The 144,179-nt window shown below is 42.1% G+C and overlaps 3 protein-coding genes across 7 annotated transcripts in view; all 3 read left to right on the top strand.

Annotated features, from left to right (window-relative positions):
* The window catches only part of LOC149310460 (visual system homeobox 1-like), a 19,250-nt gene extending 9,348 nt beyond the window's left edge, over positions 1-9,902 (top strand). The window contains exons 3-5 of the mRNA XM_089528984.1: positions 106-229; positions 4,596-4,776; positions 9,145-9,902. Of these exons, the coding sequence (XP_089385110.1) occupies positions 106-229; positions 4,596-4,776; positions 9,145-9,416 (577 nt within the window). The 3' untranslated portion in view covers positions 9,417-9,902. The remainder of the gene's footprint in view (positions 1-105; positions 230-4,595; positions 4,777-9,144) is intronic.
* A 25,902-nt stretch (positions 9,903-35,804) lies between these two features.
* On the top strand, positions 35,805-100,808 carry LOC149310459 (acetyl-coenzyme A synthetase 2-like, mitochondrial). Of its 5 annotated transcripts, XR_016281662.1 has the most exons (16): positions 35,805-36,107; positions 43,421-43,517; positions 61,001-61,200; positions 62,000-62,175; positions 67,489-67,641; positions 70,624-70,771; positions 72,622-72,759; positions 76,926-77,018; positions 82,838-82,950; positions 84,660-84,786; positions 86,516-86,643; positions 88,341-88,404; positions 90,280-90,398; positions 94,145-94,416; positions 97,523-97,670; positions 99,868-100,808. XR_016281662.1 is itself a non-coding variant. In XM_089528982.1 (15 exons), exons 1-15 carry the CDS (start codon positions 35,810-35,812, stop codon positions 99,873-99,875), a joined length of 1,932 nt encoding a protein of 643 aa, XP_089385108.1. In that variant the 5' UTR covers positions 35,805-35,809; the 3' UTR covers positions 99,876-100,808. The 5 variants fall into 5 exon arrangements, 3 of the variants coding, with proteins under 3 accessions (XP_089385108.1, XP_089385107.1, XP_089385109.1); XR_016281663.1 differs by lacking the exon at positions 97,523-97,670; XM_089528982.1 differs by lacking the exon at positions 97,523-97,670 and having other exon boundaries at positions 94,145-94,214.
* A 2,904-nt stretch (positions 100,809-103,712) lies between these two features.
* Positions 103,713-127,091, top strand: LOC149310458 (adipocyte plasma membrane-associated protein-like). The gene is made up of 9 exons (XM_089528980.1): positions 103,713-103,947; positions 109,667-109,783; positions 114,545-114,660; positions 116,795-116,887; positions 119,877-119,993; positions 123,044-123,218; positions 123,858-123,992; positions 124,335-124,527; positions 126,292-127,091. Exons 1-9 carry the CDS (start codon positions 103,856-103,858, stop codon positions 126,499-126,501), a joined length of 1,248 nt encoding a protein of 415 aa, XP_089385106.1. The 5' UTR covers positions 103,713-103,855; the 3' UTR covers positions 126,502-127,091.
* The last annotated feature ends 17,088 nt before the right edge of the window (positions 127,092-144,179 follow it).

Below are 144,179 nucleotides of genomic sequence, written 5' to 3'. Positions count from 1 at the left end.
TTTCCCTCCTTCCTGGATATATAACCGAGGCTAGTGGAGCATTCTTTGAACATGTGCATTGTCCTATCCTAACTATGATAGTTGTTGCTGTTTTTGTCCCTGTAGGACTGTGTTTACTGCCCATCAACTGGAAGAACTGGAAAAGGCTTTCAATGAAGCTCATTACCCCGATGTGTATGCCAGAGAAATGTTAGCTATGAAAACGGAGCTCCCTGAGGATAGGATACAGGTGTGTGTCCTGATGCCTGATAAATGATTATAAACAAAGATTGTGTGCATACCCTGTCAAGGCATTTATATAAAGTAATGGGGTGGAAATGGGATTGCGGACTTTGCTGACCAGTTCCTTTAGGGATATCATCCATGTCTTGAAGCCCTCTTATGTCACACAAATGACCAAACCATTTCCAGGGTTTGAAAACTGAGGCACTTAGCAGGGCAAAATGCCTAATGTAGTGATGGCTGTGATTGCATGTCACATGAGGCACTGGCCCACCACCCCTTCCACTGAAAAATAATGGGCACTGAATGTGACATCCATGGGGTTAAGGAGAGCATGGATAAATATCTCTCAGGAATTATTTTATCTTGGCAAATCCTGCCACAGTACAGGGCACGAGCCTAGGATGGATAATCTTTCAGCCATCTGATTCTAATTCAGCACTGTGAAAATGTGTACAGCTAGAAAGAACTGCTTTAGCCTGTTGAAATATGTAGAGAAAAACATTAGCTTGATGCTAGTTGCAATCTACAACCTGGCTAGTCCCAGACATTTCCCTGAGCTTGGGGACGGGGGGACAGGAGACTAACGTTAATGGGTTGTAGCTTGCTGACAGGGTTTGCACCATATGGGCTGCATATGGCCCTGATCATTTTTTGTACCATACTATAGTGTACGATAAAAAGCCAAATGTCTGTGTAAGAAATACCAGCTTACCAGAAAGCTCTGGGAACATGGCCGCCTAACCAAAAACAAAGGCGATAAGAGAGAAAAAATTACTATTATTATTACTGACCAGAGAACAAAAGATAAACCAAAAAGGTGTACTGCACTGGACAATAGTGTTCATAGAATCATAGAGTTGGAAGAGACCACAAGGGCCATCCAGTCCAACTCCCTGCCATGCATGAAAACTCAATCAAAGCATCCCCGATAGATGGCCATCCAGCCTTTGCTTAAAGACTTCCAAAGAAGGAGATTCCACTACTCTCCAAGGGAGTGTGTTCCACAGTTTAACAGCTTTTACTGTCAGAAAGTTCCTCCCAATGTTAAGGTGGAATCTCTTTTCCTGTAGTTTAAATCCATTGCTCCATGTCCTAGTCTCTGGTAGGGCAGAAACCAAGCTTGCTCCCTCCTCAACATGACACTCCTTCAAATATTTAAATAGGGCTATCATATCACCCCTTCACCTTCTCTTCTCCAGACTAAACATACCCAGCTCCCTAAGTCTCTCCTCAGAGGGCATGGTTTGCAGGCCCTCTTTTCTGCCTAAGTTTTGATGCAGTCATCTGTTGACACACAGACAGCTTAGTGATGGTCTGGTCATGGCATTACCAGATGTGAGAAATACTGAAGTCCAACAACATTTGAAGGGTCACATGTAGCCTGCCCTGCTTCAGACAAATATGTAATACTCTACATACGGAGCACACAAATTTCCACTTCTCTACTCTGCACCCCATCTCTATCTCTGCCTCATATTCTGTCCCTTACAATGCCTTCTACATTTTTTTAATTAAAAAAAACTATCCCAGAATCATAGAATCATAGAATCGTAGAGTTGGAAGAGACCACTAGGGCCATCCAGTCCAACCCCCTGCCATGCAGGAAATCCAAATCAAAGCATCCCTGACAGATGGCCATCCAGCCTCTGTTTAAAGACCTCCAAGGAAGGAGACTCTATCACCCTCCGAGGGAGTGCATTCCACTGTCGAACAGCCCTTACTGTCAGGAAGTTCCTCCTAATGTTCAGGTGGAATCTCTTTTCCTGTAGTTTGCATCCATTGTTCCAGGTCCTGTTCTCTGGAGCAGCAGAAAACAAGCTTGCTCCCTCCTCAATATGACATCCTTTCAAATATTTAAACAGGGCTATCTTATCACCTCTTAACCTTCTTTTCTCCAGGCTAAACATCCCCAGCTCCCTAAGTCGTTCCTCATAGGGCATGGTTTCCAGACCCTTCACCATTTTTGTCGCCCTCCTTTGGACACGCTCCAGTTTCTCAATGTCCTTTCTGAATTGTGGCGCCCAGAACTGGACACAATATTCTAGGTGGGGCCTGACCAAAGCAGAATACAGTGGCACTATTACTTCTCTTGATCTAGACACTATACTTCTATTGATGCAGCCTAAAATAGCATTGGCCTTTTTAGCTGCCGCATCACACTGTTCACTCATGTTCAACTTGGACTCCTAGATCCCTTTCACACGTAGTTTCATTCAGCCAGGTGTCACCCATCCTATATCTGTGCATTTTATTTTTCCGCCCTAAGTGCAATACCTTACATTTCTCTGTGTTGAATTTCATTTTGTTAGCTTTGGCCCAGCTTTCTAGTCTATTCAGGTCGTTTTGAATCTTGATCCTGTCCTCTGGGGTATTAGCTATTCCCCCTAATTTGGTGTCATCTGCAAATTTGATAAGTATGCTCCCAATTCTGTCATCCAGGTCATTGATAAAGATGTTGAATAGCACTGGGCCCAGGACAGAGCCCTGTGGGACCCCACTGGTCACTTCCCTCCAGGATGAAAAGGAGCCATTGTTGAGCACCCTTTGGGTTCAGCCGGTCAACCAATTACAGATCCATTTAACAGTTCCTTTGTCTAGCCCACATTTTACAAGCTTGTTTGCAAGAATGTCATGGGAAACCTTGTCAAAGGCCTTACTGAAATCCAGATATACTATATCCACAGCATTCCCTTCATCTACCAAGCTGGTAATTTTATCAAAGAAAGAGATTAGATTTGTCTGGCATGACTTGTTTCTCTGAAACCCATGTTGACTTTTTGTGATTATGGCATTGCCTTCTAGATGTTCACAGACTCTCTGTTTAATGATCTGCTCCAGAATCTTTCCTAGAACTGATGTCAGACTAACTGGACGATAATTGTTGGGATCCTCTTTTTTCCCCTTTTTGAAGATGGGGACAACGTTTGCCCTTCGCCAGTCTGCTGGGATCTCTCCTGTTCTCCAGGAGTTTTCAAATATGATTGCCAATGGCTCCGATATTACTTTTGCCAGTTCTTTTAATACCCATGGATGGAGTTCATCTGGTCCCGGAGACTTAAATTCATTTAGATTAACAAGGTGTTCCTCTACTATCTCTTTACTTATTCTGTGCTGAAATTCCCCTATTCTGTCCTCTGCTCCATTATCCTCAGGTTGAGCACCCTTTGCCTTTTCTGAGAAGACTGAGGCAAAGAAGGTGTTGAGTAATTCTGCCTTTTCTCTGTCTCCTGTTAGCATTTTGCCATCTTCTCCACGCAGTGGCCCTACCGTTTCCTTCTTCTTCCTCTTGCTGCGGACATATCCAAAAAAGCCCTTTTTATTGTTCTTAACCTCTCTAGCAAGCCTGAGTTCATTCTGCGCTTTAGCTTTTCTGACTTTACCCCTACACATGCCTGCTATTTCTTTGAATTCCTTTTTCGTGATTTCCTCCTTTTTCCATTTCTTATACATGTTCCGTTTCAAACTTAGCTCGGTTGAAAGTTCCTTAGTCACCCATCCTAGTTTCTTGAGACACCTCCCATTTTTCTTTCTCACTGGAACTGTTTGAAATTGTGCCTTCAGTATCTCCCTTTTGAGAAAGTCCCATCCGTCCTGAACTCCTTTATCTTTTAGTATTTCTGACCATGGAATCGCCCTCAATACTTCTCTAAGTTTACTGAAATCCGCTCTCCTAAAGTCTAGGATGCATGTCTGACTCTGCCTGGCTTCTCCTTTCCACTGTATTACAAACTCTAGGAGAACATGGTCACTTCCACCTAATGATCCCACCACTTGCACCCCAATGTTAACTATTTTCAACCAATGCAGAAATATTTTGTCAAAGATTATTGCTTCACTATGGTCCTCTACATTAGGAGTGTTGGCAACCTTTCTAAATATGTCTTCCAATTTCTACATGCTTGAGAGAGGGAGGAGGGAGTCACAAAAAAGGAACCTGTTTGCCAGTTCCCTTTAAAAAAAAAAACTACTTGTCAGATCACTGATTGCAGTGTCTCTTACCATTTTATTCTCTACCGATTCTTAAGCACTTCTGAATTCAATGCCAGAAAGGAGCCCTGGTGGTGCAGGGGTTATACACATGTACTGCAAACAACAAGGTTCAATCCCAGGGGCTCCAAGGCTTAGATCTTTTGTTACTTGCTATTTTAAAGCTATTCTGAATTAGAAACAAATTAGTGATTTAATACACATCACAAGGAGATCTACCAGTAGATCTCAGTCTATATTTCGTCCCTCTCTGGATGAGAACACACTTATGTTTTCTTGGCCTAATGACTTTGATTTTTTCCCTTCTTCCTCTCAATCTGCTTACAAATGTAGCTGCACATTCTGTGTTGTTAAAAATACACTTATGCTTGTACACCCAAAAGGTTTGGTTTCAAAACCGAAGAGCCAAGTGGAGGAAGCGTGAGAAGTGTTGGGGCCGCAGCAGCGTGATGGCTGAGTATGGCCTCTATGGAGCCATGGTGAGACACTCCATCCCACTACCAGAATCAATCATCAACTCAGCCAAAAGTGGGCTTGTGGGCTCCTGTGCCCCTTGGCTGCTTGGTAAGCAAACGTCTCACCCTGTGCATAACTCAGTTGGGTTTAAGTAGAAATTGTTTCCTTTATAATGCTGTTCTGGTATTGTGTCAGGAGTGAAAACCTTCCAAATGTTGAGCTGCAACTCCCAGCATTCCTCACAATTTACTTTGCTGGCTAGGGCTGCTGGAACTTACACCCCAACAGCATCTGGAGGGCCACTTGATTCTCTCCTGTGCATTATATGACCAGGAGGTAAGTGCACTGTTGCTCTGCATATATGGAAAGTGCTGTCCTGAAGACCTTCTCCTATAATCATGGGGACAGGATGGAGATTTGGACCACTGAAAAACTGAATGGTGGGTTGCCATTTATAACAGATGCTCTCCTCTTCTGGTGGCTGCTCTATTCTTATGGAGAATAATGGCAAAGGGGTTTGGACTAGTCATGCCCCACCTCCTCTATTTTTTATTTTTTAACTGTGATACAGAAGAGATGAATATGGTTATGAAGTACTTCCAAATAGTTGCCTAAAAGTGCTGTAGTTCTGCCTGCTACTGCAGTGATGGTAAAACCTGTTATCCAAACCTGATAGATGGTAGTTTGATATTCCTATAACAAGGGACCTATAATGGTGTGTGTAAGTGTGTATGTATGAGAGAGGGAGAGAAGTAGCAGTGATGCATTCAAGTCTTTTGCTTCAACACTAAAGTTTCAAGTCTTTGCAAGAATACTTTCAAGTCTCAAGTTTGGGAGCCAACTTTAACAGGAAAAAAGGGTGGTGATGTGGGATGGGTGGGTGGATTTACAAAATCAAGAAAATGTGCACCATGGAGAGGAGCAGCAAACATGTTAGGTCTTATGATGGAAGGATCCTTCTAAAGTTTTTCAAAAGCTTTAGAAGGCTCCACTGATGTGCCATGAGATTATCATCTCCACCTTAAGCCCATTGCCTAACGCGTTTGCTGTTTCTGGATAAAGTTAGACCAGTAAGTCAGTTGCTAACAATATACGTACAAGTCTTGAATCGAGTCAGTGCATAAATTACTGCAGAGTCAAGTCCAAGTTGAATCCTTGAACCAACCTGAGTCAATCGACTCAAGTCTACTTCACTGAGTTGTAGAGTATATACCAGAGCTTGGAATGTTATCTTTTGGACCGTTTTTTGAACAGCAGTGGCAATGCTAGCTGGGGAATTCTGGAAGATGCAGCCCCAAATGTAGCTTTTTTTCACCTCTGATGTATGAACAGAAGAGCACAGAAGTTGTCTTAACCACTGGTCCATCTAATTTAGCATTGTTGACACTGACTGGCAGTGCCTGCTCAGGGTTGTAGAACAGAAGGAAAGCAAGAGGTGCAAGTTGATGCAACCTCTGCAGGGCTAAAGAGCACACAACTGATACAGCTGAATTCTAGACTCTATTTAAATACTTAAGAGTTTAAAATTTAGTACTTTATATTCCAAAATTACCTATGTAGATTTAAGTTGCTGAATTGCATCGTATATTTTCAGTTTATTTATGTAAGGTATACATGTTTTAATTGTTTTTAAAAAATAAAATCTAGACGTTTCTGTACACAATGGAGTTCAGGGACTTATTTATATCAGTGACATACTCTTTAGCACTTTGGGGTTTGTTTTTCTCTTGAGGGTTTAAGGCAGGCGTTCTACCAGTCCTTTGGAGCTGCCAGGGATTGAACCAGGACTCTTCTGCCTGAAAACCACTTACTGTACTCTTCCATTGAGTTGCAGTCCCTCTCTCCTTGTACACTCTTCTTTGATACAAGTCTGTTGAGAGCAATTGAGAGTCTATTGAGACTTTTATACAAGTCTATTGAGAGCAATAGGAAGCATGAGCAATAGCTGTATGATAATTCTTACAGAATGGCCTAAATCCAGTTGCTAATCCCAGCTAAAGTGGACACACTGAATCAATTGTTAAGTGTCAGTCAACACTTACATAAATCTTAAAATTAAAGCTGTAACTGGTTAAACCTATGTAAGCCCCCATGCATGATGGACTGGGAAAAGACAGTGTAACAACAGTGGAATAAAATAGTCTCACATAATAATAATAAGAATAATAACTATAATAAGCGGTAAGGTAATCCCCTTTAATAGTTTTCTGTCACAGAATTCCTAAGGACCTCACCATACTAGAAATCCCAGGATACAATAGGACAGAACCATGAAAGTTAAGATGTTTTCAAGCACATGTCTTCATGAGAGAAAGAAAGTTGGTTTTGCATTGCTAAAAGTAGTTCACTGTGAAATCCATAACCCTATTCCATAAAGCAGCACTCATCCTTTTCTGAAGAGCAAATTAAACTCAGTTTAGGAATTTTGTCAGAATGGATAAAAACCAGCTTTAATCTAACACTGCTTCTCTCATTGTGCTCCCTGCAGGATAGGGTCCATTGTGTAGAATAAACTTCTGTCTTTCGATATTCATGGTGGTAATCCTAGTTTATATGAAAATCCACTGCTTTACATTCCATGGATGGGGTTGCATGGGATTTCAGTATGCCCAGCTAATTGCAAGGCCACCCTAAAATGTCTTATTGGTTGGGTGGATAAGATGCCATCCTTTCTCCATTCCATGTACACAAACCAACTGACTTTGCAGCTGAATCACTGGAAATGAGATACAGTCTTCCATCACAACTGCGGCAGCAGGATAGTTCAGGAGCTCTAGACATAGTTGTAGTGGATACATAGGTCTGTCCTCCCAGCAGCAGAGGAAATTAGGGGGGAAAATCTGGAAGGATTTCACCATTGCTCTGTAACATCTGCCGGTAAAAGGGTAGGATAGCCCTGGCTATTTGGAACCAATCAAACTGTTGCAGGGTATGGAATCATGTACAGTGGCACTGCACTGCAGATTCAGGAACATATACTATTTGCATGTTAATGGATCACCCCAACACAGATATCAAATTAACTGATTATTTTAATAAGCTGCAATTAACACACTAAATGGCAAAACCCACCAAACAGTAATCATAAACAGGTATTAATAATACAATAATACCACCACAGTGTTCAAAAAGCCTTTGGCATGCTTGAAACAGCATCACCTCCAGAAGGGTCCTGTACAAATTAGGCTGGTTACATGAATTAGAAGACAGCACTCCTGTTCCTTTTGAGAGTTGTGTGGAGATGACATATTAGGAGGTGAAGCTTGCATGATGTTTTCAAGCAATTTTAATCTGGCCACTCGACCACTCCACCTTAAACAGACAGTGCATAGAAGGGGAGGATGAGAAACCAAAAAAGCACTGCATGGATTTAGACTCTTAAGTTTCATTTGTATGTTTGCTGAGAAAATATCCAAACTAATAAGAATTATTTGCTTATTTACACCAATTTTGCTTTTGTCCCACCTACTCAGACCTTATCCCTAACGCTCTTATTTTGTCTTCTGCTAGTTCACAGTTGCCAACATCCTTTTCAAACTGGAATTTGGTCTGGGACCAAAAAAAGTTCCCATTCTTAACTTCTAGTGCAGTGGTTCCCAACCTGTGGGTCAGGACCCCTTTGGGGATCGAATGACCCTTTCATAGGGGTCGCCTAAATCCATCAGAAAACACATATTTGCATATAGCAACGAAAATAATTTTATGGCTGGGGGTCACCATTAGGAAGGTTGAGAACCACTGTTCTAGTGGCTAGCATGACATACAAAAGTGTAAATCTACCTTATGTATTTGTTGTTGTGGAGATTCTCTTCACCCTCCACAATGACCAAAGCACCCCCAATCATGTTTTTGTTGAACTAGCTCCTTGAATGGCAATTTTGTGGCTGGAGAAGAGTGCAGAAATCAGAGAACCACCTGGCTATGCCCCATAACCAGACACAGATCTACAACATCTTCCACTACTTCAGTAGTAGGTGGAGTTAGGTTATTTTAGACTAAGAAAGGGGAACATATAGCCATAGAGATGTTGTTGGATTGCAATCCTCATCACCCTAGCCAACATAGCTAATTGTGGGGGATGATGGGAGAGTTGTGGCCCTCCAGATGTTGGACTTCCAAGTCTCAGTATTGCTAGCTTGCATAGCCAGTGGTGAGAAATGATAGCAAATGCAGTCCAAAAACCTCCCCAGTTCAGGGGGGCAGTTAAAGTTTAAAGGAGCTATCCAGGGTGCTGAACACTATCCCTAACATACGGTAATGGCCTCAGAATCTTTGATAACTCTTTTAACATTCTGACTAAAACCCAGACTGGATGGTCACCTCATTGACTTGGAAGCTAAAACAGCCAACATTGGCCATATTTCCCATTGCTGGTCAGTTAATAGGAATGTGTTTTGGTCAAATTAAGAGTACCAGCCTTGCCAGCCAATTTTAGATTTAATCAGCATTGTGGTCTATTATCTTATTTTTGTAAAGGAATGCATAAGAAGTCAATCGATGTTCCAAGGAAATCTGAAAATGAGGAGAAGGGGAATGGTGGCTGGAAATCTGAGCACCCTGAAGAGGAATTAAAAATGAAGCCAGAAGAACAGGAAAGAAGTTTCACTGACAAATTCAGCTCCATGGACAATTCTGAAGACATTGCGATGGACCTCTCTAGCACTGCAAAGCAAGAGAAAAAGAGCAGCACTTTGAGACAAAGTATGAGTGGAGCATCACACCTAAAAATAAAAGACAGTGAACACTAAGTGTGGGGCTGCAATGGGGTGGTAGCGTAGGGCAGATGTGATAACCTAGACAAAAAATAAGATAAGCAAACCTCACCAGTCTTTGGAAATGTGAATATTTATTAATATTTTATTAATAATTATTAGTATTTTTCCCAGCTAGGTTAGCTAATACAACATTTTACATGCAGATGGGACCTGCCCAAGATATATTGTTTATTTTTTCATCTTTAAAGTTATTTATTTGTAATTGAGATAACTAATAATTAGATGTAGTTGAGTTCTCCTCCCTTTTAACATGCCACACTAAAGTCACCTTTTATTAGCAATTCCAGAAAAATGCTAATAATGTTACGTTCTATAACGGGGGGAAAAACCTGGGTGCTAAACCAAGAGATGATCATAATAAAGCTGAGCTTTTGGTTCTTCGGAGATGTTAATCCTTATGAACAAGAAGGATTTCTGGGCTCTACAATCCTTGGTCAACAATATCATTATTAGGATCACCCCCCCTTCCCCCCCCCACACAAAAATTTATGCATACTCTGGGAAAGTTGTTTTGATGTTAAATTTTGTAAACCGCTATGATCTCTAAGGAATAGCAGTCTAGAAATAAACTTTCATTTCATTCATTCATAGATCTTCGCAATTTTTAAGAGATGCCCGCAGTTTTGTGCATATTGGCTTGGTTCTAATTGCCTGAACACATGGACTTATTTTTTTAATATTTATATATATGTTGTTTCTAATGTTAGCTGCAGTTGCAGAACAGGAAGAGCTTTCCTCTGTACTGTCGGAAGCAGTCTAAACTTCATTGTGGGGTCTGGGTGAGTGGTCACAGAACAGGCACCAAGAGCTATAATAATGCTAACCTCGCCTTTTGCATAAAAGAGTTTTGAAAATGCACATTATGAAGTCAAAATACACATGAAGACTGATTCTTTCCCACTCTTCCTAGCAAACAAAACTGCAAAGAATACTTCTTGTACACCACTTTATTAAAATATGTTGGTTCATGAACCGAATCCAACACTTGGCTCTCCTGATACTGTTGGGCTAAAACTCATCTATTCCTGTTGGATATGCTGGCCAGGAGTCAAGGGATTTGCAGTCTACTGTCTGGAGAACCATAGTGCCCATCCCCACTTTAGGAACTGGATTATTACTAGCTGGGCATCCACCCTATATGTTTAACTTCCCACACCTGGTGACCTCAAGATTTCCCATCAACTCCAAATATCAGAGTTGATGGTAATAGTAGTTGGAAGTTTCAACTCATTTGGAGGGCACCATCTTTGGAAAGGTTGCCTGAGTATACCAGATATGTTTACAGTATTTTATTTTGTTAGAATTTGCTTGCATTTGTTGTTAAATTATGACAAGCTGCCTCGGGTCCCATGGCAGGAGAAAGGTAGGGTATAAATTGAGTAAACAGATGAATAAATTTCAATGGGAATTGCACCAGCGGGGTATGCTCAATTCAAACAGGGCAAATTCCAATAGTTAGTCTCAACTAGAATGGACAATCAGTAGGAACTTGGTAAGTCAATATTTGTGAGTTCTGTTAGTTCAATTGGTTTGCTGTTGTTGGGACAAATCTCTAGATCTAGGCCAGGAATAGGAACTGTGTGGCCCTTCAGATGTTATTGAATAGCAGTCTATGGCATTCCTTACCATTGGTATGTTGGCCTCCGCATTCCCACCCCTGATTAGGGCCTTGGTCCCAATACCCAGATCCCACATGGAGTTATATGTGAGCCCAAGTGCCCCAGAGAATGCTTTATTGAGCTTTAGAAAACTACCAGGAAAACCTCAGCCTATGTTAGAACGTAGAGCAGAACAAATGATCACGTGGGCCCTCCCTAACCCTTCAGAGAGTGTGGGAGACCTTGGTTGCGCAGAATGATGGGTTCATATCAGAGGCCCTTTATTTACTTTGAAGATGCTGCATCAGGGTATCTTGTGTTTACAATCTCTAATAAGATTCAGGTGCTGCAGGGATGCAGAAGATTGCGGTATGCGTTTTTCTCCTTAGCCTACATAAACTATTCTAGTGCCACTGCTTTCCTTAAAGATGTGGCACATTTATAAACAGAGTTCCTGCCTTCACTGCTGGTTTCAGTAGGAGAAAATAAATACAGGTTGATTCTCCCTTATCTGGAATTCCAATCCAAAATATTCCAAAATCCAAATCTTTTTCATGGGTGGCTGAAATGGTGACTCCTTTGTTTTCTGATGTTCAGTGTACACAAACTTTGTTTTATGCACAAAATTATTTAAAATATTATGTAAAATTACCTTCAGGCTAGGTTTATAAGATGTAAATGAAACATACATGAATTTTGTGTTTAGGCTTGGGTCTCATCTCCAAAGATATCTTATTATGTATGTACAGTGGGCTCTTCCCTTATGCGAGGGATCTGTTCTGGACCCACCCACCCCATGTATGTGAAATACCGCGTATGGTGGAGCCCCATTGAAAATAATGGGGCTCGTGCCTGTGGTATGGTGTGGGCGCCACAGGAGCATGTGCCATTGTTTCTTCTGGCACATGGCTTTCAGCATATGGCGTGCCCGCATATGACACGGGCGCACTGTATATGCAAATACAGATATTCCAAAATAAAAAAAAAATATCAATCCAAAACACTTGTAGTCCAATGCATTTCGAATAAGGGAAACTCAGCCTGTAGCTAATTGGATTTGATGGAAGAGACAGTAAGAGCTGTATCTAGGTGGGTTGTAAGGAAGAACTGAAGACGTAGCAGAGTTGGGTGTTGGATCTCCATCTATGATGAGCTGCAAGATAGCTAAATGGAGGTCCGCTTCAATATGCAATAACTCTTAGGTTTTTGAATGTTACTTGCTATGCATAATAGAACTCAAACATTTTTTGAGGGGGAAAATCAAGCCATTGAAACCAGTAATAAAATAATGCTATTTTGTAAAATGTTATAGGAAAATATTTTGTAATATGTTTGTAAAAGTGTCAATGCTTTGATTCCTCCTGGTCTTTTTATATCGATGTCTAAAAGCACTTTAGAGACCTGTATTTTCTGAATGTTACCCTCCTTATATTGTTTGTCATTTATTTATTAATATGTATTCATAAATAAAAGTTCTGTGATTCTTTGTGGAGTGCATTTTGGTCACTTGACTGTAAAAATGCAACTTGCATTTTATTTCTTTATCGAATCACCAGCATCGTCCCCAACATGAGACTCAAAGTAGTTACAGTACAAGTAGATAGTCTAGGACCCAAGCCATATAGGGCTAGTACTTGGATGGACCACTAGTGAACCTGTTGCAAGAAGGAAGATATGTTTCCCCAGTCAGCAGTCTAGTGGCACCACTCCTCCTGTCTATCCAGAGAATGAACATTCAGGGTATGTACCAACACATCATTTTCATACCCTCCCAACATTTGCAAAGGCTCAAGATGCCATTGGATCTTGGAAGTTAAGGAGGATCAGCCCTGATTAGTATTTGGATGAGAGACCACCACCATGCTATGGGCTGGATTTCAGAGGAAGAAAGGAATGGCAAAACCACCTCTGAGTATTCCTTGTCTAAGAAAACCCTATGAAATTCATGGGATCATCCTAAGTCTACATGTGACTTGAAGGCACACCCACACAAGGTCAACTTATCATAGGGTTTTATTGGCAAGGTTTTTTTCAGATGAACTTTGCCACTGAATTATTTTAAGGCTGAGAGAATGTTACATACCAGGAGTACCCCCAAAGTGTGAACCTGCATTTTCAGGGGAAGAAATCAAGCAGGAATCTCAGCACTACCCTCAGAGCACCCCTCCAAGAAAAAGTGAAACCATTGTAGAACAGTACATCCAAATTCCATCCCAGATAGGAGACTCAGAAGGATACCATGGTTGATGGTATCTAAAGCTGCTGAGAGGTCCAGCAGAACAGCAGTTCCCCTGTCCAGTTCCCTGTGTCAATCCACTAAGGTGACCAGAGGTGTGTCTATCCCATAACCTAGCCTGTAACCAGACTGAAATGGATCTAGATAATCTATCTCATCCAGGAACCTCTGGAGTTTGGAACTTGTCACCTGCTCCAGTACCTTGCCCAAGAAGGGGATGTTGGAAACTGGCATATAAAATCTATTTTAAAAATCTATTTTGTTTGTTGTTATGTGCCTTCAAGTCATTTCTGACTTATGGCAATCCTAAGTGAACCTAAGATGAACTTACGGCAATCCTAAAGTGAAACTCCATGAATCTATTATGGAGTTTTCTTACAGGATCTATTCAGAGGGGGTTTGTAATTGTTGTCCTGAGGCTGAGCGTGTGTGTCTTGTCCAAGTGGGTACTTATATCAGAGCCAGGATTCAAACTCTAGTCTCCCAAATCACAATCCACAACACTATGCTAGCCCTAAAAACTATACAAACCTTAAAATCTGAATTACAAATTTAGAAGCCCACACCCATTAGTTTTAAAAATCCTAATGGCACAAGAAAGTTTTTACAGGCTGCTGAAAGGAGAGTCAGGATGTGGCGATCCTGGCTTCTCTAGGGAGGGAGTTTGAGAGCCTGGGAGTAGCCACTGAGAAGGCCCTCTCCTTGTTCCCATCAAATGAGCCTGAGAAGGTGATGGGACAGAGAGAAGGGTCTCTCCTGATGATCATAATGCTCTAATGGGCTTGTAAAGGTAGATACGGACCATTAAATAACCTGGCCCCAAGCCATATAGGGTTTTATGGGTCAAAACCAGTACTTTGAATTGTGCTCCCAAACAAACTGGCAGCCAACAGAGCTGTGGCAACAACAAATAGGGATTTGGGACCTTGCTAAATGGAGTACAAACCAGTTGAGTACTGGCTTGTGCTGTGCCTGAGGCTGCCTTGCACTTGAGTGAGGCAATGATGGAGTAAATGGGGGAAAGGTGTGTTTTATGCACAGGAGAGCAGTTTATAGCATTAAGATTCTCCCTTACTCTCACATTAAATTAATTTAAAAGAGTGCTATTTTCATCACTTTTGAGAAGTAAGAAAACAGAGTCACCTTTAAATGTGAAACTACCATAATAACTACTGGGGGTTCTCTTGGACAATCTTTTTTTAAAAAGTAATGTTCCATAAGTAACTTGTCTCTAAACAAACTATAGTTTGGCATCACGAACATGACAGGAAAAAAAGGGTCAACAGTAGAGAGACTTTTCTATCCTGTGTTCAGTGTTCGGTGTGATATGAATTGTGCACCCCAAGTCGGAGGAGACAGATACTATTGCTATGCCTTTACTGTTTACAGGAGAAGGGTGATGGAAGAGTGAATAAGAAGCTACATGGAAAGAGGGCCAAAAGGCAGCAGGATATAGCATGTGTTAAGTTTGAAAATGTGTCCTGTCCAGAGTGTGGAGGTTACACATCAAAAATACACTATCACCTGTAACTCATTTGGGAGGTAAGGAAAGAACAACAAAGACATTTCAACCTTGAGCAGAGGAAAGCATGGGCTGAGCCTGTGCTATTCTGGTCCAGGTGCTTACTTAGGTCAGTCCCTGGGTCAGTGCAAGAACAGGCAGGTGCTTACATGCTCATCCCACTGCCGGCCTGGGGACCTATTACCGTTGTGCGCTCCTGACCTTTCAGTTCCATTATTGCTACTGAGAAGCCCCCCATCACCACATCTGACACAGAAATTGGGCACCTGACTGCACCCTTGTGGCTAAGTGCCCCATGTCCATGTCAGACACAATGACGGGGGGCTTCCCAGTAGAAGCAACAGCTGAGAAAGGTCTGGAGTGCGTGGAGGCTGTTTAAACAGATGAGGTTTGCCACTGAATTTCCAAGAAACTCTGCAACAAACTGGGGGACAATCAGACCTGCATTAAGAGTTATTTACCCCCAGGATTGGACCAGATCCACCAGACTGTGACCAGTCTGCCAACCTGATCCTGGTCCTGGGATTTTGACCTGCATTGTCCAAACAGAACGACCTGAGTCTGGAGGGAACTTGGCCTGTGCGGACAACCCCTTCTTTTGTCAAAATAATTGACAATATATTGTCTGTTAATTGTGTCTCAAAATAATGATGTCTATTAATTACTTTTTTATGTCCTCAGTTCCAGACTATCTGAATAGCTGCTTCATCTAGTATGAGCTTACCCAAACTTGTGTGAGGCTCTACTTTCTATTTTGCCACCTGCACAGTTATGTTTGGAGAGAACATAGGAGAGGGCCTTCTTCGTGGATGCTCCTAGGCTTTGTAATTCCCTAAGGAGGCTAGGATAGCTCTCTTCTTGCTGTGTTTCTGCCAGAAAATATTCCTACTCAGAATTGCAGGAAGTAGCTGCAAGTACTTTTAACAGTGGCTATTTTTAACTGACTTTTGTGGATCTCTTTAAATGCTTCTAATGCTGCAGATAGTTTAATTTAACTACAACTTTTTTTAACGTACATCTTTGTAGGTTCTTTTATTTATATTTCTTTTACTTTTATAAGCTACCTTGAGTCCTAGGTTTGGGAGAAAGGCAGGATATAAATGAATGATGAGGAAGAAGAAAAAGAGGAGGAAGAAGAGGAAATAATACCTGTACTAACTTGTTAATTGGGGTACGCATAAACATTCGGAGGTTCTTTTCAAATAAAATTTAGTCCTTTTTCTCCCCCACCCTTCACAAATGATCAAAAAAGTTAAGGGTTGTATTAAGAACTAAAAGTAAATCAGTGAGCAAGGCAATGTTTTACTACTTAAGGATTTTGGAGGCAGCTGCTGTTTACCTTGCCTGTTGTAGGCAGGCACATATGGTTACAGTAGGATCAGCTAGAGTAGGATCCCATTATTTCCCATCTTAAACTTTATTGCATTGTTTGTTGCAAATAAGCCGCTGCAACCCAGCATTGAATGTCTGAGTTTCTCCAGACCACCTTCCCTGTCCTCTCAATAATGCTAAAAAACATCCAGCTAGACAGAGGATAAGAAAGAAAAGTGGGACTGGGTAAGCGTCAAAAGACTTTATAAAAGGAAGCTTCACTGTCAAAAGGATTTGTTAACTGAGGTATGCCTGTATAAACTGATATAGTGGTGGTGAGTTCTGATTTCAGTATGTGTTGCATTTATAAGATCACGCCAAAATTGTCCACTGCTGCTTCTTGTCTTCATTATGTAAAAATGGCTGTGTAAAGGTAGAAAACCAGAAGCTAAAACAATAATAATTCTATTATCCAGTTAGAACTAATGACTGGATTTAGGCATAGTCCCTGTTTAGTTCTCTTTCTGCATAGGATAGAATTGGCTTGTCATCAAATTCTAACAGATACATTGAAATATTTCCAATTTTTTTCTGGCCAGCCAAATTTTATCTGAAAATGATTTAAAAGGTTTTATTAAAATCTAGGTAATTCCAATTTGGAAAGATTCCTAACAGAGATTAACGTGCAAACAAATGTAATTATTACTATTAACTTACCTGAAGCAGCAGTTGTGCCTTTAAACAGAGAGAAATACACACAAGGAATGCTCTGCAAAATACATTAGGCAGGAAAGTTTTAGAAAATATTATTCAGAACATCATAGTATTAAAAACAGTACAATCAACAGATGCTCAGGACTGATATCCTAATACATGTTTTGAAACACTCTTAAAATAACTAGGATTGGTTGGAATGAACAGGAAGGGATAATAGGAGATTGGGGAGTAAGTAATTATTTGTGAGAGATTCAAGTCCTGAGTCCCTAAAAGTGAAATCATAGTGAACATAGCAAATAATGATTGGTAAAAGCTTATTTAATCAGAAATTAGGCTTTACAAGAGCCGAGGTTTGGCACATTTAAAGCCTAATCCTGATTCGGCAGCATTTGCAAACAAATTTATCTGGGCCGTGTAATGCTGGCTTTGGCATTCTGTTGCACTTACGACCACACCTCCAGCATGGCACAGATGGCATCTATCTCTTCACTTATCACTTTGGAGAGTAGTAGCCAGCACAGGATGAAGACAGCGCAGTGAATAAAAGAGAAATATAAAAATCAGGAAATTTAAAACTTTAATGTCCTAGCCCTTTCTTTTAGACACATATAACTACCCCTGATATACAACATGGCATAGTGGATTGAGTGTTGGACTAAGACTTTGGAGATCAGGGTTCAGCTCAGCCATGTAAACCCACTAAGTGATCTTGGGCAACTCATACTGTTTCAGCCTCAGAGGATGGCAAGGGCAAAACCACCTCTGAAGAAGCTTGCCAAGAAAACCTCATGATAGGATTGCCTTATGGTCGCCATAACTTGGAAACAACTTGAAGGCACACAACAACAACAACACTACCCTCACTGAGACCTGCACTAGGAAGTACTACAGTGTGAGTATCCTTTATCCAGGACACTGGTTTGAGTGTCGGAGCATGGCTCAGCTATGAAACCCACTGGGTTACGTTGGGCAAGTCACATACTCTCAGTCTCAGGGGAAGGCAATGGCAAACCTCCTCTGCACAAATCTTGCCAAGAAAACCCCATGATAGGTTTGCCTTAGGGTCACCATAAATTGGAAATGACTTGAAGGCACACAGCAACAGCAACAACAACAACAACAACAACAATCCCTTCTCTGAAATTCCAAAATCTGAAATACTCCAAAATCCAAAATTGTTCATATTGATGACAGAGATAGAGATTGATTTCTAGTGGTTCAGTGTGCATAAACTTTCTCTCATGCACAAAGTCATTAAAATATGATTTATATAAGGTTTATACAAAACATAAATGACTTTCATGTTTAGACGTGGGTCTCATTTCCAAGATTATATACATGCAAATATTCCAAGATGATGATGATGATGATGATGATCATCATCATCATCTGAAATCCAGAACACTTCTGGTCCCAAGCAATTTGGATAAGAGAGACTCGGGCTGAACAGACTGCCCCGATAGAGTGGCGTCCCACTGCCCCTTTCAGCGCTGGATCAGAGCTGTGGCAACTGCATGCCGTAGCCCCAATCTGGGAGTTTGCATTTGCTGTGGCAGTGGTGGCTTTTCAGCATTTCTTCAGCGCAGTGCATCTAAATGCTGTGCCCAAGAAATGGCGTGATGCCACCCACCATCTGGTCATGGGTGCGGCGTGATGCTGGCATTGGGGTGGAGTCAGAGCATGCAGCATGCCCCCACTCCACTGTGATGCCTGTGTTTTATGCTGGTCTGTTTAGCCCCTTAATCTGTATCTGCCTGACTAAATTCTACCTTCTTGTGTTATGTGCCTTCAAGTTTTTTAGTCATACAGAGACTTAACGTTGAACTTTTTACAAGGTTTTCTTGTCAAGGTTTATTGAAAAGGAGGTTGCCATTGTCATCCTCTGAGACTGAGTGACTCACCCAAGTCACCCAGTGGCTTTCCATGGCTGAGCACTGATTCAAATCCTGGTCTCCAGAGTTGTAGTCCAATGCTCCAACCACAACATGCTCGCTCTCTGCCTATATCCCCATTATTGTGTTGCTTGGGCCTCTCTTTTCTCTCTTTGCAGAAACCAATGCTAGTCCAAGATCATTTGTTGGCTCAGGTGGAGACAGACATGGTTCCCTTTTACCCAGCACAGTCACAGGGCATAAAGCCCTAAACCCAGTCAATTTTCCAGTACTTGAGGAAGAAAATCCCACAAGCACTTCCCTCCCTCCCCAGCAGTAAATGTTCAACAACAACAAATTAAATAATGAAAAATGTGCAGCCCTTTAATTCTGGCATTCTGAGGCAGTTGCTTCACTCTGCCTGGTGGTAGGGCCAGCCCTAGTGCAAACTCTTCACACACAACATACAACAGAGAGAGAGAGAGAGGGAGAACACAGTTTATAGAGGTACAGCTTACTTTTTAAAGACACAGTCTGAATACTGAGCGAGGGAGTGTGTGTATGTTTTTGCGGAGCAGAGGGTATTTGTGACCTCTTTGTACACTGGGCACATTTGGTGGAAATAATTTCATGGGAAGTGATGGGTGAAGAGCTGACTTAGTTGTTTCAGAAAATAACAACAAAGGGCCTTTTGGCACCATACAGCCACTTTTGCACACAACTGATTTTATTTGGCATACACTTTTATGGACTAATATACACTTCCTCAGATGCCCAGAGTACTACCTTGGTTGGAAAATTCTTGCTTAAGTGAGTGGAGCAAAAGAGAAAAGAAATGCAAAAACAAGTATAACAATCCCTAAACTAACAATGATCATTAAATTTCAGCAGTTGTGTGCAAAGGTGGCTGAAGGTTCCCATTATCAGTTTGACAGCAAATCCATCCTGGGTTTTGTTCAGAGTTAGACTTTAAAGGAGCTATTTAAGGTGCTGAACTCTATGCTCAAAATAGCTTCAGCACCTTGTATAGCTCCTTTTAGATTTGGACTCTAACTCTGGGAGATATCAGTTGCCACTGACTATTTGGTATTAGTTTAACTGGTTAACACATGCAGTTTGAGGGTTGTGTTTCCTTTTTAAAGCTTCTGTCTCTATTCCTTACACAAGAGACAGGACTGAACTTCCCAATGAATTCCTATGTGCAGGAGATCAACAATAGCAGGGTTAGAGAGAACTACAGTGCAACAAATATAAAAATGATGACCATCTCAGCAAGAAGTATGGGCAATCATTCCCCATTTTTACCATCTTAGATATCAATTAGGCTGCATCCACACTTCACAAATAATCCAGGCTGACACTACTTTAACTGCTGTGACTGAATGCTATGGAATTCTGGGAACTGTAGTTTTGTGATATTTCATTATTTAAAGGCTTCTTTAAATAATGAAAAACTGAAAATAGTTTCTATTATAGGAGAATATATGTGGGTTGGTGCCTTCACGTTGCCTGATGACTTAGGGTGACTCCCTGAGTTTTGTAGGGTTTTCTCAGGCAAAGAATACTCAGAGGTGGTTTTGCTAGTTCTTTCCTCTGAAATAAAGCCTATCGCCCCTGGTATTCATTCCCAGCCTCTGACCAGGGCTGACCCTGCTTTAGCTTCCAAGATCAGACAGGGCCTTATCCTTTTAGGATGTTTATGCCCCATAATTAAGCTCACTCCGTATCTTAATTTTGCTGCTTGTTGCTGTTGTTGCTGTGTGCCTTCAGTTCCTTTCCGACTTATGGTGATGCTAAGGTCAACCTATCATGGTTGGTAAGATTGGTTCTGAGCCTCAGAGGAGGTCTGCCATTGCCTTCCTCTGAGGCTGAGAGAGTGCGACTGGCCCAAGGTCACCTGCTTGGTTTCATGGCTGAACTGGGAATTGAACCCTGGTCTCCAGAGTCATAGTCCAAAGCCCAAACCACTAGGTCACACTGACTCACGCTGATATCTTAATTAGTGAGAGGCAATTGCAAGCTGTGTTGCAAACAGAAATAAAACATAATCAAAGGGCATTTAGAAACCAAATTCTTACATATTACTGTTATCATGATGGGTATCTCGATTGCTTTAAGGCCATGTTTGTTCTCCTCCTGATTTTTATACTGAACCATTATTTGATTGGTAGATGGATGTGACTGGAACGGTGCTTGCAAACAGCAAGAATATATGTTACAAGTGCTATTCTAGAAAAACAACAACACATTCCTCTCCATCTGGAATGTTTAAAATAGAAGCACGCATAATGCTGTAAGTAATTCCACATTCTTTTTAATTTATCTGGGTTACAACAACATTTTCTGTCATATTTACATCTTTTCACTTTGCCATATGGGCCGTCAGATCCTAGGATTTAAAAGTATTTACTGAATTAATGATAAGAGAGGGGGGGTATATGCATAAAAATGAAACATGAAAAAAATGAGATTATTTAGATTTTAATTTGGGGAGGGTTGTTACGAGATTGACTGGATTATGTATTTCTTTAGCTTTCATAAGGAGAGACTTTCCCCTCTTTTTAATAATGAGCAACCCTGGTGTCTGAGTTCACATTTTCTAACATGGAAGGCGGTGTGCGCTTGTTGCAGAAACATCTGTATTTGCCATTACCAAATGGCTTAGGGATATTAATTTTTAACTGGCATTTTATCTAGCTTTATCCCATCTTGCGGTTTGATGGAGTTTTAGATTGAAAGATTAAGTAAATGTGATGTTTTAAAAGGCTGCCCCCCAAAGGATAACACAGACTATTGCAGATGGAAGAAATGAGTATCCTTATTATCTAGGTGGCCCTGCAGAAATATGTTGTAATTTTCCTATAGAGAATGCATGAATCGCAGGTTATTGTCCATTTTCCACTGTTCTGCAACTTTAACATTTTGCTTTTCCTCTGTTCAGGCTTAGAGGCCAGTTTCCTTTCCTTAAGTATTTAGTTATAGTTAGTAATGGTGAGGGTCAGCCACTATGGGGTAGTGGTTTGAGTGTTGGATTATCTCTCTGGAGACCAGGGTTCAAATCCCAGTTCAGCCATGAAAACCCACTGGGTGACCTTGGGCAAGTCACACTCTCTCAGCCACTCTCATGGCAATGGCAAACTCCCTCTGAAGAAGCTTGTCATGAAAACCTTGTGATAGGGTCACCAAAAGTTGGAAATGACTTGAAGCCTCACAACAACAACAACAACAACAACAACAACAAAGCATTGGTGATTGCCAGTGTGGTGTAGTGGTTTGAACGTTAGCCTCTGACTCCGGAGACCAGGATTCAAATCCTTACTTTGCCATGACACACTTTCTCATCAAACTGCCAGAGTAGAATGTAAGGTTGGGCCTAGAATTGAACCTCAGTCCTGGTTTTTAGCTCACTAAGAAAAGATGTGTGGTGTAGTGGTTTGAGCATTGGACTATGATTCTGGAGACCTGGGTTCAAATCCTAGCTCAGCCACAAAAACCCTTTGGGTTATCTTGGGCAAGTCACACTCTCTAACCCTCAGAGGATGGCAATTGGCAACCCTCCTCTGAAGAAATCTGCCAAGAAACCCCTATGATAGGTTCACTTTAGGTTTGCCATAAGTAAAAAATGACTTAGAGGCAAACAACAATAAGAAAAGATTCTTCTGCCTCAGTCAACTGAAATTTTAAAATTCCTCATCTATAGCCAGATACGTAATGTAATACTTCAGATTACATTAGCATTCTTACATTGATAAATTGCCTTTTCCAATCACTTACTCCTTTGTATAGCCAGGAAAAATCATCATCTGATTTCCATTGCAGGTTTCTCCACTACATGGAGAAAATAATCAACAAGTAGACCCCAACCATCATTTGGCATTGTTAGACTGTCTTGATTTCTAGTTGAAACTCAAAAGGCAAACGCAACGATTCATGTAGAAAATATATTTAAAAATTTAAGTTAGGTGAACACCAGCTTCCAAGTCTTTCAGGCCAATGAGTCATAGGTTAGTACAGCAGGTGACGGGCTGTAGTTGAGAAATTTGGGCAGACAAAAGGCAATGGGAAGCATTCATAGATGTTACATGAGCTGCAACCCTGTCTTCTGGGCCTCAGTCTTCAATTCAGTGCTCTCCATACAAGTTACCAATGTGCCCAATGAATCTTGGTAGAAATAAATATTATTATTATTATTAGTAGTAGTAGTATTGTTGTTGTTGTTGTTATTGTGTGGCAGCCATGAGAGGGTCTCTCTTGTCCTTCGCTGAGCGAAGCATTTGCTGAATTTTCTTGGTTGGTTTATAGATCGTCTGGAGGTTGTATTTCCTCACCAGTTTCCCTATTCTTTCTGTGACTTTTTTGATGTATGCACAAAATCCACAAAACAGTGATACCTATATAAAAATGCCTCCTGAGTCTGAACTCTGCTTGAATGAAAACTGAAACTAGTCTAGTGAACAAAAGTAACTTGGCTGGCTTTGGCTTACTTGGGGTCTTATTTTATTTTGGTACTAAGTACCTTGAACTGGACACTGTTTAGTGTTCTGCTTCAGACAACAAAATATCTTGGGCTTGTTCTGGCAAGACTTGCTACTGGTTCCCTATCCAGATACAAATCTAATCAGAATAGGATCAGAAAATGTGCCTTCTGTACAGCTATTTATGCATTTCAGCAACACTATTCTTTCTATTAGTATACCAAGAAATAGAAAAGTTAATTAATTCCAACTTAAGTAAAAATCAATTAATCAAGATGTCCCCTTTCATTAGTCTTTATATCTAAGCATACTCAAAACAAGATTAAATTGTTCTCTTCTCCTGCTACTTTTAGTGAAGGACAACTAACACGGATGTCAGTACAGATACAATATATGAGGTAGCTGGCTTGGAGTACAGTATTTGTTGTTGTATTTCTTAAACTGCCCTTTCTTTTTAAAAATACCAGAACAGTATACAAAAGTGTGAGTAAAACATCTCAATACGGCATAATAAAAAGAACAAATAACTATTAAGGAAAACAATAATGAAAGACAAAAAAAGCAAATACCAACATTAAGAAAACAGAACAAAATTTCCCCTAAAATATCTGGGCAAACAGGAAGATCTGCTAATTCTGATGTCCACTGCTATATATGGAAACAATCTTCAGCAATCTTTCTTAGGAATGCAAATCTTTGCTTAGTGCATAAAAAATATAAATGTGTTTTTACATCTTTTAAACTTTTTTTTTTTTTTTTGCAAGCTCAGAAAATTGCTTAAAGCTTTGCCCATTCCTGACAAAACTATTTGCATTTTGCACAAAATACTTTTTGGGGAGGCACTAATTAAACCAACAAAAATGAAGAACAAGAAAAAACAGTAGTCTTTTTGTTCTCATATGGGATGAAAAATCTCGTGGCAATTGACAGCTCTCTTTGATGGAGTGTCTTATATCCCCTGACATTTCACGGATGAAAATAGGAGCACATGAGAGTGTGGGCCAGTCTGTAAAAGGTATTAATGAGGAACAATTGGCTAAGAGAAGCTGTAGAAGTTTGCTTTTGCCTAAGACTACTGGGAAGGACAGAATACCTCTCTTCCTGCGCCTGCTGCTGTAATTGGACACAAACTATTTTCCCACTTTGAACTCAGGATGCTGCATCTGAAGTAAGCTGAGGACGAAGGGAGAAAGTAGAAGGAGGAGACAGAAACTGGGACATTTTTAAAGCAGTTGAAAAAGTAGTATGCCAGAAGTCTAACTGGGTCTTTACCTGCCAAGTCAGACGGTATGCTATCAATGTGTCAAAATACCCTTTCTAGTTAAGAAAACATATGCAGGGGTAGCCGTGTTGACCATATTGCAAAGTACAGCATAATCCAAAATCCACAAAATAGTGATAAGTTTACTGGGTCAACCAAAATGCACATTATACATTAAAAATCATACAGGAGAAGGGGGGGGGGACTGACATGTTAGTCATAGCCCTGCATTTGCTCAAGATGTTGTAGGGCTATGACTAACATCGTCAATTTGTTTTTTCTTTTTCCTGTATCATTTTTAATGCCTTTTCCCAATGCTCTCAAAGGTTGCACCATGAATAATGTGCATTTTGGTTGTCCCCATAAAGGTATCACTACTTTGTGAATTATGGATGACGCTATACCTTTCTGGTCAAGTACAAGAACATTTGTGAATATGTTTTGCATCCTTAAGAAAGAAGTTGGCAACATGAGCTTTCACAGACTTAAGTCTACTTCCTCAGATGCATTTGATCTTAAGTCTATGAAAATTCATGTTGTCAACTTCGTTCTTTCATTTAGTCTCATAGATGCTACAAGATCTCTCTACATATTGATTCTACAGACTAACATGGCTATATCTTTGAATTTTATATTCTTAGTTCTTCTAGTAGGGCACTGAGCTGGTACCCATAAGAGGAACAAAAAAGAGACATATCAGCAAGTTGTGGGGAATCTTTATGGAGAAAGGTAAGGGGCAAAACCTTTCTAAAACAGACCAACTGAATATGCTCAGTGGTCACAGAGTGGTATTTCTTGGGAGAGAAAAAAAGTGGAAATCAGGTGGGAAAAAGAATGAACTGGAACATGCAAAGTGGGTGGTGGAACGGACAAAAGGGGTTTGATTAGTTCAGTTTTGAAATTTGATTGCCACCATCTATGAACCTCACTTTGAACCAACATCTCAGGCTATCTTTGAAAAATGCCAAGCAATGCAGGGTGATGGTGATGTTGCATGTGTTTTATGTAAGCTCATGCAGAACTTGGAGGAATTGCTTTTTGCATCAAAAATAACACTTTTTGCATTCTTGATCAATTGTAGCAGGAAAAATTCAGAAACAGCAGCCAGTAGGGCCCTTAAAAGATGGCATGCATTTAGTTAACAGTAGAGGGCAATATTTAGTTATTTTTCACTGTTAGGAAAAAAACAAGAAAGCTGGATAAGGGGTAATAGCTGTCACAAGTGTCTATCTACATTACACAGCTATAGCAGTTTCGTGTGACTTTAAGTGCTACAGCTCCATCTTACAGAATCTGGGATTTGTAGCTTGTTGAGGTACTTAGCAGTGTACTCCCCTGAATGTCTGTAAATATCTTCACTTTTTAAAATTCTAATGGACTGAGGTGACTGCAAACTTTAGGTAAATAAACTTTAAAGCTTGATATTTTTTTTCTGACCTATCCATTGCAAAATCATGAACTGTCTCTTGCAAATTCACATGATAGACAAGTGGATAGAGAGAACTATTTTTACACCATTGTAGAATGCCCACAGTTTTTGATGAGCACTAGCTTTCTGAAACTTCTTTAAGCATCAGCCAAAATGACAGTAAGGGAAACCCACTGGGTGGGTGGCCTTGGGCAAGTCACAAACTGTTAGCTGCAAATAGGGTTGCCATAAGTCAGGACCTCCAAACTGGGACAAATGTAGGACAAATGTAGGACAACATTTTCAACTGGAGGACACAGTTTTAATAAATGGAGGACACGTGGAAAAACTGATGATTTTTTAAAAATGTTAATATAAATGCACGTTTCTTAGGCATGATCCAAATGGAGGACATTTTGAAATTTGACAGAAGAGGACATGTCCTGGAAAAGGAGGAGGATGTCTGGTCACCTTGTCTCTGGTCCAAAATACACTGCAGAAATAAAACAATGCTGGACTGAAATGCCCAGAGTTCCTCACCAAAGCTGCATCTACACTGAGGAAAGAATCCAGTTCGAGAGTGACTTAACTGTCCTGGGTTAGTGCTGGGGAATGCTGGGAATTGTAGTACACTGTGACCCCAGAGCTATCTCTGACAGGGAGTCCCATAACCCTCCAAACGTAGTTGAACTGCAGTCGCCAGGATTCCTCACCAGGTGCATCCACACTGAGGAAATGGTCCAGTTTGAGACTGCTCAGTGCTGGGGAATCCTGGGAATTGTCGTCTATTGTGGCCTCAGAGCCATCTCTGACAGAAAAGTCGCAATGTTTCCCAAACACTAACATTCCCAGGATTCCCTAGCATTGGGTTAAAGCAGTTTCAAAGTGGGTTCTTACTCCTGCAGTGTGTGAGAGAGATAGAAAGGCTAGGGACTGGATTCATTTGGAGGATCTCTGTGTCCAAAACACACTGCTTTGACTGCCAGGGCTCAGTGCTATGGAATCCTGGGAATTGTAGTTTATTGTGGCACCAGAGCTCTCTGACAGAGAAGGCCAAATGCCTCACAGACCCCAGAATTCCAGAGCATTGAGCCCTGGCAGTCAAAGTTAGAAAAAATACACAGGGGCAAAATAAAGATTGAAAATGGCCACGCACCTCCTCCTCCTCCTCTTCCTCCTCCTCCTCATCATCCTCGCCTCGGTGCCAAAGGAAATGGCCCTCTCCCCTCTGCTGACTTGGGGACCAAACACAGGAGGAGCTCTGGCAACCTCCTGTTGCCAACAAGCCTCGAAGATAATTCCCCAAACGTTTGGCCAAAACTCACCAAATCCCCCCCCCCCCATATCTCACCAAATATTCAGTCAAAATCCCCGAAAAGTCCCTGTAATGTTCATATGGCAATAAAATGTAGCCCTAATTGAATAAAAATAACTGGAACTTATTTCAACTCTCAAAATTACCATTAAAACCAACCAACAAAATCACACCAAAGGCTCTGAAAAGTACCCATTTTGGTGTGAAAGTCACCAGATTGGCAACATTTGGCTGGGAGTCAAGGAGGAAACCATGCAGGGACGCCCCCTAGTGGTGAAAAACCGGGAATGTCCCGCCGGCAGGAGGGTTATGGCAACCCTAGCTGCAAAGGAAAGCAAAAGCAAACCTCTGAATGAATCTTGCATAGAAAACCTTGTGATAGGATATGAAAGGGAAAAAACCCAATACACAATGACAAAGTCTATTAAAAATCTATGTACAGTATGCTAAAAATTGGTTGCAGTTGCTTCTTGTCAATCTCATTTAATAATACAGAGTAGGTCCATAGGTGTTTGCAGTTTTGGATGGATTGGAAAGAATATAGCAGGAAAGCACGACTTTTGTTAATATTTAAGGGTTTTATGGAATTATAGAAAATTATATAAGATGTGACAGGATACGTGTTGGTCTACAATTACTCTTATATTGGTGTATAAGTTAAAATAGATGTGGAAATATGGAAATGTGCAAGAATATGGAAAATAAAAATTAATTTAAAAAAAAGCCCTGGTGTAGTGCTTTTGCTCTCTCCTTCCAAATCCAGAAGGAAGTTTTCTTGTTGTGCAGAAACACCCAGCCTATGGATTTTGAAAACCTAGGCTGTACATAATTTAAAAGCCTACTTACTACCTTATTCAAAGTAAAAAAAAAGGCCTAATTCTTATCTCTGGTAACTAAAGCTCTTCTCTTGTCCACCTCTTTCTCTCTCCTTCTTTCTGAATTCCACTAATAAGAACAGCCCCCTTTTTAGGGTTTTCACTGGAGCCAAACCAATAATCCATAGGGGTTACATAAACAGGGAACCATATGTGTTATAATTTTACACCTCAGAAATCCAGCACTGGAAAACAAAACAAAACAACGTTACTGACAGTCATAAAATGTTTTTGGCACAAGCTTCAGCAGTATTATGTAAAGGGGAAGCACAAGGACAGCAAGTGCATTTTGCAGGCTTGCTTATCTCTCAAATTTCTTATCAAACCCGTGACCTTTATAGCCTCACACAGGAAAAATATTACACTTCAAGCTGCCAATTTGCTACTTCAGCTATCAGTTCTCCATATTTAAGTTCAAAGTTGATAAACTCAGGAAACCTTTCTTTAATGTTAAAAGTACAAATGTATTTGTTAAAAATTGCCAATTGCAGTACAGTCGGCCCTTCTTATACACAGATTTTTTATACACGGATTTAAGCATACACTGTTTGAAAATGTTCCAAAAAAGTATAAATTTACCTTGATGTTCCATTTTTTATTAGGGACACCATTTTGGTATGTCATTATACTTAATGGGACTTGAGCATACACGGATTTTGTTATACACAGGGGATCTTGGAACCAAACCCCAGCGTATAACAAAGATCCACTGTATGTATGTATGTACTTATTTAAAGTATTTCTGTATCGTCTCCCAGCCCACAAACCCACAAAGGCTTCTGAGGTGATGATCGAATAAAATTCAATTAAAACAATACAAAGATTAAAAACATTTTAAAAATGCATTAAAGTAGTTCTTTTAAAATTCCTAGAAGCAGTCTAAAAAAAAAATTATAGAACCCACTTTTAAAACAGTTAAAACAGCAATTTCAGACACTGAATTTTATGTGGAACAGCATTATTTTCACTGTCCATTGAAAGCTTAAGAGATGAGCCAGCCTAACATCCTTGGGTAGGGAGTTCTGCTGTCAAGGCGCTGCTACAGAGAAAGGCCTGTTATGTGTACCCACCAACCTAATTTCATGAGATACTTGGACATGCATCTGGGCCTCCACTGAAAATCTAAAATTTCTGGTAAACTCATAGAGGAGGAGACAGTTTTTCTGATATTCTAGCCCCTGGCTTTGTAGGTCAACACCAACACCTTGAATTGAGCTTGAAAGCAATTTGGGAACCAGTGCTGTTCTTGCAAGGCTGGTGTTATATGGCCTCTAGAATGCAAACCTGACACTGGTCTGGCTCCTGCATTTTGCACTAGCTGCAGATAAAAAAGGGCAGCCCCACATAGAGTGCATTAAAGTTGTCTAATCAGGAAGAAACTAAGGGGTTGTCCACTGGACTGATACAATGTGGTTTTGCCCCATTTTGAAACCTACCCGTTTAAGCAATGCATGCAGCCAACACAAAAGGAATCTGGGATGAAGCTGCACTCTATGGCAAACACTGGAGCAAAATAACCCACAACTTGCTCTAATTCAAGGGCCAGTGTGGTATAGTGGTTTGAGTGTTGGATGATGACTCTGGAGACCAGGGTTCAATTCCCTATTTGGCCATGAAACCCAATGGGTGACCTTAGGGAAGTCACACCCTCTCAGTCTCAGGGGAAGGCAATGGCAATGATTTCAACAACATATTGATTTTTGCAATCCTATTTAAGCCAGAAGAAATGAGCATTCTAAACCACTTTTACTCTAGTACTATAACACCCAAATCCCACAAAAAGTGATACCTTTATTTGGCCAACCTACATCAGAGACTACATGCACAAAATACATGATGCAAGCTTTTGAAGCTCCACTGGCTTCTTCATCTGGCAAAGGTGTTAAAAATCATATGGGAAATATATATATATATATATATATATATATATATATATATATATAATAATGTTAGTCAGCGGCCTGCATTTTGTCAAGGCGTTGCTATTGCGATGTTCTGTGTTGAGATGGTTTGTAGGGATACTTTGCTATACGGCAACAAGAATTAGAGGCCGAACCAGGAAATAAGTCTGAAGAATAAGCAAGTACTGTATTGAAACAAAAAGCCGGTGCTGTGTTAAATGATCCTTTATAAATTGGTAGTTTTGAATACTCTTATTGTTGTTTCTTGGTGATAATAAAAACATGTTACAGAGACTTAATGTTACTTTTATTAACATTGGCTAGTCAAGAAATAGCCAAAGGCTGGAAAAATCTAGATGGATTATCTGCAGAGAACTAGTTAGGCAGAATTTGCTCTCCTTTGCTTTTGGAAAAACCTACATGATGTTTGAGAATTATCTAAGGTCAAGGACACATCAACAAATTATTCTGTTTTCGTTTTGTTTTGTCTTACAACATGAACACAAGCTTTTGTAGTGCATAGACTCAGCAGATGATGTTCTGCAGGGATAGTCTTTTGATCTCAAAAACAGGTTGTCTCTCAGTACTAATTGGTTAAGTGAAAGTAAAAAAAGAGTCTATTTTTCATAACCTCTTACTGTATAGCCTTGTGGTTTAAAAAGAGGGATTTTAAGACTGTTATTCTTATTGTTCTGTTTGTCTTTGCTTTTCCACATGTGGTGGACCCCTGGCTTGATTTTTAAAGTATAATAAAGAAAGCAATGATCCCTTGCAAGTAACATGTGTTTAGTTATGTAACTGAAGGTTGTATACTTTGTTTACTTGAAAGGTTAAATCAAATGTACAAATTATTAATGCTAAAATTCATCAAGAGTCAACAACAATCAAAGTTAAAATTCATCAACTAATTAACAGATTGACAATGCATTATTATTTTTTAAAAAGGTGTAAACTGGGCAAGTATTTGATTCCTTGTTAGTCAGTCTACAGATGGGTCATCTTAAAAGACATTTTCCCACAGTAACAAGTGATGCACTGGGTTTTTTTAGTCATTCTGAGTTGTCATTAATATATTAAAGAAAAACAATTTCTCAGCAAATAGTGCTTGTCCCTTTTGACTCTCTCATGTTGTTCAGACATGTTTCTATTAACCATTTGTCCCACACTCTCTTCTACCAGTTTTCTAATGAAAGGTTTTTCAGTTCTCTGCAATTTCTAACCTTGTGGCAGCTAATAAAAAGGTAAGTAGTTATTTATGATTCAGTGTTTTGTTCAAAGCAATAATGGACCGGGACAAAATTTTATTTTTTGTTTTTTAATCTTGGAAATTATATCAACTATCATATAGCCAAATGAAGTTATTTTGGGACATTCCAACCACATATGTATGTAGATCTCTTTACAATTGCACCTTCTCCAACACTTTAATGCATTTTTTTGGTTGCCCTTGCTAACTGTAGAGCAGTGAGACTTTCAAAGATATAGCCGTGTTAGTCTGTAGAATCAGAATGAAGAGAAATCTTCTAGCACCTTTGACACTAACTGAAAGAATGAAGGTGGCAGCACAAGCTTTCATAGACTTCAGTCTACTTCCTCAGATGCATTTAGTGGAGTGGAAACCAAGAACAGATGTGTATATATACCATTGGTATGTGAGAATGTAAATTCAAATTTTAAATTCTTTGGCTATGGAAATGACAGTTTTAACGATGGTTGTTAGTGAACAAAGACATTGGGAACTGACCAGTGTGGATGGAAATTAAGAGGCAAGACCAGTTTGGCCTTGGAAACTAGCGTGTAGGTTGGGAGAATAGATGAATGTTGGACACCCCCCTGAAGATGGGGTCAGATAGTGATGAAATGTGTGTAGTGAGCCAGGAAGCCATTGTCCCTGTCCAATCCATTGCTGAGGGACTGTAGTTTATAGATGAATTCCAATTCTGCTGTTTCTCTTTCCAATCTACCTTTGTAGTTCTTTTGTTCAAGCACCACTGTTCTTAAATCTGAGATTAAATGCCCAGGAAGATTGAAATGTTCTGCCACCAGTTTTTGTGTATTCTCATTCCTAATGTCTGATTTATGTCCATTTATTCTCTGGCACAGGGACTGGCCAGTTTGCCCTATGTAGAGTGTTGATGGGCATTGATGACATAGCATGGCATAAATCACATTGGAGGATGAGCATGTGAAGGTCCACCTAATATTGTGGGTGATGCCATTAGGTCTTGCGATGACATTTCCTGGATAAATGTGTGGGCAGAGTCAGCATCTTGGTTTGTGGCAAAGCTTAGTACCGTGTCCCCATCTGTGTCATGTGTCTTCCTGTCGGTGAGTACCTGTTTGAGGTTTGGAGGCTGTCTGTAGGCGAGTAAAGGTCTGCTACCAAGAACCATTGAAAAAGTGGCATTATTGTCCAGAATTATTTGTTATTTTATGTTTTTAATTTATTGTCTGCTTTACTTTATTGAACTCTTTCCTGTATTGTTATGTATTATTTATATGTATTATGCTATTGTGTTTCTTAGACTGACAGGTTTACTTTACCCATTTTATTGTTTGTATGTACAGCGCTGTATAAATCTACAATGCTATATAAAGTATACTAATAATAAATAATGGGTTGTACTTCATTGATGATGTGCCTGAAAGGTCCCAGTTGGGAGCTGTGTGTGACCACTAGTGGGATTCTGTCATTTTCTCTCTTTAATCTGTTCTAATATATAAGTTATGGGTACAAGTCTTGCCTTATTTGTTTTTTTTTTTACTTGAGTAATGCTTGTAATTTCTTGAGTTTGGCATCCCTGTCACGTGGGTCAGAGCAGATGCAATTATATCAGAGGGCTTGGCTGTAGACCAGCGGTTCTCAACCTGTGGGTCGTAACCCCTTTGGGGGTTGAGCAATTATTTCACAGGGGTCGTCTAACACCATAGGAAGTTATGAAGTTTTGAAGTAGCAACAAAAATAATTTTATGGTTGGGAGTCGCTACATGAGGAACTGTATTAAAAGGTTGAAGAATTAGGAAGGTTGAGAACCACTGCTGTAGACTATGGATCTGGTGGTATGTTCATGACAGACACTGGAAGCATCTAAGTACATGTAGCGGTCCGTAGGTTTGCAATATAGTGTGGTGTTTAGTTATCCATCTTGCAGCTGTGCTGTGGTGTCCAGAAAGTGAACTTGTTCTGTAGATAGTATCAGGCTGAGTTTAATGTTGGGGTAGAGAAGTGAGATATCATTTGTGTATTAGTTTAATGTGCATTCTTTTAGAAGGGCTGATTTTGATTTAAATTGAGGTAAAGTCCATATTTTCAACCTATCAGATTCTGAAATGTTCATTTTCATTTCTGATTCTCATCCCACTTTATGATTAAGACCTCGTCCACGAGTGTCCTCTATCATCCATTTATAAAATTTTGCAGTTCGATCTCTATTAGATTGTTCAGTTTTAACACACATATTCTCAAATAGTGTTAACGATCATGAAGTTGCAGAGTAATTTTATTTCCTCTGGATAATCAAAATTGCTCAGGGTTGTTGCATTTCAGAACCGCTGGTTAATAGCTTCTTCTGTTTGACAAGCTACATGAGTTGGAGTGAAAACCAATATATATACATGTTCACCTAATGAGTAATTGCCCTGAGATGTGGAGACTTTGTTCAAGATTCAGTTTCCACTGTTCTCAAAGTAAGATGTGTGTTATATTCCATGCAGTGCACTGTCTGCAAAATAGTGGGCTAGTTGTGCTTCAATGAGAATTCTTCAAAATGGTGTTTCTCTCTTCTATCTCAGCATGTGTCAAAGGCGGGATACATACCGCCATATAGTACGTCTTCTATACGTACTAGGGTTAGGAAGGGGCGGTGCTTCCGCACCCCCCTAACCCTAGTACGTATAGAATACGTACAAGATGGCGGCGCCCCTTCTACATGGGCGCCGCCATCTTTACGTACTGGACGCACAGCGTCCAGACGTGTCGCGCCGCTTCTGACGTAGCAAGCGCGCCCCTGGCGCCTCGCTACGTCGCAAACGCGACCGTAAAAGAAGCTCCATTTTGGAGCTTCTTTTTTCGGTCCGCGCGGGAGTCGGGCTGTCTGAAGGCTCCGGCTCCCCCGCGGACCTACTGGCGGCGGCGGCAGACCGCCGCAAAGCGGCGGTCTGTACCCCGCCAAAGTGTGTTCCTCTGGATCAGCAGGTTAATATGGTTTAAACTGTTCCTGATAAGCAGCATCAGGTCTATTGCTATTTTGATGGAGCACAGTTATTCTTCTTATCTTTCCTTTGTTTAATGACTTTCCATTCTGATGTCTGTTGATCTGTATTTCTGCAGAAGGTGGAGAGGTCTTCCCCTCATAGCTCTTCCCGCAGTTCTGTCAGAACAGGAATGCCATAACAATGACCAGTAGTCACAATCATGGTATGGTTGTTCTTCGTGACGATCAGTTTAAAGGGGAATCCCATCTATAACGATGTGGAATAAAGATTTTACAGGTTTGAAGGTGCACTTCTTCTACAGCATCTCAGCCTCAAAAAATCGGAAAGTTGTTGTCTCCATATTTTAGGCTTGGTATTGCACTGATTTTGTTCAGAACTAAAAGATGTATCTTGGTAACCTATTAATAAACTGACTGACATTTGTTGTTCTGTGCATTTGTTGTTTTATGTTTACATTGGATGCATAGTAAACCCATATTGTTGATGTTAGCTGCCCTTGAGTTCAGACTCATGGTGACCCCGTGGATGAGCCATCTCCAAGAATCCCTATCTTCCACTGCATTCTTGCCCAGATCCTGCAAGCCCTAGCCCACAATCCCTGACTGAGTCGATCCATCTGGTTTGTGGTCTTCCTCTCTTTCTTTTACCCTCTACCTTTCCTAGCATTATTGTTTTTTCTAGTGATCCGTATCTTGTTTGTCTTCTTGGCTATCCTAAGCACCACTTTTCGAATGAGTTGGTTTTCTTTCTGTCTGCTTCCTTTACTATCCAGCTCTAGCACCCATACATAGTAATTGGGAGAATACAACGGCTTGAACGATTCTGACTTTAGCGCTCAGTTGTATGTCTTGCTCTTCAGTATCTTTTCCAGTTCTTTCATAGCTGCCCTTCCCATTCCTAGTCTTCTTATTTCTTGACTGCCGTCTCCATTCTGGTCAACGTGTGATCCTAGATATGGGAATTCTTTCACTATTTCAATCTCCTCGTCGTCTGGATTGAATCTGTGTATTTCCTCTGTGGCTGTTATATTTGTTTTCTTCATGTTCGGCATCGGACTTGCCTTGGAGCTTTCGTCTTTGGCCTTCCGTATTAATTGTCCCGATTCCTGAATGTCTTCTTGCCAATGTCGTCTGCATATACCTTAGGGTTGCTAATGTTGCTTCCTCATATATCTTCACTCCTCCTTTTTCTAAGTCTGCCTTTCTTATGATGTTTCCAGCATATAAGTGAAACAAGGTGATAGGATGCAGCCATATAGGCTACATCTTATCATATTACTATGACTCTGGAGACCAGGGTTCAAATCCTGGCTCAGCCATAATGTAAGTCTTTGTCTGTCTCTTTGCTATGGAATTCTGGGAGTTGGGGTTTGTTGTGGGGCCCAGAGCTCTGCTCTGGGCCCCACAACAAACCCCAACTCCCAGAATTCCATAGCAAAGAGACAGACAAAGAGTTAAAGCAGTCTCAAACTGAATTATGTCTCCAATGTGGATGCAGCCTTAATATCTTAATATCTATCTCTATATATACATATGAGGTGGTTGTTGTTTGTGGGCCAAGTTATGAAGGAATGAAGGGAGGAGAAAAGGGCGGGAAGGGAGCTGGAAGGAAGGGCTTCTTCTTCTCGTTCCTTGTTTGCTCCTTCCTTCTCGGCCTTATTGATGGCGGCGCCGACGACGAGGCTCTTCTTCTGCCTGAGGCAGCAAGAGCGGAGGCTAATATCATGGCGCCGCCTCTGGGGCTCCTTCAGGGCCTCCTTCTCCTCGTCGTCGTCTTCCCTGAGGAGGGAGTTAAGCCCGGGGGGAATGCGGGAGAGGGCCGGGAGAGACCCGGGGCTCTTCTGGGGGAGCCTGGCCCGCGAGGAGCTCCTCTGGGAGGCCCCGCACCACACCGACTGCCAGTGGGACTTCGCCCGGGGAACCGCCCGGTGGTTCCTCGGAGGCCGCTTGAACGTGGCGGGTAAGGAGCCTGACTCTGAGGCGGAGAGAGCGCGGCTTCTTCGAGGGCAGAGGCACCGCTCGCGTCTAAGGAGCTGAAAGCAAGCCCTCCCCTCACAATCCACAAGCGACGTGTAAACGCGTGTCCGTTTTGTATAGTCGTCCTCACAAAAAATGGAAGGAAGGTTGAAATGGAGGACACGGGTTACGGCGACCCATATGTCCTTATACCTCAAAGGAGGGCAACGCACTGCAGAATGTAGGACATGTGGTTGGGAAATATGGAGGACCTGGCCACATAAGACTCTTAACGCACTCGTAGAAGTTGTAAATTCATGCTTCTTAGTGGTGCTCAGGAAATGGAGGACGTCTTTGGAATTGAAGGTCAAAATGTAGGATAGGCCCTGGAAAGTGAGGACCCTGGTTCGAGTGACCCAGGTGTCCTTATACCTCAAAGGAGGACCAGGCACCGCAGAATGTAGGGCGTTTCGAGGGAAGATATGGAGGACGTGACCCAGGTGTCCTCATTGCCAAGGAGGACACGGCCACACAAAAAAGGGCAAAAACACACACTCACAGAAATGTAAATTCATGCTTCTTAGTCCACTTCACAAAATGAAGGACGTTTTGGAACCCCTGGAAGGAAGGTTGAAATGGAGGACATGTCCTGGGAAAGGAGGACATGTGTCAGGCTGAACGGATGTCCCAAAGGAGGACCAATCACTGCAGAATGTAGGACGTGACCACATAAAACTCAAAAGCACTCTCATAGAAATGTAAATTCATGGCTCTTAGTTGGCCTCACAAAATGGAGGACGTTTTTGGACCTGCTCATGGATGAAAGGTTGAAATGGAGGACAGGAGAATGAGGACCCAGGTTAGGGTCTCCAGATGTCCTAACCTCACAGGAGAACAAGGCACTGCAAAATGTAGGACACGCAAGGGAAAAATATGGAGGCTATGGCCACATAAATAGCTCAAAAACATTCTCAAAGAAATGTAAATTCATGCTTCTTAGTCATGCTCAGAATGGAGGACATTGTGGAATTCCTCCTGGATTGAAATGTAGGACAGACTCTGGAAAATGAGGACCTGGATTACAGTGACCAGATGTCCTCACCACCAAGAAAGACACAACCCCATAAAAAAGGTCAACAACTCTCACAGAAATGTAAATTCATGCTTGTTAGTCATTGATCACAAAGCGGAGGACGTTTTGGGATTGAAGGTTGAAATGTAGGACAGGTCCTGGAAAGTGAGGGCCTGGGTTAAGGTGGCCAGATGTGCTAACCACAAAGGAAGGCAAGGCACTGCAAAACGTAGGACAATGTGAAGGGAAACATGGAGGACAGCCATATGAAAAGCTCAAAAACACAGAAATGTAGATTCATGCTCAAAATGTCGGGCATCATGGAATTCATTCCTCCTGGACAGAATGTTGAAGTGTATGACAGGTCCTGGAAAATGAGGACCTGGATTAGGTGACCCAATGTTCTCACCGCCAAGGAGTACTAGGCACTGCAAAATGTAGGGCATTCAAAGAAGAAATGAAGACATAACTACATTAATAGGTTAAAAAAAAACAACTCCAAACGCTCAAATATAAATGTCAGTTCGTGCTTCTTTTTTGTTGTTGTGTGCCTTCGAGTCGTTTCCGACTGATAGACCCTAAGGCAAACTTATCATGGCAGTCCTTGGCAAGATTTGTTCAGAGGAGGTTAGCTATTGTTTTCCCCTGAGGCTGAGAGAGTGTGACTTGCCCAATGTCACCCAATGGGGTTCCGTGGCGCAGTCAGCATTCGAACCTTGGCCTCCTAGAGGCCATTATGCCACAACTACTTGTTTTTTCTCTCCATTTCGAAAGTGAAAGGAGAATTAGTGTGAATTCCACTCCAATTAAGCCATTGCCAGGAAGTCACTCACAGACTGAGAAATTCCTGCTTTTCTGAAAGCCCAATGCTTGTGGGAATGATAAAAAGGGGATGGGAAAAGGGAGCATGAACTCCACACATGCACAGGTGACACTGTCATTATTCTATCAGCCTTCCAGATTTGTTCAGTCAGGATGACCAAAATGTCATAACCACAAAGAAGGACAAGGCACTGCAAAACGTAGGAGGTTACAAAGTAAAGGCTAAAAAGCACTCATATAAATTAATTTTTTGTGAGTTTTTCGGGTCTTGTGGCCATGTTCTAGAAGAGTTTATTCCCGACGTTTCATCAGCATCTGTGGCTGGCATCTTCAGAGAATGCATTATCTGCACACGCGTCACGTATGAACGGCACCATGTAAAGATGATGCCATCCATACATATTAGGGTTGCAGAGTATGTGGTTGCCGTGTGCTCTGCAATCCTAATTTTGGCACCGATACGGCGCTTGTGGCCCACCTGTACCGGGCCAAATTTACCTTTCTTAAAATGCCTTGTTGGCTTGCAAAATACTCCTTTTTGTTTGTACCCTGCTTCCCCCCCCCCCCAAGATTGGGAGTCAAAGCGGCTTACAGTCTAAAAATAGTACAATTAAAAACTTTAAAAACTGCCAATTAAACTAGAATTAAACTGTTACAATCTTAAAACATAATTTGTTTTAAAACAGAATACAATTTTTAAAAAGATATAAGCACTTACAAACCATACACTTTAAAAATAATACAGTATAACATTCCCAGGACACTTCTTTAAAAACTTTAAAACTTATAGAACTTAAAAAATTATAGACCACTGAGCAAGACAAATGCATAAAATAGTAGTTTACTAGCAACAAACCCTTGACTGAATGATATTTCTATTGTTCCTTTCATTTTCCCATTGTGTTGAAATTAAGGAAACAACCCTTTCAGTGTTTGCATCCTATCCCCCTATTTGCAATGAAGACAGGCTGCTAAGTACTGTAGACAGATTTCTCAAAAGGAAACAGCAGATGTGGTGCTATTTGATGTGCTTCTTAACCATGCTCAAATGGAGGACATTTTGGAATTCTTCCTGGACAGAAGGCTGAAATGTAGGACATGTCCTGGAAAAGGAGGATGTTTGGTCACCCTGTATTCAGATGTTGCGCACAAATAATCCGGAGTCTATTGAAAGCTGCAATTGTGGAGCTGGACTTTGGGGCCCACAAGTTGGAGTGGCTGTTTGTTATTGTGTGCCTTTAAGTCATTTCTGATTTATGGCAGCTCTTAGGGGTATCATGGGTTTTCTCCTGCTGAGAATGTGTGACTCGCCATAGCCCACCCAGTTGGTTTCCATGGCCAGCAGGGATTTGAACCCTGGTCTCCAGGGTGCTCAAACCATTAAAAAAAGGCACTTTTTAAATGCAGAATATCCTGGAGTCAAACATCCTTGACACTTCGAATTAAAAATCAAAATCTGTCAGGCAAGATTTCTGAGTGAAACTGTGGTCTGTTGTGGCCTGTATTAATCTAAATCTGATTTTCTTGACCTGGGATGCCTGCATCCCCAGGCAGTGTAAGATGGAATTTCAGGGAGTGCGACAAAGATACTTGTGTAAATCTGGATTCAGTTCTCTTTTGTTAATCAAGACAAAATCTAGGAAGAGCCCGAATCCACAGGCAGACTGTGGATCAGATGGCAGTCAGAAGGAAAGTCTCATGTTTTGATAAAATCATGAAGGAGAAGAAAGAGCAAAGAACTCATTGACTTTTATGTTCACAGTTGGGATTGATTTTACTGTGTACATTTTTTTTTCCTCTGAATAAATTAGAATCTAATTGCTCAATTTAGATTTGTGTTTTATGCACTGAGTAAAAAGTGATTTCTTTTTAAAATTCAATGTGTTCTCCCACAGTATTGTATGTTTTTCCTTAACAGGTTGCTGTTGGAGCAAATGTTTTTATATGCCCCAATCAGAAGTTCATCCAAATCTCATCTGATCTTGGAAGTTAAGCAGGGTCAGCCCTGGTTAGTACTTGGATGGGAAACTGCCAATGAATACTACATTCTGTAGGCTATATTTCAGAAGAAGGAAACTGGCAGAACCACCTCCGAGTATTCCTTGCGTGCAAAAACACTATGAAATCCATGGGGTTACCATAAATCGACAGGAACTTGAAGACACATACACACAGAGAGAAATTAATAACTTCTAATAGCATAATTTCCAGAGGACAAGATTGCTGCCTGGCAGGCGCCTCTATTTACCTCAATAACTGTGCCAGGAAACTGGGCTAGAACTATTACAGGAAAGTTTTTCCCTGTTTGGCCCCACTTCAACTAGTGTATAGTTGCTTGCTCTGAGGTCAGAAACGAGGCAATTAGATCACAGCAGCACTGAGGAGGGAAAACGCTTTGTGTCTGGGCTGGGAACAGGCCCAGACATTGAGATAAATGGTGGTGTTTGCCAGGCAGCGGCAGCCGACCAAAGTAACATCTGGATGCAGAGATGCTTGTAGGCATCTACTTGATGTCCCTGCAGAGAAACAGGTAGCAGTGGGGCTTGCAGCAGGTCCAGGGCAGAACATATCAGGGAAGCCATTCGGACATTTGCCCCTAGCGTAGACTATTAACATGTAAAATGCCTCATTTGCGGAATATTTTTCAGCTTCTGTATGACCTAGAAAATGTCACCTCTGATTTCTTCAGGGCCTTCTTCACTGTCAGCCATTTGTGATGATTCAACTGAGCACTGGGGCATCATAGGTAATTCTTGTAGGTGATAGGTGTGCCTGCTCTTTATTTTCCCATTAGTTCTATCAAGCAGTATTCTAGCATGATTTATATAGGAATGGTTAAGGCTATAATCTCAAGCAGTTACAGTACTAGTATAGCCTTAATCATTCCTGTATAAATCATGTAGAATACAGCTTGATAGAACTAATGGGAAAATAAAGAGCAGGCACGCCTATCACCTCCTGGATATAGGTTTATATTTACAAGAATTACTTGTGATGCCTCAGTGTTCAGGTTTAAACATGACAAATGGCTGATAGCGAAGAAAGCCCCTGGAGAAATCAGAGGTGACATTTTTTAGGTCAAACAGAAGCTGCAAAATAGTCCTCAAATGAGGCATTTTACAAGTTAATGTTCTACAGTGTGAGTGCCTTACATTCTTGCACATATATGAGTTCTCATGAATGACTGCATTGAAACAAATGCAGTGAAAGCCATTTCAGATTGATCATTGACTAGTGTTCACTAATTCTTAACAGCTTCTATGTGGCATAGTTTAACATTAGAACTGCTGCCAAATCCCATTTATTTGAATGAAACTTATAATGCACATGTTTGTTAATAATGCAAATTGTTCCATTTTGTGTTGGATTCACTTGTATCACAGTTGTGCATGCTTACTTGGAAAATTCCACTGATTTTAACAAGCTTTACTTAAATCAGTATGTAGAGAGATCTTGTAGCCCCTTTAGAATAACTGAAAGAAAGAAGTTGGCAGCATGAGCTTTCATAGGCTTAGGTATACTTTTTCAGATGCATCACTTTTAAATCAGTTTAAGATTTGTAATTTTTGGGAGAAAATTAGCCAGCTTTATTGAAGAAAATTACAGATTGCAAAGTAAAGAATGAATAAAAGAAAAAGGTTAAAAATGAGCAGCATAACTTTCCTTTAAATATGCTAATATATGGATATTAAATATTAATGCTTTGGAAATCACATAATCAAAGGTGAACAGACATGCACAGAATATATTTGGTTATTTATTGCCTTTAAGTTGGCCTTGATTTATGGCAATAGCAATAGCAAGTACATTTCTATACTGCTTATCAGTGCACTTACGCACTCCTTAAGCGGTTTACAAGGTGTAAGCTAATTGCCCCCAACAAGCTGGGTACTCATTTTAGTGACCTCGGAAGGATGCAAGCTTGAGTTTAGCTTTAGCCCTTGGTTAGTATTGAACTTGCAACCTTGAGGTTTGGTGAGTGCCTGCAGTTCAGGCATTTAACCATTGTGTCACCAGGGCTCAGTGGTGACCCTATGAATAAGACATCTCCAAAACACCTTATCATCAAAAGCCCTGTTCATTTCTTCCAGCTGCGGCTTCCTTCATTGAATCTATCTGTCTGTAATGTGTTCTTCTGCTTTCCCTGCTGGCCTCTAGCTTACCTAGCATTAATGTCTTTTCTAGTGAGCCATGCCTTCTCATGATATGACCAAAGTATGAGAGCCTCAGTTCAGTCATTTTGGCTTCTTGGGAGAGAGCAGGCTTGATTAGCTCTAAGACCCATTGATTTGTCTTTTTAGCAGCCCATGGTATCCAAAGAAATGACTGAACTCTTCTCCAGCACCACATCTTAAATGAGTTTATTTTCTTCCTATCAGCTTTCCTCACCCTCCAGCTCTCACATCTATACATAGTGATGGGAAATGCAATGGCATGAAGAAACTTTAGTATTCAGTGAAATGTCCTTGCACTTCAAGATCTAGCTGTTTCATAGCTGCCCTTTTAAGTCTTACTTTTCTGATTTCTTGACTGCAGTTTCCATTCTGATTAGTGACTGTACACTAAATTTGTATAAATAATAGTTATTATTATTGTTTTCTTTATGTTCACCTATCTTAGCACTTTCCTCCTTGATTTTCCTCAGTAATCATTCCAGGTCCTTGCTATTTACTGCTAGTAGTATGGTGTCATCTGCATATCTCAAATAGTTGATATACCTTTCTTCATTTTTCACACCTTCTTCCTCTTAGTCTAATCCTGTTTGTATATGACATTTTAGGTTTACAAGTTGAACAGATATGATTATATGTAGCTAAAATTCTGGATAGAAATCATGCAGGAAGCTATACCCATAGAAGCATATGTCAGAATATATTTGTTATTATTAAGGTGGCACAGGACAAAAACAAACTGAGTAATATGGTTATTCCTCTGGAAATTACAAGGCTGTGTCCACCAGCTCATAAAATATGGCATTATGGATCTATTTGTTTTTAAAGTGCCGCAGGTCAATTATTTCTATTGCAAAAAACGAACATAGTTGCAATGTGAAGTCAAAGGCTTTCACAGCAAGCATCCATAGTTTTTTGTGGAATAAATTCTTCTGGAACATGGCCTCACAGCACGAAAAACCCACAAAAAACAGACATAGTTGCCTTTAGAAGATGCAACTTTTTAAAAAGTTACTTTCACTCATGGATACCTGTATTGGATTGCCCTGCCTATCCTGTCTTCCATCACCTCTACTGTTTCCTGTTAGTAATTATCTGCTGATACCTATGTGTTACCATTCACTTTAGCCTATAATTGTTTTATAATTTTTTACAGTATCATATCTTGATAGTTCAATATGATACACAGCTTTGATGCTTACATCAAAAAAGCACTAACATTCATTTTCTTTACAATTTATTTCTGTCCAGTGAATTGCTTGGACCGCCATGCACAACATTCTCCAGACAGAGTGGCTTTAATCTGGGAAAAAGATGAACCTGGCACTGAAGAGAAAGTCACCTATAGGTATGGTACCTTCCTCCCATTTCGCATGTGAATGTGTCTTATGCAGCATGCTGAACAGATTTATGCCTTTCGCACAATACGAATTTGGCCAGTGAACTTCAGCCCTTCCCCACTGATTCCTTTTTGATTTGAAGCACCTCACCTGTGCTACACTTGACCCTCGTGATCAAAGTCCTGCCTATAACAATGGCCTGTAGTGAAGAGAACTGAAGATAAATATTCCTGAACCAGAGATCAAAAACTTACTTATTGAAGAAATAGTTGTAAAGTATTTGTCAGTGACTGAAAATAAGAGAGGCACTGCAGCTTTAATATTCTTCTCGTTAAATTTTAAAGATATTTAAAGAACAGGGTATTTACTATAAGTGCTACTTAAGGGCTGACTGCCAAATTGCTAAAATTATATATGTGTGTATGTGTGTGCATATGTATATTTAGTCTCTGACCAGACATGGCCATCAGGACTGAAGATTTAGTGCGCCCTGATCAAGAACAAGGCACTGTTTATAGCAAGCAGTTCTAATATTTCTGCTATTCATAACTAAGTTATTAATAGACACTGTCTCTTATCTGATTAACCAATGCAGAAATGCATTGACTACTTTAAAGAGTTTTGTCCATATCAACTGTTGCTAGCAAGCCAGGTTTAGCCCTTGTCATAGAAAGAACCAGTGATTAGTCATGTAAAATATGTGTATGTGTTTCTTGGGTACCTCTACCATGACAACAAAGTAAGATATAAATAGTCAGAATATGGTAACTTGGATTATTATCTTCTCTTATTAGCTATGTCAATATATTTGAATAGTAAGAAATGCTTTCTTCCTATTTAATTTGGGAAATGAGAGAGTGTGGAGAAGGCAACTGTGTTTTTAATGGCTGTATGGAAGAGCAAATTTCAACAGGTGCTGCTTGTCATACAACCAGACAACAAGCAACACCTGCTAAAATTCCCACTATTTCACAGCCATTAAAGGAACAGGAGTCAGCTCCAGTTTTCACTCTGACAACTCTCATTTCAACATGTATACGAGCTGCTATATGATATTTTATTGTAAGACATCATCCATAGAGAGAGGATTTCATCTTCTGATCTGTTCCTAAGCTTGCTGAATCAATTTCTAGGGAGTATTTGACTGTAAGACTGGGTATAAGAGCCAGCTGAAACTGAGTTCTTATTGCATGTGTATGGTGATGGAAAATGGCATGTCCAATAAACTTCAGTGAGTCCCATTACCTTTCACCTTTATTGAGCTTTAACATATTTTAAGTCTTTTTACAGATTGTTTTCAAAAGTGAAAGGAAATTTGAGAAACAAGATGGAAGAGAATCTTCTGTGCCCTTTTACCCCCTGAGTTTATTATTAATACTCTGAGATGAGGCCTGTGTGTGTCCTGCAGTTTTCTATATTGCAGGTGGGGGATGCACAGAATTAACTTCTCTTTGGGCCCATTTCCACTACCATAAGCTTCGCATCCTACATCGATTTAAAGGGCCCCAGTTCCCACTGAACATTGATTCAGATCTTCATCTGATTGATTCTAGTGAGGAAAAAACAGGGTAAACACTAAAATCCTGTGGTATTTTGTTAGCGGTTCTTACACGGTTCTTTTGGTAAGAATTGATCCCAATCCGCATCCAACATGTGGGAACGTCAGATTGGGATCAATTCTTTCAGAATGGCAGAGGTGTGTGTGTGTGTGTGTGTGTGTGTCATCCATCCCCAGATGTGACACCCCCCCAGTGCTGCCATTTTGGGTCCTTTTTTAAAAAGAAATTAAAACTAATCGCAAAATCGATAGATAGGCAAAGCAGCTACTTGCAAAGGCGAGTAGCTGCTAGGCCAGTGATGGCGAACCTATGGCACGCGTGCCAGAGGTGGCACTCAGAGCCCTCTCTGTGGGCACATGTGCCGTTGCCCCAGCACAGAGTTTGTCAGAGTTTGTTACTAGAAAGCCAGAGGGACACGGCAGTTTGCAGTACATAAGTGGGTTTTGGGTTGCAGTTTGGGCACTCGGCCTCTAAAAGATTCACCATCACTGTACTAGGCTGTTCTACCGATTTTGCGATTACTTTTTTAAAGAAAAAATAAGGACCCAAAACTTAAATAAGGATCCTCCTTTTCCTCTTCCCGGCTCCCTTCCTTCCTACCTTTCCTTCCTGCTGCCTCACTGGCACTTCTCCCAGGGCTAATGGGGCAGCTGGTGCTGCTGCCGGGCCTCCGTGGCTTCCCCAGGGCTAGAGGGGCTGCTGGCACTGCTGCTGTGCGGGCCAGCATGGAATGAGCAGTGGCAGCCCAGCAGCAGCGCCGGAAGCACCGCCAGCCCAGGGGAAGCTGTGAGGAAGGTAGGAAGAAGAAGGAGGAGGAGGAGGAGGAGGGGAGGGAGGAAGAAAGAAGGAAGGAAAGAAGTAACGCAGGGAGGAGATGGAAGGGAAGCAAGAGAAAAAGGGAGAGAGAAGGGAAAGACCTTCCGAACATGTCCAGGGGGTGAAGGGCTGCTTGTCTTTCCCAGCCTCAATGGGAACGACAAGCGTGCCCTCCCAAAAATCAATTCCAAACAGGCTCCATTTTCATGGTGGGAATGAGGGGCCTTTTGGAATCGATTAATATAGTGGGGCAGAGCCAAATCAGGATGTGGGTTATTCCTCCAGTGGGAATGGGCCCTTAATTGGCATTGGCAGGTGCTCCCATGTGAATTCTGATTAAAGTTTAGGTAGCACTTACAGACCTGGCTGAGACTGTCTGGTTTACTGCTCTTGCCCTTTCCTTATGCAGGCATAAAGCTGGGTGCTCTCAGCTGAATCTATACAGTAAGACTTGTGTGAGTGACATTTCCCTACATGGTGAAGGGGCAGGAGTAGCAAAGCTTGGTTCCCAGCCAGAGTCCCCTTGGCACTTGGGCTGGTGACTAGGGGCATTAGAAAGTATTCCCTAGCTACAGCCCCTGATGTTACCCAACCCAGGGAGGGCTGCAGGATGGGGAATCTTTGCAAATTTGCCTGTGGCAATAGAAATATTGCAATTATTGGTTAAGTGGCTATGCAACCCTTCTTTTCATGAAATATGTTGCTTAATATAATTTACTGGCTGCATTTTGTAATCAGTTTCCTTTTGTTGCAACTTGAAACATTTTATTCTCTTTTTAGGGAGCTTAATTGATGCAATGGCCAGTGTGGTATAGTGGTTTGAGCATAGGACAGACTCTGGCGATCAGGGTTTGATTCTCCATTCACCCATGAAAACCCAGTGGGTGACTTTTGGCAAGTCATACACTTTCAGCCCAGAAACCCCTGTGATAAGTTTGCCTTAGGTTGGCCATAAGTTAGAAATGACTTGAAGGCACACAACAACAATTGGTGTGGCAGATTAGCTCAATTGGCACCTCAACATCTCTTGTGGTTAACTTTATTATGGACTTTATGGCCTGTTACAGACTGCCAAAATAAAGCTGCTTCGGGTCTCTTTGGAGGTATGCTATTTAAATGATGCATGGGTCCTAAGAGTCCGGAGGTCGCGCCAAAGCCACACTCCATTCCTAAGCACTGGAGTGCAGCTTTGGTGCAGCTTCTGGATTCTTAGGGTGCATGCATCCTTTAAACAGCATACCTCCAAACAGACCCCAAGCAGCTTTATTTTGGCAGTCTGTAACAGGCCTATCACACAGGGGAAATTGGGCAAAATCAGGGGCTTCAGCAGTGATTATCCCATGCAAAACGTGATATTGCACTTAAGAGTTTCACGTGTCGCTATTAAGCAGGTAATAAAGGCAATAAAGAGGTAATAAACAGCAACAAATCATTCACAAGGAAATCCCGAAAATGATTTGTTGCTGTTTATTGCCTCTTTATTGCCCTTTTAAGAGATGTGTGTGAAAATCTTAAGTGCGATATTGCATTTTGCACAGGATAATTGCTGTTTAATCCCCCAATTTCCTCCCAATTTTTCCCCGTGTGATAAAGTCCTATGATTCTGGATTTGCAGTGTGTGTTTTTTAAGTAAACGTTGTGATTAATTACTGCAGTGTTGTGCTTAATTATTTAGAGCCTTAAAGTTAAAGCTAAAGGCATTCCCCATTGACAGGGTTGTCAAGTTGTGTGTGTGCTCACCTCCGTTACTAAACTGAAGAGCCTGCGTTGTCAGAGACTATTCTGTGATCATGTAGCCAGCATGATTGCACAGAATGCTGTTTACCTTCCCACCGAAGTGGTACCTATTTATCTACTTGTATTTGTGTGCTTTTAAACTGCTAGGTTGGCAGAAGCTGAGACTAGTGATGGGAGCTCACCCCATCATGCGCCACCTGGGCCTCGAACTGCCAGCCTGCTGATGTGGCAATCAACAGGGTCATCGTCTTATCCACTTGAGGCACCACGACCTTCATAGCCTTATTGCATGACAAAAGAAAATCAACATGCAGTGAGAGAGAAGAGGCTTTCTGCTTACTCCTCTGCTGGATATCATAGCATTTCTGTTCTCCTTCCAGAGGGAGACAATAGTAAAAGTATGCCTTTTGCCAAGTGGGTTTTTCCAGTGAAACAAAGGTGCACTTTTATGACCACCTCGCTTGGGAAGAGAACAGAAGTGCATCGAAGGCATGTGGATAGGTAAGCAGAAAGCCGCTTCTCTCTTGTTTTGTGTCAGCATTTTTTTTCTCGTGCGATAAGGTTCTTATTCTCACTACTGCATCATTTCTCATCTAAGCACTACTATACTTAGTTGAGTGCACCATAAATTAGAACTTGACACCATTGTTTTAAGTTATGTTTTGAGTTTTTGTTTCACATCTCCCACTGATTATTTTACAAAGTGCACATGATGTCTTAAACTTGTGTTTGTTCTGCACTGTATCATTTATTATTGATAGTGCAGATTCACACTGTAATTTCTCCCATGAAAAGCATTCCTATGCATAGACAACTAATATATTTTAGAGAGAACAAAGTCTAGACTAGAAACTGTTTCCTGTCATCCTGTTTTCCATATCTGGCTCTATTCAGTTAGGGAAGCATTTTATGTTTGTTATTGTTAATTGCCCTTGAGTCGACTTTGACTCATGGCGACCCTGTGGATGACCTTCTCCAAGATTCCCTGTCCTGGACTGCTTTGCTCCAGTCTGTAGGCTCAAGCCCCTGTCCTCCCTGATTGAGTCTAACCATCTGGCCTGTGGTCTTCCTCTCTTTCTACTGCCCTCTATCTTTCCCAGTATCATTGTCTTTTCTAATGATTCATGCCTTCTCATGATATTACCAAGATGAATCTACAGTCCAAAGTTACAGATTTTTCTTGTCTTTGTTGTTGTTGTGTGCCTTCAAATTGCTTCTGAATTAGGGTCGCCTTAAAGTTGGTATATCACAGGGTGTTTTTGGCAATATTTATCCAGAGGGGGCTTGCCTTGGACTCCCTCTGAAGCGGATGGAGTGTGACTTGCCCAAGGTAACCCAATGGGTTTCTATGGCTGAGTGGGGATTTCACTCCTGCTCTCCAGAGTTGTAGTCCAGCACTCAAACCACCACAACATGGTGGCTCTTTGTTAGGACTCAGGTATTGACCTATATATTTTTGAAATAAAGGGAGAATAAATTAATGTTAAAAATGCTTTTGAATATTTATAGCCATAAACTGTGAGTTAAAAGAAAAAATTTGTTAGCTACAAACATAATGTATGATCAGAATGTTCTGCACTGATTGGAAGTTTGAAGTGTGAACAGCTACGGACTTGATCTGCCCCTTTGAATGTGTGTATATTTGCACACATGTGCATTTTTTTTAAATGTAGATTTTTTAAAAAAAATGGTACTCATGGCTTTGATGTCTCATTTGATTGCTCAATTCTGCCATAATATTTTCAGCTGACTATAACTAGGCTATATAGCTAGCATATACAACCCAAATAGCAAATTGAAACGATAAGGCTCATAACAAGCAAAAACAAACAACACACACATGTTGAAGAATGCTGTCTTTGCCTATTTGTTCTGCTAACATATCTTTCATGACTTTGGCAGCTTGATGGGGAAATGTAATTGGTAATTCAAACATGGAAGTAAAAGAGTTGCATGTGAAGATATATTTGAGATATGTAGACCTGAGATTCAGTAAACTGTACTTAACCACTCATTTATGTTGGTGGAGGGGAGGGTAAATGAGGGGAGTGAAGTTATGCTTTGGAGTGCCATATTAGGTTGCCATATTATCTCTCGTTGCATAAAGGTGGTGTGCATAGGCTAAAGACCTGCACAACATGTGTGCAGTCTCCTATGAAGTGACATCAGCATCATTCTTAGATTCCCTGCAAAATTCTATTGATCACATTAATTTCAAGTTCTGTTCTTTGATTAAAACAAGAGTTGGCATTCTTGATGAGAAGTTGAGTTCACAGATTACTGCCTGCAGTTCAAACCCAAAACAGACAGCATTCTAATTGTTTTACCTCTGCTTTGCTGAGCAGAAATGTATTGCATCTAAAATACTATATCACTTGCAAAGAACCAGCCTGATTGCTTTGCAGAACAAAATGTACTTTTCTTCTAGTTTAAATTTAAGACTAGAGATTTCAGCAAGTAATAGATGAAGTATGTAAGCAAAAGTATCTGCATGTTGATAACACTGCGTAGGAACCATTACCATAAAGGGGTTTCAGCTTTTTAAAAGAGATGTTGAGTAGTGGATGTTTGGACTTGATAGTGTTGCTCACTGGTATGGGAGAAAGAGTGGAAATGTTATGCAAGAACTTCTAAACATTCGTAGGGATGGAAAAATAAATATTTTTGCCATTAGCAGGCTTTCTGGCTTGTCAAGGGTTGATTTTTCTGTTCTAGTGCAACTGGGGTGAGGAACCTGTGGACTGTATATGGCCTTGGCTTAATTCCATGTGGCTGTTAGTGATATCCACTTCTCTAGTAGTGGTTCCCAAACTTTTGTCTTATAGATGTTTTGGACTTCAGCTCCCAGAATTCCTGGCCAAGCTGGCTGGGCCTCTGGGAGCTGAAGTCAAAAACATCTGGAGGACTGAAGTTCATGTGTAGTTCCAGTCTTGTTCTTCAGACCACTTCTCTGAGCATTTCCCCCTTTCTCTTGTTGTGCATGTGTATATATGTGAGAGAACAATGCAATTCTACAGTGCTTCAAGTGCTGCCCAATAGCAACTTCTGATTGATTTTTCTGGTGGGTCAACAAATGCTTCATAGGAAAAAATATTCCTTAACCTTGCTGAACAATATCAACAACATTACTGTAACTAATTACATTGCATCCCTGTTGGTTATCACACATAGGCCAGCAAGACCTATACTGCCACCCATGAAAATCTCCAGAAGGTGCAGGAAATGAATGTCAGGCCTTCTATGTAGATGTTTTCAGGTTAATGCATATTAACCCTTATTTCATCTGCCAGCTCTCTCTTGCAGATTTAGCATGGCTCCATCCCTTTCTTCCGGTTTCAGAGCACAGCAGTATTAAAAACAGTCACGGGACAGTTGCAGAGAAGAATTCATGGATGTGAGAGAGCTAAACATCTCCTTCCCAGCTGCAAATTCTAAGAGTTTGGAAAGTTGTTTTTGAAAAAGAACCTGTTACTCATTGTTTTTGGGTCATTAGAAGATCATTATTACAATTCTCATATCTCAACATCCCAACCCCCCCATATCAGATGCTCTTCCACCACAGCACCATCTTCATTGCACCTTCCCTAATTTTGCCCTCCCTCTAGTTATACAATTCTCTGATTCTATGAAAAGGTGCTGGACTTGTTAAAGTCCAGCACCTTTTCATAGAATCATAGAATTGTAGAGTTGGAAGAGACCACTAGGGCCATCCAGTCCAACCCCCTGCCATGCAGGAAATCACAATCAAAGCATCCCCAACAGATGGCCGTCCAGCCTCTGTTTGAAGACCTTTAAGGAAGGAGACTCCACCACACTCCAAGGGAGTGTGTTCCACTGTCGGACAGCCCTTACTGTTAGGAAGTTCCTCCTGATGTTGAGGTGGAATCTCTTTTCCTGCAGCTTGCATCCATTGCTCCGGGTCCTAGTCTCTGGAGCAGCAGAAAACAAGCTTGCTCCCTCCTCAATATGACATCCCTTCAAATATTTAAACAGGGCTATCATATCACCTCTTAACCTTCTCTTCTCCAGGCTAAACATCCCCAGCTACCTGAGTCATTCCTCATAGGGCATGGTTTCCAGACCTTTCACCATTTTAGTCGCCCTCCTTTGGACACGCTCCAGTTTCTCAATGTCCTTTCTGAATTGTGGCGCCCAGAACTGGACACAATATTCTAGGTGGGGCCTGACCAAAGCAGAATACAATGGGACTATTACTTCCCTTGATCTAGACACTATACTTCTATTGATGCAGCCTAAAATTGCATTAGCCTTGTTAGCTGCCGCATCTCATTGTTGACTCATGTTCAACTTATGGTCTACTTGGACTCCTAGATCCCTTTCACATGTAGTTTCATTCAGCCAGGTGTCCCCCATCCTGTATCTGTGCATTTCATTTTTCTGCCCTAAGTGCAGCACCTTACATTTCTCCGTGTTGAATTTCATTTTGTTCGCTTTGGCCCAGCTTTCTAGTCTATTCAGGTCATCTTGAATTTTGATCCTGTCCTCTGGAGTATTAGCTACTCCTCCTAATTTGGTGTCATCTGCAAATTTGATAAGTATGCCCCCAATTTTGTCCTCCAAGTCATTAATAAAGATGTTGAATAGCACTGGGCCCAGGACAGAGCCCTGTGGGACCCCACTGGTCACTTCTCTCCAGGATGAAAAAGAGCCATTGTTGAGCACCCTTTGGGTTCAGCCAGTCAACCAATTACAAATCCATGTAACAGTTACTTTGTCAAGCCCACATTTTACAAGCTTGTTTGCAAGAATATCATGGGGAACTTTGTCAAAGGCCTTACTGAAATCAAGATATACTATATCCACAGCATTCCCTTCATCTACCAAGCTGGAATTTTATCAAAGAAAGAGATCAGATTCATCTGGCATGACTTCTTTCTCTGAAACCCGTGTTGACTTTTTGTGATTATGGCATTGCTTTCTAGATGTTCACAGACTCTCTTTTTAATGATCTGCTCTAGAATCTTTCCTGGTATAGATGTCAGACTAACTGGACGATAATTGTTGGGATCCTCATTTTTCCCCTTTTTGAAGATGGGGACAATGTTTGCCCTCCTCCAGTCTGCTGGGACTTCTCCTGTTCTCCAGGAGTTCTCAAAGATTATTGCCAATGGCTCCGATATTACATTTGCCAGTTCTTTTAATACCCTTGGATGTAGTTCATCTGGTCCTGGAGACTTAAATTCATATAGATTAACAAGGCATTCCTCTACTATCTCTTTACTTATTCTTTGCTGAAATTCCCCTTTTCTGTCCTCTGCTCCATTATCCTCAGGTTGAGCACCCTTTTCCTTTTCTGAGAAGACTGAGGCAAAGAAGGTGTTGAGTAATTCTGCCTTTTCTCTGTCCCCTTTTAGCATTTTGCCATCTTCTGCACACAGTGGCCCTACCGTGTCCTTCTTCTTCCTTTTGCTGCGGGCATATCCAAAAAAGCCCTTTTTGTTGTTCTTAACCTCTCTAGCAAGCCTGAGTTCATTCTGTGCTTTGGCTTTCCTGACTTTACCCCTACATAGGCTTGATATTTGTTTGAATTCCTCTTTGGTGATTTCCCCATTTTTCCATTTCTTATACATGTCCCGTTTAAGACTTAGCTCAGTTGAAAGTTCTTTAGTCATCCATCCTGGTTTCTTGAGACATCTCCCATTTTTCTTCCTCATTGGAACTGTTTGAAATTGTGCCTTCAGTATCTCCCTTTTAAGAAACTCCCTTCCATCTTGAACTCCCTTCTCTTTTAATATTGCTGACCATGGGATCACACCCAGTATTTCTTTAAGTTTACTAAAGTCGGCTTTCCTAAAGTCTAGAATGTGTGTCTGACTATGCCTGGCTTCTCCTTTCCATTGTATAACAAACTCCAGGAGAGCATGGTCACTCCCGCCTAAGGATCCCACCACTTGCACTCCATTGACTAGGTCATCCCTGTTGGTTAGGATCAGATCCAAAATAGCTGATCCCCTTGTTGCCTCTTCCACCTTTTGGACAAAGAAATTGTCTCCAAGGCAAGTGAGGAATTTGTTAGACCTTGAGGATTTTGCTGAGTTTGACTTCCAACAAATATCAGGGTAGTTGAAGTCACCCATCACTACTACATCTCTCCTTTCTGAGTGTGTGGTCATCTGTTCTAGAAAGGCATCATCCAAATCCTCAGTCTGACTTGGGGGTCTGTAGTAGACTCCCACCATAACGTCCTTGTTGTTTCCCTCCCCTTTAATTTTTATCCAGATGCTCTCCACCTGGCTTCCAGGATCAATGTCCTGGATCTCTTCACTGGTGTAAATGTCCCTGACATATAAGGCTATTCCTCCTCCTTTCCTGTTTGGCCTATTTCTCTTAAAAAGGTTATATACCCCTCTATTTCTACATTCCAATCATGAGGCTCATCCCACCAGGTTTCAGTGAGGCCTATTATATCATATTTGCTAGGAATTGAAGTTCATCTTGCTTATTTTCCATGCTCTGTGCATTAGTGTAGAGACATCTAAGACCATGTGTTCCCTTTACTTGCTGCCTGTGCAAGTTCTTTTCACTCCCGCTTTTAGGTCCTTGCACTGTTTGCCTTGTTCCCTCTTTGTCTGTTTGACTATTTTCTCCAGCCCTTTTGGCTTTCAGAATACTGTCTCCTTCCCCCACATAACTCAGTTTAAAGCCCTGCTGATCAAATTCTTGAGACTGTTGGCAAAAATGTTTTTGCCAACTGGCTTGAGATGCAACCCATCCCTTGCCAGAAGTCCCTCCTCATGGAACTGCAGCCCATGGCCCAAGAATCCAAACCGTTCTTGGCAGCACCATCTACGGAGCCAGTTATTTACATCCGCTATTTTCTTCTCCCTTCCTGGACCGTGCCCTTCAACTGGGAGAAGAGATGAGATGACAACCTGTGCATCCATCTCTTTCAACTTCCTACCCAAAGCCTCATAATCCCTTATGATATTCTGAAGGCTGTGCCTTGCAGTATCATTGGTTCCCACAGGAACCAAAAGAAAGGGATGATGGTCAGTAGACTTGACAAGTTTTGTCAGCCTCTCCATCACATCACAGATCTTTGCCCCAGGGAGACAGCACACCTCCCGAGACATCTTGTCAGGCCCATAAACCAGTGGTTCAGTGCCTCTCAGCAAAGAGTCCCCAACGACCACCACACGCCTCCTCCGAGGCTTAGCAGCGGCTGTTTCCTTTGGTGGAGCTCTCTGAGTCCCCTGCTCTGCCCCTGAGGTCTGTCCCTGCTGCTGTTCCTCCTCATCCTTGATAGTAGAGAGAGATTGAAATTGATTCTGTAGCTGTAAGCTTACAGAATGTTCCCTGGTTTCCCTACTTCTGTGTGTGACATTTCTCCAACTATCTACTTCTGTTGTGTGTGAAGTTATCTCCTCCTCCTCAGCAACTTCCTCTGTGTGTTTCCTGTCCAGGACCATCTGGTCTGTTCTAGTCAGGAAAACCTCTTGCTCCCTATGATGCTGAAGTGTAGCAACCTGGGCCTCCAGGTGCTGTACTTTCTCTTCTAAGAGGGCTACTGTGATGTCCTGCCAGGACTATTTGAATCTCCCCCTGCATTTTCTTTTGTGTTGGTTCAGGCCATAGAATATTTTAGTGTAGGAAAGTTCATTGGATTAGTTGTGGGAGGAGCTGTAGGTTCCCCTGCATTTTTCCAGGTTTGGTTTGCCCTTTCCCAGCATGCTCTGCCTTAGCTAGTGGCTTTTTAGTTTGGAGCAGTCTTTGTGAGCAGGCAAAGAGCTGTCTTTTGGTGGCAAACAGGCCCAGACAGCCGGAAAGGGCATTTTTTACACCTTAGCCATTTTAGTTACCAGTAATTAGTTAGCCAAATCAGTTACCAGTTAGTCATTTTAGTTATCAAGAACAACTTAGCTATTTTAGTTACCAACAGCAAGTGAATAAAGGAATCCAGGAGCTGAAAGACCCTGCACCAGCTCCATTGAGAGAGGAGAGCAAACCAACATCAGACCCAGAAAGATGACACCCTGAAGATTGCTGAAAGTCTGTAAAGTATCTTTTATCTAGAGCTGGGGAGGAGAAAACTCTTTATTTTTGTCCTTTAAATTAAACATCCCCCTTTTTGAACTTTAAACTCAGCTTCAGGGCCTTTTTGGGTAGAAGAGTTTGATCTCACCAGGGTACCGGCGTTGCACACCCAAATCAGCCACCATCTTTAGTTGGATGTGTCTTCACAGCTACCAACTTGCACTTGGGACAGGTGAAGTTCCCCATATCCCTAGGCAAGAAGACAAACATCCCACAGGTGTTGCAGGTGACTGCAGCAGGGCCTTCAGTGTCCATATTGAGAAGTCTTAAGGAGGCTCTAAAACAAAACTGTGGGTGTAAAAAACCCTGATGGCTTGGCCTTTGTCCCCAAACTCTATCCTTGAGTTTAATTCACTGGCCTTATAGTTATTATTATTATTATTATTATTATTATTATTAACCTTTATTTATAAAGCGCTGTAAATTTACACAGCGCTGTACATACAATCTTTTTAATTGGACGGTTCCCTGCCCTAAGGCTTACAATCTAAAAAAGACATGACACAAAAGGAGAAGGGGAAGGGGATGAGGGCCAACAGTTCTTCTCTACCTCCGAGGCCTGTATCAGGGGAGATGGACTGGAGGGAGGACATAGCAATACAGGAAATGATTCAATAAAACAGGCAACAAAGGAACACCAAATAGCAAGCGACAATTATGCAATGCCTGGGAACGCTTCTCTGAACAGGATGGTCTTCAATTCTGTTTTGAAGCTGGTTAAAGTGGTAGGAAAAACCAAAAGAGCTAATGAGTTTACCTAAGGACAGTGTGTAGAGAGAAAACAGAAGGGGACCCAGAACAGAGCCCTGGGGAACTCCTACAGACAAGGGAACAGGAGAAGAAGTCTGACCTCCTGCAACTACTGCAAAAGATCTGCCAGACAAATAAGATCTAAACCAGTCAAGAACAGAGTCTGAGAACCCAAGATCAGAGAGTATGTCAATTAGGAGACAGTGATCAACGGTGTCAAAGGCTGCAGACAAATCAAGAAGGATGAGAACAGAGTAAAGGCCATTAGCCTTGGCTTGTAAAAGTTCATTCGAGATCTTAGTGAGAGCTGTCTCTGTGGAATGCCTTGGGCGGAAACCAGACTGAAAGGGATCGAGAATGGAGTTGGCTTCAAGAAACTCGAGACAGCAAGAATAAACAACCCGTTCCAAAACTTTAGACAGAAAGGGAAGAAGAGAAATCGGATGATAGCTAGACAAAGAGGAGGGGTCAAGAGAAGGTTTTTTCAGAATTGGGGAAATGAGAGCATGTTTGAAGTCCGACGGGAAGGAGCCTGGAGAGAGAGAGAGAGATTGAAGATATGGAGAAGCGAGGGCAGAAAAGAGGGAGCTATAGAAATTAGAAGACGAGTAGGAATTGGATCAAGAGAACAGGTTGCAGGTTTGGAAGAGTTCAGAAGTGTAGAGAGTTCATCCAAAGAAGCAGGAGGAAACACAGAAAATTTTTTAGGTGAGGGCGTTAGAAGATTATGAGCAGAAGAAGAATCGGGGGACTATCTCAGAGCAAATAGTGGTAATCTTAGAGATGAAATAATTAGCAAAGTCATTAGGAGAGAATGATGAAGAGACAGGAGGAGAGGGAGTCTCTGACTCACTTCCTCTGAGCAAAAGTACCCACAAGCCCTTTAAGGAAAAAGGGAAAAGAAAATGTGGAAAATTAAAGGGCCCTCCTCTAACAATGTTCCCAGCTTCTCTTGTGTACTCCAAACCCTCCTTGACTATATAACAATTTTTTAGCCATGCGCCTTCCTCAGCACTTGAACAGAATTGGGCTTCTGGCCACCCCCCCAATGAGCCACAGCAATATCCCAAGTTTAAAAAGGTCAGATCTCACCAAAGCACATGGAGAAAGAAAACCAGCTTTCCTCCTGGAAAGAATTGAGCTAGAATTTCCTCTCCCTCTGTGTCTGTGCATCGTTATTTTTTTCCCTTTTTACTCTTCATACACAACCACAAAGTCACCAGGAAGCTTAGCTGAGGCCTGAGACAGACGGGCCGAAAGGGGCGTGGCGGCGGTGATACTAGGGTTCCGGACTGTACAGCAACCACACGGTCTGGAACCCTAGTATGTAATGGTGGCAGCCTGATGAGGCATCCCATCTGCACAGCTGCCACCATTTTCACGTAATGGACGCATAGCATCTGCATGTCGCAGCATGTCCACTATGCCGCGAGTGTGCCATTGGCGCACTTATGACATAACTCGGGCACCGGTAAAAGAACCCGGAAAAATCGGGTTCTTTTTACTCTGGAGGGATGTCACGCGGTCTAGCGGCTGCAGCGTCCCTTTAGAGTTAAAATGGGCTCCTGCAGACTGCCATTTTGGGGTGGCCTGTACTGTGCCTTAGTCTCTGCAGCTTTCCTTCCCCCTCATTCATAGTCCCAGATACTGTATAACAATAATAAAAATGACAACATTATAGTCATTTTGTTACTTGTTCCTAATAATTCATTGACCTTGGTTGTTTACATTTTGTACTTAATATATACTGTATATAAGCTTCCTGAGGCTTGGCAGTCCCTCTGCAGATGTTTATACTGTTAGCCTCTATTAAAAATGGCCACCACAGTCTCTCTGCAGAGAACCTTATACAGTAAGTGCCTATTAAAAATGGCTAGTGCAGTCACTCTTCAGGCTCCCCCACATTGTTGCTGAATGCAGCTCAGGCCAATAAAGAAGGTAGGAAAGGAGGGAGAGCTGCTTTTCTTTCTCCGGTGTGGACAAAGAAGGGTAATGGGGTGGGAACCCTGCTTGCATGCTAAGAGAGGCTTCCCGCCTCTGCTTCTTGTCACTGTGTTTGTGCTGGGACCCTAATAGAAGCAGGTGACTTTCCTTGCTCTTCTCCCCCCCCCCTTTTCTCATCATACTCCTTTCCCTATCTGCATTTGTACAACTTTTACCCCGCCCTCTTATTGTAACTCCTCAAATAGACTCTTTTCTTCTTTTTGTTTAGCTCTTCCTAAATACAGTTATCCCTTTGTATCAGTGGGGGGGGGGGGTCTGTTCCAGACCACCACCACCCCTGCAGATAAAGAAAAATGCGGGACCTCAAGTGCAGCAGATCACATGTACCTCTTTTTAGAGCAACAGGTCTAGCTGTCTGCAGAAGCTCAAATCCATGGATGGCAAGCCCACAGATAAGAAGAGTGTGCGGTATATTCCTCCCATGCATTTTTACACTCAACCATCACTTTCCCTTGGACAGAGCAGCCCTCTGTTGCATGCTCTAAGTTTTACCCTCTATTTATCCATGAGTTATAGTAAAATCCATAATTTTGGCCCCAAAACCTGCCCTAGATTTATAAATGAGGTGGACTTATAGGTGAGTATACGCATTAGTGTGGTGTAGTGGTTTGAACGTTGGACTAGGACTCTGGAGACCAGGGTTCAATCCCCTTTCAGCCATGAAATCCACTGGTTGACATTGGGCATGTCACACTCTCTCAGCCTCAGAGGAAGGCAGTGGCAAACCTCATCTGAAGAAACTCACTTGCCCATGAAACCCACTGCTTGATCTTGGGCAAGTCCTACTCTTTCAACCTCAGAGGGAGGCAATGGCAAATCTTCTCTGAATAGATCTTGCCAAGAAAACCACATAATAGGTTTATCTTAAGGTCTTCATAAATCGAAAATGATTTGAAGGCACACAACACATATACAGTAGTTGTGAAATATACTTAAATGCATTCCTTTTGCAAGTTTCTCTTTAATGCTAGGAAGGTTGACAAATGCCAGTTATTTCCTTTGATTTTGATATTTCAAAATGTTGATATCCAACAAACTGATACTGTTTTCTGCCAGTTTGTGTGCATGCATATGTGCCTTCAAGTTGCATGTTGATTCCATGAATTTTGTAGGGTTTTCATAGGGAAGGAATATTCAGAGGTGGTTTTGTCAGTTCCCTCCTCTGAATTACAGCCTACTGTACCTGGTATTTGTTAGCAATATCTCATTCAAATACTAACCAGGCCTAACCCTGCTTAGCCTCCTAGATCAGACAGGATCTGGTGCCTTTAAGCATACCAATCTGCATACAATTATATAAATTGTTGCTGTTAACTTTTAATATTGCATATAACATAGAGACAGTTTATGGCAAATACTAAAACAAGCATGAGTTATTTATTTGAAGACTTGGGCTCTTGATGTCTCTCATTCATTTTGTTTGTTTGTTTATCATATCATCATAAGTTGAACTGATTTAGCAAGAGCAAGAGCAAACACATTTCTAAACCACTTATCAGTGCACTTATACCTCTGGAGTAGTCTGTGTGTGTGTGTGTGTATATATGGTTAAGGGCTTATCCAGGAAGAAAATAAGTCCCTGGAAGTATCAAGATTTTCCAGTCCTTTTTGTTTTGATTTTACCTGCATATTCATGGTTTGTATCTACACTCTTTCTCGAAATATCCCAAGTTTCCCTCACTTTTCCCTCTCTTGTGTCCTTCCTCCTCCCACTCACACTGACCACGTCACATCTAGACTCACCAACATTTCAGAAATTGACCCTCACCAATTTCCACTGAACTCTTTTAAATTATTATTTGGGAGTTATTATAGTGTTTAAGTACCTTGACAATATTACACTAGTTAAACATCAGGTTCATTTTCTTTTATTGCAAGCATTCCTCTTTCCCTCTCTTGATCTCTGTTGAAAATGGGCCCTGAAAAGAATTGCTGGATTCCTTGGTGGCAGCCATCTTATACAGTTTGGGGACAATACAAATAAATAACAAAGGAGAGGTATATTTGAATTTGGGAAATAGTGGGTTATTTTAAACTGACCTGAGGAATGGGAATGAAAAGTTCTTGATAATGTTGATGAGATGACCCTGGAAAAGTTTGGGATAGAGAAACATTTTTTAGATCTCCAAAATAAAATTGGCTTGTACATGAGGAAATCCTGGGACTTCCAGAAACTTTTTTCCTTGTCTGGAGCGGATCTAAGAGCCTTATCCCATGAGAAAACAACATTGAAACAGATCTGGAGAGTAGCAGCATTCTCCGTCCCATACCCCAAGATGTTGTAGCACTTCAGCTCTCTTCCTGATGTAGATGGTTGTAAAAGCATGTCTTTTGTGGAACAGATTTTTCCAGCTAGAAAAAAGGCACGCATTTACAACTGTCTCCCACGGGAAGAAAACTGAAGTGATGTGACATCATTTGGTAAGGCACAAAGAAAGCTGCTACTCTCTGGGTCCATTTCTGCTTTGTTTTCTCATGCTATAAGGCTCTAAGTCTTCTGCAAAAGAAACATATGTATTTGACAATGTGATATATTCAAAATTATGTAGGAGCTCTTTTGTCTTCTGCAGGGAACTTCTGGACATGACTTGCCGTCTTGCAAACACCTTAAAGAAAAATGGAATTAAAAAAGGAGATCGAGTAGCTATCTATATGCCAGTTTCTCCACTGGCAGTGGCTGCAATGTTGGCTTGTGCCAGAATTGGTGTTGTCCACACAGTTGTCTTTGCTGGCTTCAGTGCAGAATCCTTAGCAGGGAGGATCAATGACTGTGAGTAATTTTCAGATTCTGGGAAAGGGAATATAATACTCATTGTATTCCTTTGAGTAACATGGAGCCCATAGTAAGCCATGTCTAGTAAACAATCTTGATAGCTTTCTCTCACTAGCCTATCTATGATCCTGTTTCTGAGATAAAAGTAGTATGTGTTCTATTAGTTTATTTTTGCTTACTTGTGCCTATCCAGAGGTTTCTTGTTTGTTTGTATTTGAAAGCAGGATTTCTAGATTAATTTTAATCAATTTCTTCATGGATATTTCATGGTAATTTCAGTGTTGGCAGGAATTCATGTGAATTACTAAAATGCCCTGATTACATCCTGTGAGCAAGAATGTGGGACAAGTATATCAAGTAGTACATCTATTTGTAAACTGACAAGCTTGTACTCTCTTTACAACATGGCATTCTGCAGTTTTCATCTTGACAAAATAGCATACACTTCTATATTTAATATATGTTGTTATTGCAGGGTTTACAAATGGCCATTCAATAAAAGTCTGTGCATAGTTTATAAATGTGTAATGGGTCTCCGTCATTGTGTTTACTACTTCTCCCATCTTCATGATTAGGTCAGAAGCAAAACTTAGTGTACTATGATTCAAATTGTATGGGAAAAGTAGGGGTACATTTCTAGTTTTATATTAAGGCTCTTTGCTTGTTTTTGTTGCTGTTGCTACTCTAAATATCATACAGCTGTCTTTATCAGTTTGCTACATTAAATGCTAGTTGCATTGTGGCTCAGAACAGTGTACATACAGCTGTTAAATCCATAAATGTCTTCTCTTGCTAGCTGAATGCAAAGCAGTCATCACCTGTAACCAGGGTCTCAGGGGAGGACGAATCATAGAACTGAAGAAAACAGTGGATGAAGCTGTGAAGAAATGTCCAAGCATCAAGCGTGTGTTTGTGGCTCAAAGAACTACCAGCAAAATCCACATGAGAAGTCATGATGTTCTCCTTGAAGAAGTATGTTCATGGTGTTCAGTGTACTTCTTTTAATCAGGTATTCCTATAAGGCATTGTGTTATCGTATTTCAGTGGACAATATAGTTCTATACAGAATCTTCTGTAAGATGTCTGAATTTGGACGGGGGAATCAATTAAAATGGCATGAAGTGCATTTGTAGGGAAGAATTAATAAGTGAAGGTGGAAGGTAACAGCCACTATTCTCGTCTAGAATTGCCTCTTTTCCTCTTTTATGAAGAAAACAGGAGGCCGGGAGACTGTATTTCCCCCACAATATGCAATTCTGTCCTCTAAGCTAACTAGTCCTACCTTTGCCTCTCCTTTTTTGTGGTTTATTGTGACATTTGAACTTGTCCATAATGTTTTGTGCTGAGTTTCTTCCTACAAATGTCCTCATATTCTGTACTCCAGTAAGAACTATTAAAAAGTGATTTTGAAGAAGGAACAAACAAAAAGAATGTTGCTATCAGAGACTTGTAGTCACCTCAAAATGAAATTATGATTTATCAGATGTTGGCATTTGAGGACTCTGTGTATTTTCATGTAGCAGCCATGTCATTTATTTAACAGTAATGTCAGCAGTGGAGTGTTTTAAGATTAAACCACCTGTTTTGCAGTTCCATAAGATAACACCAAGCATCACTGATGGCTCATGATCAGAATGTAAATAATAATTAATAATAATTTGTTTTATTTATATACCGCTATTCCAAAGATCATAGCGGTGAACAGCAAGTAAGCTAATTAGCAAGTAAACTAATTTGCCCCCAACAGTCTGGGTACTCATTTTAGCCACCTCGGAAGGAAGCAAGCCTGAGTCGAGCTTGGGCCCTTTTGTTGGTCTTGAACTCGCAACCTTGTGGTTTTGAGTGAGTGGCTGCAGTACAGGCATTTAACCACTGCGCCACCAGGGCAGAATCATTAAGCGTGTTGGTCAGGTGTCCTTTAACTTCTGTCAGGTTGGCATGCAGCTTCTCAGTGCCCTCCTGCAAGACCTCCACAGAAACACTCACATTCTCCAATGCCTCCTTTGTTTCTCTAATAGCTGCAATAGTTTTTAAAAAACAAAGAATTTTAATACAATGGCTTAATTAGAGTTCAATAATGTGAACCATCTAGAGAGAAAAAAGCATAACCTGAAAAAAACTATTACCAAATAGAAGTGACCATACTGTAAGAAGGCAAAATCTTGAAAGGAAACTCTAGTTGCACTCACATTATCTATTGCTACTGATCTAGTTGGCAACAGAGTTTCCTAGAAGGCCACTTACCAAAACAACCAAAGAGCAGTACACTGAAGCGCCAGACTCTCCTCCCACTAAATGCCTGTACAGGCATTTAACCACTGCGCCACCAGTAGTACAGTGAGCCCGTGCCATACGTGGGCTCCTTATAGGCGGCTTTCAGCATACGTTGAAGCTGCCTGGGAAACAGGTGAATGCCTGGCGTGTGCGCATTGTCACGCAGTGAGCACAAGCCCCATTATATCCAATGGAGCTTGTGAATGGCGTGCGCAGCCGTGGGGGGCACGTATGGCCGTGCAGTGAGCATGAGCTCCATTGGATATAATGGGGCTCAAGCATAAACATTTTTTTGCTTTACGCGGGGTGAGGGGCAGAATGGATCCCCCACGTAAAGGAAGGGCCCACTGTAGTAGTAATTTGTTACATGCAGGCAAAGAACAACAACAAATTAACAATTAACAATATCAGTTAAAACACACTAATTAAAACATGCAACAGTTTAAAAGGACAAATAAGACATACGCATTTTAAACCAGTCTGCATTTAAAATTCAATATCTTAATTTACAATTTAAAATTATCTGGATAAGCCTGTGGGAAGAGACTGGTGTAGACTGGCGGGAAGAAAATGCTGTTTTGAATTTGGACAGCGTATTCAGCTGTTGAATCTTTTCCAGCAGCTCATTCCACACTCTAGGGGTGGCTAAAAAAAGTCCTCTGGCTGAAAGTTGTCAACCTAGTCTTGACTGACTGGAGTAAATGCCCACCAGAGAACCTGAGTGTACGGGTGGATCATACAGGAGGAGGAGATCTTGTAGGTAACCTGGATCCAAACCATGTAGGGCTTTAAAGGTAATAACCAAACATCAGGAATAAACTATTTTAGAACATGGCCACATAGCCCGAAAAACCCACAAAAAAACTAATAACCAACACTTTGTACTTTGCCTGGAAACTAATTGGCAGCCAATGGAGTGATTTTCAGATCAGTGTAGTATCAGTATAATCTTGGATGTCTCAGTAATCTATTTGGCTGCCATGTTTTGAACTAACTGAAGTTTCTGAACTTGGTACAGAGGTAGCCCAATGTACAGTGTATTACAAAAGTCCAGCTTTGATGTTACTAGCATGTGCACTATCATCTTGAAGTCCTCCTGCTCTAAGTAGGGGCGCAGTTGGTGTATCAGCCAAAGCTGATGGTAACCACTCCTGGTTGTTGCATCTATCTGAGCTGTCATTTGGAGCAAAGGATGCAACAGCACCTCCAAGCTATGAATACAGTTTTTCAGGGGGGGGGGGGTTAACTCCACTCAGGACTGGTTGACATACCTCCAAACCCAGGTTAGAACCTTTGACATTAAGCATCTCTGTCTTGTCTGGATTCAGTTTCACTTTGTTATTCCTCATCCAGCCCATTACCACCTCCAGGCTTTCAGAGGAGATACATTATTCTTATCTGAAGCCGTATTTGAAGGCATTGTCATTCGCTTGCTGATAGCACCACGCCTCATGCCTCTAGATCAGTGGTCCCCAAAATATGCCCTTTAAGAGATTTTGGACTTCACCTCCCATAAGCCTCTGCCATGTTGGCCAATAGTCTGGGATTCTGGGAGCTGAAGTCCAAAATCCTTTAAAGAGCATAGTCTGGGGACCACTGCTCCAGATTATTATTATTATTATTATTATTATTATTATTATTATTATTAACCTTTATTTATAAAGCGCTGTAAATTTACACAGCGCTGTACATACAATCTTTTTAATTGAACGTTTCCCTGCCCTCAGGCTTACAATCTAAAAAGACACGACACAAAGGGAGTGGTGGTGGGGAAGGGGCCTCTCTAGTAGGATAATACATATAAAATACATAGCATAACAGGAAATGATTCAATAAAACAGGCAACAAGAGAACATCAAATAGCAAGTGACAATTATGCAATGCCTGGGAAAGCTGCCCTGAACAGGATGGTCTTCAACTCCGTTTTGAAGCTGGTTAAAGAAGTGATGGCTCTTGCTTGTGGGGGAAGAAGTTTCCAGGAGTGAGGGGCAGCAAGTGAAAAGGGGCGAATCCAAGATGGGGCAGAGGAAATCCTGGGCTGGGACAGCAGACCTTGACTACCAGAACGGAGGGCCCGAGAGGGAAGGTGAGGAGAAAGAAGGTCTGATAAGTAGGGAGGGGCCAGTCCATGGAGGGCTTTAAACGTGGACAGCAGGAGCTTATACTGAATGCGGAGAGGGAGGGGGAGCCAGTGAAGGGATGCCAGCACAGGAGAGGTCAGAGCGGTGGGTGGATGTGATAATGCGTGCAGCTGAATGCTGGACAGAGATTAAAGTACGGAGGTGAGAAAGAGGAAGCCCAGCCAGGAGGACGTTACAGTAATCAAGTCGTGAGACCACTAGGGCATGGACCAGGATCTTGGCAGTAGAGGCGGAGAGATAAGGTCGGATTTTAGCGATATTGTACAAAAAGAATCGACAAACCTTGGCTGTGGTCTGGATCTGAGGGATACACGACAGAGAAGAGTCAAAGATAAAACCAAGAGTGCAGGCTTGCTGGACTGGTTGAATAGAAATGTTGTCCACAGAGACAGATGATCTCTCCCAGTGGTTTCATGTGAATGTTGAATAGCATTGGGGATAGGATGTCACCCTGTGGTATGCCACATCATAGCTCCTTTTTTGAGGAGCAGATATCCTCAAGCCACCACTATTCGTAACCTGCCCGAGAGATAGGACCAGAACTACTGAAGCACAGTGCCTCCAATTCCCAAATCCCCTAGATCCATGGTGGCGAACCTATGGCACATGTATCACAGGTGGCATGTGACGCTGTTTTGCCACGTATGGGGGAGGGAGGAGAAACAGGCACACACATGCCTGTTCTTCCTCCTCCCTGCCTTTTCCAGGCTTCCAACTGTCTCTCTGAGACAGCTGGAAGCCAGAAAATGGCGCCACATGCCCCTGGCTCTTCCTCCTAGCCCTCTCCTGGCTTTCACGTGCTCCTCAAGTGGAGGCCGGGAAAAGGGCGGGGGGAGGAGGAGCCATCGGTGTGTGCCACTTGCTCCTCCCCAAAGACCTTTCCCGGCCTCCAGCTGGCAGGGAAAGGTCCATGGGGAGGAGCAACGGCCCTGTGCCGGCTTCTCTGCACCCCGACTGACCCTTCCAGACCCATGGCTGCAGAGCTATGGGCCTGAAAGGCCCGGAGGGGATGGAGAAAAGGCCCTGTGCTGGCTTCTCTGTGCCCCCACTGGTCCTTCCTGACTCCCAGCTATCTGTCAGACAGCTGGAGGCCGGGTAAAGGGTGGGGAGAGAAGTCCCGCCCTGGAAGTCCCACCTCTGGGGGCAGAAGTCCCACCTCCTGGCACACAGCCCCCACCCTAGGGGGTAGAAGCCCCACCCCCAACATGCGAACCAAAAAAGATTTGCCATCGATGCCCTAGGTGTTCCAGAGGGATACCATGGTCAGTGGTCTCAAATGCCACTGAGAGGTCCAAAAGCACCAGCAGGGATACACTTCTCCCTGTCAATGCTCAGGCGAAGATCATCCACTAAGTGCCTTTGGCCCAGTCTGATGTACAAGCCATCCTTGCCAAGCATAAACATCTGGTTCCTTTGAACAGACCTTTTAAGTGACTTTGCTGTAGTAAGCATTTGACTGTATTTCACTATAGATTTAATGTTTTACATGATGAAATAGGGTATGATAAATCAAGAGAACTCAGATATATTTCCTGTAGCTCTAGCTCTACCACAATTATTACTGTTTTGTTTTGCTTTTTGTTTTTTATTCCTAGGGTTTGGGATGATGTTTTAAAGGTGGCACTGTGTTGTACTGAGGAAAATCATAAAGAAGAATGCATGGGCAATTTATGTACCAGAATTTATACTATGCACAAGATGGCATGGCTGCTTATTATCTGGATTTTACTTCAGAGGTTAACATAGAAAACTTGATTTTGTAACTGTTTCTGCACAGAAATATGAAACTAATTGAAGAAACCAAAGGACAACTTTGTCAAGCCAGAGCATTGTTACATTTTTTGTGAAATCTTTCATTTTTATTTTTTAGGAAATGGCTAAAGTGTCTTCCATTTGTCCCCCTGAAATCATGGACAGCGAAGATATGCTATTTATGCTTTATACTTCAGGAAGCACAGGGAAGCCTAAGGGAATTGTTCACACCCAAGCAGGCTATCTGCTTTATGCTGCCGTAACGCACAAGGTATATGAGCAATTGTATCTGGGAAAAGCACATCTTTTGTTTTTAAACATAGCTGCAGTAACTGTGAAGAAGTGTAAAATACCGTATTTACCATTTTGAACATGTTTCATTAAAAAAACCCCAGCACTTTTTAGGGATTTGAAGGATAATTTTGCCATGTTTTGGGAGCCCCATTGACCTGTTATTGGCCCAGTATAAGCCTTTTCCCCAAGTGACTAGAAGTCACTTCTGTGTTTAAAAAAAGACACACTGGCTTAAAACAGGCCACCACTCCCCCAAACCTGGTGAAATTGCCTTTCATGGTCCCTAGATATTTTTCAGTAAAAACTAGTTTTTAAAATTAATTTTTACAAAATTTAAGGGGCATGGGGTTTAGGAATAATTTAGAACATCTGGGAGCCAAATTAAACTTGTGGTCTGCACTTTCTCCCTCCTGCTATGGAGTCGATCACATGGGGGAAATCCCGTGCAAAAACGGGAGTTTAAATTTGAAGAAAACTGCAAAAGCAGGTTGATTTTCACATGACATCATTGTTAAACTAATGTTAACCCGGCGGAGAGTGGAGGGAAAGTAAACAAAAGCCATTCCTTTTTACTTTCGTAAAATCCTGAAAGTAAAAAGGAGTGGGTTTTGTTTACTTTCCGCTCAGGTTAACACAAATTTAACAATGACATGTGTGAAAATCAACCTACTTTTGCGGGTTTTTTCTACCTTTTTGTATGGGATTTCCCCCGTCTGATAAACTTCTATGTTAAGATGTATGGAGAGGCTAAAGTATGGTCTGAATCTTGACTAGATTCATCCCATTAATCAAATTTACACACATGTTGACACATTATTCAACAATTAATTTGGTCAAACTACAGTAAGATTCAGGACCATGTTTGTCATCCTTTTACTGTAAAAATATGCCTTTAGCCAATAACAACTGTAATCCATGGAAAGATTTTGTTGGTTTTCTTGCCAGGAGTTGCACTTTTCAATAGGTATTAACCCAGAGTTCTGGAACCTGTTTTGTAAGCTCTTTGGTGAATCTTGGTTTGTTTAAATTAGGCAGCATTTTAGAAAATTAAAAAATTATTCACTTTAATTCCTTACTTTATGGATTAGACCCTTTGAATACTGAGAGAGCCACCTATACATTTTTATACTCGTGTGTTTGTTCCAGATTTGTTCCAATAATTTTTCACTCCTGTGACCATTAGATGGTCAGACAGACTTTACAGACCGCCCCTAAGGGGCAGCAGGACACCACCCCTTTCCTGGCCGTGGCAACCTCACACCGCGGTGACCTTGCGAGGGGGCAAAAAGGAGCCACAAAAAGCAGCTCCTTTTTCCGCCCTCAAAGCCACGCCGCAGCTGTGTGGCGCACCTTCAGCGCTGCATTATCTGGATACAGCACTGGAGGCACACTAAGATGCCCCGCGCCGTCTGTAGCAGCACACGGAATCATGGCATCTTGGAGTGGAGTAGGGCGTGCATCATCTGGATGTGATGCCCATACTCTGCCCACAGGCTGCCCTTTCAGGCCAGTCTGTATAGGGCCAAAGTTAGGAGGAAGAAAGAACTGATGGAAAGTTAGGAAAAGCCTCCCCCTCTCCATCACAGAACAACATAGTTAGACAGTTCAAAGAAGGTGAAACTCACTTTCCATTCCCTTTTCTTATCTTTGCAGCACTTCCATGAAGAGTTGTGAATATATCATTTCTATTTTTTGTTAACTGCAGTTTGGTGGTACATTCAAACCCTCATCTGCAACCAATCTTTTAAACTGTGGTTTGTTTGAAACAAGCTAACAAGGTGTTGGATTTGTGCTGCATCTGTTAACACCAAGGGCCGAAACAGATGGCCTAAAGGGCCACCTTTGATCACTGGATCGGGGCTGCAGCAACCACATGCTGCAGCCCTGATCTGGCGTTTTGCAGGATAAATGCTGTGCTACCAGAGCGCCACAAAGTTCCCTGCTGTGCAGTTGAGTGGGCGATTTGACAGTGGCTTCTTGCCGGCTTCGGGGTGTGTATTGTCTAAGTGGCACCCCCCCCCCCACGGCCACAAAGAGGCCGTCTGTTTCACTCCTATGGTCCAAAACACACAGCAGAAATAATCCAGTTTGAGACTTCTTTAACTGCTCGGGCTCAGTGCTAAGGAATCCTGGGAATTGTAATTTACTGTGGCAACAAATTTCTGACAGATAAGGCTATATGTCTCAGAAAACTACAATTCCCAGAATTCCCTAGCATTGAGCCTGGACAGTTACAGTGGCTCTGAATTGGATTATTTCTCATAACTTTTTATGTGTAGTAATAGCTATTAATTGAAATTGGTCTAGCAGGGACCTGTATTGAATTTTAGGATGCTGGTCTTTCTAAAACTGGATTAGTTAACAAGGCATATAATTGCATTTATCTCCCATACCCCTTTTGGGCATTTCCTGCAACTCAGTGAAGAAAGAATAATCCTTGAAATGACTGTGTTCTGTAAAGAACCGACAGCTGGCAGAAGTCCTGTAATTCTTCTGTAGTTATTGATTAGATATATTTTTCTCATGCTTCATGTGAAACCATGAATTAGAGACCTTGGCTGCATCCACACCACAGAAATAATTCAGTTTGACATCACTTTAACTGCTATGAAATTCTGGGAATTGTAGTTTGTTGTGGCACTAGAGAAGACCTTGGCTGCATCCACACTGCAGAAATAATTCAGTTTGACATCACATTAACTGCTATGGAATTCTGGGAATTGTAGTTTGCAGAATTTCATAGCACTGAGCCATGACAGTTAAAGTGATGTCAAACTGGATTATTTCTGCAGTGTGGCTGCAGCCCTTGAAATCTGAAATTTGAGGTTATGTCTTTTCTTCACCACATGGGGGTGCATCACACAGTATCTGACTGCTGAAGGTTAGTGATGACATGATGACAACAATCTGCAAGGAGAAAATGTGTAAAACTTTAGTCACCTTATTGTTCTTTTTACAGCATGTATTTGACCTCAAGCAAGATGATATTTTTGGTTGTGTGGCTGATATTGGTTGGATCACAGGACACAGCTATGTAGTATATGGACCACTCTGCAATGGATGCACCACAGTTCTGTTTGAAAGTACTCCTGTTTATCCTGATCCAGGTGACCTAATAAAATTGCAAATATAATATGTAAAAATGCTACTGAGTGTAGGGAATGGCTTTAGTTTATTGGTAGAGCATTTTTGCTTGCTAAAGATCTCAAGCTATGTTTTCAGATAGAGCTGGAAAAAGATTCCTGCCTGGAAACCTAGAGAACTGCTGTCAATCATACGGATAAAGGACAAGGGGCCTCCTAATTTACAAAACCTCTTCTGAACTCTAATCCCATGTCAGGATCTTCTCTAAAGTATCCCTTCTCAGGAAATAAAAACAGAAAATATAAGGTAAAACTAAATGCCAAGTAGGAACAATAACATACAGTTATTTTAACAAATACATATTTTATTTATTTATTACAATATTTGTATCCCACTCCATATCATAAGCAGTGGCTTGCCATAAAATCAGTTTAAACAATTTAAAATGAAAAACAATAACAGTAGTTTTAACATTCTGAGAATATGTTAAATGACTGAATAATTTAAAGAGTTAAAACAGATATTAACAAAATCATTAAGGGCCCTTTAAAACTATAGAATTATAGCACTGCAGTTACATAACTACCATATCCTATGGAATCTTGGGATATATGGTTTGGTGAAGCACTAGAGCTCTCTGACAGAATTCTAAATATCCCTATCTAAATTGCAAATCCTGGTTTGAGTCCCAGCTCCAACAGTAGATGCAAGTAGATGTAAACCTACTTGGTGACCTCAAACAAACAAATCACACTCTCTCAGTCTCAGGATGGCAATGGCAACCCCCCTCCCCCGAAGAAACTTGCCAATAAGACCCCATAATAGGGTCACCTTAGGGCTGCCATAAGTCAAAACATGGAGGCACACAATAACAACAACAATAAACTGCAGAACCTAGGATTCTACAAGATGGTGCCATTGCAGTGAAAGTGGAAGCAAACAAAAGAACTGTACGTTCCAAAGGTTTTAATAAAAAGCCAAATTTTAACTTGGTGCCAGAATGAAAGCAATGTTGGTGCCAATTGAACCTTAAAGGAAAGAAAAGGAATTGGGAACTTAAGAAGATAATGAAGGTGAGATAAAAGTTTGTTATAATGTTCCATCCACATAGTATTCACAAGCATGCTAATTAAAGCAAGAGAATGTAGTGCATGGTCCCTAGTGTCTATCTCTGGCTTTCCTTTGGTTGTGCAGAACAGTTTTGTTGACGTTGTAGTTTGCCAATAGGCCCATCATTCTGCGTGACTAAGGATGAAAATCTTGGTGACACAAAATAGTTGATAGTAATTGCAATATTATTGTTAATCTGGGTAGATTCCAAGTCAAATTTAGTCTTACTTTTTAAATTAAGATTGCTGCACCAGTTTATTTCATACACTGCACATGGCTGGTATAGAAATGTTTAGGACTGGAGTGTCAGTTTATTATACAACAAAGGGGTCAGTATGAACAGGGAACAAAGGAATACATTTCAGATCATGCTAACTATTTAACTGTATTTTCCTGTTTTGATTGAGCTTGAAAGATTTAGAGCCTTATAATGTGAGAAAAGAAAGCTGAAATAGATTGGGAGAGTAGCAGCTTTCTGTGTTCCTCTTTGCGTGCCAGTGAATTACTTCCTTTCTCATCCTGATGGAGACAGTTGTAAAAGCATTTTGTCATGCTGGAAAACTCTGGCAAAAAGCACAGCTTTATTACTGTCTTGCTCAGGAAGGAGAACAGTAGTGCTATGACAGCATGTGTAGAGGCAAGGAGAAAGCTGCTGCTCTCCCAATCCATTTGGGCTTTTTTTTCATGTGATAAGACTCTTAGAGCTAGTCGTGCTTATGGAATTTACACCACTAGCTTGCGATAGCTGTTTGAAATTTTACAGGTCGCTATTGGGAAACTGTGGAAAGATTAAAAATAAATCAGTTTTATTGTGCCCCTACTGCCTTACGTTTGCTGCTGAAGTATGGAGATGAATATGTGAAGAAATATGACAGATCTTCTTTAACTATCCTTGGATCAGGTGAGGATGCGCAGGTTAAGTTATTTCTCCATTTGAAGTTCATAGTTCAGTTGATTTTCTTTGAATACAGAATTTCCACAGGTCTGTTCTGAAGCAAAAGGATTGTGGGGGAAGAAACCTGAAGAATTTTGGTTGTTGACTAAAAATTATGACACCAAACACTCTTGCTCTTTATAGCAAGAAGGGATCTTCAAGAGATGCTATACACATTTTCCTTGAAAACTTGCAAGTTTTTCTTAAATTCTGCCATCTCTTAAACCATATATTGTGGTTGACAGTTGCTCTTCTTGAGACTTTCCTAGTCTTGTGTGTAAACCAGTGGTGGAAATTGTGTGGCCTTTGGACTGTATGAAGCCTTGCAAGTTCCCATGCAGACCTCACTACCTCAGGGTCTGCAAACCACTACTTAAAGTAAAAAATTGGCCAAAAATCTTTCTGAGGGTATATGTTTGGGCTTAATTGGGCATTAGACCACATCGAGTGCATTTACCTTAGCTTGAAGACCAGGGAGAGTCTGGGGATTCTGTTGGTTTATCGTCCACCCCGTAACCTAACAGACTCCCTAGCCGAGCTGACACAACTAGTCTCGGAGCTGGTGTTGGAGTCGCCTAGGCTGCTGGTCCTGGGTGACCTCAACATCCCCCTCGAGACTGGGTTGACCAACCTTACTGGAGCAGCTCGGGAGTTCATGCTTTCCATGACAAACATGGTCCTCTCCCGGATAGTCTCCAAGCCTACACACTGTGCAGGTCATGCCCTCGATGTGGTCTTCTGCACGGAACAGGCATATCTGTGGGCGGAGATAATTAGTATCTCTGCTTTGTCGTGGACGGATCATTTCCTGGTTAAGGTTGGACTCAAGGCCACTATCCCTCTCTCCGGGGGTGGAAGACCGATTAGAATGGTCCGCCCTCGAAGGCTGATGGAACCCGCTAGGTTCCAAGAAGCCCTAGAGGATATTATGGTTGGCAGTGCTGGCGACTCTGTCGAAACTCTGGTTAATATGTGGAATAACAACTTTACCAGAGCGATTAACATGATCGCTCCCAAGTGTCCTTTCCAACCCGCTCAAAATCGTAACCTTTGGTATATGGAAGATCTTAGACAAATGAAGCGGGCTGGACAACGACTAGAGAGCCAGTGGCAGAGAACTCAACTCGTATCCGATAAGACACTTCATTTGACCTTTCTTAGGTCCTATCAAGTGGCGATAGATGCAACTAAGAAATCCTTCAATTCTGCATCTATCGTGTCTGCAAAATCTCGTCCTGCTGAGCTGTTCAGGATAGCGAGGAACCTAACCCAACTACCTCCTACCCAGAACCCTTTATTAGATTCTTCTGAAGCCTGCTGCGATGCTTTTAATGATCATTTTGCAGATAAAATCTCTCGGATAAGAGCTGATTTGGATGCCAATTTGAGCACAGAGACAACTAGAGAGGCATCCAGTGCCTCCGCCATTACTGTTAGACTGGATCAATTTGAGTCGGTAAGTACTGAGGATGTGGACAAGCTTCTTAGTAGTTTGAAAAAGACGACTTGCCCTCTTGACCCTTGCCCAACCTGGCTGGCTATCCAGGGGGGAGAAAAAATCATGGTGATGCTGAAAAACATAATTAATGCATCCCTCAGCGAAGGCTCCCTGCCTCCCTGTCTCAAGGAGGCAGTAGTTAGACCACTCTTTAAAAAGCCCTCCCTGGACCCTCTGGATAGAAATAACTACAGACCAGTCTCATTTTTGAGCAAGGTGATCGAGAGAGCAGTCACCAATCAACTACAAGCAGTCTTGGAGGAAACGGATTTTCTGGATCCATTTCAAACCGGATTCAGGACGGGATACGGAGTTGAGACTGCCATGGTCGCCTTAGTCGATGATCTCCATCTGGGCATTGACAGGGGAAGTGTGACCCTGCTGGTGCTCTTGGACCTCTCAGCAGCCTTCAATACCATTGACCACGGTATCCTTCTGGAACGCCTGAGGGAGTTGGGTATTGGAGGCACTGTATTGCAGTGGTTCCGGTCCTACCTCTTGGGGAGGTTCCAGATGGTGTCGCTTGGAGACAGTTGTTCGGCCAAGAGGGAGCTCAAATCGGGCATCCTTCAAGGCGCGATTCTGTCCCCAATGCTGTTTAACATTTACATGAAGCCGCTGGGTGCAATCATCTGGAGACATGGGGCGGGGTTTTATCAGTACGCTGATGACACCCAAATATATTTCTCTATGTCTCGGACTGAAGCAGTGACTAAGGATGGCATCTCTCCTCTGAATGCCTGTCTTGGGGCAGTAATGGACTGGATGAGGGAAAACCGACTCAAGCTGAATCCAGGTAAGACGGAGGTACTCGCTGTAGCAACCCCGAATCCAGGAATGGAGTTGTGTCAGCCAGTTCTGGATGGGGTCACACTTCCCCTGAAGGATTCTGTTCGCAGCTTGGGGGTGCTCCTTGACTCGTCGCTCCAACTGACAGCTCAGGTGGATGCGACAGTCAAGAGCGCCTGCTATCAGCTCCGTCTGATACGCCAACTATGCCCCTTCCTGGAGCCGAGGGACCTGGAAACAGTAGTACATGCACTGGTAACCTCTCGATTGGACTTCTGTAATGAGCTCTACTTGGGGCTACCCTTGTGCCAAGTTCGGAAACTTCAGTTGGTACAAAATATGGCAGCCAGATTGATCACGGGAGCTTCTAGGAATGACCATATAACACCGGTCTTGAAGTCCCTGCACTGGCTGCCTATTAGTTTCCGGGCAAAGTACAAGGTGTTGGTGATCACCTTTAAAGCCCTACATGGCTTGGGCCCAGAGTACTTGAGGGAACACCTTCTTCCCTATAGTCCGCCCCGCACACTAAGGTCCTCTGGAAGAAATCTACTACAGCCAAAAAAATCTAGATTAACATCAGTTTCCCAGAGGGCCTTCTCTACTACTGCTCCTAAACTATGGAATGACCTGCCGGAGGAGATCCGTCACATTTCCACTCTGACAGCTTTTAAGAAAGCACTCAAGACGGATCTCTTCCAGCAGGCCTTTCCAACTTAGGCCTGTTACAGACTGCCAAAATAAAGCTGCTTCGAGTCTCTTTGGAGGTATGCTAATGATGCATGGGTCCTAAGAGTCCGGAGGTCACACCAAAGCCACACTCCATTCCTAAGCACTGGAGTGCAGCTTTGGTGCAGCTTCCGGATTCTTAGGATGCATGCATCATTTAAACAGCATACCTCCAAAGAGACCCGAAGCAGCTTTATTTTGGCAGTCTGTAACAGGCCTTAGTTACCCTCCCCAGATATAGAGATATTGTCCCCTCATTTGTCTATTCTTCCCCGCCTATGTTTCTGCCTTTTTAAATGCTTTTAATGTTTTTAATGTTTTTTATACTATTATTGTTTAATTCTGTTTTAGTACTGAGTATGGGGGGCGGTAGGTCTAGGGTTTGATTTTTAACTTCATTGTAATTGATGTATTTTATTGTTGTAACTTGCCCTGATTCTTTGTGATTGGGTGGGCTATAAATAAATCTTTATTATTATTTATTATTATAATCACTGTTTTAGTGATCAAAACACTGCTCCATTCTTCTCAAAAACAGTCCCCCTCAACAGTGGTGACTGTAACCCTACTCCTAATTCTGGTACAGTGATGGGTATTGTATGCCCAAGCTCAAGAGAACCATGCCCTTTCAATCCTCTGGGCATGCCCATTGCTGATCTAAATGTGGCTGTATTTTTATTTCATCCTGTTTCATTTCTCAATATGTTCAGAGAGGACGTTTTTATCATGCAGTCGAAGACGCTTTCTGTTTCAAAAAAGGGCTCTTTTAAGGCCTACATTGGCCTAAAGTGGGCCACAAATGTGATACAAATGCTCCATACACCTACAAGAGAGCATTTTTGGGCAAATGTTATTGAGTTTTTTTGAAAAAAAATTATAAAATTTGTGTAAAATTTTTAACTCCGGGGGAGGGGGGAGCATGAGGGCTTTTTTTTTGGGGCGGGGGCTGGAACAAAGTCCCTGAGGCCACATTCATGGGCCGCACTTTACCTATCCCTGTTCTAGTCTTAAGTTGTCCAGTTCCTTCAGTCATTCTATAGATAATGAAATTTATTGATCAAAGATAAAACTATTTTCACTAGAAGTCACAGTTTTTAAACATTGTTTTGAATTTTAGTGGGAGAACCAATAAACCATGAAGCATGGCAGTGGTTCTACGATGTGGTAGGAGATGGAAGGTGTACTGTTGTGGACACATGGTGGCAAACAGGTAAAATAATGACAATGAATGAATATTCACAAAAAAGCAAAGGAGTACTTTGTGTTATCTGGCTATTGTCTTAAGTGGCAACCTGATTACAGCCATTATATTTGTTAACAATACTGAACATGTTACATCAGTTGTTTTTCCAAAAAAAAGCAGTCACTTCAGACAAGTACACAATTATGTCTTCTTGAAAACATCTAGATTATGGTTTATGTTTTCAGCATATACTATCTTTGCATATGCTGTAGATTTAAATCATTAAATGATTTTCAAAGTTATTGAATTGTCATTTTCAAAACAATGATTCTAGGAAATGTAGCTGAATGGGAAAGATTTTTGAGGGACAGGACTTCTGGGAAACATGTTCTATTACAATGTGTTTATGGTGTTTTGAGACAAAGGATATAGTACAGAATTCAAAATATTAAGCATTCAGTTTCTGGTTTTGCTATAGAATAGAAGTAAAGTGTTGTTGTTGTGTACCGTCAGGTCCTTTTTGACTTATGGAGATATCATGGGGTTTTCTTGGCAAGATTTTTTCGGTGGGGTTTGCTTTTGCCTTCCTCTCAGGCTGAGGGAGTATTTTGCCCAAGATCACCCAGTTGGTTTCAGTGGCTGAGCGGGGATTCAAACCTTGGTTTTGAGTCAGAGTCCAATGCTGAAACCACTGCACCATGCTGACTCTCTGCTAGAAGTAAACTTAAAATTCCTGTGCTGCTGCCTGTAATGTTCTTTCCAATAACCAAACCTCTCCTTGCTGCCATTTTTGCTTTGTTGCCTCCTGTATCTGAATGCTATTATCAGTTGAAAGTATGCTCCTTCCAAAGAAAGAAAGTGAAGGGAAGAGGAAGAAAGACTATCAACCTGTTTAGCTTATAATAACCATTAGGGAGATGGGAGATGGGGGTCTGTCCAGTTTCACTGTGTCCTTCTGGCACACCACAGTGTAGCTATAAAATACTCAGATTTGTAGCTGCAGTCCCCTAGCACAGCCTTAAGGGATGAAGAAAAATATGGTGTCTTTATTTCTTTTCTCATTCCTTGACCCCCATCTCAAGGCTCCTGGTCTTGTCTACACTGCTTAAAATCTGCCCTCCTGATTCTGGGGCAATAAGGGCACACAATGCATGGCTCTATCTGTCCCAAATTTGGGGTATCCTTCCTTACTGCAGAATTTTTAAACACTGGAATTTTTCTAGGAGTTTGCGCCCTGCCACCCCAGCTCCCAACACTGCTTTTCCCACTCCTGTCACCAATGCCACCTTCAGACATTTATTTTAAATGTGACATCTTAATTTTCAATTGGAAGGGAAAGGGTTGGGATGGGGAAGAAAGAAACTGGATGGTGTGAGAGAGAAACTCAAGCTGCAAGGTGAGTGAATGGTTAAAACTGAGGGATGTATGCCATGGGGTTAAAGAAATTTTCTTTCTCTACTATGCAGTGAACTTTCAGGAGAAGTGAAAGGAAAAATATATTTCCCACACTTCAGAATGTTCTCCCGCACACTATATACCTAGCTATTAAAACAGCAGGTTCTTAAAAGGAACAGTGCCTGGATTGGTTTTCCCTCCTCCTCCTCCCCCCCCCTTTCTCTTCTCTTTTTATGTTTGTCCCCCCCCCCCCCCCCCCATTGACTTTTTCCTTTTAAGAATGAAATCTTGATAGTAGGAATAGTGTCATTAATCATCTTCATAAGATTCGCTGGAAAATTGCTATAAAAGTGATTAAAATGTGCTACCTAATATAGCAGGGGAAATATGCAGTTTCATAGAAAGGAAAGGAAGTCCCCCCCCTTTCCCCATACCTGAAATAACACTCCTCAGGCTTGAGTGGCACTACAAAGTTTATATCCTAAGAGCAGCCCTGTTTATTTCTGAGGCTGCATTGTAATCTTTTGCTTCAAATTCAATTTCTAAAATAATATTGGTCTAGCCAGTCTTATAAACTAATTATTTGAAACAGAATGATTTCTCCCTATAATGATTGCTGCTGAAAAGCCATAAATGTCTCAAAAGCTGATTATTCAGTGTATACAATGTAAATCCACACATTTATGAGAGATCTATTGTTTCCCGTGGATATAAATGCTCCTTAAAACAATAATTCACATACAGAGTTTATGAGGATATGCAGTGTGTGTTAATTTTCTATAGTGTTACCTCAATTGCACATCTCACAATCAATTTAAAAATAGCTCATTAATTGCTGTTTATCCTTTCTGGGGCATTGCTCTCTTAAGCAGCAGTGTGCCACAAGATAATCAACTTGAACAGGCATAAAGATTAGCAAATCAGGCTTTACGAATCCATTTGAAAGCATTGGGGTGAGTGGATAAGTGAGAGGGAGATTATGGGAGAGAGTATATCAGTGGGGTGGAGGGTGAGAGCCAGGTATAGTACAGACAGAGAGCTCATAGTACAGACCTTAACTATTAATATATTTGGAAAATGTGATCAGGCTCTTGTGTGACAGTACAGTTTCCAGACCCTGTGTCCCAGTGAATCTCATTTAGTATTCTCAAATGCAATATTTCCATAATTTCAAAGGTTGCAGTAAGACTGGTTGCCCATCTAGCCAAACATTATCTACTGTGACTGGCAGTGCTACAACCCACAGGTTTCTTCAACAAACAAAGATGTGTTAAAAAACAAATAGGAGAAATGAGGTGGAGTAATAGCCTACATCAGCCTATATTTCAGAGAAAGGAACTGGCAAAACCACCACTAAGTATTCTAAGTGCTTTTCATAATGTGCTGTACTGTCTGCTGGTTTTTTTAAATGATCTTACTTGTTAGGAGGGCAGGCTTTCCCTAGCTTGTTATGAAGGCAGATCCTCCTTTTTCACCCAGGTCTGCTTGGGGAGTCTTCATCTGGACTTTGGCATTCCACCCTGCGACGGGAATTTGACATTTGTACCAGTAAATGACTTTTATTCAGTTAGAAGTGTTTTTCTGCTTATCTTGTCGCATTTCTAGCAATGTGGCGTGGGCCTGGATCCAGTTTGGGGGAGACGGGACATGTGTGCTTGCCATTTTTCTCTTTCCAGGGATCCTCTTAAACATTGAGAATATAGGCTAATTGAATCCAACCCAGCTCAGGGGCTGCTCACCTGTCTTACTCCCAGTTGGTAGAGCTACTGCACAATGGCCTACATCCAGGTCGATACTGTGGTTTCCCCTCAGCAGGTGGTCAGGAATGGGGCTTGGTTGTTCATTGGATTCCAGGCAGGCTGTTGGATGACTGGATCCATGTTGCATGCTAGGCCAAATTTATACATCTATAAATAATGAAGTCGTGATCTCTTTTCTGCAACTGTATTGTGTTTTGTTGCCTGTATGTTCACCTGAACCCCAGCGTTACCCAAAGACCCAGAAACATTCCCAGTGAAACTGGTACTTTAGAGAGGCTGCACCAGTGACATATTAAACAGTAGTGTAAAGAAAATGGCAAAATGTACAAGGTGGTATTCCACCTTGTACTGTTTCTGAACAGTAATGGAGACTTCTTGTCTTTTTTTTTCTTTTTCTTTTTTAAACTGGAAAGGAGCTTTCTTTTTCATGTCCTTTCTACATGTTTTGAAATAATGGTGGGCTCTGTGGTTTGGCACCATTTCTCTAAAATAAAGAGCAGCTTCAGCAGGCAGTTGCCAGCTGAGCAAAATAAGAATATAAGCACATTTGGGGGTTTGCATGAAACCAGTACTGAAAGATTAAGTTACCCAAGGTACTTCTGAATTTGGCAGAATTGCGTTAAGATGCGGTTGAAGTGATTACATTTTTTAAGAAAATGTATGACAAGGACTGGTACTTGGGAGCAATTTGCAAATTGCATCTACTGTCTTTAAGTGTGGGCACATTTGATACCCTTCTCATATTTGGTGTTCATGTATTCATAACCTGTTTCCATATTCTGACACATGAAGTATTCCTGTTTCTTGTCCTTTGGCAGGAGCAGAGTCTTCTACTTCCCCAGACTTTGATAAGGACAAATGAGATAAAGAGGTTAATGCCTTAAAAGTACTGTATATAATATAAGCAGTAACAATGGCTTTAAGATTTTTTGTGATTTGTAATTAGGGCACACAGCCATCCATTACCTTTTAGACTTCTCAAAGAACTTTCCCATTAGCGTATAAGCTATGTTTGATCCCTGATCTCTATAAATGAAAAATAGATGGAGGATTGCTGTTTTGTGCCAACTAGGGCAGCGCTTCTTTCTATTTCTCCAGATTTCAGAGGGCAAGCAAGAGGCAAAATCCTGAGATAAGAGTACTAATAAATTATAGACATTTAGTAGGAGATCTTCATTTGGTGTAAATTACTACAATTGGGGGAATTGCATATATTTATGCCAACTGATGTGTGTGGCTTTTATTACTGTGAGGACCAATATTTCTTTGATTTTATTACTGTTGCTTCTTTTTGTATATTTGCTAGTGTTAGGCTATAAAAGATCTGATTAAGGTTGAAATCTCTGATCTGATTTAACATTTATCCTGATAGAAATGAGGAAAGAATGATTAAGAGGCTCAGTCCTGAATTGAAAATAATCGCAGAATGCCCATAATGGGTGGGAGGATCTAATCCTATACAATAATAGCATTTTAGTCTCATAAACCGCTTTTCGGCAAACCATTTGAAGTGCTGTGAAAACAGCCCAAGGAAGCACATTCCATAATGTCCTTGCACTTCTATCATTGCTGTTGAAATCACTTGCTAAGTACATAAAATTGGGTTGAATATAATTTTCTAGTCAGCTGCCCAGCTCACAGAGTAGAAGAACTGAAGAACAAGAACAGAACAAGGAGCTTCTCTGTATTTTTAGATGGGAGCTAAGAACCTGAGCCCATATTAGTCTAGCATAGGGATTTTTGTTTTGTTTCATGAAGTGTACAATCAACAATAGAGGGTAAATTGGTATGGTAAAGGTGTTGACTAATAGTTCCAATAATGCATGGTATTACCATGATAATGGCTGTGGATGGGGGGGGGGGGGGAATATCCAAAATGTTGTGGTAGTATTGAAAGGAAGCTCTAGGACACAGGCACAAATCATGAAGCCCTTTGGATGTTGCTAAACCAAAACTCCCATCAGTCCTGGCCAGTGTAGCCAGTGGTGAAGAATGTTGGGAGTTGAAATGCATCATTTCAGCGAGCGGTATTATTCCTCTTCCCTGCTGTGGAATGTGATTGTCACCTTCACATGCTCAAACATGTTTTTCTTTCCAGTGTGGATGATTTGGCAGTCTTATAATGCCAGTTAGCAATGGGGAAGGAGCATGATTTGGGTAAATAAGAAATCTGTTTTAACCCTGACTGCCGATTGTCCATCCCTACTCTAAGTTTGTCTTTGCTCTTACCCACCCAAACTAGTAACACAGGGATGGGCAATCACCAGTCAAGATTAAAAGCCAGATTTCTTGTGTACCCAAATCATGCCCCATCCCAACTATTTGTTTGGAAGAATAGTGATAAACCCCCCCCCCCCTCTCTCTCTGTCTAATCTCAGTAAAGTTGCTTTAAGAAGTATGCCCATTTAGGATTCTGGGCACCTTGAATACTTAATGGATCCTGGCAGTCCAGAGTGATGGGGATCCTAAATGAAAAAAACATAAGAAAATGATTAGACCTTAATGAATGATCTCCTTTTCATGTGAATTGTTAGCAAAACCTTTCAATTTGGGGGGTGGGGGTATTTCCATTACAATGAATGATAGATCTGTTTTTGTTAAATGTAGTTACATTTTTTGCCTTTTTTCAATTAGAGAAGAGTAGAGAATGCATGGATTTCAGCTGACTTTCTTTCCTCATTATTTTTCCAGAAACTGGTGGGATTTGCATTGCACCTCGGCCTTCAGAAAAAGAAGCTGAGATAATTCCAGCTATAGCAATGAGGCCCTTCTATGGGATTAACCCAGTACTGATGGATGAGAAGGTGAAAATGCAGAGAAATATGCAGTAAATAAGATGAGTCTGAGTTTATGTATTAGGGCCAAGTGCTAAGGCTATAGCCAAATATCCCATCTTAAATATTTTGAAATACCAATTTTAAAATTTAATAAAATTTAAATATATTTTTCCAAGATTTCCATGCAACTGCTCCATAGGAGTTTGGAACCAAAAAGTTTAGAGGGATCATAATAAACTAAAATTTCCTATGAGTCAGATTGATGGCAGACTTGACTATACAGTGGCCCCTTGGTATCGGCTAGGGATGGTTCCAGGACTCCTGTGGATACCCATGGATGATCAAGTCCCATTGAATACAGTGGCATAGTAAAATGGTGTCTCTTACATAAATTGTAAAATCAAGGTTTCCTTTTTGGAATTTATGGGGCCATGCAGACAAGGCAAAAGGAGCCGCCACAGGTGACTCCCAACCTGATTGCGCTGGGACTGTGGAAACCGCATTGGCCTGTTTCCTGAACCCGGCCACTTTTCACTACTCCTTTTTGTGCTAGCTCTTCCAGGTTGCCATTGTCTGTGCAGCTTCCAGCCGCTTTCAAGGCATGCATTGTATAAACTCCATGCTCCCAAGGCTGGCACTTTTGGCTTGTCTGTTTCAGGCCCATATTGTTTTGAATATTTTCAAACTGTAGATGGTTGAATCAGTGGATATAGAGGGCCAACTGTACTTTTTTAAGGAAGCTGTGGCATAAATGGCCTATAGCTGCTCTAGAAAATAGCTAGAGGTTCCTGGAGCATTTGGAATCAATGTGCCCAGTTGAGAGGGAGATGAATGTGAAGAGGAAAGAGATCCAGATACTCATACTTTATATTTTTAACTCCAAACATTTTTTTTAATTCTCATTTTAAGATGAATACTTGAGAGAAGGTGGCTTACCTAAGTTTACCCAGCAGCTGAGCTGGAGTTTCATTATGGGTTTGTTTTAGGGTTGAGGCCAACACTTGAACCACACTGATTGTTACCTAACTGATGGAAATCATAAGATATTTTAACTACTTAGAGCTAGAACAACTAATGCAAAATGATGAGCATTCCTTCAATATCACCAGAAGAACTTGGGTAAAATCAGCTCTTTACAGCCCCTTATGCTATAAAATAAAGTCCTTGGTAATGGGAGTGTGGTGTGGAAGAAAGAAGATGGGGAAGAAGTTACATTTCTTGGGGTTCCAAGTAGTCATATCTATATGTGTATGTGCCTTCAAGTCACTTGTTGACTTATGGCGACTCCACAAATTTCAGAGGGTTTCTTAGGCAAGGCATACTCAATGGTAGTTTTGTCAGTTCCTTCCTCTCAGTATTTGTTGGTAGTCTTCCATCCAAGTACTAATCAGATCTGACCCTTCTTAATTTCCAAGATCAGATGGGATCTGGTGCCTTTATGGTATTTAGGCCTTAGTGATATCTATCATCTTGCAATACACACAAACAATTGTTTTGCTCATATACATACTCTGCGTTCTGGGTTCACCATATGTCACCCTTGGAAAGCATTTTGATCTAGGTTGAAGATTGACATTTTCTTTCTTGGTGGTCCTAGTGTAGATACTGCACATATGTGTCAGAGTCCCAGATGTGAATGTAAAAGTACAGTTAGGCCTTTTCTCCAGGTTCTCGGAGATTTCAATTTCATTGTCCTGATAATACTCTCTTTTTTGGCTTGCACTCCCTTCCTTCAGGGAAATATTTTAGAAGGTGGTGATGTCTCTGGTGCCCTTTGCATTGCACAGCCCTGGCCTGGGATGGCACGTACTATCTATGGAGACCATCAGAGATTTATAGAAGCTTATTTTAAAACTTACCCAGGTAAGAATGATAAAAAGAAATGTTGGTGTAACAAGTGCACAGCATTCATCTGCATGAATTGCAGGGTTTTCTTCTTCTTTCTACATCAACAACATGGTGTGCTTTCTCTGCATGTAAAAACATTAAAGTTCTGCACCAGGGAGTTTTGTACTACGAGAAGCTGAATCCTGTATTCAGTACCAGTTATGCCTATATAAAAGCAAAGATTTATATAAAGACAATGTGGAGAAAAGTGAACATTCTGAAATATTTCTGTGCATTTAATATCAGATTGAATTCTAGAAAAAAAGCTGATAGAAAATAGAATATTATATTAGGCTGACACAAGGCTGCAAAACATAAATAAAATTCTGCTGGTACTATAGTCAATGTGCTGGTGCAGCAGATAAAATTAGTGATGACCTGGAAAAATGCTGAGATCTAGAACTGATATTAGCCACAATGATCTCATAACTGGGAGCCTTCTCACATGAGAAAAGAAAGCCAAAATGGAGTGGGAGAGTACCTTTCTCTCTGCCTCTCTACATGCCATCGTAGCACTTTCATTCTCTTCTTGAGGGAGACATTTGTAAAAATATGCCTTTTGCTGAATGTGTTTTTCCAGCATGAGATTCAGGCAAGGAAACTGCATTAGAAAAACATGATATAGACAGACAGTTGCTCAGTATCCATAGACCAGGTTAGGGCAATGCTTGGAGCATTGTCAAAATTGCCTTCTTGTATCTACAATTAATTTTCCCTAGAGAAGTAAAACCCAGAGAGTGGGAAATATGGAAAAATTTGGGGGAAACCCAATGTTTCTTGTTTCTTTTCCTGCGGCTTTATTTTTTTATTTTTGAAAAACTGTACTTATTAGGTTTGTTTGTTTGTTTCTTTGCTTGATTCCACTGACAAAACCAATTAAGTTCCTTACAGTTTAAGACCTTTTGTAAGAAAAAAAATTAAAAAGTAACTTCACATTATTTTCTGAATAAATGTCACTTTTAATATACCAAATGTGATTTATGCCATACAACATTATGTGTAACAGTAACTTTCAGTCTGTGAAAGATGCTAACATTACATATTTTTAAATTTTTTCCATAATCTCCATTTAAAAAACCCTGGGATGGGGCAAACATTTCTCCCTGCTGGTTGAACATTTCCAAAATAAGTTGCCTCTCTAATTATCCTGTTTATTTCTGCTAATATCCTTCCATAGCTTTTCTTTTTGCTAGTAATGCAGGCATTACTTTCTATGTCCATCTTTAGTAATGGCACAGAAGTGTAACAGAAGAATTGCCAATAACTTGTCCCATTTGGAAGAGAGCTGTGATGTGGTAGAAAACAAAGACACCCGAGTCCCACTTCCAGAGTTCATGTTTTTGGACCATAGTTTCCTAATAATAATAATAATAATAATAATAATAAATTTTATTTATATTTCCTGCCTCTCCCTGTGGATCAAGGTGGAATTACAATTCCTACAGTTGCCCGTTTATATATACATATAACATGCATGTATTACTCAATAAATTTGCATGCATGCTTACATGCTATTTGGTATATGTATTTTAAAACACATATTGTGGGAAGTCATCTTTCCATTGTGATAATTATCTGTCTGCAATACATACACAGTATTGCCCCCCCCCTCAGGAGTAACTGACAAAGTTATTTAAAAGCATTGTGATCTTAACAAATGTTTGTGCCAGCATGTACTGACAGTATGCCTGTTTTGTCACTGTAGGTTATTATTTCACAGGTGATAGTGCTTACAGAACCAAAGAAGGCTATTATCAGATAACAGGTCGAATGGATGATGTCTTAAACATCAGCGGACACAGACTTGGAACTGCTGAGATTGAAGATGCCATGGTAATTGTTGAGCACCAATAATTCAATCATCTAAACTGATCAGACATAATAGTTTATCAAGGGATAACACTAGTGCATAGGTTTTTGGTTTCAGGGCTGGCTCACCTGTGGACATTCATTTATGCTATCATTGTGGCATTATAGAATCATAGAATCATAGAGTTGGAAGAGACCGCAAGGGCCATCCAGTCCAACCCCCTGCCATGCAGGAAATCACAATCAAAGCATCCCCGACAGATGGCCATCCAGCCTCTGTTTGAAGGCCTCTAAGGAAGGAGACTCCACTACACTTCGAGGGAGTTTGTTCCACTGACGAACAGCCCTTACTGTCAGGAAGTTCCTCCTAATGTTGAGGTGGAATCTCTTTTCCTGGAGCTTGCATCCATTGCTCCAGGTCCTATTCTCTGGAGCAGCAGAAAAAAAGGTTGCTCCCTCCTCAATATGACATCCCTTCAAATATTTAAACAGGGCTATCATATCACCTCTTAACCTTCTCTTCTCCAGGCTAAACATCCCCAGCTCCCTAAGTCGTTCCTCATAGGGCATGGTTTCCAGACCTTTCACCATTTTAATCACTCTCCTTTGGATGCTCTCCAGTTTCTCAATGTCCTTTTTGAATTGTGGCACCCAGAACTGGACACAATATTCCAGGTGGGGCCTGACCAGAGCAGAATAGAGTGGCACTATTACTTCCCTTAATCTAGACACTATACTTCTATTGATGCAGCCTAAAATCGCATTGGCCTTGTTAGATGCCACATCACACTATTGACTCATGTTCAACTTGTGGTCTACTTGGACTCCTAGATCCCTTTCACACGTAGTTTCGTTCAGCCAGGTGTCCCCCATCCTATATCTGTGCATTTCATTTTTCCGCCTTAAGTGCAGTACCTTACATTTCTCTGTGTTGAATTTCATTTTGTTATGATTAAGGGATGACTTATGTGTGTGAATAAGCTGTTGGGAATTAGCCACTACAAGTGATATTTTTCACTCAGTGTAAACTCAGATATAATGCTTACAGTGGATACTGTTCACATATTTTGTTAGGTATGAACCAGCTTTTTGGCATTACTTATACAGGTTCTAAAGAGAGGTACAATATTAAGTAAGTGTACTGCATATACTCATGCATGTCTAGAAATTTTAGTCAAAAAATTGACCCCAAAAACCTGGGTCTACCTATCTATGGATCAGTGTTAGTACTCTACTTTAACTCTTATATAAAAAAAGAACTACCCCTTTCTCTGAGTAGAGTGGCAAAAGGCAAGAGTTTAATCTGTTCCAAGAGCACCTAAAAGAAGCACTGACAGCTACTCTCTCATCCATCCAGCCTTTAGGGTGCGCAGAAATTGTTATGCCTGCCAGGCATCATGTTCCTTTGCTTTATCCTTCACATCCTTTGTTTCACAGTTTTACACTTAGCTTATACATAGGTCATATCAAAATCCAAAACTTTGGCCCTTGACTTATACATAAGGTTGACTTATAGTCGAATATCTGCAGTCTGTTTATTTACTGAATATTGTATCCTGCCTTTCTACTAAAAACTAGTGCTTAAGGCAGATAACAAACAATGCAAAAGAAAGAGCCCAACTAAGAGCCATGAATTTACATTTCTATGAGAAATTAAGTAATAACACTATTTAAATGATCAGCTTTGTTTACTATACTTTTAAATTCATTGTTGTAAAAAGGATGAACATCCTGCCGTGCCTGAAACAGCTGTGATTAGTTATCCCCATGATATCAAAGGAGAGGGTAAGTGGATGTAATATTATAAAGCTTTTATTCAAATTCCTAGATTTAATCATTGCTTTTTTAAAATCCAGGCATGAAAATATATGGTTAAAGAAGAAAATAATGATAGCATCTGCAGAATCACAATTGGGTTGTTGTTTTCATTATTTCATTACAGTAATATATTTTTCTATTAAATGCTTTTCCTTTAAAGAATGTTTAGAAATAGGATCAAAGATAGGGCATTAACAGGACCAACTTATAAATTCCAAGTCCATTTAATTCCAATAAGGTTAACTGCTATTTTGAGAAGCAGAACTGCAACAGGAAGGACCTACCACACAAAGGCAGCAATGGTCTGAGTATTCGTGCACAAGAAGTAAACATCCTGCAGACTCCTGATATTTCATTTGCTTTTTCTATATGAGGAAACAGATGTAAAATAATTTTATTCAGTGGAAGTGTAATTTTACCCCTGTAGTTATATGCACATTAGCCTGGTAATAACTTGCATTTAACTCAGTATGACTTCCTTATTAGGAGTTTATCACACAGAAGGAAATTAGGGTATTATTAGAATTATTACAATTATTATTACAATTATTAAATTATTAATTAGTAATTATTGTTAAAGTTACACTACAGTAAGTAACCTGTGAAAATTGCACAATTGACAATAAAATGCAATTTTTTAAAATTAAAATTTTATTAATGCATTCTAAAACAAAACATGATGACAAACAATACACCAAATCAACAATAAATACAGGCAATAACCCAGGTAAGGCCCTGAAAGCTATAGATAAAAGGTGTGTTCAGAGATCCTGAAAGACATCTTTCCATAAAAATTTAGCTAAAATTGGGAGGTGTCTAGAGACAATAGAATGCGATTAAAATGAGATTAACACAAGAGCCATTATCCCATGAATAACTAGGGAATAACCAGGCAATAAACAGCAAAAAGTCATTCACAGGAAAATCCTGTGAATGGTTTGCTGTTGTTTCTTGCCTGGTTATTCACAGGATAATGGCATTTTAATCATGTTTCATCTTGACATCGTGTGAAAACCATTAGCGCAATTGCAGGATTATCACATGTAAATCACTAATTATACCTCCAATTGTCCCCTGTGTGATAAACCTCCTAGTAGAAATGCATAAAATTGCACTATAAGAATGCTTTCACAACTGAAGTGGTGAATATAAAGTTGAATTTAAAAACCACAATGAAAAGCTACCCTGAACGAAATAATGTTTGTAGTAGCATTTCCTAGCATTCCTTTGAGAAAATATCCTTAGAACCAAATTCTTTTAGACACATTGGTGCGGTACATGCCCCATTGGGGCGGCCTGCACCTGCCCCTTTTCTTGCTGGATTGGGGGCAGGGCAGCCTCACCGGCAGCCCAGAGGCCCCGACCCAGCACTTTTCGGGACCACGGAGAAGCAGCAAAATGCCACTTCTCTGTGGTCCCGAAAAGGGGTGTCCTTGGGGCTTCTCCCATGGCTTTGTTCCTGCGGTCATCTGGTTGCTGTGGGAACAAAGCTTGCGGCACTGCAACCAGGAAGTGGTGCTGTCATGACACCACTTGCTGTGTGACACATTTGGACATTCAGCGGCGGTGCCAGCATCATGGCTGCCCCCATGTAGATGGGAAGCCACCATGATGACGCCGCCACCACATAGTAGGGTTGCGGAGCGTGCGGATGCTCCACCCCCGGCAACTCTACTAAGTGTCCAGGCCAGTGCAAAGCGCTGGTCTGGACTGGACCATTGTCATCTTCTATGCTGACTACTAGATTGTTATTCCTATGTTCTCTCTTGTAGTGAAAAGGGCTATCTCATATGTTGAAAAGTCCTTTAATGTATAGTAAATGTGTTTTGGCCTTTCTTCCAGTTGCATTTGCTTTCATTGTGCTAAAAGAGCACACAGCACATCCAGAAGTTGTTACCAAAGAGCTAAGAGAAATAGTTGCCTCTAAGATAGCCAAATATGCTGTGCCTGATCATGTCCTGGTAAGTTCTTCAGGATGATAGTAAATAGTTGTATAATCATTGCCTTTAATATTGTCACATTCTTCAAACTACAGGGAATGAACAGTTAGCAATTGAGCATCTTAGATTAGAGTGGGGACAATCCCTAAAGTAGTTCATACATGTCCCTAAATTGGATATATAGATCTAGTGCACCTTTCTTTCTTTCTTTCTTTCTTTCTTTCTTTCTTTCTTTCTTTCTGTCCTTAGTGAAACAGGAGCCCTTATCAGATGAGTCTGGAACTGGGGGTCTTCAGCACTGGGCGGTTCGAATTCACGTTATTTCGCACAATACCATCATACCTGGGAGCCCCTCCGAATTGGCATGATTCAAATTGGCCAATACGCATTCGCGCGAAGTGCATTCAGTGCAGAATGTTTTGTCACACCGGTGCTCAACATGAGGATTGGCCGATTCGTATCGGCCCCCTCGCACATGCTCAGTGGTGCCCTGCATGGGTTGCGACCTTAAACGCTTCCGGGGTGAAAGGGGAGGTCACGTCATGACAGCCCGGTAAACAGCTGGAGAGCCAGCTCATGCACATTAACAATCGCGATACAACGTGCCCTCTCTACATTCCTCTCTGTTTCCTCTCTACATTCCTGCTTGGTTTTAACGTTACCATGACCTTCCCTTGCAACAAATTAGCAATGCCCGGTTGTACGTGTGTGTGTGTGAGTGTGTGAATATGTATTCTGGGGGGGGGGGGAGGACCAGTTCCAGCGGCTGTCAAAGAGGCTGGATGGCCATCTAAGTAAATGGGGATGCTTTTTTCCTCCTCCTCCTCCCGGCTTGGGAGCCAGCATAAGCTGCATCCCAAGAAGGGAACAGGCGCGGGGCCGCTAGAATCGCGGCGATCGCCGCCGTTCCAGCGGCCCCCGCGCCTCTTCCCTTCTTGGGATGCAGCCTATGCTGGCTCCCAAGCCGGGAGGAGGAGGAGGAGGCTGCCGGAACCACGATTCCAGCGGCCCCCCGCGCCTCTTCCCTTCTTGGGATGCAGCTTATGCTGGCTCCCAAGCCGGGAGGAGGAGGAGGAGGCCGCTGGAACCGCCCCCCCCCCCCCCCGCTTCCCTGGAACCGGCAAGAGGAAAGACCCACCGGAAGTTAAAATTGGAATCTGGGGGTCTTGCGATGGAATTCAGGATTGGGTAGTCACACCAGAGCCATTCGCACTGAGATCGAACAGAGCCCCAATCCAGGATATTGCCAATCCCCTTATCAGCGCACTGGCCAACACGCTCCAAAAAGAGGAGCCAGTACGCATTCAGTTCGGCATCTCGCGCATTCACGTGAGTTCGGATTGGGCCATTCGAATGCTGGTATGATGGTATTGTGCGAAATAACGTGAATTCGAACCGCCCAGTGCTGAAGACCCCCAGTTCCAGACTCATCTGATAAGGGCTAGGGACACATTTGGAGAGGTCTGTTATTGACTAATACAAACTGCTCAGTGTTAGAGATCTTCATTTTGGCAAAAATGTTTTTGCTTTGGAGTCCATATCTTAAAAGAGGCATAACTCAACTCATGTTCCACGGAATATCTTTGTCTTAATTTTAGGGAGGATTAAACAGTATTTTTCCTGACTGTGAGAAGCCAGATAGCCCTTGAGCTGGATTAGATGACTACCTCCTAAAATATGTCCTCATAATATCACTATACTTGTGCATTACCTCCCATTATTAATTCTGTAGTAACTGTTTCTGTTGCAGTATTGCATTCCTTGAGCCTGGTTTCCTATTGCTGGTCCTGAGTGCTTTCCCCCAAGCATGATCACATGTTCTCAGCCTCAGGAGAAGGCAATGGCAAACCTCCTCTGAACAAATCTTGCCAAGAAAACCCATGATAGAACCTTAGGATTGTCATAAGTCAGAAACGACTTGAAGGTACACAACAACAACAACAACTTCATATAAATACCCATGTTACTAGAATTTTGAAAACTAAGGCTGTTCACTAGTAATGATGGCTTTATATTACTGAGAGTATTGGAGGCAATATCACTATTAATCGCTGTGGAGCATCAGCAGGGATTTGTGTACTATTACAGTGGTTCCAGACTTGCTTGCAGAAATCTTTAGGGGGGTTGGCAAAGATTGTGATTCCCATCCCCTCCTAGCCCAGCGAGGACTGAGTATGCTCATTGGGCGTGGAATGTTGATTGTGAAGAGGGAGATAACCATAAAAAATCTGGGAAGAGAATGGAATGGAGTGCCTGAAAAAGGAAGCTGGAAAAAGAGACACATAGATATAAAAAGCAGAGAGAGATCTATGTCATTTTTTGGGTATATAATTTCTCTGTTCAGACTTAAAAGCTAGTTGTAAATGCTTACAGGGACTGAAATGAGAGCTGCCAAAAGCAATCAAAGGAGAAATGCAAGAATTAATGTACCTGGGATTGGATACCACTGTTCTCATCCCATAAAATAAGCAAATGGAGAGTCTCCCCTTCTGCAAAATGAATGTTGAACGTGCTCAGTGGACAGAGCACCTCTGTTTGGTTAGGGGAGTAGATAACTGGGGCAGGAATGGAATGGAATGGAATGGAATGGAATGGAATGGATGGGTGTGTGTGTGAGAGAGTTGCTCAAGAGGAGCCTGAGACTGGAGGTTCTGATCTTAACCCCTGCACCGCCTCCAAAGCTTTTTTATGTGTAAAATTTACACATGCATTGAGCTGAATATTAAATTTACTTAAATAAAACTTTTCTAATTTAAATGATTTCCTTATGAAATTTCCAAATATGAATATGCATGAATGTGCAAATGAAAACAGGCACACTAAACAAAACATTTTTATTCATACACTATGTTGTGTAGAGGGGATGTGACATCTGTGTGCAGATGTAAAGTGGGGTCCCAAGGATAAAACGTTTGAGTGCCACTACTGTACACAACAAACTACAAAAGTCTGAAAAAACAATAAGTTCGTGTATTCAGAGACACAACAGGAAACTTATTTGATGCAAACAGTAACTTTAAACCCTGTGATAGTGGTCCATTGCCATTAGCCTTGTTCTTCTGCAACACGTCTGTGAAAGTGGTAGACATTGCAAGGATATGGCTTGCTCAGTATCAGTACAACACAATTATTCAGGATGGCATGTGTCACAAGAGTAAAAAAAACAACCAAGCTTTGAAACATGCTATTAAAACAAAACTGTCAAGAACTCTTGTTCTTTTTGCAAGTCTTTATTCTAATTTAATGAGAATGGGTACAGCCTGGAAAGTCCTCTCCCTAGCTGTGGTGGCATGGAGACCAGGCAATTGCCACTATGTGCAAGTAGAATAGGAAGCAATTTAGTTTAGATGAATTGGGGACATATGTTTATTTTCAGAATGGCCAAATCTCATAAATAAAATGGCATGATTGAATCTGCTTATTTTACCCCTGGAGAAGTGTCTTGATAGTTTATGCAAGGTAATCATTCTTGTTTACAATAAAGTTTTATTTCTCTTATTTTTTTAACCCACCAGTGCCTATTGCTTAGAGTAGACCATGCAGCTAGAATCCTCCAATTGTAGTGGAAGGGGAAAATCAAAGCATTTGGAGGGTTACTTGTTTAGTTACTCTGTTTCCCAGGAGGAAGAAAGGAGGGAGGCTTTGTATAGTGTTTGAACCACATTAATATTTCAAAGCTGAATGAGTCTAACTTGATTTAAAGTAATAATAATTTTTGCAATAATTCACTACATTGATTCACTACACTGTTTTTCTTTTTCAAACAGGTAGTGAAACGTCTCCCCAAAACACGTTCTGGGAAAATCATGAGACGGTTGCTCCGAAGAATAGTAACAGGTGGTGTTAATGATATGGGAGATATCACCACATTGGATGACCCAAGTGTCATTGCGGAAATACTGGATGCATTTGAGAATTACAAAGCTAAGCATCCTACATTTTGATGGGAAGCTGTGGAAATTAGTTCCCAGAAAAACAAAAGGAATTGCCAAATCGCCATATCTCCTTATACTCATTGGAGGAATTCTGCTTAATTCAAGTGAGCATGAGAAGATCTTTCCTCCTTAACAATACTGTATATCACAAGTATGACTCTTGTGTGCACATCACTCCACTTTTCTATGTCTTACCCATCTTTGAAACTGGTCCAGACATAGTTTAGCTCTTGAAAGTTTGAAGACTTTCTTTCTCTAACATTTTAAAAAATATGTTGTTAAAACAGCACTGTGGGGAAACTATAAACAGCAGGCATGAGTTTTATCTTCATATCTGTGCCTTAGAAAATATAATGCATCTTTTCAAATTTTGTATCAGAGAAATGCAGTGGAGGGAGAATGTGAGTTGTGCTTCCCTCTCAACCTAATGACAAGAAAAAGAAAGCTTTGAGGAATGCCCTTTAGTGGGGAGCAACTTAAATAATGCAAACCTAATTCTTTTTCTACAAAAAGAGAGTGAAAGAGAAAGAGAGGACTTTTCCTCCTTTTTCTTCTCCTTCTATTGCAATAGCAAGTACATTTCTATACTGCTTATCAGTAAATTAACACTCCCTAAGCAGTTTACAATGTGTAAGCCAATTGCCCTCAACAAGCTGGGTACTCATTTTACCGACCTACAAAAGGATGGAAGGCAGAGTGGACTCTGGAACCCTGCTTGGGATTGAACTCACAACCTTGTGGCTGCAGTACTGGCATTTAACTACTGCACCACCAGGGCTCCTACTATCTCTTTCTTTATAGTGTCAGGGAATTTTTTTTATCCCTCCATATTTTGAAGCACACCTTCAAGAGTTTTACCTCTGTAGTGGCACACTATTCAGTCATCACATCTTGGTTGTCTTTTCAGCAGGGAGGAATTTCTTACCAAGTTATGTTATTCTCTCTCACACACACATACAGCTTTAAGCACAGGCAAGCCATGACCAGGTCCAAGTTCAGGGTTAATGGGGAATGTGTAACAGGCTACTGTAAATTCAGGGTCAATCTAATTATTCTGTACCACTGCCACCTGTGTCAAAAAGAGTCTTGGAAGGAGGTAATATTTTCAGACAGTTTGGCAATGAATAAATCCGCATAAGGGCAGCTTGCATTTTCTCCTGTGATGGTGGTGGACAAACTCTCCACCAAATTTTTTGTACCTCAGTGTGATTATTATTTAGCAAGGGTTTGCAGCCACATTATGCTCAAGTTCTACTGCATTTTTACTGAGTGTCCAAAAGGATGTTTCCCCTTGTGGCCCATTGGATGAAATCTCATCTTCTCATCTGCCCTTATCTAGATGATCTGTTTAATGAGATCTTTTTTCCCAACACAGTCTATGATATATACAGATGACGCTAATGTCTATCTCACAACCTGGTTTTCTTGCAAATTTTGAGAAGAGTCATCTTTGCTTTTCAGAAGACTTGCAGTATCTTGACACAAGATACTCACATGTAATCTAGGCTACTTTTTCTTCCTGTGGACCAGAATTCAGAATATTTTGTAAGTGGTCAACTGTTATTTCATCAGCAACCCCAGATATCTTCCTTTAGACATGGTTGCAGACCCCAATGATTTTGAAAATACACTGGGCTTAGGGCTCAGTTCCATGCCAGACAACTGCAGTGGCTCGTCTTCCATAGAAGCACTAGACCATGCAGATGAAACATCTCAAACTCATGTGTGCATGTCAGTGATTTGGTCTCTAAGATGGTGGACTTGGTTCAGAAGTCAAGAAGAGGAATCTATTTTTGGAAGATGCACAAGATTCAGGTAACCATAGATGGTGGTCAGTGGGACTGCCATCCTCACATAGTTGAATGTCTATGGAATCTGGAGGATGAGAACTGGTTGTTGCTGAAGACCTCAGATTAACTTGCATTCTCCTAGAGTTGGCAAAGCAAGCCACCTCGACTGTTGCTGAAGACCTTCATTCCAGACTACCATTATGGGACATAAAATGTGTATTCTGATGCTCAAGTAGATAGATAAAGCTTATATTGTGAGGTGTCCGGAGCTCTCTTGTTTTAAAAGGTTATTTCTCATTCTGTTAGAATTTGGTTACAAATACCTTGTTGGTAGACATTTGTACTGTATAGGGTTGCTAGGTGGAACTCGGTTTCCACTTTTTTGAGGCATTACAAGTTGGATGTGTTTGTTTCTGCTGAGTTCAGTGGTCCCCAAACTGTTGTCTTTAAGGGATTTTGGACTTCAGCTCTCAGAATCCCAGACTATTGGCCAACATAGCTGAGGATTCTGGGAGCTGAAGTCCAAAATCTCTTAAAGTTTGGGGACCACTGCTTTAGTTGCCATGTATTTTGGTCAGTTTGGAGCTGAACATATATATTCTGCAGGCACCAGCAGACCTCCCACATGGTTTATAGGAAGCTCTAATATGTCTCATGTCAGCATACCCTCTCTCCACTGCTGGAGAAAGGAATGTTGATACTTAGCATATTCATTTTCAGTAGTGGAAAGAGGACATCCTTCCCTGCTGATAATTTTTTTGCTGAATAATTTCTGTCATGTATTGACATAACAAATTATCTTCTTCTTTCTGCTTACCATTTTTCTTCCCTTTTGGTTTTGTATGAAGATTTGCTTGTCTAGGTCCTAGAGAGCACTCCTCAAAACTTTCTATTTCTGAATAAGGGAGGAGTAACCAATACCAAGATATTTTACCTCCATTCTGAAAGCAAACATATTATCATAGGAACATTCATTTCATAGGTATTCAGATAGGTTGGATTTTTCAGCGCTTGAATATTTTTCATTACTTCAAGAGATTCTAAATATTGTAATTACATGTATGATATTTTCTGTATTGAAATAACTAAGAGAAAACATTCTTCTAATTTTTAAGTACTGTATTGGAAAGCCAAATCATGTTTTTAATTGAATTATTTTTGAAATAAGGTGTAATAGTCAAAGCTTTGTATAAGGGAGCCTTATTTTGTTGTTTATTGTACTGCAATTTCCATTTGTTTTAAATCTGAAAAGTTGTTCTCAAATTAACCCAGAAATGTAACAATGGGAAAAAATTTTATACACTCAAACATCTATGTAAGCATCATGGTATCAAGATTATGTTGGGTGATCACATTGGCCCAACTCACAGTAATTTAGTTGTGTAGATTTCCTGTGTAACACCCCCTTTCTCATTTATAGCATGTAAAAAACTAGTAATGTGTGGAAGGGTGTGTGAGGAGGAACATCTTGCAATATGAAATGAAGAAATATGAAGTCATATATGTAGATTGTGACAGTAATCAGGATACCCTCATCAGTCCAACCATGATGCCTTAAACAGGAGTAGGTATGTTGGGATACTGTATCTGTTTGATAAGAGAAGTACACCAAGGCTGCATCTGCACCGCAGAAATAATTCAGTTTCATACCACTTTAACTTAAATTGCTCATTGCTATGGAATTCTGGGAATTGCAGTTTGTTGTGGCACCAGAGCTCTCTGACAGAGAAGGCTAATTATGGTCCAAAACACACTGCAGAAATATGTAATCCAGTTTGATACTGCTTTAACTTCCCTAGCTAGGTGCTAGAGAATTCTGGGAACTGTAGTTTTGTGAGACATTTATCCTTCTCTGTCAGAGCTCTGGTGCCCCAAGAAACTACAATTCTCAGGATTCCCTGAGCCAGGGCAATTAAAGCAGTCTCAGACTGGGTTATTTCTGCAGTGCAGGTGCAAACCCAGAAGACCTGAGACAAAATCATTTTCTTTTACTTGGAAGTGATTTTCTATTAGAGATAATTGGCATAGATATATTTCTTTAACAAATATAAGCACATGTGAGTATCTTTTCATACACGTGCACATATATGTTGCCTGTTTCAAAATATGTAGCAAATCTGAGCACATGCAGTTATTCACAAACAATATTCTAAATTCAGTATTTAATTTAAACTTGTATAGTCTGTTTTGGTGTGGGTCCTGCTTTTTTACACCTGCAGGGGGAATCAGGTGATTCTGCAGATGTTGGACTTCAGTTCCCAGCATTCTTCAACATTAGCTGTGGTGGCTAAGGCAACTGGAACTGTCAGTCCAATAACATCTGGAGGCCTGCATGATCCCCACACTTGTTGTGTATCTATAAACTAGGGATGGGCAACTCTGGTCCTCCAGGTGTTGATGGACTGCAGTTTCCATATATGTGTGTATCTGTGTGCCTTCAAGTCACCTGTTGACTTATGGTGCCCCCATGAATGTAATTGTTGTTCATTGGTTGTTAAGTGCCTGGTGACCCAGTGTGTCAGTCACCTCCAAGACCCATTGTTCTTAGTTGCTCTGCTCAGGTCCTGCAGATTAAGGGCTGTGGCTTCCTTGGTTGAGTCTATCCATCTAGTATGTGGTCTTCCTCTCTTCCTATTGCCCCCCACCTTTCCTAGCATTAAGTGGTTTTGTCAGTTCCCTCCTCTGAAATACAGCCTACAGCACCTACCATTTGTTGGCCATCTCTCATCCCCATAACAATTCACAATTTGTGATGGCGTCAAGAGGTGATGGGAACAACTGCAAGATGTAATCATAATGTTAGGCAATGATATATGGTAAAAAGTGTGACTCAATTAGGAAAGCTATTGGCAAGAATATACAAGACTGAAGCAAAGCAGTTGAAGATAGGGGTTCTTGGAGATGTCTCAAGCACAGGGTTGCCATGAATCAAGGTAGACTTGAGGGCAATTGATAAACCATGGTTAGCTGGACACATATTCTAAGTGACAGCAATATGTGTACAAGGAAGGGCTATTTAAAACTAAGCTATACATTTTTTGCTCTTGAGCAGGAGCTTGTATACTTACGGTTCTTGTATTGTGAGGATTTTGACAAAATCCATAAAAATGTATTGAGCAGAGAAGGTCCCTGTACAGTTCTGTGCCAACTATGAGAAATTTTCTGCAGCTCTCTTTTATTTATTCTACAACAGTAGATTAACGGCTGGGATAATTCCTACCATCTTGTTTTATATAGTGAAAACAAACTGCTGAATGGGCACCTGCAATAATTATTTTACCAACACAGAGAGTTATTGCCATCTAGTGGCTCCCAGATAGCACTTTTTAAGGAGAACTGACTCTGGCCTTCATTAAACTAATCTTTGTCTGCAGCTTAAAAATGAGGTGTTTGTACTTACTGTGAATATTAATTTGTGGGTGAGCAGAGGAGCAATCCACAAAGAGTTATAAAAATGGCACATGGGTGGCAATCCTGTGCACGTATTCTTAGGAGTAGTCACCTTACAATACATTGGAATTTACAGTACTTAAGAATATACTGGCATAGGGTTGTGAAAAACTGCTGCCAGTCAATACAGAAATAATATTAAGATTAATGTTTCTATCCCTAGTGTGCAGCCAGGTTTAATACAAGGGGTACTGAAACCTTACCCACTTCCCAAAACCTTAGTGTATTTTTTTCAGTCTAGCTTGAAATAGTGTTCTTTTGAATTGTAAACTGCTCAACTCCAGGATTGTAGCTCTAATTTCTGAATTTTTTCAGATCACTGATATAATGTCAAAGAAAAATGTGGAACTTTTGGTTATTGAACTTCAGGCCATCCTGCGATTCCTGTTCCTGAGGGGAAGGCCCAAAGGAAATCCTTGACTGTATGATGAAAACGAATGACAAGTGCTCATTATACTCAGCTGTAAAGAAGTGGTGTGCCAACTTTCAGCATAGAGATTTGAGATCAAAGATGTAACAAGGTCTGGGAGGCCTTTAACAGTGTTAGCTCATGAAATTGTTGAGCATGTTGACTTGATTTTGGCAGATCAGCAGAATCTCAGCTAAAACAATTGCTGAGACATTAGCGATATCCCAGAAATGCACTGAATTTATAATTCATGACAGCTGTGCAGAAGCTGTCAGTCAAGTGGATGCCAAAATGTTTGCTGAGTAGAAATGAAATGGAGTGGATACCTCCAAGTTCATTTTGTAGCATTTTGAGTGATCTAGTGGTAATTTTTTGCACCAACTCACCACTGTTTATGAAACATGGTTACATCACTATGATCCAGAGACCAAACAACATTTCTTGCAGTGGCAACACTCATGTTCTCCACAGCTGAAGAAGAAACTGAAGACTTAAAAGTCAGCAGGAAAGGTCATAGAATCATAGCGTTGGAAGAGACTACAAGGGCCATCCAGTTCCAGTCCAACCCCCTGCCATGCATGCCAGACGTTTTTTGGAATAAGGTATTTTGATGACTGATTGTCTTCAGACGTGCAAAACAGTTAATACAGAATATGTCACTAACTTGTGCCGATTAAAGGAGGCGCTGAAGGAAAAATGGTGAGGAAAGTTGTGGAAAGGTGGTGTCTTGTAGGACAACTCACCTCACAGGGCTGGCAAGACATTGGATGTTTTAAAGAATTTGGGGTTTGAGTGCATAGACCATCTGCCAAACTTTGCTCCATGTGTCTATTTCCTATTCCCAAATCTGCTCACCACATTTTGCTCCATATGACTATTTCCTATTTCCAAACCTTACAAAGAGTTTGAAAGAAAGGAGTTTTTGAAATGATTCAGAGGTGATAGCAGCAGAGCAGTATTTCAGTGACCAGACAAAAGACTATTTTTGGAAAGGTTAAAGTAATTTGAGAAATCACATGCCAGGTGTGTTGAACTTTGTGGGGAATATATGGAATAGCATGTATGTTTCATAGTTCTTGGTTATTCCCTCCTTGGCCAAGCCGAGAATTTTTCAGCATCCCATTGTATAAGAGTAAATATAGTCATTGGTGTAACAAGGGGGTGCAGCCCACATTGGGTGAAACCCCAGAAAAGGCAAACCCACTCTGAATAAATCTTGCCAGGAAAACCCTGTAATACGTTCACTTTAGCATCACCATAAGTCAGAAATGACCATGAAGGCACAGAACAACATAACCTGCAGCTTCCCAAGGAAACTGAAACCTACGTGCATTTATTAATTTTAAGCAAAACATTCAAAGTGGATTATGAGCTTTTAAACAAAATGTATAAAGTGCCATCCACATTAAATATACAAAGCTTAGAAAAATAGGCACAATAAATACTATGAATTACCAAAAAAAAAAAAAAAAAAAAAACCCTGAACACCAGTGTGTTGTTGTGTTTGAGGGATCCAGCTTGAAGAAGCTTTAAGCAAAAATATCATGGTGGACCGGCCCCCTTGGGCACATTTTGCAGTGGTGACAGCGGTGTTCTGTGTAATTGAAAGCAGGTATTTTTAATATCTCACAATGGCCTGGGGTTCCCAGTGTGGTGCCACTTTCTAGGAGATCCAACTGGTGGCTTGTAGATCCACTGGCAAAAAGTGGCATGTCAAGAACACAGATTGCCAAAGCTGAAGCGGCCAGACAAAGACTGCACTCACCAACACTGACATCTAGGATAAGCAACAGTTGGGAGCGGTAGCCCAAAATCTGTGGATCCTGTGTTTGGAAATTCTGCTTTATAACAGAGGATAATAGACCTGTGCCACTGAGTGACTCAGTAGTGCTCAGTTCTGAGCAAACAGACTTATGAATCAGTGTAGAAGGAATTCTGCATCCCTATTAGATAAAGAAGCTGTTGATTACCAGTCATTCCATAAATCAGGAGTGGGGAACATTTGGAAGCTCATATGTTGCTCCATTTCAAGCACAGTTGGCTCGAGTTCTCCAGAATGATGCCAGTTTATTTAGAATAGTTATACACAACGTTTAGCCCAAAAGGCTCCCTTGGGGTCCGGTTGTTGTTGTTAACTGTGCTTGTTAGCCTTGACTCATGGCAGCCCTGTGAATGTCCTGAACTGCCCTGCGCAGGTCCTGCAGGCTCATGTCTATGGCCTCCTTGATTGAGTCTATACATCTGGCATGTAGTTTTCCCCTCTACTGTCCTCCACCTTTCCTAGCATTATTTTTCCCCAGTGAATCATCTCTTCTCACGATGCGGCTGAAATATGGCATCTTTAGTCATCTTGGCTTCTAGGAAGAGCTCAGGCCTATGCTATCCTAGGATCCAACTGTTTGGGTTTTTGGTCATCCACATTACTCTTAGCACTCTTTTCCAGCTTGTTGTTGTTGTGTGCCTTCAAAATGTTTCTGAGCTATGTTGACTCTAAGATAACACTATCATGGGGTTTTCTTGGCAAGATTTGTTCAGAGGAGGTTTGCCACTGCCTTCCCCTGAGGCTGAGAGAGTGTGACTTGCTTGAGAGTTGCAGTCCAGTACTTAAACCACTATCCCACGCTGACTTTCTCTCTTCTCCAGCACTGCCTCTCAGATGAGCTTTACTTTCTTTCCACCAGTTTTATCCACTGTCCAGCTCACACATCCGTACAAGGGGATGGGAAACACAGTGGCCGCCCTGGACAGTCCTAATGTGGGTGTTCAGTTTGATATCTTTGCACTTTGCCCTTCCCAATGCTAGTTTTCTCCTGGTTCCTTTACTTATACCCCCTTTTCCGCCTAACAGGGGACTCAAACCGTCCATTAAAACCTTCCCTTTTTGGGTTCACTCAAGCTCCAGCCTCTTCCTCCCAGCAAAACCACGCGCTGCGCCTGCTTCCTTCTCTTCCGCAAGGGGGCGTGGTATGTTCTCTCGGCCCCGCCCCCAAAGAACGCACGGTTATTGGACAGGTAGCCCTAAGGGGCGGGCTTGGGGGCGTGGCCTTTGGACGAGTCGGAGCTATATAAAGGGTCGGGGTGGGATAAGGAAGAGTACTAGTCTGTCAAGTGGGAAGGAGGAGGAGGAGCTATTAATAAAAAGGGAGAAGTCCGTGACAGGAAACTACTAAGGAGGGGGAGTAGTCTGTCAAGTAGGAAGGAGAGAACAGGGGCCTATTCATAAAGGGGGAACCTATGGCAGGAAAATACTAAGGAGAGGAGAGACTATTCTGTCTGTTAGACAGGGAGAAGTGCCTTTGATAAAAAGGGGAAACCTATGACAGGGGAATACTAGCTGTGAGGGAGCTTATTCTGCCAAATAGGAAGAGGAGCCTATGAGTGGGAAATGCTAGCTATGAGGGAGACTTCTCTGTCAAACTAGAAGGGAAAACAGGGAGCCGTTCATAGAAAGAGTGAATGGGGAAGAAGACGTAGAGGGCGGGGCAGGCAAGGACTGGAGAATGCAATGGAGGGACTTTTATTTTGCGAAGTAAGGAAGGGGCTAAGACTGCCCCAGTAACAAACAGAGCAGAGGCCTAGGACTGAGAGACTCTAGCCATGGGGGCTTGGCTGCTTTGTGGAGTCTGGGGGCGGGGCGGGTTTCTGACTCTCCGAGCTGCGATTGGCCCGCCGAGGAGCTGGGGGCGGGGCTTAGGAGCGACCGTTGGGGGGCGGTTACAAAGGAGGGGCAGGGGCTGGGGCGTGGCGGCCATTGGCTGGGCGCACGGAGTGGGCGGGGCCTCGCGGGAGGCGGTGGCGGCGGGAGGCCTGCTCTCTCTGTGGCGCTGCTATTGCTGCGGCGGAGGGCGATCGCGGTGGTTGTCCCTCGTCGCGCCGAGAAGGGGCCCAGGGAAGATGAATGAGGCGGAAGGCCTGCGGCAGCGCCGCCCTCTGCGCCCGCAAGTGGTCACCGAGGACAACACTGCGCAGGAGAGCAAGAGCGGCAGGTGGAGCCCTCCCTTCCTTTCTTGAACACACTGGAGAAATAGCCCGGTTTGGCAGCGCTTTAACTCTTTGTCTGTCTCTTTGCTATGGAATTCTGGGAGTTGGAGTTTATGGTGGGGCCCAGCGCTCTGGGCCCCACAACAAACTCCAACTCCCAGAATTCCATAGCCTTAAGCCAGACAAAGAGTTAAAGCGGTACCAAACCGGGTTATTTCTCCAGTGTGGATGCGGCCTGTGTCTGTCTTAACGTTACCTGCCGGCTAATGGCAACCCCCCCCCCCCCCGATTTTATGCAGTTTTGCACCATGATTTTTGACTGGCCCTGTGTATCTCCTGCAGCAGCAGCACCTGGCATTCATTGGTAGTTCCTCATCCATGTAGCAGCCAGAGCTGACCCTGACCATGTTAAGCAGAAAGCAACTGAGATCCATTGTATCATGGCTTCCAGGGGATCATGGTTGAGAATCCCTGGTCTATAAGATCACTGTAGGATCTGTCTTGTGAGGGTATGTGTGCATTGTGCCTTCAAGTTGCCTGTTGACTTATGGCGACCCCATGAATTTCATAGGTTTTCTTATGCAGCCTACAACGCTGGGTCTTTGTTGGCAGACTTCCATCCAAGTAGTAGCCAGGGCTGGCCCTGCTTAGCATCCAAGATCAGGCAGGTTCCCCTTTTTATTCAGGAAGCCACTTAGATGCATTGCTTGGCTTCCAGGGGACCCTGGTTGAGAAGCCCTGGTCTGTAGGGTCACCAGCTAAAGGTCTGCCTTGTGTATTGTGCGTACAGTTGGCCCTCTGCGTTTGTGGTTTTGACTTTTCCGGACTTGATTATTCACAGTTTTGACTAATATATTCTCTCTGGGAATATCTATTCTACCTCCTCCAGTGCAACTCTGCCAGACGCTGACCATAGAGTTGTGCTAGAGAACCTGTAAGTTCCCAGAGAAAACACTTCTCTGGGCATCTGTTGTAGGTCTTCCAGCATGACTCTGTGATCAACTTTTGGCAGGTGCACTGGAGGACCTGGAGATTCCTAGAGAGATGTCCTCACAGGAAAAAAGGATAGTGGCTTTTATTTGTGGTTTTTCCACATTCAAGGAGGCCCTTTGCCCCTAACCCTAGCGAATGTGGAGGGACCACTGAGTTGCTGTTGACTTAATGGTGACCCCATGAATTTTGCAGGGTTTTTCTCAGGCAAGGAATCCCTGGAGTTGGTCTTGACAGTTCCTTCCTCTGAAATACAGCCTACAGCCCCTGCTCTTTGCTGGCAGCTTCCCATCCAAGTATTAACCAGGGCTGCCATTGCAAAGCCTCCAAGACCAGGCCGGATCATATGGTGCATTGAGGGTATTTAGGCCCCAGAGAGAGGCTTCCCTGTTGTCTGCTCAGGTGAGGCTGGGCTGAGGGAACTGGCTTAGGCCAGTGCAGCTTCTTCCCTCTATTCCCCCCCAACCGCCCCTCTGGGGAAGGACTTATCTTGAGGACTAACATGCCTAAAGGGGGTTCCTCTTGGTTAAACCGGACAGGCAAAGGGAAAGGATGAACCACAAGAGGTTCCTGGGCTCGAACCTGTCTCAAAGGCCTCTCTGATCTATTATAATTTTTTCTCAACTGTAACAACAGACATAATAACAACTATTTGCTCTCTCCAGGCTGCAAGGAAAAATATGAAATAAGGAAGGCAATGGCAAACCTCTGCTGAACAAATCTTGCCAGGAAAACCCTGTGATAAGTTTGCCTTAGGGTTGCCATAAGTCAGAAATGACTTGAAGGCACGCGACAACAACAACAAAGTGTATCTGACATTTCATTAGTGCCTGTTTGCATTTCTCCCTAGTGCACCCCTTTATATGCATTGTTCTTGTTAGTTGTTGTTGTTGTGTGTCTCCAAGTTATTTCCCACCTACGGTGGCCCTAAGTTCAATCTGCCATGGGGTTTTCTTGGCAAGTTTATTCAGATAGGGTTTGCCATTGCTTTCCCCTCAGGCTGAGAGAATATGACTTGCCCAAAGCACCCAATGGGTTTTATGACCAAACATGGAATCAAACCCTAGAGTCCTAGTCTAACACTCAAACCATTGGCCACACTGGCATTCTTTGTGTGTGTGTGTGTGTAATCTAATGTGGCTTTTAAAAAATATTATTGGAGTCTGTAAGTGTCAGAAACCTTGGTGCTGTGCAAACAGAAACAATGATTTTACAACAAAGTCAATAAAAATATAGTAATAAAATTGCAACAGATTGGCCAGACTACACCGTTTCTCAGTTGTAGATGTGTAGTAGTTGGTTGTGCATGGAGGAGGGAGGTGTGGTCAGTGTCCTGGTGTTGAAACAGGGTTTCACCACTAAAAACAAGCAGTGCAGCCCGATGGTACAAGTAAACTAGGTAAGAGGTTAGGAAGGGAGAGTTCAGAAATCTTTATGACAAGAGTTCCCCAGCCTTAGGTAGGTGTTGGGTGTGTGCTCATTTATTTAAGAATATCTTATATACTCAATTATTAGTCGACCTCATGTAGAAGTCGAGAGCAGGTTTGGGGGCCAAAATCATGCATTTTGCCATGACCCGTGGATAAGTCAAGGGTAAATCTTGGAGGCTCCTTCAGTGTGTGTATGTGTGCCTTCAGAAAGAGAGACTCTGACTTGTTTCAATGTTGGTTTCAGCCGGCCATTGTGGGCAGGAGAGGGTCTCTGTTTATTTATTTAAAAGCAATTAATCACTCAGGACTCTTTCTGCTTGGCTTAAGAGAAAAAGAAACTATCTTCCACCGCATGGGGAAATCTGCAAGAGCTTCTATCACATTATCATACTGACCCATAAATAAGTTGACCTGGGATTTTGGGGTCAGTATTTGGGCATACATTTTTAGACTTACAGATGCGTATATACGGTAAGTCCTCCTGACTAGGACTCTGGAGACCAGGGTTCAATTTCCAGTTTGGCCATGAAATCCACTGGGTGACTTTGGGCATGTCACAAGTTCTCATCCTCTGGAGAAGCCAGTGGCAAAACTCCTCTGAACAAATCTTGCCAAGAAAACCCCATGATAGTCAGAAATGATGTGAAGGCACACAACACCAGCAAGACGTCTCCTGACTGATGGGTTTTACTTCTGAATAAACATGGGAGGTTGTGCAGACTCTTGAAGACATCGTTGGTCAAATACTTAGCTAGGAAAGATCTTAAAACTACTTTTAATAGATGTTTATGAATAGCTAAAATGTGACTTAAACTTCAGAATGCCTTTTCTTATTGCAGAAATTGCAATGAAGGTGCAGCTTTGAGAACAAGACATTTCCCTCTGGGCTGTTACACAATTTCAGTATTAAATGCTACTTACTGTTAGTACGAGAAGCTGCATTTAGTATACTTTACTGTTCATAAAACTTGGCATTCTTGCAAGGAGAGATGGCTGTGAAGGCAAAAAGAGTCTAATAAATTTCAGAGTCAGTGAGAGGAGTCAAGCAGGAGTGAAGGAGATGTTTGCACTAGAATCCAGCTAGTTTATATTGAGTCAAAATTCTTTGTCATTGCCAGTATAGGCTGGCTAGTCCTTAAGGTTCTGGAGACAGGGTTTTTAGTCATGCTGGGATTTTGATAGTGAATAAACAATCTATTAGAAGCCAATGTGGCATAGTGGTTTGAATGTTGGATTAGAAAGACTATGACTCTTGAAACTAGGGTTCGATTCCCCACTTAGCCATGAAACCCACTGGGTGACTTTGGGCAAGTCACAGTCTCTCAGCCTCAGGGGAAGGCAATGGCAAACCTCCACTGAACAGCTCTTGCCAAGAAAGCCCCATGTTAGGTTTGCCTTAGGGTCACCATAAGTCAGAAACGACTTGAATGCACATAACAATGACATAACCAACAGCTGATGTTGTATGGTTGACATGGCTAATGAGGTTTTGATCCACTATAGAAAATGCCAAATTTAGTCACCAAAATAAAGGGATTTGGGGATTTCCAATATGAGAGGAAAGAGGTTGTTTTTTTTATCAAAACTACAATTTCAGATATGTGATCATTCCAGGGAACTCTATCCTCCCAATTAATTTGCTTTTAGCAGATGAGGCCTATTTAAGCAGCAGCATTTTTAAGCAACATTCAAAGTCTGAAGGTTATATTTGATTTAAAAGCTTAAGCATTTCTTGGTCCATATTAAGGCATTTTTCACACTTCTTTGTTTTTCTTGTCCAAAGGGAATTATTGCAGCCAGTAAGTTATTAACCTAAAGGTTTTGTCCTATTTGGTGTATTTAACTAGAGTCCACAGGTCTTATTCTCAAGCAAGAGAGCTTACAATACCAACTTTAGGGCTGCATCTTAACCTTGTTTTGGTAAAAAAAGTAGTAGTAGTTATTGGGGACTCCATGTTGTGAAGGCAATACTTTGAAAAGATTTAAAATGCAGAATTTAATAAACCTGTTACATTGGCTCCTGAGCATGCAGTTGTAATTCTATATTTCCTGTGCTCTCTCAATGCAGCATTTTAATGACGGGTTGAAAGCTTAAGATGAGACTGAGGGAGGCTTGGAGAAAGCTGCCTAATGATATTTGCAGCCCAGCCAAGCACACCTGAGCACCAAGCACAGAAATAGCTCTCAAGAGAAATGTTATGAATCTGTTCTTGTGGTGCTGGTTAGTATTGTTCTTTGAGTGTGAATGGGCCAAACTTGTGGATGCATTTGTAATGCTCCATTTTCATCCTTCTGCCTGAATTGGCCTCTCCAAGTCCATTTCTGTTGGTGGTCTTCAGATTAGACACATTACTGAAAAAGCAGGGATACTATTATAATGTCTTGGAACAACTGCATCTTTTTGTCTGTGATAGGATTTCTTCACTGCACTTAAAAACTGTTCAAATGTTGCCAGTTCCTAAGGCCATTAAGTCTCTTAAATAACTAGGAAGGAGATTTTTTTAGAAGACTTATTTCCTAAGGGGGAAATCCACTGCTTTCAATTAAGATTTTGGATTATTGGTGTGGGACTCCATAGATATATTTCAGGAATATTGTCAAAGGCAGTGCAATAATATTTCTGTGTGGTCAGTTGAAAAATATCGTAGAAGATGAAGATCAAGTTCGATTTGTTTGTTTTCTTTGCCTCCTTTTCCTTTTGTCAGTCATTCATTGTTGGTAATTAAAAGGATAGGTAAGGGTCAGAAATGCAACCTTTACCCTAAGAAAGGAAAGTTTAATCTGGCTTCATCCTCAGAACTTCAGTGCTTCTTTTACTTACTTATCCTTCATCTTTTTAAAGCAGATACATGCCTGCATAGAAATTGCTTTTCCAATAAACAGCAGCAGAGGAGCCACACAGTGAATGCAGAATAACTTATTTTATATGAAAAGGGATCTTGTAGCATCTTTGAGACAATTGAAAGAAAGAAGCTGGTAGCATGAGCTTTTGTAGAGTTGAGCCTACTTCCACAGATGCATGGAGGTCCTTATTCATCTGAGAAAGTAGGCTCAAGTCTACAAATAATATCACTGTTCATATATGAAAAAAACCTATATTCTTCTGCAAAAGCATGTACATAGATGCATATTTGTGTATATACAACTATTGCACATTTATCCTAGTAACTATTTGCACCATGTAGCTGTCATACATTCATAGGCTAGTGTAACTTTATCCTGATATGGATGGGCAGTTTTATTGTAAGATTTGCTGTTACTGATACACTGAAATTCTAATTTTTGTTTTTATTTTTTGTTGCAGTACTTACAGCAACAAAGTGTTCCGTGTGACTTTTATGACTCTAGCTGTATCACTAATTATTCCTTTATTTGGAGCAATACTTCTTCTGGATTGTCCAATTGAGCCTCAGCCTATTAGGTGAGTACTTACATATGATGTTAGAATTTAGGATTTAGCGTCTGTATTTATGTATTTCATTGAACGCTTTGTTATACAGTATTGTTAAAGGGATGCAGATTCTCTTAGGTATAAAAATAAATGTCACTACTTCTTCTGGACTAGAGAATCTGCAAAGAAGATTGGTGAAGTAAAACAAGTAAATGCTGCCATTTTAGATGTGGTGTGTTCTTCCATATTAGAGTGCTCCCACAGCTGCCACCTGCCAGCCAAGTCCCGGCAAAGCTTAAGCAAATGCGAAATCTCCTTTTTGCTACCGCTGCCACATGCTCTAACCCGTCATCCCCAATTGTGGTGTCACCTGGTGTCACCCAGTGTGTGGAGGTGGGGATTCTGGGAGCAGGGCCTCTGGCGCTACAGCAGCGAGATGGGGTGTGCTCAGCACTCTCAGCAGCCCCCTGGCCTTCCAAGTCCTGCATGACCATGGACCCAGAATGCAGCCATACCTCCCTGGGGTGTACTACCTCAGTGGGTGACACCCCTCTCTTGGGTGTCACTTGATGTGGTCTGAACCACTGGATCCCTCTAGTGACATCAGAGATCCCCACCATAACCCTAAAGGCTGCTGGTTCCCCTTGTCTTTCTTGCACACCAGTACTTTGGTAAACGGCCCCCTACTGCCCCTATTTTCCTCACTGCCCTCCTGGATCTTTTCCCCCACCCCAATGGTGGCATTACCCCCAATTTTGGGAATCAGTCGTTTATGCTCTGAATTATAAGTGAGCTTTAGAAATAATTTAGCCCAATACAGACATGCAAAATGGGGCGTGGAGGTGGGGATACTAGGGTTAGGGAGCGTGCACCATCCGCACGCTCCCTAACCCTAGTCCGTGGTGGCAATGGCATTATGGTGGCCTCCCGTCCACACGGGGGGCACCATGATGTCAGTGGTGCTGCTTAGTACCCAAACATGATGCACAGGAAGTGGCGTCATGACGGCGCCACTTCCTGGTTGCGGCACCGCAACAAAGGAGCTGCTCTAGGCAACCAGAGAGCTGCGGGAACGAAGCCATGGGAGAATGGGGCCAGGCGGCCCCTTTCTATCATGGCTGCACCTGTCAGGGTGTCCTGGGGCATGAAACCCCAAGGACACCTCTATGCTGCTTCTCCATGGTCCCCAAAAGTGCCGGTGAGGCTGCCCTGCCCCCAGCCCAGCAAAAAAAGGGGTGGGTGCAGGCTGCCCCAAAGGGGCGGTCTATACCACGCCTTAGCATCAGACTATTTTATGATGGCTTTATCATCTGGATGAAAAATACTCATGGCCTCTGTTGTGGAAATTATATGTTCCTTCATAGATTTGAAGTCAACTTCTGATTCAGTGCCAAGGGTCAACTTATGACTGGAACTGGTAATTGGAATGCACCTCACTCTTGTGACAGTCCCTCATGCCTCCTCATACATAATAAACATAGTATTATTTTGACTGAAAAGGTGTAAATTTATCTCATGGTAGTACTTGATTTCTATTTTTTCTCATTGGAAAAATTAATGAAAAGTCTTCTGGGCTAAGTTTCCCCCCAGTCTCCTTTCCCCCACCCTTGCTTTCATATCTCTACATAGCCCTGGGCTCATATTTATATTCTAGCTCAGTCACTAACTCACTAACTTTATGGTCTTAGATACCTATGCATCTGCAGATGTGATTCTGCTTGAGCTATTTTTCCAGCTTTTCTAAATGCAGAGCTGCAGTAAACAATCTACTTTAAAGTTCAGGTGTTTACATATTCCCTAAGATACCTCCCTCCTGCCAGGTTATTACTATTAGTTTGGCCTTGGTACACAATGGAGAGAAAAAAATGCCAGAGCTATAATGCTTTGCCTGTTGCTCTGGGAACTCTAAATTGGCAGACATGTGGGAAATACATTTTTGAAATCTCTGTAACTGATTTTCATTTTGCTTTGTAAATATTATAGGCACAGACAACCCTTACATTTGAGGAGTTAGTGCTTGACTGACCCATGCAAAAGTGTGAAAACTTCATAAAAATATAAATAAATAACAATAAGAATTAAAATCACAAATGCTATTTTCTTAAAAACAAAATGAACACTTCTCTAGGAATCTCTAGGTTTGCTAGCATGACTGAGTTCAACTTCTGCTGGAAGTTGACCATAGAATCTCTCTGGGGGACCTAGAAATACCCAGAGAGGATATATTAATCAAATCCATGAATCATCAAATCTGTGAAAGGAAACCAGCGAATGTAAGGTGTCAACTGTATTCAGTTTTACCTTTTAAATGTACTATTTCTTAATTGATGTATTTTTATATGTAATAGTGATATGAGACATGTATCCACACATACCACACACATGCCTATAATTAATATTGCAAATGTATTGTCTCCCCTCCTTGGTTTTTAGCAGCCCAAGAAGAGTGCTAGATCACCAGTATTTCTTGGTTGAAACATGTTGGGCTAATTTGAAACATGCAATCATTTACAGATCTGGATACTCAGTCTCTCTTGGATTAATTGGCTGTAGCCTATTCTTTCTGCTTGTTTCTTTTCTTCTATTACTTTGTGACATGCTAGTTTAAGTTGATTTGGGTTCCATGGTTTGGTTGAATGTTTACAGAACTTGGGCCTTGGTTGAAATTGTGTTTTAACTTATTGCAGAAAGGTTGTCTTGTTGAGATGTGACTCAGACTGCTTATGTGGTTATGGTAGATGGTTTATACTTGGATTAACTGGAACAGTTCCATACACCAGGGAATAACAATATCAATTACATTTCTATACTGCCTGCCAGTGAACTAGCACTTTCTAAGTGATTGACAATATGTAAGCCAATTGCCCCCAACAAGCTGGGTACTCATTTTACCAACCTATGAAAGGATGGAAGGCTGAGTGGACCTTGGAGCCCTGCCTGGGATTGAACTCACAGCCTTGTGGCTGCAGTACTGGCATTTAACCACTGCATCACCAGGACTTCCTAAATCATTTTATCATTATTTGTGCTTGGAGAAGTTACCTTTTGGACTACAGTGCCCAGTGATAATGCTATCTGGGGGATTCTGGGATTTATGGTCCAAAAATGAACTTTCCCAAGCTCTGGTTATTAATGGCTGCCAAACAGTTTCTGCAAACTAGCTTCCAAATCGTTAATCCATGTAATGTGCTTTATCTCTGAGTTGATACAGCTGTCGCTGTGTGTAGAAGGCACTAGATTAAACAAGTGGCACCTAGAAAAATTAGTTATGGTGTTCTGAAAATATATTACCATATATACTCGACTGTAAATTGACCTCAAGTTGAGGACAGATTATGGAGCCAACATTAGGGAATTTGTAATGACCCGTGGATAAGTTGAGGATGGCTTCTACAGACCTCCCACCTTCCACTCTGTCTCCTTGCCACTTTCTCTTCCATTCTTCCTGCTGGGGTGTGGTCTTCGGGGCGGCTGTTGAGGCTGCGGAGATCTGTGGCTCAGTTTGAGGCTGTACTGTCAAAGGATGTGTCGTGGGATTGGGACCTGGAGAAGGTGCTTGGGAGCCAGGCGAGGGCAGCCTGGGAGACCTTGGTGGGGTGTGGGGGCAAGGCAACCCCAGGCCAAGCCTCTTCGGTGCCTGAGCCATTTTGCTGCTGGGGAATCTTTTTCTTTCTTTCTTTTTTAAAGAAAAAAAGAAATAGAGCCAGGCAAGTGATGGAGGGTGGGAATCCTTCCCTCCTGCACTCTCCACTCCTGCTACCCTCTAGGCTGTAGTTTGGCCACCCTTAGGCAGGGACCCAAGCTGGTGCTTGGCTGTTCCTGGCAGTCCTCCTTGCCTCCACTTCACTGGTGAAGGAGGCTCTGCTCCAGTGACTGCAGCACCATCATCTTCAGCGGCCGCCCTCCCTACCAGCTTGGCCAGGCTGGGCTCGTGCCCTTGCTTCCTTGATGGGAGATCCCCCAGCTGTCCTTCCTGCCAGGCTTCCTCCACCCTGCTGCTTGGTTCTGCTCTGAGGCCAGGAGGCAGAAGGTGGGCCTGAGGGAAGTGGCTCTGTTGCGGGGTCCCTGGAGGAGTGTGGTGAGCCCATCCATCCCGTGCGGGAGTCCTGCTTGGTGGCTCTTGGTGGGGATGGGAAGAAACAGCTCTGGAGGACCCGGAGGACACCTGGAAGCCTCCAGCCAGCATACTTGTCCTCCGGAGGGTGTCTTCTGAGGCCGCTTTGTCCCATCCCCACTGAGGACTGCCAAGCAGGAGGACCACACAGGATAGATGGGCTTGCTATGTTCCCTGGCAACAGAGTGGCTCAGGCACCAAAGAGGCTTGGTCTGGGGTTGCCTTGCCCCTGCACCCCACCAAAGCCTGTCAAGCTGCCCTTGCCGGGTTCCCAAGTACCCACTCCAGATCTGGATCCCACAAGGCATCCTCAGAAAGTATGGTCACAAACCTAGCCATAGCCCTCCTAGTTGCACCAGTAGGGCTTCTCGTCTCTGTGGGTCTGTCTGTTGGATGTGGAGGTGAGCCTTGAAATGTTGCTCTAACTGCCATTGCCTGGAAATCCCAAACAGCCACTTCTGCCGTTTTTTTTATCACCATTACTGTATTGACCTGTGTATAAGTCGACCCAGGTTTTTTAGGATTAGGGTTTTTTTTCCATAAATGTTTTTACTAATAGACCAGTATATACGATAATGCTTGCATACTTTGTTACTGAAGAAATTGTTCCATATTACTCAAGAGCACTTGAGTTAGACTTAGAAGACTATTGATGGAATTTCCTCTTTTTCTTCTAGCTTCAAAGAACCCCCTGTTCTCACTGGCCCATTAGAACCAAACTTCAAACTCCGACAAGCAGAAAGGCTATTTGAAAATCAGCTTGTTGGTCCAGAGTCAATTGCAAATATTGGCGGTAAGCACATGCAACTGGTGGAGATTTATGGTGTTTGTTTAAGAGTTGCTCCACAGTTAAGGACTTTCCAGAAATGCCTTCTCCATGCTGCATGTAAAGGATTCTGCATTTGCATCTTAATGCTTTAATTTTGAGTCCAATGTAAGTTCTTGAGTACACAAAAGTAGCCTTCTGGGGTTTTTTTTGGGGGGGGGGTTGGTTTTTTTTAAGGTTGCTTCATTGACTTAGTGCTCTCCAGAATTTTTAAACTACGATCCCCATCATCACTGTTTACTGGGACTGATGGGAGTCCAAAATATTTGGAGGGTAGCAAATCAGGGAGATCTGTCTTGCTTTCCCCAAGTGATTTAGTATTACTATAAACACTCCGTAGCTCCTGTTTATTACCAATAAAATTGAATAAAATGCTATTATAATCCTCATCCAAATCACGATACAGCGGGTTTCTCAAATAATTAATGTAATAGTGCAGTGACAGATTAAATATTTAGTACAGAAAAGATCGACACTTAACATATAGTGTATAGTTAATAGAGAATTTGCCATTGTCTGTGAACGTAGCTTGCTTTACCAAGATAGACTATTGATTCTGCTGTGTGTGTACTTCCTCTGAAATAATCTATAGCACTTGATATTCATCAGTGGTCTCCCAACTAGTTATATCTTGCCCTTCCTCCAAGGTGCTCAAAAGTACTTTCATGGGGTGGACTCACTTTATCATTGCAACGATCCTGGGAACAAAATCAGGCTTGAGAGATAATAACTGACCCCATGAGCCTCACAAATGAGCAGAAATGTAAATCCAGTTCTTCTTGTCCAACACAGTGTACAATTTGACCTCCATATCTATACATTCTTTATCAATGGATTCAAGCATCCACAGCTTGAAAAAAAATAGATATAAAAATGCAATAAAAACAGATCTCTTCCAGCGGGCCTTCCCAAATTGATCCCCTAATCTCACTCCCCACTTGCTTAAATTATTCTCTTCAGACTGATTCGTTCTTTACTGATTTTATTGCCTATTGTTTGGGAATTGCTTTTACTGTTAATTTTAGGGAGGGGGGGGAGGGAGTGGGAATCTGGAGTCTAGTGCACTTTTATCTACCGTTTCTGTGCCTTTGATTTTACTGTTTTCTCTTTTATATGCTGTTACCCACCTTGATCCAACACAGGGAGAGGCGGGTTATAAATAAATACTATTATTATTATTAAATAGATGCTCTCATAGCATTTAATTCTATGATCCATTATGCATGGTGAACGCAGTGCAAAATAAAATAAAATAAATATACCAACCTTCCATGGGCAGAAAAGTGTGATTCTTTGGAAGTATGCTTTCCCTAATGGTTAATACCCTAAGAACAAGTGCCTTCAAAGCATCAATTCATTCTAGCCAACACAGCTAATTTACAGTTTGCAATTGTTGCATTCTTTAACTAACTTTTTTCTTGTAACAAATATATTCATCAATTTCCATCAACATCACATCAGCAGCAAGTCTTAGCTTCCAAATCAGACAGGATCTGGTGCCAATAATAATAATAATAATAATAATAATAATAATAAATTATTTATTTATAGCCCTCCCAATCCCAAGAAATCCAGGTGGGTTACAGTAATAAAAATACATACAGAATACAATAAAAAATTCAAAATTATCCCCTTCCCGCCCCCTCACTCCCTCCAGGCTGGACAATAGCAGTTGTCATAGAGGGAGGGCTCTTTCTCTTGAGGGCAGTCCCGATGGCGTTGGGCCCGCCCCCTCACTCCCTCCAGGCTGGACGATGACAGTTTAGGGTATTTAGGATAGTATTTGCTGTATGTTGGCTATCATTGGAGCAAGAACAGTAAGTGACCACTCAGAGAAACCTGTTCTGACCGCTGACTTGAGTTAGTTGCAAACTAGGGAATGCCCATGTAGCTTTGACCAGTGGATATCTTCTAGTCTGAATATCTGAGGACAGCTTTTGTTTTAACATGACATATACACTTCATAAGTTTTGTGGAAGGCTGTTACATTTTATTTGTTTGTTTATGTGATTTATATCCTGCCTTTCTCCCAAAATTGGATTCACGAGTTAATACTCTCAACATCCTGAATTTTTCTCACCTTGCCACTTTTTTCTCTTAGAAATACTGTTCACTGGTACTGCTGATGGAAAAATTCTGAGGATTGAAAATGGGGAAATACACACATTAGCCCGACTTGGCCATGGTCCTTGTAGTAAGTCAACACCACTTATTTATTGCTGTTATTGTGATCACAATTATACACTGATGTCTCTCTGTCTCTCTGTAACACACACACACACACTATATATTGGTCTCACCTATATATGTAGTACCTAACTTGTTTGAACGTGTACTAGTGATATTTTTCAATATGGAAAAAAATAAGTATAGTGTTTTTCTGTAGAAGTGGAAATCCACTTTTGACATATGAGGCCTTATAGAAGTTTAGTATACAAGCTCTGCAAACAGTTAAATAGATTATAGTTAAGAATAGAATATCTTTGTGTATACTAATAACACTTCTGGTTAGGAAACTACACATTTTCCATTAAGCAAGTGTTAGTATTTCTTGCCAGTCTGTATTTCTTGCCAGTCTGATCTTAATGCCTCATTAAATTTCTTGCCAGGTGGGTTTGTCTGGCTCAGGTGTAGCTCAAATTACTCACAAAGGACTTTGCTTTAAAGTTATGTGTCTGAGCTTGAAATGGAGGCAGAGAGAGCCCAAGGGAGGACAGAGCTTTGATCCTGTAGTGGTACAAGGGTTAGTGAAGAGTGAATAGGGCAATGGGATGCTTAGGTGCTGCTGATGGAAGCAAGAATGCACCAAGTACTTAGTAAACTGATGCTCTCCCAAACATGTGGCTACTGATGGAACAGGAAAGTTTCTCAACTCCTTTAATCAAATTTGAGATACCTTAAAAAGAAACATTGTGAAGCCGAAGGCTTTCATGGCTGGCATCCATAGTTTTTTGTGGGTTTTTCAGGCCACCTGGCCATATTCTAGAAGAGTTTGTTCCTGAGAGAATGCTACCATGGAAATGAGTGGGTATCTGTATACTGTGTGACCCTGGGTTGGAAGGAGTGGTTTCCATGTTAATCAGTTGTTCTGTTATTGAATGGCAAGGCCTCAGGGTGGGTGGATATGTAAAGAGGAATTGTGTCTGTTTAATTAGAGATCCACTGTCTGCTGGGAAAACCCCTGACCCTGGGTGGTTGTCATTTGCATTTTCTGGGTCTTGATTTTCGTGTTTTTCAGGACTGGTAGCCAAACTTTGCTAACTTTAAAGGCTTCTTCCTTCCTGTTGAAGTTGTCCAGGTGCTTGTGGATTTTAATGGCTTCCCTGTGCATTCTGACCTGATAGTTGTTGGCATGGTCCAGAATTTCAATGTTTTCAAACAGCATTTTATGCCCAGGATGGTTTATAATGTGTTCTGCTACTGTTGATTTTTCTGGCTGACCCAGTCTGCAGTGTCTCATGTTCCTTGATTCGTGTTTGAACACTGTGTTTGGTGGTTCCTATGTCGACTTAGGTCCCTATGAAGGACAGGAGAGACCCTCTCACAGCTGCAGGAGTTTACCATATACCATGCAGCTGTGGACAAGTCTACATAGGGACCACTAAACGTACTGTTCAAACACAAATCAAGGAACATAAGAGAGGGACAACACATTTGCTTTGTGACAGCACTTTTCACTTGTCAAGTTGGAAATCTTCAGCAGTACAGACAATTTCAGGCTCGAGATATAATAATAATAATAATAATAATAATAATAATAATAATAGATTTATTTCTAGCCTGCCCAATCATGAAGAATCTGGGCGGGTTACAACAATAAAATACAACAAATTACAATAGACTCATGGCAACCAATAAAGCAGTCTTACCATTTGTAAAGCTAAATATACACCCATTACAGGACTCGTTCCTCTCTGTCTTCAATACAAAAGCAGAAAACCAGTACATGTAGCTAATAGGCCTTTGCCCAGTAGATGTCAGTAAAAGGTGACTTATTGTTAGGGGTTAATGTCAACTGGAGGACCTGAGCAGAGAGAAGGGTGCTGCTCATATTAATAAATAATTGAAGATAGTGTCATTTTTTTGCTTTCAATTTTGTTGTGTTGCTCGCACTATCGGTAGAGGGCCCTATATACTCATGAGTTTAAAGCATTTACTAGTTCTATGGCTGTAAATTCATTTTGCCTTGGGGATGGGAGTTTGTTTTAAAAACAGCACCAAAAACATGAGTGTTATCAGAATTCAGCACGAAAAGAGAATAACTAGATGTTCTAAAACAAATGGTGTTTAGTAACAAAAGCTGATACCACAATCTTAGTCTTTAAGATCATAGAATCATAAGAGTTGGAAGAGACCACAAGGGCCATCCAGTCCAAACCCCTGCCATGCAAGAACTCGCAATCAAAGCATCCCTAACAGATGGCCATCCCGCCTCTGTTTAAAGACCTCCAAAAAAGGAGACTCCACCACACTTTGAAGGAGTATATTCCACTGTCAAACAACTCTTACTGTCAGGAAGTTCCTCCTAATGTTAAGGTGGAATCTCTTTTCCTATAGTTTGCATCCATTGTTCCAGGTCCTGTTCTCTGGAGCAGCAGAAAACAAGCTTGCTCCATCCCCAATGTGACACCCCTTCAAATACTTAAACAGGGCTATTATATCACTCCTTAACTGTCTCTTTTCCAAGCTAAACATACCCAGCTCCCTAAGTTGTTCCTCATAGGGCATGGTTTCCAGGCCCTTCACCATTTTGGCAGCCCCCCTTTGTACATGATCCAATTTGTCAACATCCTTTTTGAATTGTGCCCAGAACTGGACACAGATTATTTGCTTTTGCTGTGATGGAGTTACATATTTGCCTTGGAATTTGTCTAAAATTCCTAATGGGTGAATGGTGGTCTCTCCTTCTTTGAAAGTCTTTACACAGAGGTTGGATGGGCATATTTTGGGAGTGTTTTAGTTGTGTATTGCTGCACACTGAGGGTTGAACTGAATGGCCCTTGAGATCCCTTCTAACTATTTGGCATCAGTGTTACAAAAGCAAACTGGTATAGAATGTTCTTCACAATATTTGTTTTAAATTGTCTTTCTATAGATTAAATTCTAGACTAGATTTGTTTGAAAAATAGAACTTTCTTATATACATTACTGTTTATGAACCTATAGTATATGTGTTTTAAAAGGTAGCAGAGAAGATGAGCCTGCATGTGGGAGACCTCTTGGAATCCGTGTAGGACCAAAGAATACACTTTTTGTGGCAGACGCTTACTATGGACTCTTTGAAATTAATCCTGTCTCAGGTATGACTTCTTTCTTGTTGTTCCTACCCAGTAAGTTGTTAGCATCTCTGATAATCTGCTTTGGTTTTTGGCTCTCTGCCTTGTTTCGTTTTTTGTTGGATCTCACGTTGTTTGAGTGGGGTGTCTATTTTTGGGGAAACTGATTAGGAATTAAAACTAATTTTACCTTTTTCACTGAGCAGCGTATTCAAAACATGTTCACTATGATCTCATTTACAAAAATCGATGATAAAAAAGTCAAAAGATCACATGAACATTCTATGGATTCATGTCTATAAAATGACACTGCAACACTTGAAGCACTGAAGTCTGAAAAAAGTTATAAAAACAGAAAAATACCAATATGTTTTAGTAATATATTCTAGATACTATGTTTCCAGTGTCATTCTTTCCTCCTAAAATGCTGTCCAACCTGAATCTTCTAAAGTAACTGGATATATATTTAATGGGAATTCTGCCTAATTTTATGTGGCTCAAATTGCTTAACAATAGCTTGGATGATAACTCATGCAAATGATATGTCTGCTTAGTATTAATCACTTCAGTCACTTAACTCTTACTCTAAGAGATCCTGAGCAATGTTCTCAGTTCTGCTAGTCATCAATATAACTTTCGTTTTTACCACCATTCAGTCCAGTTCAATTTAAAATGCCAAGATTACTAATGAGTGTCACTGTACAATATTTTGTTTTTTTCTGCAAATTCTGCAGACTGAATGTTCTGCAGTAGAAATCCCTACAATCAGCAGAGAAATAATTACACACAATTCCTTCCCACTGCAGCCCACTCGGCACCTGTGCACACACTGCAAATGTGGAATTGGGCAGAGGCAGCTTGCATAAGCTATTAAAGAAGAATTTATACTGTTAATGTATAAATGGAAGTCTTTAATCTGATCACTTCACTGATTATGCAGATCTGAATATGTCATCCTTACAAGCTGTCTTTTTAAAGTTGGTTTCACTGAAGCTTTTGTTGACAGTTTCCTTTCTTTTTGGCACAGCATCGGAACATAAAAATATACCTCCTATAAAAGCTTCATGGTAAAGGTTTTGTTCTTTGCTGTAGTGCCTTGCAGAGGTATTGAGTCAGTTTTGAATTCTCCACATTTTGTTGTGTAGCAACCTTGAACTGAAATGAATTTAACTGAAACGTTGCCACTTGATGTACACAAGATACTCAACCCTATAGAAGGTGTAAAATATTTTTTGTTGTGGCATGAAAGCTATGGCGGGATACACACCGCCATATAGTACATATTGTATACGTACTAGGGTTAGGAAGGGGCGGTGCTTCCGCACCCCCCTAACCCTAGTATGTATACAATACGTACAAGATGGCGGCGCCCCTTCCACATGGGCACCGCCATCTTTACGTACTGGACGCATAGCGTCCAGACGTGTCGCAGCGCCTATGATGTCGCGAATGCGCCAGCGGCGCTTCGCGACGTCATCAGTGCGCCGCAAGAAGAAGCTCCGAAATGGAGCTTCTTTTTTGCTCCGCGCAGGAGCCGCGCGGTTTGGCTGCTGCAGCTCCCGCGCGGAGCAAATGGCTCCGGCGGGAAAGCGCCGCAAAGCGGCGGTTTGTATCCCGCCTATGTAAACTTACTCCCATATGTACACAGAGATAGTGCTGGAGTATAATTCAAGGTTTTGTTGAGGGCTACCCCTTGAAGAAAATAAGAGCAGAACTAGAATGTGTGAAATATAACACATTTTTATACAACATGCTCTAGGTTACTTTAGTAATACAAGTGAATAAGCTAACACAGGATCATGTTACTTTGGAAGAAGACTACAATATCAGATTTTTAAGCTTCATTTTGAGGTCTTACTCCCTCTTCTCATTTTGTGCTGCTTTGTTTTCTGCCTTGTTTTTGTTATGTCCCATTCCCAGAGCAAGCAGAGGAAAAACAGACCTAAATGGCAGTCTAAAATAATATTGTTGAGTGCTGTTTCTCAGAACATTTCATTTTCTAGTTTTTAATAGATAAAAGCAATTTAATTGTCATCACCTAAGTAGTATAAATGTTAGCAAAATACTGCTTTGAGTTCCTTGGAAAAAGGCTAGCCTTTCTGTTTCCTTCATGCTGGGAAAGATTCAGAGAACATTGCAACAGATACGTGAAGCTGGCTGAGCATAGTGGATCCTTATACTGTATACTTTAAAAAACATGAACAGATAACATAGACTTTAGCATGTAAACCAGGGGTAGGCAACCTGCAGCCCGCGGGCCGGATGCGGCCCGGCAAGGCCTTGGGACCGGCCCCAGTCTGGTCTTGCCGCTGGGGCCTTTGGCCTCTCGCGCTCAGGGGCAAGGGGGGCAATTGTCTATAGACGCCTCAGAAACATGCATTTATATTAACATTTTTTAAAAAATCAGCAAATTTTTTTGCGTGTCCTCCACTTTTTTAAAAAAAGGGTCCACCATTTGAAAATGTTGTCCTACATTTGTCCCGGCTTATTTATTTATTTAATTTTTTTAAAATTTATTTAATTATTTATTTTTTGGCTTCGGCCCCCCAGTTGTCTGAGGGACAGCAAGCCGGCCGCCGGCTGAAAAAGTTTGCCTACCCCTGATGTAGACTGTTCATTTAAGAACGAAACTGTCATATATGCACACATATTTCTTTTTATTAGTCCAAATATTTAAAAAATGCTTTTGAAATGCATAGTGATAAAATTGTTTTTCTGCTGTTTCTGCAATTTAATACATAAGCAGAGGTGATTTTTCTCATGGTTGAAAAGATACAAGTGACTGCGTCTGCCGTAGTTTTTAAGTTGTGGTGGTGTACCTTCATTTATGAATTATTGTGACACTATCACAGGGGTAGGGTTCTTTTTTTTGGCAGAATTTGTTCAGAGGGAGGGTTACCGTTGCCTTCTTCTCAGGCTGAGAGGGTGTGACTTGTCCAAAGTCACCCAGTGGGTTTTCATGGCTGAGTGGGAATTTGAACCCTGGCCTCCCAATGTCCTAGTCCAACATTCAAACCATTACACCACTTCCTCAGAGTTTTACAGGAGTTAAAATTGTCTCTCTCTTTGACCAGGTGAAGTGATACCGCTTGTGTCTTCAAAGACTCCAATTGAGGGGAAGAACATGTCCTTTCTGAATGACCTTACACTGACTCGGGATGGCAGGAAAATCTACTTTACTGACTCTAGTAGTAAATGGCACAGAAAAGACTACTCCTTATTAATTATGGAGGCTTCAGATGATGGACGGTAAGTAAAGCCATTGTTATATTGGTAGAAAAGGTTTTAGAGACCAGTTGCAAAATAGGAAATGCTACAAATTTACAGGTATTTGAGTAGCAAGCCTAAAATATGAGAGGACTGTATGTTCACATTGTCAATATAAGTCTGAAGATGAAAATAATAATAATTTGCTCCTGGCAGAAGAACATTTCCAGAGGCTTGTAGTGGGGAGGGGGAGGATTGTATTATTCTTCTAGTAGTGAAAGCAACAGAGTTTTGTGGCATCATAAAGATTTGTTTTATTTGCATATGATTAAATGGTTTCAAGTGTACAAATGTATATGCCAAAAAGAACTTGTTCAAGATGGCACAAAAGTCTGAGTACATTTAACATCCTTTCTCACTTTTTAAATTGGGAATACAGTTTAAGAAACATAGTAGTTTTTGACACCTAAACAACTGGGCCATGCTCCTCAGTTGCTGCAGAGTTGCTTAGCTTCTTGCCTAGCTTCTGAATTGTGTGTCCCTTCTCTTTGTAAATAGACAATATAATGCCCAATAGTTGCTGCTGAATTTTTGTATAGTTAGGGACTGTAGACAATGGAAAATGGCATGACAATCTTGTGACCGTCATCATTTATGCTGGTTTAATTCTTATATTTTTAGGTTACTTGAATATGACACAGTAACCAAGGAAGTGAAAGTCTTGATGGGAGGACTCAGATTTGCAAATGGAGTGCAGCTTTCACCTTCTGAAGACTTTGTGTTGGTGGCTGAAACAACCATGGCAAGGATACGAAGGTAAACAGGTGCTGGCTTGGGCTACTGCATATCAAATAGACTTGCATGGTTGGAATTAGCCACATGCACTAAATATAATTACGTTTTTTAAAAATATGCTTGTTGCAAGATTTGCTTATGTATGTGGAATGGTGGCTAGGGATCTGGTTTCATATATAACAGTCCTTTGTAATAGCCATGCTTTTTAGATAAACAGTAGTATTTAGTCACTATGATGTATTCTGCCACTTCTGATCTAATGACTTGCCTTGCAATTTTACCCCCTAGTAAGTAGCAGACTTCATTTTTTTACAGTTCTTGAATTTTGTTGTGGTGTATAAGATATGTGTTTCAATTTTTTAGATATTACGTGTCTGGCCTAATGAAAGGCGGAGAAGATATGTTTGTAGAAAATATGCCTGGCTTTCCAGACAACATACGTTTAAGTAGCTCTGGAGGTTATTGGGTGGCTATGTCAGCTATTCGAGCCAATCCTGGATTTTCTATGATGGATTTCTTATCTGAAAAGCCATGGATTAAAAGAATAATATTTAAGGTAAAAACAAATCAACTTAAAAATGTTGTGTTCATTCTTTATGGTTTTCATGCTAGAATCTGCTCTAATTTTTTAATTAAGGAAATTCCACTCTTCAAATCAAGATTGCTTTTGTGTAGAATGGTCCTCTGCTTGACCCCCAACTGCAACCATATCTTTAGAGTTCATATTTTTTTTTATTAATCTATTCTTCAACCATAATTGTTCTTAAACTGGCTCACGCAAATAAAATATGATTTATAAAGCAGTTCCTATCTTTACAATAACAGAACCAGAGTATTTGTTACTATCAGCAGTATTGGTACCATATACACTAAACTGTAAGTTGATCATATGTATAAGTCGAGTGCAGGTTTCGGAGCTAAAATTAGTTTTTGATATGATCCATGGGTAAGTTGAAGGTAAAACTTAGGGGCTTGTAACAAAGGACCTAAAGGATAAATCAAAGGAAAATAATGCCAAAGAACTTACAAAATTCCAGCATAACTGTTTGTGCTCACCGTAAAGGATGGATGGATGAGGGGTCATTGCTCTCAGGACAGATTATACTCTTGCCTTTAACCAGGAGATAGTTCCTTTTTAAAATGAGAGTTAAAGTGCAGTACTTACATTGACTCATCCATGAAGTCGACTCAGATTTTTTGGGTCAGTTTTTGACTAAAATTTTTAGACTTACACATGAGTATATACGGTATGTGTTACTACTGTAGTCTCCTACCTCCCCCAATATGGAGATAATAAAGGGAAAACTTGGGGAGCAGATGTTGTTCAGTCTTCTACATAGTCCAGCAGGTATTTCTGCTGGTTTGCTTTGGGAGATAATGTCAACTGTTTGGAGCCCTTAGAACTGTCAGAGGCAATGACTGTTAGAGACTCTGAGGGTACAGGGGGATTGATATATGACGCCTTTTTTTTCAGGCCTTTTGCTGAAGGCTGGCAAGGAAAGGTACTTGGGACAGATGTTTTACATTCTTCTTTCTAGTCTAACAAATATTCTTGCTGCCCTCATCAATACAGCATGTCCGCACCATACATGGGCGCACTATACGCGGCTTTAACCTTATTCAGAAGGTCAAGCTGCTGGGGAATGAATGGTGCATGCCGCACCGAACATGGGCATGCTCACCCATTCAAACTAATGGAGTTTGAGCTTACACATTTTTCCCATATGCAGGTGGTGGTGGTCCAGAACGGATCCTTGCGTATGGGGAGGGCCCACTGTACTACTATTTTTTAAGCCAATAAGTAAATTATATATGTACCTATAATGTGCTTGTTGAAATGGTGTGAAGATTTTTGAAAGCATTAACATATCCTGATATAGGGAACACTTTTTAGAGCACGAGAAGTTATAGTCAATACTAGTAATGTGCAAAACATTATATTTTTGTGAATATTTCATTAAGTGAGACCTTGGCCAGATAACTGCTGCATCTCTAGCAAAAGCAATCCAGTGTGATGCATTTCAATGTAATAATCATGGTAGTAATATTTGATTGTATTTTACACATACTGCTCCCTTAGTATTATGTGATCTAAATAGCTTGTGGTCTCTGACACCAGCCATAGTCTTCAATGATCCATTTGATGATGGCATGCAGCACACTGTAACAAGTTGCAGTTTATCCATATCTGAAGAGAGGACTTTTTACATCATTGTTCTTTAAAAAAAAAAAAAGAAAAAAGAAATCAGTCCAATCAATATGTTTGTAATGCTTATAACTAAAAGACATTTGTCTATAAAATGATATTTTTGTGTTTCAGCTGCTTAATCAAGAAACTGTGATAAAATTTGTGCCGAAGTATAGCCTTGTTGTAGAACTAAGTGATACTGGATCCTACAGAAGAAGCTTCCATGATCCAAATGGAATGGTGGCAACGTACATAAGTGAAGCACATGAGCATAATGGACATCTCTATTTGGGCTCTTTCCGGTCTCCTTTTATTTGTAGACTGAATCTTGAGGATGTCTAAATCTCTCAGCCAAAAGCAATACCACTGTTGTCTTGAATTACTCTAGAGGGTAAAAGAGGATTAGTGACAAATTTCAGCCAAGGAAGAAGAATGAAAGCACAGTCAAGTCATGAGCACTGTAGCACTATTATGTAGCAAGGTACTGTCTGACCACTTACATTAACAGCATGCGATGCCATAAAACCGGTGGACACAATCCACTATTTTCATGTGCAATTTGCGTTTGAATTGGTGGGCCTTCTATGGCCTTTTTATATCTCTTTACGGTAAATGAAAAATTGCTTCGTGAAACATTATTTACTAACATCTTTTACATGCTGCTTCCGCCATGGGAGGATATTGTACATATATCTACTTGTACAAACAAAAATCCAGTATACCTTTATTGGCCAACCAAATAGCTACTTGGTCAGCTTTCAGTACTTCAGATTATTATACTGGAAATTGGTGAAATCAGGTTGCTTGTCTTAACTATGTTGCATGCATTTATTTCCAGCTTGGGTCTTTCTAGGCATGTTTTTAAAGCATGCATATTGTAACATCTATGCATTTATAGATGTATTAATAAATTGAACTCAGTTACAATTCCACTTCCTGTCAGTGCTGGGTTTTTTTTCATGGATATATAAATGAAATTAAGTCACTCTGGTTATGACTGCCTAAAGCTGAAAAATGACCTTTAGAATAATGCAGCTGTCTTTTGAGCTATCTTTTGTCTCTGGGCAAGTTACTGAATTATTGACAGTCTTTTAGGCACAAGAATGTCTCCATATCTTTACATTTTAACTTTAGAAGTTTTTTTTTAACATGATAGATATATATTGTTGTATCAGTTATTTCCATTTGTGAAGATCTTCATTTCTCTATTGGATTCACGAAAAGTTGTACTCGCCTAGCATTAAATGCAAGGTTGGTTGAAAGGTTTATTAACTTTATCACCGTGGCTGTTGCCAGCATACTATCAACTTGTCTTCGTTACTTTATGTACATTTTCTTTTATGCTTTTTGTATCTAAAATTAAGCGCTTCTATTATGCTGACAGTTTAGTATTTCAGAAAAGATGTAAAATATTTGGTCAGAAGAATTTAATATGAAGTTTTTAAAAGAAGAAAGTTAAGGAAGGCTTGGCGGACTTAGGAAGTTGCATTTAAATGGATATGCACATGTTTAAAATCTTATTATAATTTGCCAAAGAAAACAGAAAATTAAATGATTATATCATCCAAAAACTACACTAATATTTTTCCATCTCAAAAACAATGGGAGCCGTTCAAATACGTCTAACATGAAACAGCAGTAGCAAGTTAACCTATTTATTAAATGAATAATAAACATAGTAAAATGCACATTGTGAAAGCACAAGTATATGTGAGTGTATATACAATTTAATGGCCTAGCAAACAAAACAATTTCTACCCAGATATAATATTCATGAAAGACACAAAGCATACAGATCTAGGGAGGGCATTGCATACACATAGGTCTTCTAGGGAAAAGTCCTGTTCCCTGCTTACATCACCTGCTCCATTTCATTGGAACCTAAAGTGGGTCTCACCAGATTATTTCAGGTCACAAGTAGATCTGCTTAGTTGCTCACATATACTATTTTTGGGAACAAGACATAAGGTAAAGAAAAGAGGCATATAACACAATATCAACAAAACTCCTTTAGCAAAAGTATTGTAGTAGAAAATGCACACAGGAATGAAAGAGGTGCTTTGCTAGTCAGCCAAAGGAAAAAGCCATTACATGTAAAACAGTAAAGTTTAGTGGCCCAGACAAAAGAGTTTGAGCTCCACTAGGGGGACATCTTATGCTGTATGTACTGTATATACAGAAACAACATGGGAACCAGTTGTCTTTGCATTTGGCATTCACCATGGACTTATCTAGAGCCTAACTTGTCTTTAACCTTTCCAGCAAGAAAGCAAATTCCACAGTTTGCACTCAACTGCTTCTTTCTGATTCATCCTCTGTTGGGATTAATTATTGATAAAGCAGCTGCAATAACAGTTTGAGACCAAGAGAAAGTCTTCTTTGGTAGCAAGCAATACACTGGCTCTGATTCTTGTTGCAGTGAAAAGATTTGCTCTCCTCCTTGTCTTTGAAATGTTCAAAACCATTTCTGGTACAGTTTGTTATGAGCCAAGTTAAAATTGGATTTTATAGCTGGTGTGCTGCTTTCTTAACCTCATCATTTTCTAAGATATCCCATGCAATCAAATCAGAATATCCTATTTTGGACAGTTTTCTGTGGATAGATATTTAGTTTGTGAAATAATCCTGAACACACTGCCATGTATTGTTAAAATAATCTTTTAGATGTGGTCATTTGAACAAATACTTTTGAAAATAAGTTAACAGCCTTTGCTTGAAAATGTACCCAGTACTGTAAGTTGTTCATACTAAATTGAAAGCATGGGTTGGTGGGCAGTGTTAGCAATGAAGGCCTGGAATTGTAAGGTTGTGTGGCTCAGTAGACTGCTACACAACTGTACCATTCTCTCAATTTCATCTACTTTGTAAGTTTTTTATGAGGGTAATATAGTATAACGGCATATGGGACATACTACATTTCTTGGGGAAAGGAAAAGACAATCAGCAAATGCATACTTTTATTGGTACATTAATCTATTGCCTTTCTGTCAAAGCCCTAGTTATGGTAGTTTGAAATAATGGCTTACATTCTGAGAGTCAAATTGCATGTGCGCATGCTTTGTTCTGTTTGCTCCCCGCATAGCTCTAATGCTAGAAGGAAGCCATCTGAGAGAAAACAGCTTTTAGAGCTGTTTAAGTAAGCTATTTAATAACAGCCCTGAAAACATCAGAGTACAACCGGATAAGACTGCAGTCAGTAAAAATTAACCCTACTTCATATTTGCATACATTTAATACACTTCCACACATCTAGTTTGGCCCTGAGGAGCAAAACACAAAAGAGAGCAAGAACAAATTTAGTAGATTACTGCACTACACACTTATAGTGCTGCTATTCCACTTTTATTGCTCTGGCTCTGGCTGCCTCCTGGTGCATTCTGGGGCTTGTAGTTCAGCGAGGCCTAAGAGCTCTCTGGCTGAGAATTCTAAATGCCCCTCCCTAAACTGAACCTCCCGTAATGCAACAGGAAGCAGTCAAAGAAGTAAAAGTGGAATAGCAGAACTATAAGAGTATAGTGCAGTAATCTTAGTTATCTGTTCTTTTAGACTGTTGTACCATCCAGTCTGTAATAATGAGCATATCTGTAGTGATGGGTACCAACTTGAACAACTTTAACGTGGGGAATAGGTAATTAAATTCATAGAGACTAGGGCCATCACTAACTATCATCTTCAGTAATAGAAGCTGTTTGTATCCAGTGTTGCCAACAAGCCTCGGAGATAATTCTCGGAAATGTTTGTCCAAAACCCGCTGAATCCCCCCAGATCACACGGAATATTCAGTCACAATTCCCGGAAAATTCCCATAATGTTAAAATGGCGGATGTTTTGCAAATAAACGTAAACATAATTGAATAAAAATAATTGTAACTTATTTCAACTCTCAAAATCAGCATTGAACCAAACAAAGAATCTTTCAGTCCATTTAAGATATTTATTTTGACATGAAGGGGGTTCAGGAAGCTTTGTGCCAAATAGAAACGTGTTCGGCTGCAACCGCACTGCAGAAATAAATCCAGTTTGACACCCTTTTAATTGCCATGGCTCAGTGCTATGGAATCCTAGGAATTCTAGTTTTCGGAGACATTTAATCTTCTCTCTCAGCAAACTCTGGTGTGACAACAAACTACAATTCCCAGGATTTCATAGCACTGGGCCATGGCAGTAAAAATGGTATGAAACTGGATTGTCTCTGGAGTCTCGAGTGAAGATGCAGCCTGAGTTGGGTCCAAGACACACTGCAGAAATAATCCAGTTTGAGACTGCTTTAACTGCCCTGGCTCAGTGCTAGGGAACCCTGGGAAGTGTAGTTTTGTGAGACATTTAACCTTCTCTCAGCAAACTCTGGTGTGACAACAAATTACAGTTCCCAGGATTTCATAGCACTGGGCCATGGCAATTAAAACGTGAGTGAAGATGCAGCTTGAGTTGGGTGAAAGACACACTGCAGAAATAATCCAGTTTGAGACTGCTTTAACTGCCCTGGCTCAGTGCTAGAGAACCCTGGGAATTGTAGTTTTGTGAGAAAGAGCTCTGGAGCCACAATGAACTACAATTCCCATGCATCTGAGGAAATACGCTTAAGTCTAGGAAAGCTCATGCTGCCAACTTTTTTTCAGTGAGACTCAAAGGTGCTGCAAGATCTATCTATCATCATCACCATTATTATTATCATTATTAAATCCAAATGCAGCTGAAGAAGTGGACTTAAACTGGCAACACTGATATGCTGTAGACTCATTCTCTGGGGCTGTGATCTGGAAGCGTGGAGGCAATTCCCTTGTCAAACCAGGGAATCCTGGGAATTGTAGTTTGTTGTGACATGTTGAGACACTGCTTTTACCAGCCAGGGCTCCATGCATGAAATTCTGGGCTTGGTGGTTTGTTGTGCCCAGAATCCCATCATCGCAGGGAGCCTTACAGTTAGAAGCAGTGCCAAACTGGATTATTTCTGCAGTATGGATGGCAATGGAAAAGGGAACGAAAAGAGAGCCACAAAACAAAATTCTTGGAAGGCAGGGCAGGGATGCCAACTTACCAGGTGCTCTGCCCATGCACAGAGGCATATTTAATCATTAACACACACACTCTCAGGGACATCACATTCACATCACACAACCCAAATGGTCCTCACAGTACAACAACGACCCTGAGAGGTAGGCTTGGGGCACTCTGCCCAAGCTCAGGAATTCAGAAATCCAAATGTCACTCTCAGGCACACACAGAAGTCCACAACATCAAGCCATGATTCCATGACCAAGTATTGCCTTTGTGTGCCTTAAAACTTATGTCTTACTTGGAAATCCAAGGCAATTGGGACTAAGCCAGCCAAGATCCCTCACTCCCTGCCTCTCTCCAGCACTGCAGCCACTTTGCTTTGCCCCTGGAGCCTGAGAATGCCTGGGGGGGGGGGCAATCACTGTCCCCTCTCTGATTGGCTGAACTATTCCTCCAAACAGTTGGGGTTGGTTGGGCTTGCTCCGTCCTGGCTCTCAGAGGGAGTCATTAGAGAGAGAGAGAGAGAGAGTTTTTTCTCCAGCCCAGGGTTGGTTGATCTGCAGCAGTCTGGAGCTGAGATGGGCCAAAGTCGCCGAAAAGGCACTGAAATAGAGCCAGGCGCGAAAATCACACGGAAAGCTCTGAAAAGTCCCAGTTTTCGCATGAAAGTCGCGAAATTGGCAACACTGTTTGTATCTGTGTGTCAGATGATGGGAAATGTGATGAAGAGAGTGCATTTTCATTTACCTTCTGCTTCTAGGATTCCTATAAGCAAGTACACTTGTCCCACCATATTGACTAGGGTTAGGGGCCCAAGACCCACGTGAATATGGAAAAACTGCAAATAACAAGAAAAAGAAGCGATTACAAGGGGATAATGAAAAGATCTGCTTTCATAGTGGGAACAATGGACCTTTTGGAATCAATTCACCAACATGGAGCAAAGGCGAATTGCAATCCGGTTTAAATGTAAGTGGGAATGGGGCCCTGATTAGTAATCTATCTACAGCTCTTTTACCAGTTGATGTTTCTGAACACACTTCAAAGGCAACCGCATGTAAAGCAAATTATGGTAATCCAACCAGGATGTAAGTAAGGCATGTGTCATCATGGCTAGGGCTGATGTGTCAAGAAATGGGTGCAGCTGGTGTACAAGCATTAAATGTGCAAATACACTTCCAGCCACTACTGAAACCTGAGCTTGCAGGCTCAGGGTTGAATCCAGGAGTGTAACTTCATCCAGTATATGTTGAATCTCTGTTCCCTGATCTGCCTTTCGACTGGCTGACTGCCTTGACTTGTGGAAGGGAGTAGTGGAGATGGGTGTTAGCTGCATACTGATGGCACTGAACCCCTAAACTCCAGACAACCTCTCCTAGGGGTTTCATCAGTGAGCCCCACAGCCAAGAGATCAAGCAGGAGTCTCTCAGCACCACCTTCTAGGTCTTCTCTTCCAGGATTGAACAAAGCCACTCTAAAACAGTGGCCACAAGTCCCATCCCAGCAAGGTGGTCCATGGTCAATGGTACTAAAACCCTCCAAAAGGTACAGGAGAATGAACAAGGACACTCCCCCTGCCTAGTTCCCACCAAGACGGTCAAAGCAATTCCTGTCTCATGGCCAGGACTGAAACCAGATTAAAACAGATCTAAATAATTGGCCTCAGCCAGAAATCCCTGGAGCTGGGAAGCCACCACATGCTTTAAAGGAATGCCTAAAAATTGAATATTTGAGATAAATTCTATAAACTCTAGATGGGAAATGCTTCTTTCATATTCGTATGTGTTAATACTTTGTTTTGTAGGATAAATGGAATGCTACTGGCTTTGGAAGAGCAGAAGCAAAAACAGCCAGGAGATTGTAAATTTGTCAGTTCGCATTAGCCAAGGGGACAAGATTCTGAGCAAGGTTTAAATGCTTGCTCTTGCATCTGTTCAGTACTAAATCCCTAGTAGTAATAACAACAATAAAATAAAATATGCTAAATAAAGTACACTCATCCATTCACATTTGTGGCTTTGACTTTTGCGGCTTTGATTATTCACTGATTTTATTATGTTCTCTCTAGGAATATCCAGGTCCTCCAGTGCAACTCTATGGTCACCTTTAACCAAAAGTCACACTGAAGGACCTAGAGATTCCTAGAGAGAACATTTCACTAGGCATCTGTAGCTCCTATGGTCAATGTCTGGCAGATGTTGATCACAGAGTTGCACTGGAGTACCTACAGATTCCTAGAGAGGTGTTGTCTCAGATAAAGAGTGTTTTTGTTGGCCTGTTACAGACAGCCAAAATAAAGCTGCTTCGAGTCACAGTGGAGCTATGCTGTTTCAATGATGCATGCGTCCTAAGAGTCCAGAAGTCGCACCAAAGCCACGCTCCAGCCCAAAGGACTGGAGCGTGGCTTTGGTGCGGCTTCTGGACTCTTAGGACGCATGCATCATTGAAACAGCATAGCTCCACTGTGACTCGAAGCAGCTTTATTTTGGCTGTCTGTAACAGGCCGTTATTTGTTATTTTTCCACATTCACGGGAGTCCTGTGCCCCTAACCCCAGCGAATGTGGAGGGACTGGTGTAATATCTTCAGAGCATTTGCTGTGATTCTTTTCACACTGTTAATTATACAGTCGGCCCTCCTTATAGGTGGATTTGCCATCCATGGATTTGAGCATCCGCAGATGGCAAACCGGGAAGTTGTCCACGCACCGCCATTCAGGACTACTTCCTTCTCCTCCCCTCCTCTCTTCCCTCCCTCCCTTCTCTCACCCTTACTTTCTGGCCTGGGCTGCTTGGCCTCCTTGCCGCTGCCGCCACTGCGGCAAAAAACGGGCAGCAGAGGCGGAGGCCAAGCCTCGGTCTCCTTGCCGCCGCTGCGGAAGGATCCAATGGCGGTGTTGGAGGCCTCTTGGCCCCAACAGCACCGCCACCGGGCCTTTCCCGCAACGGCGGCAAGGAGGCCGAGTCGCGACGCTGGAGGTCTTCAAGGCCTCCAGCGCCGGCACCCGGCCTCCTGGAGCCTCCGCCGCCACAGAAGGGCTGGGTGTCGGTGTTGGAGGCCAAGAAGCCCCCAGCACTGACACCCAGCCATTCTGCAGAGGTGGTGAGGAGGCCGGGTGCAAGCGCCAGAGGCCTTGAAGGCCTCCAGCACTGCTATGCTCTGCACCTCCTCTTCGCCGGGTGATGGCACGGAGCACAGCAGCGCAAGGCCTCCAGCGCCGGCATCCGATCCTTCTGCAGTGGTGAGGAGGCCGGATGCCGGCACTAGAGGCCTTGAAGGCCTCTGGCGCGGTTGAGCTCCGCGCCTCCTCCACACCGTCACCCAGCAGAGGAGGCGCGGCAGAGCTCAGCAGCGCCAGAGGCCTTCAAGGCTTCTAGCGCTGGCATCCAGCCTCCTCGCCGCTGCGGAAGGGCCGGATGCCGGCGCTGGAGGCCTGGGAGGCCTCCGGCACGGCGACTCTACCTCCTTGCAGCCACCGCGGGAAAGGCCCAGTGGTGGTGCTGTTGGGGGCCAAGAGGCCTCCAGCACCGCCATCGGGCCCTTCCACGGTGGCGGCGAGGAGGCCAAGGCTTGGCCTCCGCTGCTGCCGCCACCACCCAGTTTGTTCTGCGGCGGTGGCGAGGAGCCCAAGCCGCTGTGCCCGGAGGCCTCCCAGGCCCAAAAGGTAAGTAAGAGGAAGGGAAGGGAGGGAGGAGGGAAGCAAGGGAGGGAAAGGAGGAGAGGAAGGGAGGCCAGGGACTTTTGTTCCCAAGCCATTGGGAATAAAAGGGACTTGAGCATACGCTATTTTGGTATACACGGGGGGTTCTGGAACGGATCCCCCGCATATACCAAGGGCCCACTGTAGTATGTTGTAGACATCCAGGGATCTGTATATTTTGAAAATCACACTTGTTTATTTGGCCCATTTAACTGGTCGTAATAATTACTGGGCATGTGGTGTTAATGGGTAAAACAGATGTATAGGTGCTCCTGCAGACTACCTCCTCTGTGATGCCCCTGGGAAATCCAGCTGGACTTTTGTGACTCATGATACGTCTCCACCCAGAAACCAAGCGTGATTATTTGAAAAGGTGGAGCTTTTACACATAGCAATCTCATAGTTCCTTAGCTAGGGGCTGGACTGCCTTTTCTTGACTGGACTCCTAGCTTTAACATAGGAGTGACAAACTCTTTCTCAGCAGGTCTCTTGAGCATTGTGTAAACAAACCCTCAAACCAAAGTATGTATTTGCTAAGAGATGCCTCTACTCGAGCTGTGGTTTTAATAGGCAATAGCCAATAAGATACATAAAGGCTCTTTGGTGTACAAGTCAATAGCATCTTAACTCTCCTGGTTATTGGGATTATTGCTGTGTCCAGTGTTTATTAAAATTAGACAAAAAATCTATTGCATCATCATCACAAGAAAAGCTGATCTGATGGCCTTCTTTCAGTTCCTTCAAAAGTGTTGTTGTTCTGTGCCTCCAAGTTATTTCTGACTAATGGCAACCCTAAGGCAACTTTATCCTGGAGTTTTCTTGGCAAGACTTGTTCAGAGGAGATTGGGGGTTATCTGAAACTTCTAGATCTTTTCTTTCTTGTGTAATATACATTGAGTCCTGGCAAAACGAGTGAGATATACTGACAATCATTATTCAGCACCCGTTCCACTCCCTTTCTGAGAACCGAACATTTGATTGCCGCAGAATGAGTGAGATGGCTGTTAACCCAGTGCAATAAAAGGTAGAGTGCCAGGTGCGTAAAAGAAAACACAACGGCTGCAGGCAAAGTCCACTTGGCAGCTTTTTATGGGCAAGACAAAGGTAAGATGCCATTGTGCCTCTTCTCTCTTAAGGTACTAGAGTGTCATTCAGTCACTGTTCTGGTATATGAACAAAAAAGCATTTGCCAGTCATCCCATCTATATTCCATTATGCATTCGTTAATGTAGAACGGCTGCATTACCGATTGAGCCTAATAGACCTCCCATATTAACAAAAAAACTCAGTATTTTTCATAGGAGTCACTTTGCACATTGAGCTTCCAGAGGAGTGTTGAACTGAGAAATTAAGATTGTACTCCGATTGAGGGAACTCTCACCCATTGGCTCAATGGGTCTTATTTTGGAATAGGTATTTAAGAGGATTGTTAAATAACATGAATGCAAAAGTGAACAAATGCTCACATATTCCTTTCTGATTTACACATTTTCAAAACAAGAGCAGCTGAATTACTTCACTTTGGGAAGGGGACACATTTTGCCCCAAATTATTTCTGTGTTAGATCCAAAACATACTGCAGAAATAATCCATTGAGACTGCTTTAACTGCCCTGGTTCAATGAGAGGGAATTCTGGGAAATGGGGTTTTGTGAAAAATATAGCCTTCTCTGCCAGAGAGCTCTGGTGCCACAGCAAACTACAGTTCCTAGGCTTCCCTAGCACTGAGCCAGGGCAGTTAAAGTGGTTTCAAACTGGATTATTTCTGCAGTGTGTTTTGGGCCTTAGTTCTCTGACATCTAGGACAGGCACAAGTACAGGTGGAGCCTCATGATGCTGCATTTTGGGCAAAATTTTCTAAGAGCTTACTCTCCTAGACTACAATGAGCACCATGCAAAGCCTGCGTGCAATACCCATCTCTGTGGGAAGAGCCTCCTGTCTATGTTATCTCTCTCTCTGTATGTACACAGAGCAGGGTGTGTTGCAACTTTTGTTGCAACAAAAACAACTGGTGCTCCAACCTTCGTCACTGAATTAGTGAACTTTGATTAATAAATGAATGAATAAATGAATATCTTTTGACTGACAAGAAGAGATGCTCTTGATTTACTGGGCCTTTCGTGAGCATTTGTATTTTTAATACAAATACTTAAAAGAAAAGGGACAGGAACCATCTTGGAAGAAACACTTTTGTTTTTCCCAGAAGAAAATGCATTTTCTAGAATAGATTAGCTGAAATAAGTACATTCAATCATCATAAAAAGATACTTCTAGGATTATTTTGTGCATTTGCAGATTTATGGGAAACTATGGTATACAGTACATAACAGGTTGTTGTTGTTAACTGCCCTAGAGTCTATGCCTCCCCGATGCCAGGAAACCACAAGGTTGCCACCATCAGGACAACAGGCAAATGGAGAAGAGGACCAGGGTGTGCCAAGATATTGATAAGGACAGGGAGAGACATAAGGCAAGGAGGAACTAAAGGGTAATAAAAGACTGGTGTTCATTAAAGATTGAGGAGGAAAAGCTCTCTCTGTTTCTTCTTCCTCTGCCTCAGTGGTTGGCACATATACGGTAATACTTACAGGTTTTCCTTGAGACCTAATTGACATGATTCAGTCCGACTTTGTGTTGTATCCACAAATACTAATTCAGTATTCAATCAAGGAAGCCATAACCATGAGTTTGCAAGAGCAAGGCAGCTGAAGACCAAGGATCTTGGAGGTCTCCCATTCAGAGTCGTCATACATTGAAGTCAAATTGGTGACAAACAGCAACCATATCTACTTATCTAGAATGATATGATTGTTTTGCTAATCCATTAAAACTCATTCAATCAACTAACCCAGCTCTAAAAGTAAAAATTCAGTGCTATTTCCTTTAAATGCCACTATTAATTACATTTCCAGGTGTTTTCTTCTTCTACCTTATATCAGGATAATTATAGTTCCAATGGTTGTTAGTTTCTTATCCATAAGGGAATTGAGAAGAATATTTTAGTAGTACTTGTTTTGTCTTTTTCTTTCTTAGACTTGGCTTTTGTAAACTTTTAATCAGTATCTCCTTTGTCTAATCTTTTACACACAGAGTATATAAATGGTCTAGTATAAATACATTCACATTTTAATCAGCTATGCACTTATGTTTGAAAAAAGCCACTCCCTTATCTTACTAGTTATCGCCAGTTAAAGCCACAGACCTGGCTGATTCAGCTCTTGGCAAATGCAAAATGGTTTGTGGAATTTGTTTTACGCATTGTTCAACAGAACCAGTTCAGCAAGCGGGCTCAGTAGTAGCTGTGGCCTGGAGCTTTTAGTACTATCATTACATATTCTACCGGAGTCCGATCTCTCCCAAATTTCTATAGAATGCAAGACATTTAATGGTTGGGATAATGGCTACAAAAGAAGTTAGGATGGTGAAAAGAACTTCTTCTTCGTGGTCTCTGCGAATCATACAAATGGGTTTTACTGCGCCTGCGCAGTGCTGTTCGGAACCTTCTGGAATCACTGGGCAAAGTTTACTTTGCAACATATAGAAACTTTTTGGCGGTAACTCCGCCCACCCGTTATAAGGCCCCTGCCTTCCCGCTCTTTTCCCCAGTTCCTTTTTTCCGCCGCGCTAGTTGCTGTTGGAACTTCGCTCTTGCTCTTTTCGGATTTCACTGGTACTTGACTCGGACTGTTTGACTTCGGCTTCCCGTCTTCTCCGTTACCCTGACTTCGGACTGTTTTTGGACTTCGCTTCCCCCGTGACTCCTCAAAATGTCCCCTCCGTTTAAGAAATGTGACATTTGCGGAGGAAAAGTTCCTGTTCAGGACCCGCACTCTTCTTGTCTCTTCTGCCTAGGCCGGGACCACGACCCTAGGGTCTGCAGCCTCTGTAAGTCAATGTCTTCGCAGGCCCGCAAGAATCGGGAGTCGCGGCTGACGTCCGCTATTGCCCAGGGCAAGATTCGGGAGGGGGACTCTCGACCTGCCTCGGCCCCTTCGGGTTCCGCTCCAGCTCACCAGGCTCGTAGCGGCCCTTCAAGTGCGCCCCCTTCTACCTCGCTGGCACAGGATTTGGGGAGTTCGGACGCTGCTCGTCCGTCGGCCCGTGGCTCCACCAAGCTCAGTGCCGCTCCAAAACCCCTGAAACATCCTCGTCTACCCGGATCGTTGGGCCCAGACTCTGTCCCCAGCCGCAATGACGGAGTCCCCGCTGACCCTTCGGAGAGGCCCCGGGCATCGTTGGAGAAGAAGTCTTCCTCCGGCTCCAAGAGGTCCAAATCTAAGTCTGGATCGTCGGACCAATCCAGACCGGTCGGGTCAGATGACCCCGTACCTAGGAGCTCCGTCTCCGAGGAACCCTCGGGCTCGAGGGATTCCACCGCTTGCAGGGATCGAGCCAGCCGTGCCGCTACCGTCTCCGAGTCTCCGATCCAGTTTTTCCCTCCGGATGCGCCGCCTCCTCACAAGTCTGCCAAGAAGAGGCAGCTCCAGTCAGATGCGGCTTCATCTACTCCGGCCAAGAAGGCCAAGTCAGCGGCTAGGCCCAGCTCTCAGTCAAGCTCCCCTGTCAAGAAGCGCTCTGACGACGCGTCGGCTTCCCGGAAATCCCGCCGTGAGTCCCGCCGTGACCGCCCGCGTCCCGACTCTCCGGGACTCGCTGACCCTCTGGCCACGCCAAGGATTGACATCCATCCACCTGCGAGGGACCTTGACCATTCCCCGGCGAGGGCTCGCGACCGGGATGCCACCACCCAGGCTGTGCCAACCCAGGCTCAGTCGGCTCCTCCGACTCTTCCCTTTCTTCTTTCAGACGACGAGGAAGTTGCCGACCTGCCACCGAGATCTCCCTCTCCGGCTTCGCTAGCTTCACGCTCTCCGACTCGAGCCCAAGACCCTCAGTACTACTATGACTCGGAGACTGATCAATTCTTTCTCCCAGTTCCTAGAGAGGTAGCCTTGGCCAAACCTGTCCGAAGCCGAGACCGCCCTCGTGACCGTGACCACCCTCGGGACCAGGAACGTGACCAACCTCGGGACCGGGAACGCCACCACCATGGCCTCACCGCGGGTCCGTCGACGGCGGTCCCGGCTCTTCGGCCTCCCAGACCGGTGGAGCGCCCCAGACCTTGTCCTACCGTGGATCTGGTGGCATCAGACTCCGAACCTGAGCCCGTAGCCTCGGTATATTCTTCAGATGAGGACGAGCCGGTCCAGAGTTCTCCACATCTTCTCCACCACCCTGAGGCTGCCTCTCCCACTGACGATGTTAGGTCGTTTCTGGAGCATGTCATTAAGATGTCCAGAGCTCTGGACATTGACCTTGCATTTCCCGAGGAGGAGGCCAAGGACCCCCTCGAACGCAGGGTTCGGAGTCGGGCCCATTCAACACCCTTGGTCCCGCTCATGCCGTCCCTTGAGGCCCTGGTCAGACGCTCATGGGACTCTCCTGCCTCACTCGCTGGTCCACCTCGCAAGATTGAGTCCTTGTACAAGGTTTCGGCTCCGGCGGCACCGTGGCTCATCTCCCACCCCCGACAGAACTCAGCCATTGTTGAGGGTGCTCAGCAAACCGCAACCCAGCGTCAGGCCGCGGTACCCTTTGACAAGGAGGCCAGGAAAATTGATGCTCTAGCCAGGAAGGCATATGCGGCTGCGGCTCTTGTAGTAAAGGCGACTAACTATACCGCCTGTATGGGGACCTATATACAGACTCTTATGGAAGGCATCTCCCCCATCGTGCCCGACGTTCCGGATGAAGCCCAGCGAACCCTCACTGAGATCAGGGATGAGACCCATTCCATCGGCGCATGGCTCATCACTGCTTCCAGGAACGTCGTAGAGTGCTCGGGCAGGGCCATGGCGGCTTCCCTTGCCCTAAGGAGGCACGCTTGGTTGCGGGGTTCGGACCTCAACGCCAACGTGAGGTCTACGATCGAGGACATGCCGATAGATGATTCGGGCCTCTTCCATGCTGAGACGGATGACAAGCTAAACCGGAAGTTTAGGCTGAAGGCAGCGGCGAGGAAGCACGGTATGTCTGCCCCCACCCCTGCTCCATTCCGTAGGAGGTTCCGCCCTTGGCAACAGCAGCAAGGCCAATTCAGCAGGTCCTCCTACCAGGACCGGCAGTTTCAACAACAGGGCCCTCAACGCCAGAGATACCCTTCCCAGTCTCCGTCATCCTCTGGTCGCCGCAACCAGCCTTCTCGGTACCGCAAGAACCGACGGCAGGACCCTGACCAATCCAAAAAGAGGGCATGAGACCTTTCCGCGCACTTCGCCTCTCCCAGATACTTTTTGGACATTCTTAGGCCCTTTATCAACGTGTGGGCCTCCATCTCCTCCGACTCTTGGGTGCTAAACATCGTCCGTAGGGGCTATACCCTCGAGTTCGAAGAGCTCCCGACCACCGGGGCTTTCATTTCCACCCCACCCTCGGACACCCTTCTCGACGAAGTGCGCGCCTTACTGGACAAAGGGGCTATTTCCCCCCTATCCCCTGATTCCTTCCATGCGGCCTTTTTCTCCAGGTACTTCACGGTACCGAAGTCCGATGGGGGCATTAGACCAATTCTGGACTTGAGAGATTTGAACCTCTTCCTCCAATACCGCCGTTTTCGTATGGTAACTTTAGCCTCCATTTTGCCTCTCCTACACCAGGGCCTGTGGTTCGCGACGATCGATTTGAAGGACGCCTACTTCCACATCGGAATTCGGGAGTCCCACAGGAGATTCCTCGCCTTCGCCGTCGGCTCCGACGCCTTCCATTACAATGTTCTTCCATTCGGTCTAGCCACAGCTCCACGAGTCTTCACAAAGTGCATGGCCCCGGTGGTAGCTTACCTCCACCAAGAGGGTTACAGAGTCTTCCCTTATTTAGACGACTGGCTGTTTGTCGCGGACTCCCAGCAGGACCTTCAGGATGCAATTTCATTCGCCATCCGGCTGCTGGACTCTCTCGGACTGGTAATCAACAGAGAGAAGTCACATCTCACCCCGTCCAGACAGGTCAAATTCATCGGAGCCATCCTCGACTCCGAAAGATGCTCCGCCTTTCTTCCACCAGACCGGTTCCAAGCACTGGTATCATCACTGAGTCCCTGCGTATCCCACAGAAGAGTGAGAGCCAGGGACGTCCAGATCGCCCTGGGGCACATGGCGTCCACGACCTTCGTGACACCGTGGTCGAGACTTCGCCTACGTCCACTCCAGGCTTGGTTTCTCTCGGTCTTCTCTCCGATGGAGGATTCCCCGTCCAGATGGTTAACGGTACCGAGACCGGTGGCCGCCTCCCTGGGTTGGTGGCTGGACGAACACAACGTGTGCGCCGGGATGCCCTTCCACCAGCCGCAGCCAGAGGTCACCTTGACAACCGACGCATCCCTAGAGGGCTGGGGCGCCCACCTCCTCGACCTAGTCGTAAAGGACAAGTGGTCGGACTCGGACAGTCTTCTTCACATCAATGCCCTCGAGATGCTTGCAGTCGAAAAGGCTCTGAGGGCCTTCGAACCCGCTGTGACAGGCAAGGTGGTGCTCTTGAAGACGGACAACACCACCGTGATGTATTACATCAACAAACAGGGTGGCACCAAGTCAAGCACACTCCTCGAGATTACTCTCCGCATCTGGGAGTGGTGCATTCGGAGACAGGTTCTTCTTCAAGCAATCCACCTGCCGGGAGAGGACAACGACTTGGCAGACCATCTGAGCAGATCGTCCTCGGTGTGCCACGAGTGGAGACTCCATCCGGAAACGGTCAGCGTCTTGTTCGACAGGTGGGGAACCCCCCAGATCGACATCTTCGCGACCGCTTGGAACAGCCATTGTCCCCAGTTCTGCTCCAGGAGGCCAATGACCGGATCCCTCGGAGACGCATTCGCCTTCCTGTGGACGGAGGAGTTCCTTTATGCCTTTCCCCCCTTTCCTCTTATCATCAGGGTGGTCTCCAAGATGATGCTAGACCACACGGACGTGATCTTGATCACGCCATGGTGGCCGAGACAGCCTTGGTTCGCATCCCTTCTACACCTTTCCAGGAGGTGCTTTCTTCGTCTCGAACCTCGCCCGGACCTGCTGTCGATCCGGGACGGACGGATCCTCCATCCGGACATCGACAGCTTACCGCTGGTGGCTTGGAGAATCCTACCCTGACCGCCCTCCCTGACGCCGTGAAGTCGGTGATCCTGGCTGCGAGGAAACCTTCTACTCAGCGTTCCTATGCCTTTAAATGGAGGAGGTTTTGCCTCTTCCTTGAACAAAAGGGCTTATCTCCTGCACAGGTATCCACTCCAGTGGTACTGGAGTTTTTGATGGCACTTTTGGATGGGGGGCTTTCCCTCGCATCCATCAAATGTTATCTCTCTGCCATCTGCGCAAAATATCAGTTCGGGGGGAGGGTGTCTTTCTTCAAGGATCCCTTGGTGAAAGGGTTCCTGAGGGGTTGTGCCAACCTTTATCCTCCTGCCTCGATACCGACACCGGCTTGGAGCTTGGAGTCGGTACTGTCCGCCCTCCAATCCAAGCCTTTTGAACCGATGGCCACAGCGGACTTGAGACTATTGACTTGGAAAACCGCCTTTCTTGTGGCCATCACCTCTGCCCGCCGTGCGGGCGAACTCTGTGCCTTACGGAGGGACCAGCCTTTTCTGAGATTCCACAGGGACAAGGTGGTTCTCCGTACGGACATTACCTTCTTGCCTAAGGTAGTGTCCGCTTTCCACATGTGCCAGGACATTGTACTGCCTACGCTCGCGTCGAACCCGACGTCGGAGGAGGAGCGGCGTCTACATTCTCTTGATGTCAGGAGAGCACTGGCATTCTACCTGGATAGAACTGCTGCCTCCAGTCGGTCCGAGAGACTTTTCCAATGCTACTCGGTACCGAAGAAGGGATTGCCTGTGTCGGCGCAGAGGTTGTCTAAATGGGTGGCTGGTACCATCCACCTCTGCTATGAAATCTTGGGCAAGTCTCTCCCCGGCAGGGTTCGGTCCCATTCTACGAGGTCGGTGGCAGCTTCCTCTGCATTCCTATCAGGGATTCCCCTGGAGGATGTCTGCAAGGCTGCTGTCTGGTCCCAACCTCTGACTTTTATAAAACATTATAGGTTGGACACCAGAGCCATCCGAGACGCAGCTTTCGGGAGGGCTGTGTTGGTTTCAGGGCTACATTGATTGCACTACTGAGCGTTTTGTGTTTCAGCACTTATGTACAGATGTCACTGTTTTCAATTTGTCCATTGTTGATGTGCACAATTTCTATGGGACTGGTCTTGCACGACCTCTTGTTCCCTTCTCAGGTTTAGCAATGTTATTGCTATGTTTGGTTTGT

The sequence above is a fragment of the Sceloporus occidentalis genome, unplaced genomic scaffold (genome assembly GCF_023333645.1).
Source record: "Sceloporus occidentalis isolate IW3139 unplaced genomic scaffold, rSceOcc1.0.p SCAF_6, whole genome shotgun sequence".
In the NCBI taxonomy this organism is placed as follows: domain Eukaryota; kingdom Metazoa; phylum Chordata; class Lepidosauria; order Squamata; family Phrynosomatidae; genus Sceloporus; species Sceloporus occidentalis.
Note: the sequence above shows the minus strand (reverse complement) of the source record. Positions and strands in the feature narration are given on the sequence as shown.

Coding starts and splice junctions, on each gene's coding strand:
- LOC149310459 (XM_089528981.1), top strand. CDS start 35,810: ATGGCGGCGCCGACGACGAGGCTCTTCTTCTGCCTGAGGCAGCAAGAG. Junction 77,019..82,837: donor GGACACATGGTGGCAAACAG/GTAAAATAATGA, acceptor TTATTTTTCCAG/AAACTGGTGGGATTTGCATT. Junction 90,399..94,144: donor CTGTGCCTGATCATGTCCTG/GTAAGTTCTTCA, acceptor TTTTTCAAACAG/GTAGTGAAACGTCTCCCCAA.
- LOC149310458 (XM_089528980.1), top strand. CDS start 103,856: ATGAATGAGGCGGAAGGCCTGCGGCAGCGCCGCCCTCTGCGCCCGCAA. Junction 116,888..119,876: donor ACTTGGCCATGGTCCTTGTA/GTAAGTCAACAC, acceptor GTGTTTTAAAAG/GTAGCAGAGAAGATGAGCCT. Junction 124,528..126,291: donor TTAAAAGAATAATATTTAAG/GTAAAAACAAAT, acceptor TTTGTGTTTCAG/CTGCTTAATCAAGAAACTGT.